Raw genomic sequence first — 144,179 nt, 5'->3', positions numbered from 1 at the left:
TAGCAGAGGCAAGCAGCAAAAAAATTAAAGGGGGAATTGAATGGCATTTGAGGATGAATAAACTACAGAGAGATTGACAGAGGGGAGTGGTACTGATGGGAATGCTCGGGTGGGAGCCAACGTGGACCTGATGGGCTGAATGGCATTCTTCTGCATCCTAGATAAGTAAGCAATTTCTGCATTATGCCTAAGTGTAGTGAGCTATGAAGGATATTAACCTTTACTTTATTTCTTCTAAACTTTGTTTATACAGCACGGTAACAGGCCCTTCTGGCCCAACAAGCCCCCACCGCCCAATTACACCTATGATAACCTACTAACCTGTACGTCTTTGGAATGTGAGAGGAAATCGGAGCACCCGAAGGAAACCCATGCAGTCACGGCAAGACTGTACAAACTCCTTACAGACTACGGCGGGAATTGAATCCTGATCACTGGCGCTATACTAGCGTTATGCTAACCATGCCGCCCCACTACGCTACCATATCTTTCAACTTTACTGTGCACTTGGATGTTGTCATTGAGGAACACAAGGGACCACAACTGTTTTCACCCCTTCCTTGTGGCGTTACAAAGGCCTGTGTCCACCACCTACAATGCTCAGAAGGATTCTCCAGTTATTGATATGAGTCAACAATTAGGACAGTTGCCCTTTGGTTCCTTGCTTCAGTAGCTTTGAGAGGCCCTGTAGAGCTGTGCAAAGCTAGAGCATCACTCAACAATGTTTTAACATCTCTTACTATTTGGTTCATTTTTGACAATGATAAGTAGAAGACATTTATAAGCAAATTGAAAAAACGTTTAAAAAGGGACCAAAAAAATTAAGGCCAAGTCCCACACCTAAACCTACATGCATTGCCTGTAACTGCCAGCTAGGAAACTGGTATGCTTCCTTTCACCTCTTGTTTTGGTCACTTGTCAAATTTTAGCCAAGGGCTGAGAAGGTTCTTTCCTGGAAGTGCTTTTACTGAGCACAGAGGACCATGTCTGATGTGACAGAGATACCCATCTCAGACAAACTTCCCTAGAATGAAAAGATAAGAAAATGCAGATGCTGGAATCTGAAGCGAAAAACAAACTGCCAAAGGAACTCATTTCATTTCCCTCTACAAATGCTGCCTGACTCACTCAGTTCCTCCAGCAGTTTGTTTTTTGCTCCAAATTTCCCTAGAAAGTTGGACCTCAGTTGGTTTGCAACCCAGTGTTCCTTATACATGAACATATTGCTGTAAATGGTACCATTGGTACCATTAATTTTTGCTGATGGATCCAAAAACTCATAATTGTAACCATACCTTTTCGATCTTTACCAACTAAAAGACAACATTTGCAGCTGAGCTTGTCATGATGCACCTGCCATTCATTTTCATCGACTCCAGTACAGAAAATTCTCCAGTTTCCACAAAACAAAAGGTCCATGGCAGCCCCTGACCATGGTTCATGCTGCATGGTACAAAATAATTCACACATCTTCAGAGGGTTTACAGTTGGACTATTGAAATATTCTCTTCAGAACAGTAGAAATGTAAGAAAAGCTGCCATATTCTATTCGTACAATGTTTTATATGCTAGAGTTTCATTAAAGCATGCACATAGTTTGAACTCTTAAAGCACTCCTGTAAATATTTTATTCCTATCATTCAGCATCCAATTACTTCATCAGTGGATAAACCATGACATCATGTTTGGCCCATGAAAGATGAGTATCTTCACAGATCACTTCTTTCCAAGGAATTCTGAGGTTTTTTTTGTGCTTCAACCTTATTAGTTGGTTGGAATGTCCAGGAAATATTACTTGTAGCACGGCAGAAAAATGACAAGACACCAAGTGAAATTTTGTTAACTACTGTGCAGCTGGGGCATTCATACATGCTATGTTTTTTCAATATATTTCTTTCCCATCTCTCATTGTGCTGAACATAATGCTGCACATTATTGAAAAACAAATTAGTGATGCCAAACCTGTTTGTCTGGACTGTGGCTTGAAGCAATCATATTACTCATGGTAGATTAAATGGCAAAAGATATCAAAATTAGACAGGATCAATTACTCCCCCCAGTGTAATTTTGCCTGCTGCCTTGGCATAGTGTAAGTGCAAGCAATAAGATATCCAAGCATCCCAAAGCAGGTGCTTCTGTGAAGCATATCTAATAGTTTGAACCAGAGATCTAACTGATTATTAATGTGACTCCACGTCTAATTGGGAAAAGTATGGCCATCTTAGTTTACCTTTTCTTTCTTGATTCCATGTAGTATTTAGAAAATTACATGTCAAAAGCTTAACATTAATTCAGACAGGGAAATCATGGACTGTTTTTGCCATTTCAGATAAAACCAAGTCCAATAGTGTGAAAGAAGACTACTTTCTCAGTACTTAGCTGTCCAATGTGATGTACAATATGTTCTTTACTATTATCATCACAGTGAAACTGAATATAGCACATCAGAAGAGTCATTCTTTATCCATTTCTTGTGAGATTTCCAGAATGGGACCGAATTAGTCAAATTGGTGCAAGTGCTAAATCAGAAAAACTGAGCTCTGGATATATTTGAACCACAAAGTTAGTGAAATTCAAACCATTAAACATTTTATGAAGTATAGATGTGGGTATGTGTTCAATAAAGAGTTACTCTTTGCCACTTATTCAAGAAGACTGGAAGGTGACTAGTGTTGTTCCGTTGTTTAAGAAGGGTAGCAAGGACAAGCTAGGGAACTACAGGCCGGTCAGCTTGACATCAGTAGTGGGGAAGTTACTGGAGGGAATTCTGAGGGACAGGATCCACCAGCATTTGGATAGATAGAGTCTGATTAAGAGTCAACATGGCCTTGTGCATGGAAAGTCATGCTTGACAAACCTTTTAGAGTTTTTTGAAGAGGTAACCAAAAAGGTAGATGAGGATAGAGCAGTGCATGTTGTCAATTTGGACTTTAGCAAGGCCATCAACAAGGTCCCGCGTGGTAGGCTGGTCTGGAAGGTTAGGTCCCATGGAATCCAGGGAGAGCTAGTTAGGTAGACTCAATATTTACTCGGAGGTAGGAAGCAGAGGGTAGTGGTTGAAGGTTGTTTCTTGGAATGGAGGCCAGTGACTAATGGAGTGTCACAGGGGTCGGTGTTGGGACTCTTGTTATTCATTCCTCTGGGTGCTCTGGTTTCCTCCCACATTCCAAAGACGTACGGGTTAGGAAGTTGTGGGCATGCTATGTTGGCGCCAGAAGCATGGTGACACTTGCGGGTTGCCCCCAGAAGACGCTACACAAAAAGATGCATTTCACTGTGTGTTTCGATGTACATGTGACTAATAAAGAAACCTTATCTTATCTTATTTACATAAATGATTTGGATGCGAATACACAAGGCTTGATCAGTAAGTTTGCAGATGACATGAAATTAGGTGGTGTTGTTGATAGTGATTACAGGGGGATCTTGATCAATTAGGGAAGTGGGCCGAGGAGTGGCAAATGGATTTCAATACAGATAAGTGTGAGGTGATGCACTTTGGAAAGTCAAACCAGCATAGGACATACATTATGAATGGTAGGGCACTAGGAAGTGTAATGGAACAGAGGGAGCTAGGAGTACAACTGCATAGTTCATTGAAAGCGGCATCACAGGTGGACAGGGTGGTGAAAAAGGCGTTTAGCACACTGGCCTACATCAGTCAGGGCACTGAGTATAGGAGTTGGGACATTATGTTGCAGTTGTATAAGTCGTTGGTGAGGCCACACTTGGAGTACTGCATACAGTTTTGGTCACCCTGTCGTAGAAAAGGTGTGGTTAAACTGGAAAGAGTGTCGAAAAGATTTACGAGGATGTTGCCAGGACTAGAGGGCCTGAGGTCTAGGTGTTTATTCCTTGGAGGTTAGGAGAATGAGGGGCGACCTTATAGAAGTTTATAAAATCATGAGGGGCATAGATAACGTGAATGGTAGCAGTCTTTTCCCCAGGGTAGGGGAGTCCAAAACAAGGGGGCATAGATTTAGGGTGAGAGGGGAAAGATTTAAAAGGCACTTGAGGGGCAACTTTTTCACACAGAGAGTGGTGAGTATATGGAATGAGCTGCCAGAGGAAGTGGTTGAGACAAGGATAATAGTATAATTTAAGAAGCACTTGGATAGGTACATGGAGGGGCAGGGCTTAAAGGGATTTTGGCTAAATACAGGAAATTGGGACTAGCTGGGTGGGCACCGTGGTCAGCATGGACTGGTTGGGCCGAAGGGCCTGTGTCTGTGCTGTACTGCTCTGTGACTCTGTGACTCTATTAATCTATAATATCATCCAGTTTTGGAAAATCTGCTATCATTAATATTACAATCCATTACAATTTGCCAAAGGATAAAGCTACAGATTTCACTCTGGAATTGAAGAGAGTTCCACAGACAGTTTGTGTGTGCAAGCAGTTTTGTAATTGGTTTAGTCTATCAAGAAGAGGAGACATTGTCTATCGGGCCAGCAACAGAGCATTTAAAACTCCTGATTTTTTAAATACTAAGTCCACACGTAAACAAATACTCATTGACTAGTTATTATAGTTTGTTTATAATGTAGCTAGTACATCACCTGTGGTGTATTAAACTGTTTAGATCATGCGTCTCTAAGTCGACAAAGCAATCACCCTTTTAATTCCTAGTGGAATTCTGCAACTGAGTTTATCCTCCTTTACTAATGTCTTCACATAACACACTGACTGCTCTCTGTCTTCCACAGGATCCATCCATTTCTATCATCCATTTCTTATCAACCAGTCACTAGCCTATCTTTTCCTCTTTTTTTAATTGGAGTCTACAGACAAGTAGCCCATCAAATGACCCTCTTTTAATGGGATACTCAAGTTAAATTTGTTGAGAAACAAAAATAAAAGAAACCCAAAAAATACAGGAGATTTGTCTAATTTTCAGCACTTAGTTTTGTAATACCAACACACAATTTCTGAAGTTGCAAGAATTTTTTACAACTCTTTTTAAATTTGGGATCATTATCTGGGGATTACCTTTTAAGATCTTGGCAGTAGGAGAAACTGTATTCCTAACACCAGGAAGTATCAACTATTATCTAAGAAACTTGTAATAAGCCCATGGGCTTTTAGGTTTATTTGTTATGTGGCAGTCCTCATAGCTCTTCCTCAGCTTCCAAGACAGTGCAATAAGTTCTTCACTGGGCCATGATACTCATGTAATCTACTAAAAAACAAATTAAAGAATAAATGGATGTGTCTGTAGAAGTAATGATATCGTATACTCAAGCCTGATGTAGTTAACTTTTAGGACCATTGGGGGAATCGAAGGATCTTTATGGGAACAGGCAGGAAAATGTAGTTGAGCCAACAATCAGATCAGCCATGATTATGTTGAATGGCAGAGCAGGCTTTAAGGATAAAAATACCTACAGCCGGTCCTATTTTCTACGCCCTTATACATAGCAGATTCGTAATAGTTGCAGAATTAACAAGCCTTTGGCTGCTCAATCTTTCTGTCAACCTTTCTTAGGTCCTTCCTTACTGTGGTGGGGAGGAAGTTGGCTCCTTCTGTTAGATAGCTATCACAAACATTTGTTTTTAATTTTCCAGTTCTCTGAAGCTGATACCATGTGGATTAACAGGGATGGGTTTTAATTTGGTACAAAGAAGGATTAATACATTACTGCATTTAAGCAACAGTTGATAACTAGATCTGTCTCACTTTACCCAGCCTTGCTGCACATTGTCTGTGGTACCAACAGATAATGCCATGGTGCAACTTGTTGCAAGTTAGGTGGGATTGTAATTTTAATCTTTTAGAGCTCTGCATTTTAAAACACTTTTGGCCTCTTGATTTAAATTGCACTCCTAACCTTCTGGGAGGTAGTCTATCTCTCTGCTATCCTCAGTGTTTTGGAATTTTTTTCTGTACAGACTTCTTGGTGGCTGAGTTCAACAGTCTTTTATAGCTTTGATGCTTGCACAAGGGGCTTATTCAGCTACCATGGAAACTTGGCAGCATTTTGCAACACGGAATGAAAGTAAAACGCTAGTCAAGGTGGGATAGTGGAAATTATTACCTGTCAGCAGTTTGCTGATTTAAATGCCTCAGTAATAGGACAAGGGGGAAAAAAGCTTCCTGGAGGTGACTCGTCATTCTTCAATAGGGTTTGACAGCAGCTGTAACTTTTCCTAGTAGTTAGAGTGAGCCAAATGCAGTATTTGGCCAGTGATTCTGTCTCTGGCCATCAGTGAATTGATCTAACATACTTTGAGATTAGAGGAAACTATTGTTACCTTAACTATGAAAAGAGAATTCAGATCATTTTTAAATTAAAACTTTAAGATTGTAGAGACAAGAAACCACTGATGTCAATAATTACAGGTGGATTGTTTACACATTTCTGCATCATAGCACTGAATGTTATTAGAAGTGCAGTCACTTTAAATTAGTTAATAATGTGTTAAAATAACAGGCTAAGGAGTACCATAGCACCAGACTGTTTCCAAAGTGCTTTGGCATCTCTAGTTCTGAAGGTGATACTTAATACAAGTGTTTATTTTTTCTCACTAAGTCTTGTTTTTAACACTCAGTTTCTACTTTGACTAATTTTCATATCATTCTTGTCTCTTCCGCTCTTATAAGTAGATCAGATACAGGATGAAAATTTTCACCAATTTTCCCAACTGACTACTAGAGGTCCATGTGTTCTGAATTTCAGACCAACAGCAACTTAGGTGAGTACCCTCATGTTGCGGATGGGCAAGGTCCAAATACTGTACCTACATGCATTCATTGTCAGAATCCTGAAACTATTTCTGCTTCAATATTTCTACTCCTTGTAGCCACCACTATTCCTTTGACTTGTGTAGTGGCCTAAATGTGCATATTTTACATGGAACTTAAAGGTATTTGGACTTGTTTCCAAATTTGGCAGATAATTTGCGGGTATTAGTCTGTTTTTTTTCCAGCTAAGTCAAAGATTTTAACGTGTTTACAGTTGCTGTTTAAATATTTTAATTTTGTATGTGTTTTAGGCAAATTTGACATAAAAGGGTTCACGGGCTAAAGGAAAACGAATGACACTAGCAAGAAAAGGAGAGAGTAAGCAGCTAAACCTACAGCAATATTTAATAGAGTAAGTTGTTCTGACAAGCATCTTCACCCTCTCAACAAAATGGCTGAAGACAATGAGCTAGCGTTTGCATTGAGAGTAACAGCAAGGCTATCAGTGACCACCACTGTCATGGAGAAAATCTGAGAGACACTTGAAGAATGCACAGAATGCACACTGTGAAAGCCCAGAAGCTGCTGTCAGTGATTCTCTCCTCCTCCAGAGAAGATATGGCTATGTCTTTTCTAAAGCAATTAACAGAAATAATTGATGAGAATATCAATTATTTCTGAACTATTCCGACTGTAAATATCCAAAATATTACACTTTAATGAACAGAGTTCCTAATAGTGTACTAAAGCATAATTACTGCTTGACAATCTCTCTATCCCTGAACAACTACCTTGATATTTTTGGAGTTTAGTTGCCTCAGACAATAACTTAATTTTTAAATGACAAAGCATTTTGTTTTATTTTATTCTTGGAAATTTGTTTATGATATTACATCACCCCAGGAGTTCCCCAGGGCAACATTCCAGGCTCAATCATTTTCTACTGCTTCATCACACCTTATCTCCATCAAGAGATCAGAAGTGGGGATGACCGTTGAAGACTTCACTGAACTTAATTCCATTCACGACTCCTCACATAATAATGAAATCCAGGTTTGAAAGCAGAATCTGGGACAGTATTTAGATGTAGGTTGATATGTGGCAAATAACATTTACACTGTACAAGTGCCAAGCATTAACCATCTCCAGAAAAGGAGAGTCCAACAACATCTTCTGTACAATCAGTTCCATTGTTTTTGCCAAATCTCCTATCAACAACACTCAAGAAGCTCAAAATCATCCAGGACAAAGCAGTCTGTTACTTTAGTATCCATTCCAAACCTGTAAACGTGTTCTCCCTCCACCACTGCTGTACCATCTACAAGTTGAATTATAGCAATTCACCAAAGCTTTTTCATTAGCACCTCCCAAGTGCACAACTTTCACTATTTCTTCATTAGTGTTTGACCTGGACTACAGCTTCTCAAGTCAGTGGTTCAAGCCAATGAGCAGTTAAGGATGAGCAATAGATCTGGCCCTACAGGTGATGCACACATCCCGTAAATACATAAAAATAGTTGCTTCACCTTCCATATAAATCTTACATTTATGATCCAATATTTGTTTCAGGCTCTGCAAAATATTTAAAATGCTAGTTAAAAATTTCCTGCTTTGAGGTCTGAGAGAATTACTTTGTGTGATTGGCCATTCAGCCTACTTGATGATTTCAGAAATAAAAATGGAAGATGTTGAAAGTACACAGCTGGTCAAGGAACATCTGTGGACAGAGAAAAAGAGTTAATGTTTCCGGTTAATAACCCTTCAGCGCCAGTGAAAACAGGATTAAAAAAATCTGGTTAATTTGTGAGTAAGCAACAAATGTCTTTGTCAGTTCAATAAAAATCACATTACAGATGAGTTTTGCATTTTGCCCTATTGTTAACGTTATTTGGTAGAGTTACATGCTGGAAAATCCAGTGATCAGGGTTCGATTCCTGTCACTGTCTGTAAGGAGTTTGTACGTTCTGCTGTGTCTGCGTAGGTTTCCTCCGGGTTCTCCGGTTTCCTCCCACATTCTAAAGACATATGGGTAAGTTAATACGGGTTTAAAATGGGCGGCGCGGACTCATTGGGCCAGAAGAACCTGTTACCATGCTGTAAATAAAATTTAAAAAAAAATAGATTCTAGCACAAATGAAAATCCAGACAGAAGACTGGAGTTTAATTTCCCAATGGGTGTTGAGACTGAAATACATCTGTAGTATGATTGGTAACATTTCTGATGAACGATCATTAAACTGAAACATTAACTCTGTTTCTTTCTCCAAAGATGCTGGCTGACCAATTGAGCATTCCAAGAATTTTCTGTTTTTATTCAGATTTGCAACATCTGCTATTTTTTGTTTGGTTTTCAATGGATGACCACAGTGTTGCACCACTTCGGAGATCCACTATAGCTGACATCAACTGGTGTTGGGAAAGAAATAATCGACAACAAGTAGGCCATTAGGTTATTGTGGGCAACTTTCTTCAGGGCAAGTGTCAAGAATTATTGCTTCACCGTTAACCACAAAATATGGACAATTATATCTGCAGGTATTTGTAGAGAAGGGTACTTCTTCTTGCAAAAAGTTACAGCAGCCTTGATTATGTTGCACTTAGTTCTTTCAAGATTTCAAAAGAGTATCAACATTATCATTCAGTCTATGGTTCATGTTTAGATTAAGCAAATAAACAATGCTTTGATTCCTAAAGGGAATTACATTCATCACATTCCCCACGACTATCTGGAAGCAGCAGGGGCGGGCCAAGGGATTGCTCTAATTGCATACTTCTCTCAAGGTAATTATTGAGGAGCACCTATGCCATTCATTTACCAGGTTAACAATAGAACAGGCTATTTTCATCTCTTCAATTGCCTCCTACTATTTTGTGAATACTTGAGGGGCTGCCATCTAGATTCTTGTAACAGTCAAATATAAGAGGAATCATCTTCACTTCATGGCCATTAACTTGGAGTGGGTTGACTGTCTGTTATAGAGCCATTCAACTTTCATTCCATCTATTTGAATGGAATAAAATCAATGAGTTCTGTGCCAGACCAGCAATCCCTTACACTAGAATCTACTTCGCACAACTCCACGTAAATAATAGTGCTGTGCAGTTAAATATCTGGAGGCCTGTGACTGGTGTCTCTAGTGCACACTCTGCTCAAAGGCAAAGTCACAAAGATAACCCAACAATGCTGCTGGTTGAAGGATAACATTTGGCCAAGACATTGTGGTGAACATTCAACAAATCTCATAATTTTCCGGTTCAGATGTAATTCCTACCATTAAACCATATCTGTCATCGTAAGTCATTGGCTATGCCAAACAATAACTCCAGCTACCTCTACATAAAAATGGCAATTCCACTCTTAAAATTAAATCTTAAGCTAAATAGTATTGTTTGTGTGGAGCTTTACTTTGGTAGTAAGTATGGGATATTCTTGAGTAAAGTTTGGATTGTGTATTGCAAAACTTTATCACCCATTTATCAGTAGTTAACAACATTGCTGTATGGAGAATATTCCTTTAGTGCTGTTACAAACAATATATGCAGAACAGCAATTAAAGTGGCAGATTAGGCAATTAATAAAGAAGTGCTCCATGTTGCTGTCGTAACACATCATTGCTGTAACATGTTAATCTCTTAGATGAAACAGTTATTAAGGAAGACACCATAATGAGAAAACTGGTCTATTTTGCTTAAAGGAGAATTACTTCAATAGTTCTTTCCATATCCTAGGCTTTGCCCATTATATGAATTTCAAAAATTTCAGACTAGGTTGGGGGCACGGCAGACAAAATTGCAGAAAAGTAATACTTCCATCAATTGGGGTAATTTGCAAAAAGAAGTAGACTAAAAGCTTAAGCGACATGAACAATTTTTATACTTCTTCAAAAATTTAAATCATGTGAGGTAAGAGTCTTTTACCTGAGGAACTATTGTTTTCTTTTCAACACACTTCCTTTGTACACTAGTTCATTGCTCCAGTCCATGGACCTGATTAATTTGGTTTGCAGTGAAGGCTGCAGAAAGAGGTGAGTCTGGAGTCTAGAATTGGGTGGGCAAATGGCAAGTCCTCGAGAGTGGTGGAAAGTGAGACCAAGACCCGAGGTGTGGCAGAGGTGGACCCTTGAGACTCCAGAAGCACAGGTCGGTTGATCAATTGATAATGGCCAAAGCCCGATTTTGAGGGATCTGCAACATTGCACTTTAGATAGCACATTAATTATACTGTTGTTCTGTGCTTTACAAACACAAACATGGTAAAAGAGAATCGCAAAAGGCAATAAAAGGACATTTGTGATGTTAAGCAATAATACCTCATTTACCATGAATTGTCTGGGTCTTCCTCGCTAGAGTCACCTACTGTGAAGGTATAATTAAGGAAGATTGTTTCGCTGGTTACCATAGCTAGGCATTTCATAATGTGAAATCTCTGCACAACATGAGGATTTATCATGCAATGCAGTTGACAGAGCCAAGTGATTCCATAATCAACAGATCAAATCAAAGTTCTTCAGTCTTACCACATCTAGTCAGGAATGGTGGTGAATGAGAAGAGGGGGCTCCTCAAACTTGGTGGGGCCCAACTTGTGAATGCTAAAGGCAAAGCGGAAGCACTTACCGCCATGTTCATCTGGAAGTGCCCAGTTGATGACCCACCACAGATTCCTCCTTCCTTCATCACAGAAGTCAGTCTTCAGCCAATTTAGTTAATTACATCTGATATCAAAGAATAGCACTGGGAAGAGTAAAGGCTGTGGGGTCAGACAACATCCAACTCCACTACTGAAGACTTGCACTCCAGATCTAACTGTGTTATGACCAAAGTGCTCCAGGACAATTGCAATATTTACCTAACAATATGGAACATTGCCCAGATGTGTCTTATTCACCAACTAGCAGGGCAAAAGTAATCTGACTAATTACTGCACAATCAGTCTATTCTCAACCATCAGCAAAGTGAAGGAATGTGTTATTCATGGTGCACTCAAGGGGCACTTGCTCAGCATTAACCTTCTCAGCAATACCTAGTTTAGGTTTTGACAGGACTGGTTGGCTCCAACATCACAGCCTTGATTTAAAAGCCAAATTACAGAGGTGGGTGAGAATGACAGCCTCAAGAAGCATTAATAAAGCTGAAGACAGCAGACACCAAAAGTAAAACATCCTAGTAGTGGGAATCCTAGTAATGGTCAGATGCTGGTTATTCTGCAGCAATTCCTCACTTTCAGGCATTCCAAAAACTTTTCATCATCTACAAGGCATAAGTCAGGAATGGGATGGAAAATTCCCCACATACCTGGATAAGTGTTGCTCTAACAAGATTCAACAAGGTTGACACCATTCAGGGAAAAGCAGTCCACTTGATTGGTACCTATTCCATTATCCTAAACATTAATTCTCTTGGCAATGCACAAGATGATGGACGATGCTCAAGACTCTTCATCTGCACTGCGACCCAAAACATCGGCTGTCCATTTCATTCCACAGATGCTGCCTGACCCGCTGAGTTCCTCCGGTATCTTGTATGTTGCTCCAGATTCCAGCATCTGCAGTCTCTTGTGTCTCCTGTGCTTTCATTCTCTCAGCTTTGGCACACAGTTGTTGCAATGTGTACCATCTGAAAAAGGCACTACACTTACCTTGACTACTCCGACAGCATCTCCCAAACCCGTTACCTCTGTCACTGAGCAGCAGACACAAGGAAAGATTCCCTTCCAACTTGCTGACTTGAAATATATTCCAGTTCCATCATCATCATTGGGTCTAAATTCTGGAACTCTGTAACAGTATTGCAAGAGTACCTTCACCAGAAGGATTGCAACAGTCCAAGTGGTGACTCACCACCCTCTCATGTGCATTTGGGGATGGGTGATCAACATTGGTCTTTAAGATATCTTTATTAGTCACATGTACATCAAAGCACACAGTGAAATGCATCTTTTGCCTAGAGTGTTCTGGGGGCTGCCCACAAGTCTTGCCACACTGCCGGCGCCAACATAGCATGTCCACAACTTCCTAACCCATACGTCTTCGGAATGTGGGAGGAAACTGAAGCACCCAGAGGAAACCCATGCAAAGATGGGGAGAACGTACAAACTCCTTACAGACAGTGGCTGGATTTGAACCTGGGTTGCTAGCGCTGTAAAGTGTTACCTAACCGCCTCGATCCCAAAAAATGGATGAATAAAATAACAAAATGCTGCTTTTGAACAAGTGTTCAGGATCTGAGATTGACTAAAGGTTAACAAAGTAGAGTCATGGATTCATACAACACAGAAAAAGACCCTTCACACGACTGTGTTAGTACTGGCCAATAAGTACATATCTGCACTATTCCCATGTCCCTGCACTTGGCCTGTATTGTTCTACGCCATAGCTTATCTGCTTATGTGCTCATCTAAATACATCTTATGTATTATGAGAGTTTCTGCCTCTATCACCCCTTTGGTTTGTTCTAGATTTCATCCTTTCTCTGGGTGCTTTCATTAAGGCAAAGCAAGGGCGTGCCTACAGTTGGTCATCTCAGTGAAGTATGTAAACTTGGTTCAGTCTTATCATGGAACCCTGATGCCATTTTCAGTGATCAAAAGGACATGTTCAACATATTGTGCTTCATCTGTGGGGAGAACTTTCATTAGCACCCAATCTTAATGGAATTGATGGAAAGCCTTGTGAGGGAAGATAGCCATGGATACTGAAAATTGATCTAAATACTTGCAAAGGGTGCCCTTTTATCTAATACTTATAAACTTTGAGTTAAATGGGAGCAAGTACATCATGATATTCCATGTCTCACTGACTCAATTAATTGGGCCTTCCTGGATGAAATGTCATGGGCTGTGAGATCAGTGATAGAACTGTCCAATTCTATGGACAACCCTACAGAGGAATCACGTGCATGAGAATGGATACAGGTCTGTTCAACTTTAATGTTTCTTTTGATTCTTAATGTTGGCCAACTCTGAAAGGGTAAAAATATTCTCATTTATAGTCTGAACAGCTGGAGTCATATTATGCTTCTAAACTTACTTGAGGTGTATTATGTTTAACAGACAGACAATGCACTGTGGAACAATGAGTGAAGTTTTCAGTATCCTCTTTCCTGTCCTTTCAGGACCACTGAGGTGTTGGTTAATAAACAACGATAACCTAATTTTTCGACCTTAAATTCCTAAGAAGATATTATATAGGATAGTAAACCTTGGAAAAGGGGAGAAGAATGCCTTATGATGACTAGTGGGTTTGATCTTAGGCTTTATTTTACAAGGAGTTTTCTTGTTTGTTTAAATTTGATAAATGACTGTTTAACTTTGGTGAGCTTGAAGACAGCTGGCTTTCAGCTGGAATTTTCAAGCTTGTCTTTACAGACCAATGTAACGTCAGTGGTATCTCAATAATGCAGTGCATTTATTTAATATTTACTTTAGAGTACAGAAAATGGCTCTGCATATTTTCCTAACAGTAGTAATTGATTACACATACATATCAGGTAGAAAGAGATGCCTCATGGACACGTGGAGAATTAAAGTATTAGAAATTAATGGGGCTTTCTATGATGTGGGCACTTAGTTATTGAACAGTATTTTCAGTATGTGTAGGTCAGTCCGTATATATGGCCTTGATCTTCTGGGAAAAATCAATGCAATTTTTCTTGTTGGTTTAATGACAAGTTTGCTAATTTTGATAAACAAGGCATCAATGAATTTCTACAATATTTGGGCAGTCAAGCCCAGCTGTTGTTTCCTCTAACCTTGTGGTAGGCGAGATTAATTTGGAGCCATAAAAATTCAGGGCTGACTAGACCTTGCTAAATCTATTTGAAGATGTATGCAAGTATAAAACTGCCTAAACTATGCAATATGCTGGTGCAGAAAATCAGCTGCATCTTTCAGGTACAAGTGGTTGTACTTCACTACCTGCACACTGCCAAAAATAAAAAGATAAATGAAAAATTAAGTTTCTGGGTCCAAGAGCACTTATCAAACATAATGTGGGTATTTGCCATCTTGAGCTTTTCCCCAAAGTGGGTTCATTTGACTAACCCAACATCCTGCTGCCTGCTCTGGTCTCTGGGGGCACCAGGCTGCACAGAACTGGTGGGATGCAATGGCACATGTCTTAGATGCCTGCAGCAGTGGACTTAATGTCAAAACAAATGAAATGGATGCTATATCCATTTCAAGCAATTGTCATAATTCTCATATTGTCTGAATTTTTAGGTTACAACAAAAAAAAGCTAAAAAAGTTGGAAAACAATCCAGTCAATTACCACCCCATCTGTTCACTCTCAACCATCAGCAAAATTATGGAAGCTGTCCAATATTATTGTCAAGCAGCACTTACTCACCGATAACCTGTGCACCAAAGTTCAGTTTAGATTTGGCTCCGAACATCATTATAGACAGTACAAATATGGACAGAAGAGCTGTATTCCAGAAGTGAAGTGAGAATGACTGCCCCTGACAATAAGATAGCATTTGACTGAATGTGGCATCAAGGAACCCTGGTAAGGCTGATGTCAATGGGCATCTAGAGGAAAAGACTCTGTTGGAAACCAAGGAAGATAGCTGTGGTTGTCTCCTCAGGCCCAGGGCAAGGCTGCAGTCTTTCTTTAGCAAATTATCATGGACTAAAGCACCTTCAACTGTTTCACCAATGACCTTCTATCATCAGATGTTGGATATTTACTGATGATTACACACTGTTTAATTCTATGATCAGCAGCAAATTATATTCAGATCACACAAAGCACCATCTGCAAGCAGGGAATTTAACCACATCAGTTCATCAATATCCTGGGGTTTGCCATTGAACAGAAACTTCACTTGACCAGCCAAATTAAAACAATATAGCTAGTATTTTCCAATAAATAGATTCCCAATAGCCTTTTCATCATCTGCAAGCCACAAGCCAGGAGTGTGAAAAAATACTTTCCACCCGCCTGGATGAGTGTAGCTCCAAAACAACACTCAAGAAGCTCAATGCCAGCCAGGACAAAACAACCAATTTGACAGGCACCCCACCCACAACCTTAAAAATTTACTCATTCTTTCACAAACAACCATAGCTGTGGTATGTACAATCTGTACAGTGCACTATAGTAAATTTCCATGGATTCTTTAGTGTCTTCTCCCAAGCAAGGACCTTCAAGGACCAGAGAAGTAGGTACATACATGCACCAGCACCTGCAGGTATTTTTCAAAGTTACATATGATGCTGAGTTGAAATTTATCATTGATTCTTCATTGTCACTGAGTCACAATCTTGGAAGTCCCTTTCTAAGAACACTGAGGGAGCACTTTCAATACAGGGCTGCAGTGGGTGAGGAAAGTGGCATACTATCATTTACTGAAGAGAAATTAAGAATAGTCGTCTTTCCAATGATGCTCACATCCTAAAAAGTAAAAGCTGTGTATGAAAGTTCACAAAGGGTTTTGAAGATTAGAATGTTGATATCTTGGAACTCAGAAGAAGCTTGGCAGTGATAAAGATGTAGAGTGTGTGGGAAAGGGTAAGGGCCATGGGTGTCATCATGCCACAAGGTATTTTTTGGTGAGGAAGACCATACAGTCCATCTTAGTTCACTTATCAAGAAATGCCCTGGAATTTTCCCATTGCAATTGCATTATTGTCTGTTCTTTGGGAGACTGGTCTGTGTGTGAATAAAATCTTTCCAATGTTGATCTTAAAACAACTTTTATTAGTCTAAAACCCCCTTGTTCTACTTTTGCAATTCACAGTTTTAGCCTTTTAACACACCCCTCCCTGTCCCTGCTGTGACACTAGTACACATGCCTCTGTCAACTTTCCTCCTCACTTCACCTCCAGCAGCATGAAGAAGTGTTGTTGTCCTTCTCTGTTGGGACTTATAGGGCTTTATCATATGTCTCACAGAGCAGAGGTGTGCTTGACCTGAGTAATTTATAGTTCGTTCTGGACTTCATCTGACTAATATGTCAGTTCAATATTCTGCTGGTTCTCTTGATTGCTCTTCATTGGTTGAATATATTGTGATTTTTTTAATTTTTTGCTTAGATTTCGTTATGAAGTAGAGTGATGTTGTTTAGGTTATTACGATTAATATGAATTTTTAGTATAAGTGATGTAATAAATAAGTGGTGGGTGCTACAAGCTTTGCAGTGAGGCCTTCCAATTCATGATTGTGCTTTTGTCCCATAATTGTACTTGTCTTCTTGACAGCAGCCTGCCACAGTTTTGTCCCGACCCAGTTGAAGCTGGTAACCTTCACCTCATTATAAATGTGGCTGTTGCTTGGTTTTCTCAAAGGTTGGAAATGTTGACAGCATTTTGTAGCTCCATCAAAGAATCTTTTCTCCCTGAGTCATTTTGAACTCCTGTACGTCAGGGTGAAAGCACAGCAAAACTGAATGATAACACTTAAGATGAGTAGCTTTGAGTCATGATGGAATGCACACACTGTTCAGCTGGCCATTGTCAACAACTGTGCAAAAAGCCATGACGTTGCTGACTTGATATAAAATATTGGCAAAGAAAATTTGAAAATAGAAGTGGATTGAACATAGTGTCATCCCTTCAGAATCAAGAACAGAGTTTAAATTCTCCTTTACAAACACTCAAATCAGATCAATTCTTTAGTTTCAAACCAAAGCAAGCAGTAAGTAAATTCCATCTCAATTTTTTTCTGCTGCTTCTATGATGGTTTGAAAATGCTTACCGACACCCAGCAAAGAATAGTTATATTACCTTGGCACCAAGTAACAGCAACCTGCTGCAAAGGCACTTTCAGTGACAGTCTGCAGCAATTTTTATTTTCCTGAGCTATGGATTTCCTCATTTCTGTTTTATCCTTTTATTAGGAGAATGGGGTAATATCACTGACAGGGTAGATGTTGAGAAGTTTGCACTAGTGGGCAAATCTTGAACAAGGGGACATAGTTAAAAATACAGGAGGGGAGGAAGGGGAGCAGTCATTTAAGACTGAGGTGCTTCGGAACTTCTTCTTGCTGAGGGTGGTGAATCTCTGGAAGTCTCTACCCCAGAGGGGTTGTGGAGGCTAGATCATTGTGGCTATTTAAGAAGGAAGAATATATTTATGAAAGATCAGGGAACTGAGGGCTGTGGGGAACTGGAAAAAAGAGATGAGGCTTAGAGCAGTTCAGCTATGAATGGTGAGACTTGTTGGGGGGCTGAGTGCCCTGCTCCTGTTGATGTCTTCATATGTTCTTATATTGTTTAAAGGATCAATACTATTCCTGTCATTTATTTCTTTCAATTGTGGATTGCTGATCATTGCATCAAATTTTATCTGGGGTGTTTTTTAAGCATAACATTTTGTCTTGCTTTTGCAGGTTTCCAAATAACAAATGCACAACATGCTTAGAAAACATCAAGCACAAATATTTTTTTCTTTATATATGGGGATGCAGTGTAGCGTTCCTTGTAGATGGACCAGATTCAATTGCAGTGCAGAGCAACAAATATACTGTTCTTCAAGCCCCTAAAACAAAATAAATTAAACTCTTTTAGGACAAGTTCAGCACGCACTGTGAATAATTCTGTGCAGCTAATAACACTGCAAGCATGACGGTTGAACCCAGAACTGCTTTTACCAAATGCAGCTACAACTCCAAAGCTAAAGGCCCTGCCACTGTCATCTTGCATTTGCTGGAACAAGTTAACAGCTGTTGTTTGCAGTTAAAGACTGTGCTAAAATTAATCTCCTTTAAACAGCAGTTCCCAGCTTTGAGGGCAGCAGGGAGGGTTGAAAAGCACAGAAGAGAAAGGAAGTGAAGGAAAAGAGAGTGAACCAAATGATAACAGGCAGGACCTTGATGTACTTGAACAAGTAGTCTGAGCCTCCAGTGTCAAAAGCAGGAAACATGTGCTTTTCATAAGCTGCCAATGAACGGCTTGGCAAATTGGTGCAGGGCAGGCAAAAGACAACGTTCAGTGCCCATGTCTGAAATAGATATTTGCGGTTTATTTATATAAATAGGATGAATGCCTGTATGAGGAACTGCTCTGAAGTATAAGGCCAGATTGTTCAAAGCATATGCAGCGAGTTACTGCCTCAACTTACCTTTGTTTCAGGTTGGAAGGTAGCTGAATCACCCAGGTGACCAATGAACTGCCAATCTTCTGACTGCTCACTTGCTGGTGAAGCATGTCCCCTGCCATGTTCCTTGAAGGTGTATCACCTGGATTTTGCATTGGAGGGAATCCCTCCCCTCAACATCTGGCAATCCGGCTGTGTTGAGAATTTTTGGCTCATTTGGACCACTGAGTGGTCTCTGGCTGAGTGAGACCCCAGGAAGCACTAGAATATCTGTTGGCTCTCCGAGACTCCCAGTGAATGAAGGGGAAGTGGGGTTAGTGAATTTTGTGGACATTGCATACCCAGCTAACAATTCAATTGTGAGTAGAGGGCTGATGATCAACCTATATTTGTGTCCCATGGCTGTGAGCATTGGCATCTGCTACATTCAAGAAAATCAGGTCTATATGTAGCCTCACCAACAGCTCTTAATGGCTGTGCTGTCACTTGATACCATAAAGGAAAGTTTGGTAAAACTGCCCACTGATTGTGGTCTCTCTCTCTCTGTCTCTCTGTCTGTCTGTCTGTCTGTCTCTCTCTCTGTCTTTCTCTCTCTCTCTTCTCCTTCCCCATCACACCCCTCTCTAACAAATTCCCTCCTCTTTTGATCAACCCTCTCCCGATTAGCCTACTTTTCTCCCTCACTCTCTACTCCTATAGTGTCCTACTAGAGATCTGTTCTAATACAACAGTCAAAAGTTCAATCCACTTTCCTCTTTACCATCAAGTTGCCTGGTTACACCTGACGGGCATTTTGTCTGCCTCATTTAAGGCTTAATGCTCAATTGACCACAGGGGACCACTCAGTTTTAATGATGCTGAACATAACACCAGGACACCTTCCTTGGTCTTCTTTGGACAGAATCACATCATCTTACCCATATCCATTTGGAAGGACAGAAGGGGCCTAATTTTAGTGTTTCACTGGAAAGACCAAGGTTGCAATCCTTTCTTCAGTGCCAACAATTATGTGCTTTTGCTTGCGTTGCTTAGTTTCATTAGACAATAACTCAATTTATATTTAGCCCTTCTTTAGTACAGACTGTAATGTCAGTTTATATTACAGACTCAAATCTCTGGATTGAATACAGAAGCTACAACCTTCTGACCCCAAAGCAATGATGCAATCTCTGAGCCAAGATTAATACCCTAACATTTGGGAAGCGATGCTACTGTAAATCAGTAATGCTTTGCCTGAACAGCCAATATATCCTTCCTGAATTTCAGTGGCCATAATAAAATTTTGTACTCCTTTCATTGCTTAATGTTGATAGATAATGATGATGCCATGCACTTGAATTACCATTTTTACTGACAAAATGTTAATTTTGTTTTTAATTTTATGCCACCTCAACATAAATAAAGCTATCTTCTAATTGAAATAGTTATAGGTATTTATTATTTTTGATGAAAAGACTTCCATTCAAATAGTGTCAATCATAACTTCAGGGCATCCCAGAGCACTTACACCCAAGGAAGTGCTCAAAAAGAACTGATGATTATAAAATGGGAACTAGGTCAGCTAGTTACTCCATAGCAAGATCCCACAAACTACAACACGATAATATAGAGATAATCATTTTTTGATATGGTTTTGTTTCCATATTGCAAGTATCAGTTAAAAGCGAACTTCCTCAGTCCTGAACAATACAAAGGCAGAGTGTTCAGATCTGAAATGAACTAAGTCAAGCTTCATTTACCTGTAAGTGGAATATTGTGATTCTCTTTTAAAAGAAAAAAAAACTGCAGATGCAGGAAACCTGAAATATAAAAAAAAGTGCTATAAATACTTAACAGGTCAGGCAGCAAACATGGAGAGAGAAACAGAATTAATGTTTCAGGTCAATGGCCCTTGATCAGCAATGGAGAAATAAGAAAACAAGTATGTTTTAAATTGCAGAGAACAGGAGGAGTGGAAAGAACAAAGAAAATTCTGGGATTGTTTAGGTGACACCATACTTTTGGAGTCATCCAGTTAATAGATGGATAGAGGCAGATAGACAATATTCTCTCTCTGCAAACTCTCACTTCTCCAGCAGAAGACAGAGGGGCAGATATGTATGCAAATCATAGAGAGGTGTAAAAATAATGAGGCAACTGTTGTATGGGATTTTAACTTTGCCAATTCTAACTGAAATCACATTAGTGTGAAAGTCTCAGAGGCGGGTGGAATTATTAATATGTGCCCCGGAGGGCTTTCTGAACAAGTATAGAACTACCAGAGAAGGTGTAGTCCTGGATCTGATCTCTGGGAATGTACCCATGCAAGTGGAGGGATTGTCAGCAGGAGAGCATTCAGAGATAGTGAACATAATTTCCTAGGTTTTAGGGTTGTGATAAAGTAGGATAAGTTTGGGTCAGAAATTAAGGTCATGAATTGGGGGAATGCTAATTTTAATCTGATAAGACAAAGCCTGACAAAAATGGACTGGGAGTAGCAATTTGCAGGTAAGTTTACTGTATACTTAACCAGTGGGAGGTCATTTAAAATGAAATTGCGGGAGTTCATAACCAACATGTTTCAGGAAGGGTGAAAGGTAAGGCCAACAAGTCCAGGGAATTCTGGATGTTGAGTACCAAGGCTTGAATAAAGAAAGTATATTAAGTGGAAGAGGGTAACCAAGGAAAGAGTAGGGCTCAATAGAGACCAAATTGGCATGGAACTGCAGAATATGGGTGAGGTCTTAAATGAATATTTCTCAATTATATTTGTTGCAGTTAGAGAATTCTAAGAGTGGGACAGTGGCATTCTAACACAAATTACTTTTGAAAAGAGGAGGTATTAGATATCCTGCTGGGTTTAACAGAGGATAAATCCCTGGGCCTGATGAGATATATCCCAAGCTACTATGTGAGGCAAGAGAGCAGATTTTCAAATCTTTGTTACCCTCAGCAGAAGTACTGGAAGGATAACAAGTCTGGTACCTTTATTCAAGAAGTGCAGCAAGGATAAACTGGGAAATTAAGGCCAGTGAGTCTAACATCAGTGGTAGGCAAATTATTGGAAGAAAGTTCTGAGGGATAGGAATAATCTGCATTTAGGGTCATAGCTTACTCAATAAAGTCAGTGTGTCTTTGTTAAGGGGAGAACATGTCTGACTAATTTGATTAAAATTTTCAAGGAAGTGACTTAGTATCTCGAAGAAGACAATGCAGTTGATTTAGTCGATAAAGATTTCAGTCAGGCTTTCACAAGGTACATAGAAGACTGATCCAAGATCCCATGGGATCCAGGGCAACTGGCAAATCAGGTTTGAAACTGCTTGATGATTAAAGGCAGAGGTTGCTTTTGTAATTGGAAGCCTGGAAGTGGTATACTGAACAGATTACTGTTGCGATCCTTGCTCTTTGATATATTATTAGTGACCTAGATGTGAATGTAGGAGGTCATGATTAATAAGTTTGCAGATGACACGAAGATTAATGATCATGCTGATAGCCGGGAGAGTAGTTTTTGCCTATAGAATGATACTGATGAGTTGGTAAAATGGGCAAAATAAAGACAGATGAAATTTAATCCTGAAAAATATGCAGTCATGCATTTGGCAGAACTAATAGGGATATGTTATGCAATGAATTGTAGGACCCCAGGAGGTACTGTGGAGCAGAGGGACAATTGAAGGTAGCAACACATTTAAAGTGGTTAAGAAGGCATGCAGGATGCTTGCCTTTATGAACCTGCACGTAGACCATAAGGACCTGGAGGTTATTATGCAACAATAAAGTCAGTACTGGAGTTCTGTCTGCAGTTCTGGCTGTCATACTGTAGGAAGGTTTTGATTGCACTGGATAAGGTGCAAAGAAGATTCACCAAGATGTTGCCTGGTTGAAGCATTTCAGCTATGAGCAGAGACTGCCTAGGCTGAGTTTGATGTCCTTGGAGTGGAGAAGGCTGAGAAGGGATCTAATTGAGGTATACAAAATTATGAAGGGCATACATGGGATAGACAGTGAGAAACTTTCCCCCTTAACAGAGATTGGAGAACCTTTGTCAGAACTTCCAGGATTTTCTGTTTTTGTTTTAGGTTTCCTACATCTGAAGATGTTTTTTTCACTAGTATAAAAAGGTACTTAATGACTGGCATAGATACTGTGTGCCAAAGGGCCTGTTTCTGTGCCGTATGACTCAAAATATATTATGTATCTCTATCTTTATGTGAACATGTTACACTGTAGAGAAGTATATTCTTTAACTTTCAATGAAAAGACAATGCATTTTACAAAACATTTTAATTGCTGGTAAAAGCACACCAAGATGATTAAGCAATAAATGCACACAATACATTTGGTAAATGAAAAGAGAACATTGAGAATATTTGTAACATTACAGATTGTTTCAGAGATTTGAATAATCAGCAGATATTTTATTCTAATTTTCTAAAGCCATGGTCAGCTTTCACCCTTTTGCTTGCTTGCTTCTGCTTTTTATTAATAATATATGCAGTACATGCTGCTCTTTGTAACCTGAAGGGAAATAAAATTGATAGCATTACAATTCAAATCATGTGACGCCTATGTTGTTATGTTCAGAGCACCACTTCAAATCACACAGCATAATCAGGCTCATCTGCTGTGAAATAGCATTACTAGGTAACATTGGCCAAAAGAATATTTACTAATGAATGATGCACATCATACGAAACACTAGATTTCCCTCCTTCCCAGCTGTTGCTTCCCAGAGCCATGTGCAAAAGCTTGCAGCAATGTAAAGGACTCCCCCAGTGGAAGGAGGGAAATGGCCTTAAATTAGCCTTTTTCCTTGATGTAGCCTCGAACATTTAGCTGTTGCTGCTGCCAGTCATATTCAAGCCCTAGGATGGTCTTCCTTCTGATCTTCTTTATGGTCACTCTCTTCTAAGCTTAGTGCCTGAACTATACATTTTTGCATTGGTGGCATCTGACATAACAGCAGTCAACCTTCTGAAATCTTGTCTGCTATAGTTCCTGTGAATCTTGAGGTGTTAACTTAAGTAAAGGTGCATTGCAAATGTAAACTGTTGGTATCGTTAGGGGCTAGCCATGCATTTGCAATGATTTTCATTCAACAAAAATGAGCAGGGGGAGGACAGATGTGAAGCCAGTGATGGATGTGCGAACCCCACTCTGGCATGGAGATAATATCGTTAAGTGTTACTAGACTATTTGACATGAGTGGGCATCACACTCAAGGTAAATTCTGTTGAGACGCAGTGATCATGTGGGAATATTATAGCAGGAATAATTGAATGATGATGATAAATTGCAAACAGGACATTGCTTCCCTTTGCAATCCCAAGCTTCTGCACTAACGGGGGGTCAATTTAAATCAATTCAAGTAATGATTGGCAATGTCAGGCTTTATTTAAAGTTAGATTTAATGACTGAACTAACCTTGATCAATCAATAAACATGAAACTTATCTTGAAAATATAATCATACATTATACATGCATGATTGATGGATTGGATTGTCTTGGATCTGTCTCACTGTTTGGACCTCCTGTGTCCTTTTTATCAGGATACTACTTGCTGGACTGGCTGACATGTCTGTGCCTACAAGGCAGAGAGTATCTGAACGGTGAGTAGGCTTCAGCATTGTATCCTGAAGGCGGGCTCCCTAAGCACATGGACAGTTTATCTCAGCTTGCTGGTTATCAATGGCCTTGTAACATTTTGTAAATGTCTCTGACAGTCAGAAACATTTAAACATTACCAAATAGGTTTAAATTATTAAAATTAAGCTATTTGTTTAAGAAATTTGAAATAAAAGATTGATTACAAGGCAAAACACAAATAATTAAAAATTTTGGAGTAAAATGCTTACCTCTCCCCAGTTTGGCGATACCATTCATTTGAACATGGCAGAGCAGACAGTCAGATTTGCTATCGTGTCTCAGACCTCTATGTTTGGCTGGTCATAGCTTTGCCTTTTATGTTGCTTCTATCCCTGCTTTATGCTTACGCCAGGTGATCACCTGACAGATAATTTTAACTGCTTAAGAACAAATCCAAAAGGGAAATCAGAGTATAATTTACAATAATGGTGGTTATCTGAACATTAATCACAGTACACTTGAATCTCACAGGCAATGAATGGGGCATGTATTTAATTATGTTTAGTTATGTCCTCATCCCAAAAAAATTTGTTTAATACTTTGTGATGATTGGATTTATTTAGATTTAAATAACAAATCATAGTTTAATTGCACTTGCGAAGAGCCCAAATAATAGTGACAGATCATATAATTTCTCTTTAATATTTATATAACAAGATGATATTTCCTCCTTTTATCCTTTGTCATGGTTCATTCAATATTTCCTTACAAAAGTCACATTATCACTTCAGCAAGGCAACATGGTTTTTCAGTTTGCTAGTTTATCATTTGTGTCACAGCACTTTCTTGTATTACTCTTTTAAATCAAACAATGCAAAGCCATTAATTGCAATTTTTCATTGAATTGCCATTTAATAGCATATAGCTTTCAAGGAAAAATCTTTGGTATATTTTTTTAGGTGGAGAAGGAAAGCAGCTGAACTGCTGTTAATTATTTAGTTTGAATAATATTGCAAGCAAATGACACAATGATGTCATTTGATTGCACAACATAGAAATGTGCCTTGGCGAACAATTCAAATAAGTGTTTGCCAAATCTATTTTATACAGACTGTGAACCTTTGAAAGTTGTTATTTTGAACTTTAGGTAATGGGACCTAACTTAGCACATAAAGGGTTTCTCTATTTTTATGATGTTTTATATTTTGCCTTTATCTTAATACAACTTTAGTTCAGCTAATTGTACATCATAAGATTATCATGGGTCCAAATTTCTTTAGTGTTGACTGCCACTGGATTTACTGGTTCAGTATAAGCATATTTCAGCTGCATAGGACAGGCAGGTGCAGACACCACAACAAGTGCATTTCCGACACCCGTGCACCCCATGCAGACAGTCTGTGAACCTGTCCACCACTGGATTGCCCAGCATATCCTTTTGATGAGGGAACTGACAAAGCCTTTCTGTCTGAATTGCCTTTCTTCAGGGTCCAGGCTACATTTCTAGTCTGGATCTCATCACTGAGGCTTTCTGCCTTGTATCAGAGTATTAAACTCACCTCAGCAAATAGAAACCCCTGACAAGTGATTCTGACTTTAAACAAAAGACATTAAATTGGAGTAATTTAGGAGAAATTGAAGTAGGACTCAAACAACTTATAGAATGAATAGATAGAATAGAATACTATAGATGGTGTCAATTGCAATGCTTGTTGTTATTTCTGCGATTGATGAGTAGACATCAAATCGAATGATGTCCAATGTTGTACAGTGCACCAGCTCTAGCAGAGTCAGTACTGTCACACAGGATGATGCATCACACACAAAGCAATAACATAAATTTGATGCACTTTGCATCAGTCCTGGATTGAAGGTTTCTTTGTGATTATCTAGAAGAAGACATTCATGCAGCAAAAGGGGACACCACTGGTATTGGGTGAGGAGTGGAGGAAACAATATACAAAGTTAGAGGTTGTTTAAGCGATATCATTTTGCACAATAAACATAACCGTTCTCAGAGTGCCAGTTTGGACATTTGGCTGAATGTATAAGTGCCTGTTAAACTATTCTTTTCTTGGTTTGCATTTGGGTTTCAGGGATTATATCCACATGGTCAGAATCTGTTTCACAGTTTGACCTTTTTCATCTATGCCATTTTAATGGAACTGTATTGGACCATTCAGCCAGTGACAATGAATCTGAAGATGGAGAGAGAGGCTTATGGACTCTGATCGTTGATCTTCTGTGTAAGATGCCAATTAAGTACTCAGTAATGAGCTTGGTATTTGCCCATTTGTATCTGTGCTTTGTTTCTGACTGTGTCTGCAGCAAAGGCATTATTAGGAATGGAGCAGATAACCTGGTCTCCAAGGACCCTTCCTGCACATCTTCCCTCACTGTCAGATGAGTTTGGCATTGATAATCAGTACAATTGAAAGCATCTTGGGAGCTGTCTGAGAAGCAGGCATTGATCTGAATAATATAGTGTTGCTCCTCACTAACTAGCTGCACATTGATCGAGTAGAAACACTTTCTGTTAATCTTGGTCATTGTATAATGAATGGGAGGTTAAAAGGCCAAAGAGGTGTCATCAGTTATTCCTGAGGAAGCACGACAGTCTGGTGAATTTTGCAGCCTCTCATGCTGTTGATACTGGACACTAGGAAAGGAAATGAATAAAGTATCTCTGTCCTCTCTATGGTCTAAACGAAGTCAGTGCTCCCTACAGTTAACCATCACTCTCTAATTTAAAGCCTCAATGTTAGCTCTTTATTTGTTCCCTAAATGCCAGAGAAATAAACAGTACACAATCTGTACATTGAATATTTCTGTGCTTTTTATTTGCTCCTTTTACGAAAATACTGCTTAATTATTTTTTCACCATGCCTATCTCTTATGATGATATGAATTTTTCTCTGTATTACTGTAACTCTTACATATGTACCTGAATTTCTGAAGCCCGAGACATTGATGGCTGCTGCAAAATATAAGATATTTATTAATATATTTATTTATTAGTCACATGTACATCGAAACACAATGAAATCCATCTTTTTGCATTGCTAAGAATGTGCTGGGGGCAGCCCGCAAGTGTCACCATGCTTCCGGCGTCGATATAGCATGCCCACAGCTCCTAACCTGTGCGTCTTTGGAATATGGGAGAAAACCGGAGCACCCAGAGGAAACCCACGCGGACACAGGGAGAACGTACAAACTCCTTACAGGCAGCAGCAGGAATTGAACTCAGGTCACTGGCGATGTAATAGGATTATGCTAACCGCTCTGCTACTGTGCTGCCCTATATGATGAACCTTCTGACCTTAACAAGATGAGCCAATGCCACAGAGCCTTGACAGTCTGCTTGAAGAAAATTGATGGCTTTTGTGGAAGGTTGATGGGATGTTTCTGTATGTTGCTGGGTGAGGAGAAGTAGTTTGTGAAGGGTGTATCCCAGCTTCTCTACTAACACAGAAAATAGGCATTTCTTTACTGGCAATTATTGGGAAATGGATTTAGGAGAATATCCCTAGGAAAATTGTTCACAGATCTCTTAGGTCTTCCAAGCTATTAACTTCACATAACACTTGACAATAATATTTCTGGATGATCCTAACTATCCCTAGTTATTCACTTAATGCTTTCACAATTGTTTGCATGCCTAAATCTTTCATAGAACAAAATAAGGAAAGAAAATGGACTTGCCTTCATGTCATCCATTCATGCTTTACTACGAATGAGGTACTTTTGAAGTGTAGTCAAAGTTATTAAGTAAGTATGGCAGCCAATCTATGTGTATTAAATTCCCATTCCCAATGTGATATTGACTTGATAATATGTTTTGATGCTATCTGACTAAAGGATAACGAATGGCTGAGGCACTGGGAAGAACTCTGCTCTTCTACATAATAGTGCCATGGGATTTTTTACATCTATCTGAGGGACCAGGCAGGGGTTCAATTCAACATCATAACTTAAAGATGTTACCTCCAACACTGCAACACTTCCTCAGTACTGCCTTCCTTCTGAAGTGGGAACTTAGAAACAAGCATGCTACCAACTTAGCCGCAGGTGACACTTGCTCTTTCTGCAAGCTCTTCAGCAGCAGGTTGAAACTCCCTCGGATATTGGCACATAATAGGGCAGTAGACTCCACCACTATCCCAGCCATCTGCTGCACATCTTGCAAGAGGCCATGCAGAGCCTCCATACATCTCTTGTCCTCTTCTAGGCTGATTTTCATGCCAGGACCCCTGATAACAATCTCCATTTTTAAGTCATGCTGTACTCCTTCAATCGACTATTCTCAACTTCCATCTGTGTATTCTTTAGTCTCTTCATATTCTGTGTCTCACCATCTCTCAGCTATATTAGTATCTTGATTAAGTGACTCTTTTCCACTGTATCCAAACCAGTAACTTCCAGAGGGAAAACTGCTCCCTTCTGCATGCTTATGTGGCACTATGTCCTGCACAGCTATTCTGAGACTCAAACACTCTACCAGAAATTACAAGATGGTAAACAAAAGACATAACTGTTGGAGATAACTCTGAGACAAGGAGCATGGTGCCATGTAATACTCTAGGGAGCAATGGTTAATTATTATGAATCATTTATCTCTTCCTGGTCCTATAGACTTAATGACAATGAGTTCTTGCTCAGCTCGAATTTAAAACTCTCGTCCTCCTGCCCATATCCCCCCATGGTTTCGCATCCATCTATCTCCTTAATTCCCTCTACCCTAATATCCACTACCACAAACTCTCCCCGACTTTATTCTGGTCTTTTGTGTAGCCTGCTACATTCCTACAGCCCAGCTTTGACCACTGTACTTCTGGCTATCCTGGCCTCATACTCTGTAACTTCTTCTTTAAACCCTGCTACCTCTCTACTAATCTCCTCCTGCAAGACCCCCTCTCCCATTTGTATCCACTTTCCCCTTTTACTTTGATGAAATGCCTTGGAATGCTTTTCTAGTTCTAAAATAGTATGTAAAATTAATACTATTTACTGCTCAACAGGTAATTTGACAAGTGACTTTCAGAGCCATAGAGTCAAACAGCACCAAAGCAGGCCCCTTACTTGAAACTGTGCCCGTTGCTGCCATCAGGTACCTGTTTATACAAATCTCATTTTCCCACACTCAGCCCATAACCTTCTTTTGTCTCCAACGCCTTCATGGTGTTTCAAGTGCTGATATAAGTACTTAAATGTTGTGAGGGTACCTGCCTCCACCACCGCCTCAGGCAGTGAGCTCTAGATTTCGACCACCTTCTGGGTGAAAACGTTCTTCGACATATCCCCTCTGTATTTCTTATCCCTTACCTTAAATTTATGCCCTCTGGTCATAGACAATTCTGTTGAGGGGGAAAGTTTCTCATTATCTACCCTATCTATGCCCCTCATAATTCTGACTACCTCAATCAGGTCCCACCTCAGCTTTCTGTGCGTCAAGGAAAACAAGTCCACTGTATCCAGTCCCTCCTCAGAGTTGAAATGCTCCATTCCATGCAATATCCTGCTGAATCTCCTCCTCACTTACTCCAGCACAATCATATACTTTTTATAGGGTAGCCACGTGAAATGCGCACAATATTCCAGCTGTGACCTCACCAATGTTTTACCATAATGTTCTTGCTCTTGCTTTCGATGCTCCAGCTAATGAAGGTAGGTATCCTGTATCTACTTGTGCTGCTATCTTCATGGATCCTTGGTATTCTACTGGTATTGGTATTGGTTTATTATTGTCACTTGTACCGAGGTACAGGGAAAAACTTGGCTTCACCAAGACCCCTCTGCTACACAGTATTTCCAAAGCCCTAACGTTTATTGTGTATATCCTTTCCTTATCATTCCTACCAAACTACACTTCATATTCCATAGAAATGGTCCCATTGATCAAGAAATCTAAAGAACCCTCACCTGTACCATAAATCCAGAGACAATGATCTTAGGTTCCGCTTTTGAACCTGCTACGTAACTCCCTGATTTCAAGTTTCAGGACCTTCTTCCTCTTTTGTACATATGTCATTAGTACCAATGTGAACCACATCTTCTTGCTGTTTACCCTCTCCCTTTAGAAGTCTGTGCCTTCCTTGATCCTGGCACCAGAGAGACAACACATGGGTTCATGCGTACAGCCACAGACACCTCTATCTATTCCCATCACTATCAAGTATCTTACAACTATTGCACTTGGATTTTTGCATCTCTCCCCTTGTGCCACTGAGCCACCGACTGTACTATGATCTTGGGTCTGGTTAGATTCTCCAGAGGAACATTCACCCCTACCATTTCCAAGATGGAAAAAACCTGTTTGGATAGACATACACTCTGAGGCTTCCCTGACCTTCTGCCCACTCCCTTCCTCTGCTTGGTGGTCACCAGTTCCCTCTCTGTCCAGGCTTTCACTTATGTTGCCTCCTGAAGGGGTCTTAATTCTTACCTGATAAGGAAGAATTTAATTTATATTTTACTCCAATGGTACTGTTTAATCCCATGTTACCCTTCTAGCCACCCATTTCTCATTTGTTTAAGAGGTTCCTGAAGTTTTCTGAGTGGCTCCACTTCTAGGTTTTTAAAATTTAGTTTTCTTTTTTGATCCCATTTGATATTGTTTGATTAATCGATTATATTTCATTCTGCATTTAATACAATTTTAGTAATACATTTTAGTAATAGATACATTTTTAGAAATAAATCCTTAAAATAATTTATTTTTCTCTCAACTGAAATTTTCTGGAGCGCTGAGTCAATCTGTTTCATCTCTTTTTATACTAAACAAGAATATGATCATCGAGATGAAATCTTTATGTGATGGATGAATGAAATGACACTCAAATCACATGGAAAGAAGAAAGGTTTCTTATGGCTGTCATCTACTTCATGTGAAGACGCGGCTGAGTAATCATGGTTTTGACACAGGGTGGAAAATTTTGACAATAAGGAAGAAGTCTGCAGTTTCACAAAATTTGTAGCAATAAATCCCTCAGCATTTTATGAGACAAAATAGATCAAAATGTGTAATCTACATATACTGTAGTCTAACAACTTGATTGAGATAGTACATACAAAAATATGTATTTGGAGCAGGAGTAGGCCATTCGCCCCTTGAGCCCACTCTAACATTTAATAAGATGATCTTATTTTAACCTTAACTCCACATTCCCACCTACCCATAGTAAACTTTAACCCTCTGCCTTAAAAATAATCAAAGAGTTTGCTTCCACCGTCTTTTCAGGAAGAGAGTTCCAAAGATTCACGACCTTCTGAGAGAAAAATAAATTCATCTCATCTCTGTCTCAAATAGGCGATACCTAAATTCTCCCACAGTAGGGCACAACCTTTCCAGATCCATCCTGTCCAGATCCCTCAGGATCTTACGTTTTTTTCCCTGTGTATACAAGGCATTTAGATAAGTTTTCTTGAATTCACTTGTACTGGTTGCCATTATTACTACACTTAGAATTGTTCTTACACTTAGATTTCCAAAGGTTTGCCTGTAAACTAAGCATCCAATAGAACTCTGTGCATGAGTCACATTCATCTACTCATAGATGAAATATGGGACAGGATGGTACTTCATTCTCAATGACATTGGTCTGGGAAGTTTCTTCAACATAAAGGTGCCCAGACAAACTCCATGAGATTCAACTGCAAACAGTGGAGACTTCAACAACAATAATAGCAACAAAATCTTTGAGAGCTCCAAAATGATATCTATTAAACCATAATATTATAAGCAGTACATTACATTGGTGTAATAGTGAAATTCAAAGTTTAGCTGGTATTTGATATTTATGATTTGAATATTTGAAATATCACACAAAAAATAAATGTAGTTTTTTATCCAGTATTTTATTATATTTTTTAAGTTTTCAAAGGAGTCTGAAAACAAAGGACTTCTTTTAGAAGAGAGACACTAGCAGCTAAATCTTTAAACATGGACAGATCTAGAAAAATTGTGTAAATCGTTACTTCTGATTTTTTTTCTCTTCAGGCTACAGGCATTTCATATACCCTAATTATACCAATAGGTAGGGGTCTACATAAGAATAAGATTAAACAGCTATGCATTTCACCAATTGTCAAAAATATTCCATAAATTTTCAGAAAACTGTAGTGTGGAAAAGTAGTTCAAAGTTTAACCAGTACTAATGGTTTCTGGGAAAGGAACAAAAATGCTCATTTGTTTGCTCTTAATGAGAATGGAAAAACATCAATACAGTGCATCTAGAGGCAGACACTTGCTGCATTTTCCATATTCCAAATGGTCTGTAGAAAACACTTGGTGATCCTGAGCAGTTTACAAATAAAAACAGTTTTGTCATCCAGCCAGACCTTCACGCTACTTAATATGAAGAGCACATCAAATTAAATGAAAGTTTTTCTACTTACATCATGTGCTTTTTCAAATGTACTGCAGGCTGTGTAACAATGTTGCCAGCAGACTCACTGCTCAGTAACTTCAATCACTTCTATTCAGTCTCATAAAAGCATTTTCATATGACATGAAATTGCCTTAGGCCTAATGAAGATATACTGAGCCTGGGTCAGAATCTGAAAGCATATTATAATTACATTGGTCTTTCTGTTTTACATTACAGAGCAGAGCTGCAAAATGACAAATCTTGAGTTCTTTTCCTGTGTGAAAGCCATAAAGGTAATGTAAAAGGGTTATTCTGTGATATGCAAATATCTGAATAGCATCAGTTAATTATCAAATTTGTGTCCTGTTGGAAGTAGACAGTTGACAAGCAATGATATAGTCCAAAATAAAATTACGGTATCTTAATGCTCCACAAATACATTGTTACATTTTTTTTGAACCTGACCTCAGATGTATTCCAGTGTAGCGGAGAGACCTGTCCTCTAAATTGAAATAACGTTTAGTGAGGTATTCATACTAGCCAATTGGAAGAATTCCATATGAATCCATTTTGCTTCACTTCACTCTAGGACACCATGCAGACACACAGCAAAAAGGACAGTACAGTGATCTCTTTGATCAGTATACGAATATCACTTTAAGCTCTGTATGGGTCATGGAGTTTGTGTACTATGAGCAAGAACATTATAAGAGTGAATTAAGATATGTTGATGGTAGACTTACTGCTTTCAAGCTCAATAACATTAAATATAGCTCAAGCTATTATTTTGTAAAGAAATACAGAAGAGATTTCTATTGTAACAGACAATGAGTTTTCTACTTCATTTGGCTGATTCTCATTTAATTTGTGGTGGAACAATTCTAAATTCACCTTGAAAGTAACATCAAAAATCTGGTTTTATTAAAGATTGATACAGTATATTCCTATTCATAGGTGATACCATCAAAAATTATAATATTCTTGAAAAAGTAAGGCTACTGTTTCTGGTTTATTGGACCTTTACATCCTTAAATATCATTAGGATTGCAACCTCATTGATCCAGGAGAGTTCTTTTTAATCTTTATAGTTCTTGAGATATGGCCATATCTACAAAGTCACTATTTATTACCCGAACTTGGCAGATTTTGAGGAGGTGGTGGGAAGCCTTTATCTTTAACTAATGCATTTCATGTGGTGAGGGTTCAGTCAAAATGCTCTGAGGAAAGGGAATTCCAGACTTTGGAAACCATCATATTCTGTTAGACATACCTATACATCTACTGTATTTGTCCATTGGATGAATGAAGTTGTGGACTGGAGAAGACTTGGTGAAGAAATCTTGGCAACTTGATGCAATGCCTTCTGTAAATGCAGTCTCAGTGGAGGAAACCTTTCCCAGGTCAATGAAATTGTATTTCCTTTGGAAACAAGTCTCTAACTGAATAGTCTTTGGCATGTTCACCCTATATAGGTAAGAGAAGTCTACAAGTCAGAACACTAGTTTTGGAATGAGGATCCACTCCAAGACTGGCTGGCGTATGAAGAGCGGCTGGCTGTAAGCCATGACTGGAAAAGATGACACTCTATCCCTAGAAAAAAATCACCACAATTGACAAAGGCGACAGGGATAAATTAGTCAAATCAGTCATCCTAATGTAAGTGATCAAGAAGATTTGGTGATAATAATCTGCAACGAAGTTAACTGGCATTTTGAGAAATATGGACTAACAAGTAAAAGTCACCAAAAATTTTTAAAACTCAAATTATATTTACCAAATTTGATAGTGTTCTATTATGAAATAACAGGGAAGGTTGATGAAGTGGATGTTGTTGATATCATGCATATAGGCTTTCAAAAGGTATTTACCAAAAAACATATACTAAACATTTTATTAATTCATAGGAGATTAAAGCAAAATGGATAAAAAGTTCATTAAGGGTAAGAATTATATGTACCAGATATCATTTGTTTTACAGACTGGAGGACAGAAAACATATACGGTTTTCCCATTAGTGAAGCCTGGTGCAGAGAAGGCTTAGAATGTTATGTTTTTATATCAGTTGGTTACATTTTTTATGGATTCAGAATGTACACACTTCCCCTGCCTGTTGCTCCTCCTTTCCTGAATGTGAGCCCTCCCGAAAGGCTCAGCCCTAAATGTTTCCAGAGTGACAGGGACTGCTCCTTCGAAAGCAGCTGGCCAGCTGCTGCCATTTGATGTTCTCCTTCTGCCCACTCTTGCGATGAGCAGCTGGGAAAATTACCCAAAGCTTGCTTTTCAAAGTCAGCAATGGTTTTGCCATCAGCTCATCTCTCAATGTTCAGTACTCATACTGGGTGAGAACCAGGTCTCATGTCTTTTATCTGCAGGTATCATGGTGAGTCAACAAAGGTGGAAGAAAAAGAATGACAAACATTGTGAAGCTGAACGAAAAACAGGAAACTCTGAATGGAGATAGATAGATTTGTATCTGTAAAAATAACATTGACCTGCCTCTTCCGAGCTAGCTTTAGCTTCTGCTTCTGCTGAAGGCTCATAAACCAAACGTCAACTCTTTCTGTAAAGATGCCAGTTGACTTGTTCTCTATTTATATATTTCTTTACAACCTAGAAGGAGGCCATTCATGTGTATGCTGTGTCTCAAAGCAATCCCATCAATCCCATTCCTCCATTTCTTTCCCATTAACCTATTCTCTTCTCCACGCCCATCAATTCTTCACCCAGATACAGTAGGGGTGTTTTACAGGAGCCAATTAACCTATCAATCCTTGGGATCTGTGAAGAAACCAGATCAACCATGGTCACAAGGAAGGCATGCAAGCTCCACACAGACAGCTCTGAAGGCCAGGAATGAACCAGTTTGCGAGAGCTGAGAGGCAGCAGCACTGCCTCATCCAGCATTGTCTACCCTCAACACTTTCTATTTTTACATCAACAATGAATGTTTACTAAAGACTTGAAATATTTCACTTCTTTTTTTGTTGTCAGTTATCATGTGTGTAGCAAGCGTGACCACAGCTCTTTATTTCTCCAGGTCATAACAAAACATAGCAACCAGATGTTTCTCCCCTATCACTCTCAACAATTCCCTTTCTCCATCAGACCACTCACTCGCACCGACAAGGGAAATGATACTTCCTGTCATTTTCATTATTATCTCTCAGTCACTTATTGCTGACTTTCTTCACCGCAGCCATTAGCATTACTCACCACGCACTTGCTAGCTTTGCTCAACCACTAGCTACCCTCATGGTTCCAGCCTCTTGTTGCACATGATTCAATCGACCAGCTTGCCCTCCTGATTATCTTTTGTTTATTTGCCCATTTTCAGCAAGCACAGAAGCAGAAGCCCCTTCCACTTGCTCCATTTCTTTAAGTTCATCTATCCTGAGCATGTCAACTGCTTGGGATCTTTAATCTGTTCATTCTTTCAGCATTAACTGTGACTATACTGAGAAAAAAAAAACTTCCTTGGCTATAAATCACTTTGGGACATTCTGAGGTTGTGAAAGGGGTTCCAAGAATGAAATGGTATGCACACTAAGTTTTCCAATTTCAGGGAACACTTACCTCATGTGTTCCCCTGTCTCTCTCTCCTTCCAATCCATCTCTGGACCTCTCATTTTTGTTCCCTTTCCCAACCGTCCCCTTCAGCACCCCCCCATCACCCATTTTCACCCTCCCTCCCCAGTTCCATCCACCTACCCCTACACTTCATCCACCGTATCCCCTCCACTATCTGGTTCCACCCACCTTTCATCTTGCCCTTAATGGTTCCCACTATCACCTTCCTTGCTTATCAGATTCCAGTACTTTTAGAGATACAAGAGACCACAGATGTTGGAATCTGGAGAAACCAGCACTTTGTGTTCCCCGTTATCATCTTCCAGCCTCTAGCTCCCAACTCCACCCCTCAGCCTCCCCCATCTGGCTCCCTCTGTCCATCGTCTTTCATCCCTTCTTAGTCCACCTATCATCTACTTGCCCCTGTCTCACACCTCCACCTCTCCTCTTTATACTGGCTATCTTCCCTCTCCACTCTCAATCCTGATGCAGGGTCTTGATTTGAAATGTCGACAATTCCTTGCTCCCCACAGAAGCTGATCAACCCGCTGAGTTTCTCCAGCAGTTTGTTCTTTATTATCAGAGTACAAGTCTTTCTTTCAAACTGAATTGTCAGAACTGCTAATTTAGACAATTCAAAGTTAACTTGTTTAGCCCATTTTATGCCTCATAATTTGCAACAATAAAAATCAATTACCTTATTCATAGATGATTAAAAGGTATAATGTAACAACATGCAGTGACCTGCTTTCAAAAGCACACAATGCAGTGAAACTAACAACAATCTTAAAATTTAAGAAAGGGATATAACAGCTTAGAAAACTTTTTTTTAATCAATAATGTATATCACTTTTAACTTTGTAAATTAATATTATTAAACTGCACTGATGACAGTTTAACACAATTTGGAATTTTAAGAATACCCTGTGTATAACTTTGCAAATGAGCCTCAACAAAAGGGAAGGATTGAGAAAACTTTCCAGTCTGTTTCCTATTCGTCTTGCATGGGGCATATTTTGCAGCTTCCCAGTACTACTCTGCAAATGTTGAATGTGACATCACTCAAAGCCTCAGGGTTCAGGGCAGCTGTAATATTAATGCGGAAAAATGGGAACAAATGTCAACCGCACCCAATGAAACTTTGGTCCTAACATTTGGCACAGTGTGAACTCAAAATTACTGATAAACAGAATATCACGGACCACCCTGTAGAGGTACAATTATTCATTGTGGAGTTGCTGGGAAATGAAGTGCGACTTAAACAAAAATTAACCCCCTTTCGGTGGGGTTATATATTTTACTTATTCTTGCTGAAAATGCAAAGAAAAATCTGAACGTTCTTTATAAACAATGTAATCAGCAGATAGCTTTGACTACACTTTATATCCAGGAAATAAAGTTGTTTTTTTAATTATCAGTTTGGCACTGTAGATTGTTGATAGCTAGCAATTATACATCTTACAGATGTCAATGGACAGAACGTTGCCTTTTTCTGCTGATGGCAGACAAGGTTGAGATTAGGCTCCTGAGCAACACATTGGTTGGTAATAAGCAATGTGAGAACAATTTGAACAGTGCATCTGTAGTATTTGGCTGACAGGACACTGCTGGCTAATGAGTAACTAGGTGATGTCACTCATCTCTTTTAAAGGGAACAAAGTGGTACCATGCAAAAGTGATGACAAAGCCGGGCGAAAGGGCCAGATTGTGAAAGGAAGGCTCTTTTTTAATAGCCTGGACATACTGCTGATCGATTCTAAACATTGAGTGATGCTGGTGACAGTCACTGCCTCTGACTCAGTGGATGACATAAACCCGCTACTTCACTGACAGGTTACTCACTACAAATGGCTTAGGCACGGGATCTGATTGTATTGTTGTTAATGCCTTTATTCAGTGTCAAAGGGAAACAACAGCTAGTTTCATCAGTTGTGGTCTGGTTTGGTGGAACAAATGAGTAATACAACATTGCAATCTCCCTAATCTGCTTCCGGAGGGTGGGGGTTGATGTTGGGTGGGGGTTGTTCATGAGTGGGTGGCAGGGGTTTCAGTCGGGGCTGGATTTATGCCAGCTGTCTCCGTACTCCTATACTCATAGGTTATTTTCCTGTACTGATGTTCATGTGCAATGCAGGGCAAGCTTCTTATGGAACGCTGTCACATTTGCCCTTTGCACTGTGGCAGGATCTTTGAGAACCACTCCTCGGGTACCCAATGCATAGTCCTTCTCTCTAGTTTGTTGCACTCTCCTGCAAGCTTCCACATTGTTTTAACTGTCTTTGGGCGGGAGATTTAGACAAGGAGTTCGAATAATGGATGAAAAGAGCGTGACAGACTTAAACAACAGCATGACTGAAGCAGTCAGTGCAGAAATTGGTGATTGCTATCTGTATTGGAATTCAGACCATAACCATTCCAATTCAGTTGTGGGACAACCTGTGCCCAGCAGAGTTAGGAACATGGAATTTGTTAATTAAAGACCTGTGGAAGAATGGACATATTTGCCTGGCTTTTCTGATTTGTTACTGTGCAAGCAGAATGGACCCAAGTCAGTCTGAACAAAACTAATCACTCGGAATCCTCCAGTAGACCTTGCCATGGATACATTTCTCTTCAATCTTCTTAGAATCCTTTCCAATCTTCCCTTGATGCCAAAGGAAATAGGAATGTTCTCTCCCCACCCCTCCTCCTAAATTCATGTTCACAGGACACCATCGCCACCCCTCCCCTCCCCTCCCAATGACCTTCTGATTGTGATGTCAGCAGTACTAAGTCCTTGTAGAAGCACCACAGAATCACAGAATGGTCACAGCACAAAAGGAGGGCATTTGTCCTCTCATTCCATACTGGGTCTGTGCAAGAATTGATCTCATTACCCCATCCTTCCACCACAGCTCAGCAATTGTTTTATATTGTCCTTTTGGAGTCTTATAAGATGCAGAGAGAAGCTGAAAGATCATCCAAAATAGATAGATAAAGCCTGAGGCATAATTTGCGGCTGGGGTCAGGCCAGCTTTGGTCCATTCTGCTTGTACAGTAACAAATCAGAAAAAGCCAGGCAAATATCTCTTCCATGCTCCTAGGTCCAATCAAAAGTCCTTTAGCCCATTGTCTGAATTCACCTTCCTCTTTGGTCACTGAATCAACCTCAAACTGAAAGTTTGTAAAGCTTTGAATCTTTTACAGTTCAAATAAGATACCCATGTCTAGCTCAGAACATCATTGCTTCCAAATTCCTCATCACACCTCTGTGGCCTCTGAGCTTGACTTCCCATCACTCTGTCCACCAGTGTACTCTGCCTCCATGCTACATAAGGTCAAAGCAGTGCACTTTCAGCTTTATCACTCAGGTTCATACAGCCAAATGTATAGAAAGTAGAACAGTAGCAGATTCCTTATAAATTTCGTGCTGGTGACCAAAGATAAATTTCTTCCTCTAAATACCTTACTCAGAAACAGCGAGTTTGTTAAAGGAAAACCAGGCACATGCTGGAAAAAATTGTTAGGTTTTAATGAACGCCCACAATAACTACGCTACGTTCATGCTTACAATTTGCAACCCAGTTGTTACAGAATCATAACAGATTTCACCTCGCATAATATTACATAGCTACTGAATGTGAAGATGTCACTTTCAATCTTCCACCATGGCAAATCTGGGTAGCAACTAGAACACAATAGTGAATACAATAACAAACTCAATAATTACTGCCAATTAATCATACAAACATCATGGAGAATCAACAGACTAGTCCCATGTTTCTACTGCCAAGTTTACGCTGGAATGAATCCGTTGTGTGGAACAGTCCAAAGCAAATGTCCTAGTATTAATTTTTAATAATGTGTATTCTGCTGGCAAATGAAATATATATAAAAAAATTTAAAAATACTCTAGAGTAGGCCACATATGAATATGCAGGAATCCACTTTTGCAGAGGTTGAGTTGCATCACTGCCCAATTTCTCCCCATCATAATTACCACTGCATGTATGATACTAAACACAATTGGTTCAAAATTCCTTGGGTTGCACTGTTACTGCCTTGGTCTGCCTTGTACCCAACAGTGACATCCTGCCCCTGTGACAATAGAGGTTGCAGAGCCAGTAGTAGGATGGCTGACTGGTGCCAGAACCAATCTGGATGCATTTCTGAGGATTTCCTGCTCTGTGCTGATGTGTTTTAGCGGGTATGGTTTGGTATTGGTATTGGTATTTGGTATTGGTATTGGCTTACTATTGTCACTTGTACCAAGGTACAGTGAAAAACTTGTACTGGATACCATTCATACAGATCAATTCATTACACAGTGCATTAAAGTAGTACAGGGTAAAAACAATAACAGAATAAAGCGTCACAGCTACAGTCAAGTGCATGCAGTAGACAATCAGGTACAAGGTCAAACAAGGTAGATTTTGAGGTCAAGAGTCCTTCTCATCGGAAAAGGGAACCGTTCAATAGTCTTATCACCGTGGGATAGAAGCTGTCCTTGAGCCTGGTGGTTTGTGCCCTCAGGCTCCTGTATCTTCTGCCTGATGGGAGAGGAGAGAAGAGAGAATGACCTGGGTGGGTGGGGTCTTTGATTATGCTGGCTGCTTCACCAAGACGGCGAGAGGCATAGACAGAGTCCATGGAGGGGAGGCTGGTTTCCGTGGTGTGCTGGGCTGTGTCCTGGGCACAGTTTCTTGCTGTCCTGGGCAAAGCAGTTGCTATACCAAGCCGTGATGCATCCAGATAGAATGCTTTCTATGGTGCAGTCTATAATTTGGTAGAGGAAAGAAGTGTTACGAAATTAATTTTATGTTAAAGACTTACCTTTAAAGTAAGCAGACATCTCAAGGAAAGTGACAGCAGCAGTATTTGCATCATGTCTAAATTAGCTCAGTCCCTTGAGGTTCCTTTGTGACTATGTTAAGCTACATGTACAGGTAAGTCAATTTTTGGGATTGTTCTGAATATATACTGCAACATCTATCTTAGAAACATACTTTTCCTGTACATGTAATTAACAGGCAGCTCCAACTCTTACCATAAATGTGGATGAGTGAAGGCCATGGGTTCCATCATAGCCGTCTGACTGGAATATGGAGATGATGGAAGTTGATTTGAACAAAGAATAAAGGACATGAAAGGAATATAATATAAAAATGATCTGTAGCTAAATCTTTAATATTAAGATCATTGTATTCCAAAGTTATAATATCAGAAAGTGCAGTGTTTTACATATGGGCAAGTTGGATGTCGTACACTCTTCAGGGAAAAACATTAAGTAGGTGGATAAGGAAAGTGACCTGGGCAGAGATATATAGAAGTTCATGAAGCTTGCGGCACTAACTGGAATAAGTAGAATGTTAGCTTTATATTGAGGACACTTCACCAAAGACCAAGGTATGCCAGAATATTATGTCAGTTTTTGTCCTCTCACCTGGTAGGTGATACTGATACTTAGAAAAGGTGAAGAAGAAAACAATAAGATAAATTTTCAGTTTGAGGTGTTTCATTTATCAGCAGGGAATGAAAGAGTTGAATTTCTTAATGTGAGAAATGATAATATTAAGTGTGAAACTTATAGGGATTGAAGGGAATGGACAGTTTTTAACCCAACAATATGGTTTGCAAAGGACCTGGGATGGAAATTACATCATTACATACGTTATGGAATCCACATCAAGACTAATTTTAAATATAGCTACACTAAGTTGTCTTAGCTGGACAAAAGTATGAGGAATGCTGTTTTTAGGATAGTGAAGAAGTGGAAATAAACAGCAGTTTTGTTTTGTCTCCCTCCGATTGAAGAGAATTAAATCAGCACATTTAGCAATTCTGAATCGCTGGACAGAAGTCTCCAATAAAACCATTAAGGAACAGCCGATTTTCATTTGTTAAAGGGATCAGGGGCTATAGAATAAAGGCAGGTAATGCAATTAGGTTACCAATCCAAATTGTCTTACATTGTGAGACAGCAATTTACCATTTATAAAAAAATTGGCTCACAGGCTGTATTACTTAAAGAATAATTGTTGTAAGATGAGAGACTGTAACTATAGTCAGGATTTTAGCGTTGATGCTGAACATGAGTGATAATTCTTTAGAAATTAGCTATCAATCTAATTCTGATCAGTTCAATTTGTGCCTTTTTCCCAAACACCTTCAGCTGATCCATTTATGACCTTCCCTCCATAATAACATAATGGGTAGGAGTTGCATAGGAGTCAGTTCTGTAGTGTATCTACATGCATTGTTCTTTGTGTAGCTAAGTGTGTGACATACTATGAAACTGTTGGACAAGTGAATGTTATGGTGTTCAAAAAATCTGCAGGTGCTGGAAACCTGAAATAAAAACAGAAAATGCTGGAAACACTCAGCAGGTCAGGCGGCTTCTATGGAAAGAGCAACAGAGTTAATGTTTCAGGTCAAAGACCCTTCAGCAGTTGCCTGCTTTGTAACAATGTCACTGACTGAATACTCATTTTGTAGCTATGGCTTGAAGACTCAATATGAGTTAAGTGTTCTACCTTGTAACTGAACACTACCTCTTCAATACATTGTGCCTTAGTGCATTCTTGACATTTACAAATTAGGGAAGGCTTCCCTGTGTACTGATCAAAAGAGCAAAAGACAGAGGTGTTGCCTATCATGGGACTAGTTATACACCAGGTTTAGCAGTGTTACATTTGAATAGGAATGGAATAATATGATTTCCCTGACATACAATTTTGGAAGCTTCAGCCTTTAGGACTGAGCTCAAGAATCATTCAACTTGTATATCAAACAAATGGATGGACACCTTTTTTATTGTGAATGATATCCTAACTGTTGGATATCATGGGAGCACAAAAAGAGGTGATGTGCAACCATAAAAATCAGTTGTCTTTCAGGAGATTAAGCCATAAAGTCATAGAGCCATAGACTCATACAGCACAGGAACAGTCATTTGGGCCACCACATCCACGGTGACCATCAAATACCTCTCCATACTAATTCCATTTTCTAGCACTTGGTCCATAGCCTTCTACGTGTTGGTGATTCAATTGCTTGTCCAGATACTTCTTAAATGTTGTGGATTACCTGTCTCCAGCACCTCCTCAGACACTGTGTTTCAGAAAGCAACCACCCTCTGGGCGAAACAAGTTCTTCCTCAGATCTTCTCCAAACCTCTTAACCTTTCCCCTAAAACTATGTTCTCTAGTTTTAGATACCTGTGCTATGGGGAAAAATTTCCTACTATCTACTCAATCTATGCCCTTCATAATTTTGTATAACTTTTTCAGGCCCCTCCTTAGACTCCTCTGCTCCAAGGAAATCAAACCCAGCCTATCCAGTCCCTCCTCATAACTGAAACATTCCATCCCATACAACATCCTGGTGAAACTCCTCTGAACCCTCTCCAGTGCAATCTTATTGTGTGGTGGACAGAAATGTACCCAGTATTCCAGCTTTTTACAAAGTTTTATAAAGCTGGATCATAATTTCCCTGCTCTTATATTCCTTGCTCAGCTAATGAAGGCAAGTATCCCCGATGCCTGCTCTATCTCTTTATCTACCTGTGTGGTCTACCTGAGGTGTGGTAAATATACTGTGCAGAAACTGGAAGCTTATTTTAATCTGAAGATGTTAGAAACAGCTAAGAGCTGTACGCTTGAGACAAGAAGTCTGAAGCAAGGTGAGGCAATTAGTCAATACATTATTTCATTAAAAATGCATTCTTGCATTGCAATTTGGTGTATTTTTAGATTGTGCCTGATATCATCGGGTTGTTTGTCAAATGGTGGGTGAAAAACATTCTGTCAAAGGGTTGAACAAGCAAAACTTGATATTTGAACTTGCATAAAATATCTTGTGATGGAAGTAGCATCCAAGAACACTACAGGATTTCACACATCACAAGTGACCATAGCAAAGACCAAGGCTGTGAAACCAATTTGGTCAACTAAATATTGTAGCTGCCTGCAGAAAGATTCAAGTGACAAAAGGAATCTTAGTAGCAATTTGAAATGATAACAAGAAGGAAGACTACATAGTTCATTCAGAAAACAACCAAGATTGTGCAGTAGCTTTGCCAAGAGCAGTAAAAGCAGCAAACAGACATTCTTTTCAACAAAGGTGTTACTTTAACAACGGACTCATTGATATGAAAATTGTTACTTCACAGACTGGTTAATCAAGAGTTTGATTGGCACCATTGATGGAAAGCACCATCAAACAGTAAACTTGTTTGGGTGACATTTTATAAACATGAGGGCAAATGGATTCTATAGTCCAGCACAACAGATAATAGTACGGGTTGCATCTTGACACATGGTTGAAAAGATATGAAAACATGTTTGAAGAGAGGTACAATGGCATCACAGGTTACAATGTGCATATATGGATCAGAGCAGATGCAAAGCCAGCCTAATACAAACACAGAACATATGCTCTAAAGAGCCATGATGAGAAGGAATTAGATAGGCTAGAACAAAATGATGCCCTTGTCAAAGCTGATTAGAGTGAGTAGGCCACACCAATAGTAGTCATGCCTAAGGCAGACAAAACAGTGTGGCTGTGTGGAAATTACAAAATCACGTTATATAAAGCTGTAGATAATGAAAAATAGCCACAAGACATTTCATAAGACTTATACACAGAGTTAGCAAGATCAAAGGTTTCCAGAAAATTGGACCTTCCAATGCCCATGAAAAATTGAATGTCAACCTGACCAACATACACAAAGGGCTCTACTCATAAACAACATTACCATATGGAGACAAATCTTTATCCAAGATTTTCCAGGCCCCAATGGATAAAATGGATAAAATATTGTAAGGAATATTGTGCAACATGGAATCGTCTGTTGATTACACAAACACCAAGGAAGAATACCTGATTTTAGAGGAAGTGTTCAGGAGCAAGACAACAAGTTGAAGCGAGATAAACATGCATTTTTGTGGTATCCCTTGGTTCAAAGTTTGATGCCAATGGCTTACAATCATTCAAATGGAAGTCATCACTAATATGCCAAAGCCTGAAAATATAGTAAAGCTAAGTTCATTCCAAAGTATAGTGTAGTACATATAAAATTCCATTCAGATCCTGCTGTGATGCCACACCATTGAACTGATTGATGAAACCAGATTTGAAATGGATGTGGAGCAAAGAGCAACAAAGTGTAGATTAAGAATGAAAGGGAAGTTTAGCAACGCCAACTCTTCACGCTTCATTATGACATAATGTCTGAGTTGAAGTTGGCAGGTTAGGGAGCAGGTGCAGTAATAAGTTACATGATGAATGATGGGAAAGGGAACCCCATCACTCACAAGGCGTGATCACAACTGCACACTAATTGAGAAGCGAGCACTTGCAATAGTATTCATTATCAAGAAATTGTTCAATTTTCACGCATCAGAGCCTCTACCCATTAACAGATTATTAGATCCCAAATCAGCAATACGTCAAGGATGTAACAATGGGTCATCCTTTTATTACAGTATGACCAGATAAATGAATACTGGAGATCCAAACTACTGTGAATACCCTGCATTGGCTACCACCTGAGAACTCTGATATTGGACATGAAAGTGGGTCCACAAGTTACAAATGCTTGATAGTGTCTTTCCGGTACGAGCAACTGAAATCACAACAAGACTTAGCGTTGAACAGATATTGAAAGGCTGAACAGAATTTAACCAGTGTACAGACAAGAAACTGAAGTCATTCCACAATCTTCACAATGAGTTGTCATGTGAGCAGAGGTGCATCAAGTGGAATTACAGAGCATTAACGCCATGAGAAAATCAAAAAGCTGCAGATGCTTTAACTCTGAAATAAAAACAGAAAATGCTGGAAACACACAGCGGATCAAGCAATATCTGTGGAAAGAGAGACAATTAATGTTTCAGATCCAGGATCCTTCATCAGAACACTACGACTTCGAGAAAAATGATTTTGACTGAACGTCATATTGCACATACAGGAATAGTCAATATGAAAGCAGTTACAAGAATGTTTTTTATTGGCCCTGCTTGGACAGTGACCTGGAATAATTGGTGAGAAAATCACTGATATTTGCCAAAACCTTAAGAGCAAGCTACTTAGAAGTCCTTTGTGGTCATGGCCACGGCCTCCTGGATCTTTACACTGAGTACATTTGATAGAATTTTATGTAACAGGGAATGTCAGTTTCCTGGTTCTGACCAATGATCACTCAAAGTGGATTGAGGTGAGACATATGGGTGCATTTACCATGAATTAAAGTGCCATAAGTGAGTTGTGGTCCATGTGTGTGAGTCAGGGCTTACCTGAACAGCCTGGTCCTGACGATGGACCCCAGTTTCAATCTACTGTTCACAAACTTTATAAAATGGAATGTTATCAATTATAATCTTGCCCCTTCATATAATCCATCTTCAGATGGAGCAGCCAAGAGGTCAGTCAGAACAGTTAAGGAACTCTCAAAAATAGCATCACAGGGATATTCTAAATTCAGCACGGAACATTGTTTGGCCTATTTTTAGTGAAGTACAGATCAGTTTCATGTAATGTCATTGAATTGTGCTGCGTAGAAGTAGACCCTTCAGCCCACGACATCCGTGCTGCCTAATCCATTCATACACTAATCCCATTTGCCTGCATTAGGTCTGTATCCTTCTATGCCTTGCTTATTTGAGTGCCTGTCTAAATATCTCTTAAATGTAATGATTGTAACTGACTCCATCTTCTCCTCGTGACAGTGAGTTCCAGATTATCGACCACGCTCTGTGTAAAAGATTTTCCCTTTAAATCCCCTTTAAAACTCTTTCATCTCATCTGCAGGGTCAGCACATGCAGAACTTTTGAAGAGTAGAAGACTGAAAACATGCTCAAGTCCCACTCAACCAAGTTTGACTTCTCAGGTTGAGTTACAATGACACAAACCAGAAGTAAACCAGTTTCAAGTAAAAATAGTTCATGTTCTTAGACCGCAACCGCCCCCACACAGTAAGCCAAGCTCACAAAAATGAGGGAGGGGAACTGTTACGGAAGTTTGTGGAACAAAGCGAAATTTGGTTGGAATTTATAACAACATCCAAGGTGCTCATGTAGGTTAAATAATCTCTACCAGAGATGAACATCTGGATTGAGTTGGATCCTGTGCAAATCTGACGGAGAAACAGAACCTTCTCTGAGTTTAAACCTGGAATCAAACAACCCAAAGGTGGATTCAACATCAAAGCTTCTAGTTCTTACAGATCTCTGAATTCCTCCTGTGAGACTAGATTTACAATTCTTGTTCACTTAACAGAGAAAGCCAGTTATAATCATCTGAAATATGTATATTGATAACTTACTTATCCTCTTTATTGAAAATATAAAAGAGGTATATAGTCAATAATATCATTCTTTATTAAAGATAAATGAACATCAGTGTAGTGTATTAACATACATAGACATCCTGTACTCTGCTTTTCCATGTGTGAAGGAATACTGTGATCCTAGTGGATGGGGGTGTGCCTGCTTGTAACCATGTAACATTCACTGGGACATTTAGCTAAACACCAAAGACTCAATGTGTTAAGTGTTCTGCTTTGCAAGTCAACTACTTCCTCTCTGATAAATATGCCACATGTCTTAATGTGTTTGAGAAGATATTACAAGTTTCATTCAAAACTTCTCAGACAACGAAATTTGCTAGTTATTAGCCCAAGACTACGTATCACCCCAAGCAGCTAGGTATGAGTGGCACACAGTCTTAGGCCAATAACTAGTAAGTTACTTTCGTAAGTTACTTGCTGGGCAGTGTACAGTTTTACATTGCCAGGCTATCTTTGAAAAGATAGCATCCGTCCTTTTCCCTTTGATATTTAACAACATAACCATTAGTTACTACCCTTCCATCAGCATCCCAGCATTCTTCATTGCCCAGCCATATAAATAGGGTGGCAGCAAGAACAGGTCCCAGTCTGTGCATTCTGCAGACAGTGGCTCACCTATTGTGCCCACACAAACCTTTCACCTTCTGCAAGGCATAAGCCAGGAGTGTGATGGAATACTTTCTACTTGTCTGGATGAGAGCAGCTCCAACAACACTCAAGAGGTTGATGTCACTCGGGACTACACTGTTTACTTGATTGACATCTCACTTTCTATTTGAAGTATTCATTCTTTCCTTCATGGCATGTCATGGCTTCAGTCTGTACTATCAAGAAGATAGACAGTTGCAAGATGCTGAGTCTGCTTCAAGACACCGTCCTAACCCTCTGCTTTCACCAAGCCATTGTTTTCATCATTCATAACTGGAGTGGGATTAGAGACTCCTTATGCAAGAGTTGCAGCTTCCTGGCTTCAGTCAGTCTTGGTACTTCACTGGAGGTGGGTTATGTCCAGCGAGGTGAAATATGTCAGCCTCCAGAAGGGTGCAAAAGAGTATCATTACATGTCCAAGCCAGGTAAACTTTATGCAGTAAAAGGGTAACAAAAACTGTTGCACAAAAATTAATTTGGTCCCCCTGCATTGGAGACTGGGGACAGGGAAACATAATGGAGCGAACGTGGGTAATCAGTAGTGATATAGGCAAGAATTGTGTTCCAGCTATTCTAACATCCTCCACATTTTCTCTAATCAAAGCAGCCCTTTCATAGCTTAGATCAGCTAACAGAACTGTCTGTTTTCCCAGTTGTATTCATTCCACCGTTCAGTCACCAACAACTGAGTTTTATGCTTACAGATGTTTGATGGAATATTGTATTGAATGATGGATATACACTAATAAGCCAGCAAACTTTGTAACTGGAAGGTGTGCACTTTTTTCATTTCTGTTGTTTGCTTTGAATTTTTAGAATAGTGGAAATAATGTTTCCATTTTAATATTAATCTGAATTTTTATTTGAAAGATAGATCATTTGAACTAATTTTATCTAAACAAACAAGTTCAACTTGAAAGTCAACTTATAAATTAAGTATGCCTGCACCATGTTACAATCCACCATGTCATCTGAACCCAAATTTTCTGTCAGTGTAAAGCAGATAACCCAGAAATTAGTTCATGGTCATGCAAATTTCAGTAAGTGGTTTCAGTCACTTGAGTAGATAAGAGGGGAGTTTTCTGGTGCTTGTGGTTACATTGTGGGGTTGGTGGCAGTGGGAGTTGTGGGCAGGGGTGGGGGCCACTGGGAAAGGTTGAGGGAGTGTCACAACAATCAGGATGAGGAGAAACCTGATGAATCAGCAGGTCCTTAACGTCTCTTCGGTTTTATGCATACACTTAGCGTCCTGCAGCTGAGTCTGGGAACAAAAGCAAAATATAGCAGATGCTGGAAATCTAAATCTGAAAAGTCACTTTGGAAATAGTCAGCAGGTCAGCCAGCATTTGAAGAAAGAGAGTCGGAGTTAATGTTTTAGATTGCTAAACTCTAAAAACACTCACAATGTCAGCACTCTACCAAAAGGGAAGAGATCATGTTCCTCAAATTTTTGGGGCCTTACGAGAAGCAAGTTTCTTATGGGTCTATTTATGGGACTGTTTGAAGGAGTCTTCAATATCTGTTCAAGAATAAGAGTTGTAGAGATTCATCCTTTGGCACCTGGTGGAAATAATTTCATTAAAGCCAATATTTATTTGAATCCCTAGAGACATTGTATATGCCTAACACATTAGCTGATGTCACCTCGCAGACAAAGGGCATATTAATGTGACTGTTATTGCTCACTTGTTTTTGGCACAGAACAAACACAACCTCATCTGATCCTAAAGTTCAGTGCATAGCAGAAGGAAGGAAACAGAGGGTGATTGCATCTTTACTTGAAACATGCTAAATTTACACATTGTCTTTAAATGTATCATTAAATATTGGGAGGCATAACTTTTTTAAAAAATGTAGTCAGATTTTTCCTCAATACTAAGTAGTTGAAATCAACTGTTTGTAAATACAGTTCATCATCTGTAGTTCAGATGAACATCTGGGTTTGGGTTCAACAGTTCTGAAGCTGTGGTTTGCACCATAGAGCAGAGAAAAAGAATCATCACAACCGTGTTACATGCAACTCAAATTCTGCAGCCAAACTGAAAAAAGGAAGCAAACCGCTTCCTTTGCTAACAGCTTACTTGTGCCGGCTTTTGTACAGCTTCATACTAAGGGTGTTGGCTTGCATGCTTTCAGGCATGAGATCATAGTCTGAACTACAATTATAGGAGTTGAATTAACCCTTCTATTACCAAGATATCCTTTAACTATTCTTATTAGTTAAATACAAAATATGTATCAAAGGTAAACGTACGCATTTCTTCTACTTTGAATAACAGAGAAAGTTTATAGCATTACATTATGCCATTCAGAAGTACTTACACTTCCCATGTTATGAATTAAGCAACTCCTTTATGAAGACCATTTTAGCAGCTTTGCCTTACTGAGTGAGATTCCAGAACAAAATCAAGGAGAATGATGATTGACCAGTGGATCATTTTTTGGTGGTGTTGTTGGATGAGAATACTTGCTCCCCTTGGATCGATACCATGGGATCGTTAACATCCATCTCAACTACTGGAATATGGCTCTTGTTAATCTCTTGTCTGAAAGATGACACGTTTAGTCGTGCAACACCTGTTCAATACCACAATGGAATCTCAGTCCAGTTAAAGTATTCAAATCCTACTGTGAGGCTCAAACTCACACACAGAAGCAAGAATGCGACCAGCTGTGCCATGCTGATACATTTATAAGATGATAGAGTTTGTTATATGTTGGGCTGAACTTGTTTTGTTAGAATGCTCAAGCAAAGCTGCGTATGACAAAATGCAAGGTACAAAATTTAAAGAACACTTTCATCTTGGTATTGTCATGGAGAATGTTCACTAGATATACCAGCTTAAGGGAATGTATCAACATAATAACATCATATGAAATATTTTTCAAATTAAAATTTGGAGAATGAAACATGAGGATGCATCTTAAATATCATTCTGAGGAGTTCAAAGGGATACAATCCCCATAGTTTCACTGAATTTGTATTAAGGTAGATCTCAGAGGATTTTGGGAGTGTGTTTGGAGATAACAATGTAAATTTTTCATAATGTAGAGGAAGATAGTGCTCTCTGTGCTCTACTCTGCTGACAATATTCTAAAAATCTTCAGCTATTGTAAATTAGTTAGAGCGATGTCCATGTTTCACAACAAGAAGTTTAATATTGTCAGTTTGCTTTGTCAGGTGAAACAAGCCTATGGTCCTTATCAGAGATGATAAGGGAAGTCTTCAACACTGAACTCATGTCACAAAGATAAACTATTTGTCCCATTGCTGTTTTTTGAGATCTTGCTGTGTATAAATTGGCAGCTATGTCTCCCTACATTGCGGTGACTACATTTCAGAAGTGTCTATTTGATTGTGAACATTAAGAATGTCCCGATAACATGAAGGGAGGTTTATAACTGCTGTAAAACCCATTAGTAAAGGAGAACATATGTCACAACAGTAATTTAAAAGCTTACCACTGAACACTTACGTGGCAAATTAGGGATCACTTTCCATTATCAAACCTGCGTGATATTTATCCCATCGAATTTAAAGTTGAAAACTACAGCCTCTTTCCAAACATCATCAAAATTTGAAATTGTTTTCAAATATTCATCATTAAAAATACTCCTACGTTTCAATAGATAATTTAGCATTTTTTGCAATGTTCACCATATTCTGAGGAATTGCAAACTTTGCATTAAACATTGGAGTAAAATTGGGTGGAGGCATGAAAAAGCAAAAAAGAAAAAAAAACAGATCTCACTGTGGGAAGCATCACACAAAATCCTTTCTCTAAGGGTGGGAAAATCAGCAAAAGAACTATCTGCCAGGTTTCTTGTACACACCTCCTGGCTGCTCATTCTGAACAGTGCCAGGGGAGGTATGAGAAGAGGAAATGCTCTTTGGTTTCATTTGATATGAGGCCAGAAGTTAGATGGGGAGAAAATTAATAAAAAAAGACTTCCAAATACAGACATTATTTTAGCATCAAACATAGATAAACTTAATTATCTCTGTTCTTGTGTTGTTTTGCTGTACCTGGTCAAAGTACAACCTCTACAACTTGAACAAATGCACCAGCATGATACTAAGGCAGTCTTTGAAAGACACATACATGTAAAGCTTTACCTCTTTTGTTGAGAATCGCTTGTAATGGCTTCTTCTGTAATTACTGAAACTCAAGCCATTAGTCAATTGATCCTAGTCTTGATATGTCATTAGAGATTAGCAATCACTGCAGGAAGACTGATAGTTAATGGAAGCAATTTGGCAGAGAATTTTGTTGATGAGCAAACCACTGTGATATCCATGAGGTGAAGCTGCACAGTGAATATTAATATGTTAAAGTATTAATATATGAATACAATTGTATTACAATATATGTTTATTTCTTTTAAATGGCAGATATCTTGGTTAAGAATGTCATTTTCTAATACAACATTGTGCATTTTACCCATCACTTTCAGAAACAGATGTGTTGCACCCATGTGAAGTACAAGCAAAATTTGCACAGTATGGAGCTATGAGAAGTGAGCAGAGGATCATAAGGCCCACATTGCTGCAAATGGCGCTCAGTCCAAAGATCAGTTGGTCCTCAAATGAAGGTCAAAATTTGCATGAGCTTTATAATTATAATATAATCTGGAAAAGTGTTTTTACTATCTGACCAGCACCAAACTGTTTTATGGTCTAACATCCATGAACTTATTTTATGTTCATATATCTTCTGAAACGTCAGATAAATTTGTTTTGGAGAGGAAGAAAGGGGAAGTAAGCAGAATCAATTGGAAGGGTATTGAACCATGGAATCCCTGTGGCATCTGTAGATATGTATTATGTTTAACGGAGGAAGGACTGCACAGCAAGATAATATAACCAACTTTTTTAAAATTTGTTTTGTCCATATCAACCAAATGAGAAGTTCCCATATTGTTCAATGGGGACCTCTGCTGGATAAGGATCACAAAACACTCAGGGATTATTTACAGAAGTGTGTTGTTCCTTTACTAAAAATGCTGGCAAAGTATTGTAAAAGCTACATTTAATCGTTTGCAATTGAAGTATAACGGAAGCAACAAATTTTTTTCATGATTAAGTCCTACCTAGTTAACTAGGTAAATTGAAAATCTAAAATTACACCCAAGATTTTATAATTTATATATTTCTGACAAAAAATGTTAATATTTTGCTGAAAACAAATTAAAAATTTAAAATTGAATAAGGTGCATTGTAGTCTCAGTGAAGAGATTGATTTATGGTTTCATAGCATTATTAAGAATACAATAATATCAACATAATCAATAAATACCAAATTGTTGAAAAAAAAATGCCATTGATGTTACATCTGCTTAAAAGTGGCTTGTACAGCAGTAGAGGTAAAATTTGTCCCAATGATTGACTTTTTGGTAAAGGTTGTTCTTGATTATTTCAGGATTTGAGCTTTATCAATGAATTTTCCAGAAAGATCTTCAATTTCTGCATGAATTTAGTGGGACAAAGGCTAAAGGTGATCCCTTAGATCACTGATACGATAGAATAGGGATCAAGGTGTTCAGATTTTGAGATGCATAATCCTCAAATCTAACAGTGTGCTGGTTGGTCAGCTATCTGCCACAGGTAGGCTTTCTTTACTGTATTTTTACTGTACCAAAAATTCCATGAGGTAAGCATTCAGCATTTTGAGTTGGATTGGAGAATGCCAGGAGTAGCAAATGAGAATGAAAATGTTTGGCTTGTAATTACATTTATAACATGAATTATGAATTTGCACAGTAATTTAGTGAATAATTAACAATTAATAACATACAGTTGAGTACTGTTCAAAAAATGCCATCTGTTTTGCTCACCTAAAATGCTGAAAAGCTAGAAAAGTTAAAACAAAATTAATGTATATGATCCACTTTGCAATGCTTTACATTTGCCCCTTCAAAAAATGCAAAGACATTTGAAAAATTTTGGTATTTCTTTTCAAGTTTTGAAAGAATATTAAAGTACAAAATGCATGGTAGACATGAGAAAGCATATTCAAGTCTACTGCATAAGAAATGTATAACACAATTATAACATGACAAATTAACTATAAACTAAACAAATTTTGATCCTTCGTTTAAATTTCAGCATTTCAGGATTATCCAAACATAAATACCTGAAGGAGTCAATGTAAATAAATCTGGAACTCATTTTAACAAATACCATTTTATAGGTCTTCTGATACAAAATTATCCATTCTTTGTGCAGTTAAAATAAAGTGAGTCTTCAAGTAACTTATCCCTACTGAGAATCAATTGTGGGATAACTTTGTAACTATGAAGCACATCTCATTTTGTGGGATAGTGTAAGTTGCTGGCAACCTGCATTACATATTCCCAAGTTTTATTTTCATTGAAATGACTTATTTTACACTACCAAAAAAATGACAAGTCTTATGCCAACTGAAGATAACTCATTGAGAACTGCCATGTGACCTTCAGTAACATTGTTAGCAATGTAAAAAAAAACAGTGGGTGAATTTCCCAGAAGTAAATAATGCTGCTATTGAACAATTAAAATATACATTACAGAGGCTGGTAAAGAGGGAGTAAAATATGATTTTCTTGTATTTAAGTGCCTTTATGCCATTGATCCAGTCACTAGCACAATACCCACATGAAAAGGATATTTGTAACTGAACTGCTTGATGACTTAGGCACAGGTAATAAAAGAATAGAGCATTAAGTATTTGCAGTGGGACCAAGATCTGCATCCATTACTATATACATGAGCCTATTTTACACACAATAAGTAGGCACAATGTATGCTGAGTACGCAAGAGAAAGGAAGAGGAGGACAGGATAAACTGAAATAGGAGAAAGCCATGTGAGGTAGGAACATCAGCACAGGTCTGATGGACTAGATGTCCTCTTTCTGATCCTTGACTGCTCCTCCGGTGCTTAGCCTGCACACCTCAGTAGCAGATTAAAAATAAAAAAAACTGTGCTCTCCTCATTCATTTTACCTTAAAAAGTGTTATTGTATGTTTTATCAAGTTTTTTTTATTTTAAATGTGCAGAATGATGAACATCATAGGATCATTTATAGCCAGATCAATTCTGCAGTGAATAGTTGTTCGAGGAGAAGAATGCAAGGCTAAACCTATCAACCTCGTTGAGGAGACCAAAGGAAGGAGTCATTGTGTGTAGGTGTTACCTAGCCTTGCTAAGAATGTAACTTGTCCGACATGGAAGGAGATAGCAGTGGCACTGACTGACAAGTCTCTCATCATCAACTGCAGACCTCTGCCCTAAGTTCAACACTCAATAAGGGAACACACTGGTGCTCTTCCCTTTCTTGATAAGACTGGCCATCAGTGCACTGCATTAATGAAAAACCCTCTGATGCTGGAGGAACTCAGCAGGCCAGGCAACATCCATGGAGAAAAGCAGACAGTCAACGTTTTGGGTCAGGACCCTTCTTCAGGACTGAAGATAGGAAAAGGGGAAGCCTTTTATATATAGGAGGGAAAAGCAGAGCAGTGATAGGTGGACAAAAGAGGGGAGGCGGGGGGGCACAGGGAGCTGATAGTTAGATACAGGTAAGAGATAATGATAGGCAGGTGTGGGGGAGAGGAGAGCAGATCCACTGGGGGATGGGTCAAAGGTAAGAAGGGAGAGGGAAAAAAGGGCTAAGAAAAGGAAGAAGAGAAGAAGCATGACGAGGGGAGGGGTGATTTGTGGGGAAGGGGGTGGGGATTACCTAAAGTGGGGTAAGTGGGGTAAAGTGGGATTACCTAAAGTCACTCCTGAAGAAGGGTCCTGACCCAAAATGTTGACTGCCAGCTTAACTCCATGGATGCTGCCTGGCCTGCTGAGTTCCTCCAGCATCATCGTGTTTTTCATCTAGATTCCAGCATCTGCAGTCCTTTATTTCTCTAGTGCACTGCATTACATAACAAAGCAACATCTATACAACTAACCCTTTGTACTGTACTCCAACTAACAGGGGATCTAACTTTATAACCTGCCCCTTGGCTATGCAGCTCCACAAACACAAGTAAAATCAACATACGCTGGGAATATTCAGCAGGTCAAGTAGATCTGTGGAGAGAGAAACATCCTTTTAGGTCATTAACCTGTTGTCAGAACCCCAAACACAAATATTTGCAAGCACAATCAATCATCCATCAGGACACTCTCTGCTCTTGAAGTAGCAGATGTCAACTTTATGTTGGGAACTCACGCCTAGAATTTGGAATTCACCCTCTTCTGGTGAACTGAATGAGTGCAGTGTGGTGTACAAGGGCCCAATCAGGGGTCTTTACTTACATTAATTTAACACAAAGTTCAATATTACCACACTAAATCCTACAACCAAATTATTTGATAAGACAATCAGCAAATGTGATTACTTTTAAAAATAAAGAATTAGCTTGCAAACATCATGACAAACGAAAGATGATCACTATCTGAAAGTAATCCATGATGCCCATTATTTCCCCAGACGATCATATCACTCTTCTCATTGCTTCTTTTTATTATTACCATTACTGACCTTAACTCATTTCCTGTTCGATTGCTCTTGGATGTGCTGAAGCGAACAACAAATAAAATAAAATTAAATGGCAGATTGAGCCAAAGATTTCCAGAAAGGCTAGGGTTGATTATTTTTCCATTGCTTCTTATTTTAACAGAATATGTTGACAAATTAAATTATTTTTCTCAGCATTAAATATATTGGTTCCTACTTAAGCCCATAATAGAAATATCCCTGAATTTAGTCCCGTAAAGGAGTTTGCTAAGGTTCCCAAGGTGGGGTGAGGAGGGTGAGAGTGGGTGATAATCATTAAGCAATCATACTTCTATCACTTGGCACTTTGTTCTTAAATGTTTTTTTGGAGTCAGGATTCTTCCTTTTTCAGTGGCGAAGTGTGTTAAACAGAAGCTTTGCAGAGCTGTGACCCTAGTGGAATTGTATTCTGTGCAAATTTCCACATGGATTAAACATGTTACTTAAATGCGTAAATTAGAACCAAATATATCAAATGGAAGAAAACACAATCCCATCAGTTTCAAAAGATCATGCTATTGATACTGCAGTCAATATGAGAAGAAACTCCATAATTAAAGGAGCTCGTAAGAGTGAGGGTGTTATTTTTAATTACCATTTGTCTCAATGGAAAGTAGTTTTAAAGCCATTGCTTGGGCAATAACCTGGTTGACAGATTACCTGCAAACTGTAGATTTTCATTCCATTGTAGTCATACTAAACCTTGATCTCAGTCGTGCAACACTGATGGACGTCTGTCCCAAGTGCAGTGTTATAACTCTTCATAGCTATGCAGGGTATCCAAATGTCTGAAAGATAGCTGTGTTCATTGTTCACTTCTGATTAAGGAGAACCTGGTGGATGCAATGGCAGTCTGGGTACAATCTCCCAAACTCATGCTAAGAAGGGCTGAATGAAATATTTCAGTGATGTTGATATTCTCTTGGAGCTGAAGCTGGTGGAACATTAACCTTACGCTGAAATCAATTCAATCAAGGAATATATGTGGGATCCATAGCCACAGTGTATGAAAATTTTAAAAAATTACAACTGCTGATGATCTGCAGTCAGATTTGAAACATTAACTCAGTTTCTCTTCTCACAGATGCTGTCTAACTTGCTGAGTGTTTCCAGTATTTTCCATTTTTATCCTGCTAACCGCAAAATCCTCTCCCACTGACACTCCCTCCACCTGCCTGGCTTCATTCGCTAAGATTAGGCCAGTACTGTTCCTCCCAAACAGGACTATCAATGTACCGGCTCAAAAGATCTCCTGGATAATTCTACCCTCTCTCGGCCTTTCACATTAAGGTGATCCCAGTTAATATTGGGGAAGTTGGAATCCCCAACTGCTATAACATGAATGCTCCTACATCTATCTGTGATTTGCCCACATACCTGCTCCTCTATCCTCTACTAAATGTTGGGAGGCTTGTAGTATAACCCCAGCCAAGTGATCACCCCTTTTTATTTCTGCTCTCTACCAATTTGATCTCATTTGTGGTTTTCTTGGTGGGATCTCATTTGGTCAGGCAGATTGAGCAAATGGTACACAGTTGCCAAATCACTTCCTCTGTTCATTTCACAGCTGCTGCCTACTAGCCTTCTTTAAAAAGCTGCATAGGGATAGAATTTTCACAAAGATTCTTATTGTAACCTGGGAAAAATGGCATGGGTGACATTTATGGTGTTTCTATGAAGGTGGTCTAGACTTTAAAGAGAACTGCTTGGAATTTTCATTGTGTATCTTACTTCCCATGGTCCAGGATTGCAATGGAATAAACAACGTTATACTGGAATATTTTGAAATACCCATTTTGAGCAATTAAAATCAAAAGAAGAAAATAAGAACAGTTCCATAACTTACATGAGGTTTTCTATATATTCCAATGTTTTTAAATCCTCCTACTTTCTTAGCAACTCACACACCTTTTGACTAGTTTTTACAATGGTAATATCAGCAAAATGATCAGGAGGTTGTTCTCATAACACAATACAAATGACAACAACATCTGGTGCGTAGATCTCCAACTCCAAATCCAGAGATCACTGTCAGTTACCCCTACTTCTCTAGCATAACCAAGCAAAGTAAGTAATCTGCTGAGAATTTAAGTTTCTTGTGAACTATTCTTCTTACTAAATACCATGGCAATGTTACAATTGTTTTAGAAGTTTTTAATGACATCCTAATATAAACAATAAGCTTAGCAAATAGTAAAGTCTGTCATATGGACCAGAGTTCTTTATTTGTTTTTCAATTCTATAACCTCATGTCTATAGACTGTTAAAAAAATATATACTCTTTACTTTCTGGTTTGCTGTCTGTGAGAACATCCTTTTGTGATTGGCTTGCTGGCAATTTGATGACATCACTGATATTGAATGCTTTAGCATCCCATGAACTGATATCTGGCAGTAATTGATATCAGAAAAGGGATGTTCATCCCACAAAGAGCATTTGATTCCTGTGAAGACACAAGTGACTGCAGATGCTGGATTCTGGAGCAGCAAATAATCTGCTAGAGGAACTCAGTGGGTTGAGCAGCATCTGGTGGGGGGGATGGGCATGAGGTGGAAGGAATTGTTTGGCCCTGAAGCAGTATTTCCACCTGAAATGTTGACAATTCCTTTCTTCCCAAAGGTGCTGCTTGAACCATTGAATTCCTCCAGCAGATTGTTTGTTGCTTTTGTTACTTGTGACGTGCTTTCAAGATTAAACTGTGAGTGCTATTGATTTGTGACTGAATGCAAAATTCAGGGCAATATCTGAATGCTTCTCTAAGTTTCTACACCAACACTGAAACACTTAAATCACAAATCTATCATGATTAGTATATAATTTCCTTCTCATTTTTCCACTTAACGGATGAGTCTGTGCACCTCATATTGAAATAGAGAGTACTGGCAATACTCACTGAGCCAGGAAGCATTTGTAGAGTGAGAAATAGAGTTAATATTTTAGATCGATGATGTTGCATTGTGCTTGGGGTCAGGGCCTTGGGCAACATAATGCTGTCACATGTACAGGTCAAAATAAATCCTGCCAGCTACCATAATCTTCAAGGAATGTTCATGCTATGCAGCAGCACCCAAAAACTGTGAAGATCTACTAAACAAAATAAATATCACTTTAAGAAATTTCTAAACAATTAAAAAAATGAAGCAAGATCAAATGTTTTAAAAATAATGTAAATTATACTTACCCTAATCACTATACTAATCCTGTGCATTCAAATGATTGGGCTTGCTGTTCCTGTGTCAGGACTAACTTGAGCAAGTTTATCAAGCATAAGTGCTGGCGAATTCAGCAAGCAAGTTCATGCTTAGAGATCATGGCAGAGTTTGGCCAGCAAGTTGGAACTTCTGTCATTTTCTGGTCTGTTTGAAGGTTCAATCACAATATAAGAATTTGATAGGAATAACAGCAGAATATTTAACCATATCAAACTAGAAGAAAATAAAATTTGATTTTCAATCCTCTAGAAAGCATTGTTACATCACTTTGAAAGCCAATGCCATAATTTTCAGAAAAGAAAACATCTTTTCTCTATTGCTAAAGCATTCTCCTCTCCTTCTGAGTAGAAGTAGCAATGGAAATGAGGAAGGGAAGCATTTATCTTGGTACCTTGCATGAGGTATATAAAGAGTTAACTTTCCCTCATAGTGTATGAGGATAAACAGTAACAGCATGCATTAATAACAGTGCCTAGTGCTCAGGTTTACAACATAAGCTTATTTCAGTTTCAGCAAGTCAGAAGATGTACTATAGCACTGCTGTTGCATGAATTAATTTTGCAGCCAGAAGTCAGCACAACTTGCTCATGAGAATATCTTACACTTTAAATTCTGTCAGCAAAGCTTACTGTTAGTAGGGATAAATAAATTGTCAATTTTCTCATTATGGGGACCACAACACACAACACTAATATAAACCCAATGGATTCAACAAAACTTTTATCACTGAAATAGAGACAGTTTTTATTAGAATCAGTAAGATGCACAATCCTTCAAATCTTAATGAGCTTTTATGATGATAAAGTGATGGAACAGTCATTGAAATGAAACATCTCTTGTTGGGATATGTTTCCTTGGAAAACCATCCTACCTTTGTAAGAGATTATGATGGATGTTTTCATCTGGTGCAATCAACAGAGAATATATAAAATATGATTTCTTATGTAGATCAGAAAATTTCAGATACCAGTTCTGATGCAACAATTATGCAGAGAGTGCTAGGGGAGAGATAAAATGATCCAGGCTTAAATTTGTTTCACAGCTGAAAGTTACAATTTTTTGCATTCAATGCATTTGAAAAGGAGCACCTTGAAATTGTGATGCTCATAAGAAGTGATATAATTTCCAATGTAGTTTTGTAGTGTTCCACCAGGATTACCAGCAGTCTTGTATTCCTATATCTAAAAGGAAACTTGGCTGCCCAGTATAACTTTGATACAGGATGCCACTTTTTTACTATAACCAGCAGGGAGTTTGGTGATGGGACCAAAATTCTCCAGGCCAGCCTGGATACCATAAAAGGAGTGTCCATTGAAAAGACCGCACAGTTTACAGTGAACTTAGAAGCTTTTCACCACAGGGTGACCAGCATTAATTTTGTGGAGCAAGACAGTGGCTGCAGACTAGAAGAAGGAAGACTCTGTTTCTTATCTATTTTGGTGATTTTTACTACAGCCTGGGCACTTCCTTGAATGCAAAGATATATGCCTAATATTTCTTGCTCTAACACTCATGCTCATTGCTAACATAGCATACTTCACTCACCGCCTCTCCCGATGGTGGTGGTGGGGAGAGTGAGTTCAATAACGGTAACTCCACGGGGAGCTCAATAATGCCATGAGAGTGAATGGTACAAGGCAAGTTGGGAAGATGACAGTCTGGCCCCTTGACAATTGGAGAAGGACTTAGCTACTAGGGATTATGGAGGTAAATGCCAGGGCAAGATCTGGTGCATGGGGACTGGATGGAAGTGGGCAAAATCCCACATGCAACACGTCTTCCACCAAACCATCACCCACCAACCCCCAGTCTCTCCCTGATTCTTGGGGTGCAATGCTGGCAACGCTCAGAATATCCCATATTACATCTGGAAGGTTGGGTGATAGAAATGACACATTTCTGTCACTTCTCCATTAACACTACCTGTTCACCTTCAAGCCCACCTCTCCTCCTTAATCTGCAATGTTCCTCCTTTTCTTATTTTATACTTACAGTGACAAAGGAGGAGACAATGCAGGTCAACATATCTGCCCTTTTTGCCTCACAAGACTGGGCCTATAGTAATTCCCAAAATGAATGTCAGTATCAAAGCTACACCTTTCCTGTGATGTTGTAATCATAAGAATAACATCCAAGATAATTCTATTTTATTACAATGAAACCCATACAGAACAGTCTCTTATATCACCATGTCTTCCTAAACATCCTCCTATCGCCAGCCAAGGCCTTGCCCTGATATAGCTGGGAGGCAAATGGAACTGAAGGAAGTTAAGCTGGCGATGCTTCAAACACAGTCAAGCACTGGGTGATCCTTGCCTTCATTGCAGTTTGCTCCAAGTTAGAACAATCACAGGAGCTTTACACTGATATGTGTGGCCTCCAGGGTTCCACTGGCACCATGTTCTAGGTGCTAAGGCCAGGATGAGAGTGCTCCCATGTAGGTGGAAATTCCAATGAACCCTTGCTACTCCTTAGCTGGGGCTTTCTTGCAGATTCCAGTGAAGCGACCATGTGTTTTGTTAGTGCTTGCAGGACAGTGGGCAGATGAAGGGCCTCTGCTGCTGACAACCAGAAAGTTGTGTCGCCTTCCTTGAGGACGGCTTGTAGTCAGATCATGTGAATTACAACATCATCTTCTCCGGCAAGAAGTCTTCTTGAAAAGGTTGATGATATATATAGACAGGTTACAAAACCAAAGCTAAAATACTGTAGATGCCGGAAATCAGAAATAAAAACCAAAAATACAGGAAATGCTCACAAGCCAAACAACAACAGGGGTACATATTGGTCCCTCACTTACACTCAGATTGGATTCTCAGGAACAAGAGTGTCAATGGAATCAGAGCTAAAAGGGGCCATTATTAGTTTATATCTAAAGAGATGTATAAATGATGGTGTGGGGAACCTGGAGTGAACTACTGCCCTCCCTATTGCTGCTTACAAGGGCCTGGAACCTGGTTGAGGACTATCGTTCTGCTGGTGCTCCTGCAACAATGACATGGTTAGAGAGCTCCCATCACTGCAAGAGTGAACCACTAAGGCAATGTGGAAGGAATGCCTTTCACACTGACATGAATGGCGCCAGCACTCAGCACTGATGAGTGGGGCTTAGGCTGCATCCTGGCCAGAATGATGAGTGTGGGCCATTTCTGGGGTCTGACAGAGGCAGCTCCATCTGTTGTCCGACCTTTTGGATCCCATAGTCTCTCCCATCATCTTCTGGTGAGTCTGTCTCCCTCTTTGTTTGATTGCACAGTTCTCCCTGGCCTGGTGACTTTTGAGCAGCAACAAATTAGATGGTCAGCGGCCATCGCACCTTAACACCTAGCAGCCACACTTCTTGCCTCAGCTACCAAAACACCAGCCTCTGCTCACTGTGTTGGTGGTTCACTCCATACTGAGATATGCAGCAGTGAGATCACCATTTCATTGCTGCAGTAGTGCCAGGGGAGGGCAGAGGTTCAAATGAGGTTACCTGCATGACAGTGAGCAGTCTGAGCCACTGACTTTTTTACAGTACCAGAAGGTACCTACCTGTAAGTGTAAGGACAGGAGGACCAAGAGTACTGTAACAAATCCACTCTCTGTGGGGTAGTGCTAAACAGGCTGCCGGTGTAATTCTTCAGGTTAATGAACGTTCATCATAACTATTAGCCAGACATGCCACCTCATTTCTATACATTAAATTTACTGCAATTACTCTCTGTGATGTGCAAATGCATCCTCTCCTGTAAATGTCTCTTCTAACCATTTTATTATCTTTTTCTATTGGCATCAAAGCCGTACTACTCACCATCTGAAAATTCTGCACCAACGTTTTATTATTTGGGCATTCGGTAACTGCACACTGCAGTTATAAACTAATGATCTGTCTTAGATCTGCTGAGGCCTCTCTCAATGAGGGTGTGAAGTCAGTGAAAGGATCTACTGTGTATAAAAAGGTGACTCTGATGGTACTGGTACTTTTCCAGTGTTAGGAAGTCAAACATCACTCACAATGAGACAGAATCATTATGAGGTCTGAATCAATGAAAATCTTACTGGATAATTTTAGTATCAGTTTCTTTAGAATTAGTACAGTGATTCTATGTAAGCTAAAACTGTCAATGTGAACTTTGAAGTAACCAATAGGTGCAAGCCAAGGATGTTGTCACAAACTGCACAAATAATTAGTGACCTGATCTATTAGGATTTCGGTCATCCACTTTTAGAAAAGTCAGACTTGCTTTCTTTGAATCTCCTCCATAATGATGTGGTATGTATTGTTAAAAGGAGACAGGACTGGAATCACACAGTCCTGCACTAATTCCACAGTCACATTACTAGAAGTCAGATCCCAGGGCTAAACTCATATATTACGTTGAAGATGTTGAACAGGCCTTAGATGTAAGCCATATACATGACTGGGGGAAAAAGAAAGAGAAACAGTACACAACATTGAAAGAAATCTTTTATGGGTTTGTCATGGGATGGCCTGGCCCCTGGCTAGCTCTACTCAGCTACAAGGTAAAGTCACCATAAGTGAACATGGTTAAAGAGGAAGATTTCTAATTCATTCTTTTTAAAAAGCTTACCATAATTATTGTCATTTTCTCACTATTGCTTTCTCTGTTTATCCATCCTGCTTCTAAAGCCATATAGAATGAAAATGATTAAAAAGGCTGCTAGAAATCATCTGAAGTTAATGTGGATCACTGACATTTTCATCTCAGCTTGTTTTCAATCTTGTGAAAATTAATGTAGTTCTGGATGGCTTTGAAGTTCAGATATATCATCAAGATTTGTTTTTTGTGATAATGGGAAAATTAAATTTTACTTTTTAATAAATGTTGATTATTGGCTGTGATTTCCTTGCATTCGAGCAAAGTGGCAGGGCAATGTTATACAAAAACCTCAGATGACATTAAAATGTACATAAATGGAATCTAAATTAACAATAAAAAATGGACTTCTACTAAATCTTGCCCTTTCAAAACTCCCTCAAAGGTTTTTCGCAGATACAACAATGGTGACCAAGTCCTGAAGAAGAGTGATGTCACAAGCTCTACATCTCCCAAGCTTGCTGGCCTACTGACAGCAGTCCGTCTGTACCGTTTCCCCTTTACCTTCCCATTATCTTTAAGAGGATTTGTTAAATATTTTTAAATCAGGATGGCGTGTGACTCAGAGGGGAACCTGCAGGTGGGAGTATTCCCATGTGTCTGCTGTCTTTGTCCTTTTTAGTGATAGATGTTGCAGGTTTAGGAAATACTATTAGAGTAGCCCAGGTGAGTGCCTGTTTTGTCAGTGGCACACACTGCAGCCATTGTGCACCACTGATGGAGGGAAGGACATTTAGGATGGTTGATGGGATGTCAATCACGCATGTTACATTTCCTGGAGGGTGCTGAGCTAGCTCATTCAGGTCCGTGGAGGGTATTCCATCATGCTCCTGATTTGTGCCTTGTAGATGATGGAAAACTTTGGAGTGTCAGGAGATGAGTCAATTGTCGCAGGATGTCCAGTATTGATTAGCTCTTGTAGCCATAGTATTTGTATCACTGATCCACTTGAATTTCTGGTCAATGGTAATCTCCAAGATGCTGATGGTGGGAAACTTGCCTTAATGCCATTGGATTCAAGGGTAGATGATTAGGCTTTCTCTTATTGGAGAAGATTGTGAACTGGCACTTTTGTAGTGGGAATGTTACCTTATCACACTATACCTGAATGCTGCATGTACGCATGGACTGGTTTATTTGCTGAGGATCTGTAAAGATAAGAGATAAGATTTCTTTATTAGTCACATGTACATCGAAACACACAGTGAAATGTGTAGAGTGTTCTGGGGGCAGCCCGCAAGCGTTGCCACACTTCTGGCGCCAACATAACATGCCCACAACTTCCTAACCCATACATCTTTGGAATGTGGGAGGAAACCGGAGCACCCGGAGGAAACCCACACAGACACAGGAAGAACATACAAACTCCTTACAGACAGTGGCCGGAATTGAACCCGGGTCGCTGGTGCTGTAATAGCGTGTGGTAACCACTACACTAACGTGCCTGCATTTCCTGGACTTCTTGAATTTGTGCAATCATCAGTGAACACTCTCATTTCTGACACCTTTGAAGACAAGTCATTCTTTGAAGCAGCTAAAGATGATTGGGCCTAGGACGTTACCCTGAGGAACTCCTGCAGTAATGTCCTGGGACTGGGATGATTGATCGCCAACAAACTTCCTCTGTGTGACGTGAGCTGTAAGCATTTCCCCTTGATGTCCATTGACTTCACATTTCCCAAGGCTCCTTGATGTCAGGGACAGTTAATTGAACCTCATCTCTGGAATTCTACTCTTTGGCCCATGTTTGGACCAGCACTGTGATGAGGACTGGAGCTGGGTGGTCCTGGAATGACCCAAACTGGGCATCAGTGAGGTGATTACTGACAAGTACTGCTTGATGGCACTGTTGATGACTCCCTCCATCACTTTAATTATAATTGAGAGTACCAATGGGGTGATGATTACACTAGTTGGTTTTGTCCTGCTTTTTGTAAACAGGACATACTTAGGCAATTTTCTACATTGTCATGCGGATGCTAGTGTTGGGGCAGATTGACCAGCATAAATAATTGTGGAGCACATTTCATCAGTACTACAGCTAGGATGCTCTCCAGTCCTATAACCTTTGCTGTATCCAATGCTTTCAGTTGTTTCTCAACATCACATGGGGGTAATTGAAATGACTGAAGGCAGGCTTTTGTGTTGGTCAGGATCTCAGGAGGAAGCTGAGATGGCTGTTCCACTTTCTGAACATTGTCGTGAATGCCTCAGCTTTCTCTCCAGCACTCACATGCTAGGTTCTGCTATCGTTGAGGATGGAAATATTCTTTGAGCTTCCTCCTCCAATCAGCTCTTCAAATGTCCAATACCATTCAATACTAGATGTGGTAACAATGTGCACAGGTTTAGCAGACTAAATGAATGGGCAAGTTGACCCATGTGGAAAGGTTGGTAGAGTAGGCTTGTAGAAGCTAGAGTTTAGAAGAGTGAGAGGGGATCTGATTGAAACATCAAAGTTGCTAAGGGGTCTGAACAGGGTCAATGTGATGAGGATGTTTTCTCTGCTGGAACAACCTAAAACATGTGGTCACTATTTAAGAATAAAGAGTCGGCAGTATAAGACAAAGTTGAGGCAAAATTCTTTTCTCTGGAACTTTTTTCTACAAGGAGCTGTGGAAACAGAGTGTTGGAATATTTTTAAGGCAAAAATAGCTGGATACCTGATGAACAAGGTAGTGAAAAGTTACCATGGGTAGATGGAAACAAAGAGTTGAGATTACATTTGGATCAGCCATAATCTTATTCAGTAGTGGGGAAGCTTTTTGGGGATGAATGACCTACTACTGCCCACTTGTTTGTTGATCTTTTGGTTCCTCTATGAATACTTCCATTGTATTGCCAGCAATTTTTACTTATACATACATGCAACATGGACTCTGCTGGCAATAAAGCATTTAATGTTTCATCCTGAACTGAGGTGGCAGTTAGGAATCAACCACACTGGTGTGGCTGAACATGCGAGACTGGGTAAGGATGACAGATTCCCTCCCCTGAAAAACATTAGCGATGCAGATGTTTTTTTAGCTCGTAGATGCATGCGTACTGTCACTGAGAATACAGTAAAACTCTAAAAATCCAGACTAGCGCATTTTCCAGACTATTGGATGGTATTTCTGTTGATACCTCAACACTTTTATAAAAATGTTACACAGTATGATGATTTTTTTTCTGGTGCATCAGATAAGTTGAAAGGGAGAGTGAGAACTGTGGCAGTGAATGGAAAGGGAGTGTGGGAATCAGGGTAGTAGTCAGTTGAAAGGGAATGTCGGAACCAGGGCCATGAGGTGTGGAAAGAGAGATGGGCAGGCATCAATTGGTGAGCCAGATGCCAAACCATTGGGATTTCAGAATGGTCAAATAGTGGATTATTGGGGTTTTACTGTACCTTTTAAAAAAATAATTCAGACATTTACTTAATTACTTGAATTTAACTAATCTATTTGCCATGATGATATCTGAATACCTGCCTCTGGATCAATGAACCAGACTTTAGCTGCTAGTCCAATAATCTAACAATTCCATTACTTTATACCAGTCAAGACTTTTGTTCTTCAGCAGGAAGGTGTATTTGCACTTGCACTGTGTTTTCCTCTTGAATTATGTGAAGCAATGATCATATTAATGGAGACGCTTTCTTCAGAAACTTCATTCACAGGTTGTGGACATTTGTGTCACGATCAGGATTTATTGTCCTGCCCCAATGATCCTTTGAGATAGAGGCAATGAGATGCCAAGTCATTTGGGAAGACTGGGCAGCTTACTTTTCCATGAGGGCAATTAAGTGTCAATCATGTTGTTGTTGCTCTGGAGTCATACACCAATCAGACTAGATAAGGACAGCAGATGTCCTCCACTAACAACAACAGTGAATCAGATGTATTCTTCTGACAAATCAGTAGTTTTTTGGTCATCATTACTGATACTAGATTTAACAAATGGAATTTAAGTCCCTGGGTGTGGACCTCTGGATTACCATATTTGAAGTGATATTTGAGCACACCAAGGTCTTGCGTGGTTAGAATCCTGCCCCTTAATGATCATCTTGATCTTGTTGCGGGACGTGTACAGAGGCATCATGAGCCATTGGGGGAATGTATAGCATGTCTTCCAATAGCCAGCTGTCAAGACTTTCCTCTTCTTGGAATAATATTAGACTCATTCATGGTTATTCCTCTTTATTTTTCATGAGGAGCACTAATGAATGCACAGTGCTGAAGAATTGCGTTTGAAAATAAATTTTTTCCACAGGGTTTAAGAACCGACAGAACGTGACTCTGACACAGTAGCATGAAAAATTGCAGCAATCCTGATATTAAAGTATTCTAGAATATTCTAAGTATTGCTTTCCTCCAGAAGTCTTCAGTCAATAATTGTATCTCACTTTGATATTGCTATAGTTACTCTGACTAACTACAATATGGATAAAAGTTAAACATAGAAATATGGAAAATAAGAGTAGGATTAAGCCATTCTGCCCTTCAACCCTGGTCCACCACTCACTTTGATTATAGCTGATCATTTATCTGAATACCATATCCCTTTTCTCTCTCTATACCCCTTGATACATTTTACATCTAGAAATCTATCCATCTCCTTAAATATATTCAGTGACTTGGCTTTTACAGCCCTTTCCACAGGTTCACTGAGTGAAGAGATTTCTCCTTATCTTTGTCCTATAGCTCTTGCCCTGTAACCTGACACTGTGATCCTTGTTCTGGATCCATGGTTGTCTCATCACCTCCCCTTAGAAGTGTTGATAACCTCTACTTCTCCAGCTCGGGGACTTCTGTATGGAAACATAGTGGTTGCTGGCTGCACAAATCTCCAGGCTGGCAATAGCTTTATGGCCGTACAAAGAGAGGAGGAGACAGCAGCTGCCAAAACATTAAACAGGAGGTAGGTGGAGAGAGACCATTGGGTCAGGGTGGTCTGTCAACTGATGGAGCAGGTACTGCCAGTCCCCAGCAAAGGCCGCATTCACCGTGCTGGCCAGGGTGCAGCACTGAGAGCCGTACAGCCACACCGCTCACCCTGGACTGCCCCATGCCAGCCCCAACGGGCAACTTCCCCAGACTGAACTGTGCATTGCTGTGGAACACCAGCAGGGATTTGTATATAGTTCCTAGTATCCAGGTTCCCAACACCGCAATGGGAAGGGCAGGGGCTCATGCCAGTTTCCCAGTCCAGCAGTGCTGTTAGTAACGCACCTCCACCTATAATGCTGTAATGATCCCTTTTAGTTCCAATTCCATTAGGTCCTGGGAACTCATTCCAAGACCTAAGCAAAATACCAGTGCTTAAAAATCATTTCAGTCAGTTCAGCAATAAGGAATAGCTTTAGCATTTTCCTCTTCTGCCTGTGTATAGGATATCCAATACACTCCATATTTCATCTGGTAATTAAATCCTTCACCAAAATCCACAAACAAACATTTTGACCATAAGCTACATGACTCGATATGCCAGAATGCAAAAGATAAATATCAGTTGCTTATACCTCAGAATATAAAGTTAATAAATCTGTTCAAGAATAGTATTGCACAGAATGCATGGTCCCTAAACTACTATGCAAATATTGCCCTGACAGAAAGTGTATCTTTTGCAACCAGAAGGATGCTCTTTCAGGACTTTCAATGTATGCTGGTTGATTTTGCTTCAGGTCACTGAGTCTGCCTAGGTTTAAAATCAGGGTGCTGCCTTTAGACACCTGTTTCAGGGTGGGGATTCCTACCAGTGGGATTTTAGTGAGGCCTTCCCGCTGCATCTGCTGATTAGCATTCTCCCCAGTGTTTATGTTCTTCTTTGTGCAACAACATATGATATCGACTAACATTTTAAACAACAATAACTCACTTCTAATTGAACTACATACCAATTTTTCACAGGGAGCTCCTGAGCCGCACTTCTAAAAAGATACTCCAAGTTAGCAGCTGAACATTACAGCATTGGGCTGAATCTCAGTTTATAAAAAATGGGTGTATCAGTTGCAGCTCAAAGGTTAAAATTCAAAAAACCTGAGGAATCTCAGAAGCTGAAAGGAAGTAAGAGGAGCTGAATTCTTCAGGTAAACTCCTTTATACCACAACTTGTCAGGCAGGAATAACAGGAGTGTTTTCTTCAAGCCCACCACACCATTACCTCTGCTCCCATATACATACAAAAATAACTTTTACATTAAGCTTTGAAGGCCTTGGCTGATAGATTCCACTGAGAGGAGCATTCACAGTGGATCTCAATGAGCTTTAGAAATGGCTTTGGGTGGATGATTAAGGTTACAACAAGAATACATTTCATTATATTTAAAAAGAACTGCAATTTATACTTCTCAGTTAACAGGACAGAAGTATGGTGGACCATTAAGCTTCATCTCATAATTAAACAGTAGACCATGTGGATACACAGATGAAAGAAACTACAACATCTCTCCCTGTAACTGGTTGGTTATTTTGTTCTGTGATACTTTTGAGAATTTCGTGCCATATTCTGCTAATCAAAGAAGAGGCAAAATATGTCAGAGTTCAGACCAAATCATCAAAACATGTAATATATTGCATCATCTAGCATTTAAATTTATTCAAAGGCATAGATCTGTTACTTAATAAATGTAAACTGATCAGCTCCAAAGTTAATGATGTTGATTGTCATACAGTAGGTCATATGTATCTTGGAACCCCATTTAATCGCTATCTTCAAATTCAGATCACAAAGCTGAACTGATATAAATTATGTGCAGTTTGAATATTAAGGAGCGATGTACCTGTGTGATTTACAGAGATGCATATACTTCTTGTCAGCTAGTTCTGACGAATAATCTTTGCAACAGGAAGATAATGGCAAGAGTAGACCACTCAACCATCCCAACTTGGTCCTCCATTTAATTAGATAATGAAGGATTCGCACCTCTGCTCCAGATCTTATCACTTCCATCATTTTTAACATTCTTTTTGCCTTCAAAATCCTGAAATATTGCTAAACATTTTCACCAATTAAAAAATGTGCAATTAGCATAGTGACTAGACTAGTCAGTCAGTCAGTAAAATACATTAGGTAATTGTTCAAAATGGGGATTTTGCAATTTTGGTATAGAGGGCTAGTTTATATTTTAGCTAGCCCTCTGTACCATATGTTGTCTACTTTATAACCAACATTTTGGTACCATGTGGTAAGAATATACAAAAAAGAAAGCAGTGAGCTAGACAGTATAGAGCTGTAGGAAATGGTAGTCTGGAACCAGAATCTTTGAACATATTACACTGAATTTTTAATGAAGTCACTTCATGCTGGGACAATAGCTTCTTTTGATGTTTTAATTATAGTCATAAACATCAAATATCAAGTCCCTGTCTCCGTTAAAAATTCTGAAATTCCATTTTCAGGCTCTAATTAGCTCTTATTAATTTCTATTTTGATTTTGCTTCTCATTCTGTCTACTAAGCAAATTGGTAAAGGATGCTTGTCAAATTTGTGTAAATTTCTTTCACATTTATTTTCTAAAGACTATTTTTCATTATTTGCAATAAATGCAGAAAGAAAGCAAATCTTTAAAAAGTGCCCAAAACTTGATCTTTTTTGTTATTTCTAAGGAAAGAAAAAATGTGCGCTTAAAAGAAAAGTTTTAGATCAAATGAATAAACTTTCAGTGTGGCTCTCATTTTTTCACACAGCTCAGCCTTTGAGCTCACAATCCACATCACTTCACTTGAACAACATTGCCATAACTGCCATATGAAGCAGCTTAAGTGTGATTCCTGTGTTTAACAAGATGAATATTAATGAGCTCACACCAGAGATCTTGTAGATGGCAAACATGTTTTTGTTGCCAGGAATAGGCTGGGAGCCAAATTCTTATAGCTCTGACACCATGGAAAGGCTAATATAGATTTCAGAAAGGGGACTTCAAAGACATCAGCCTTTTGGTTATCAATGCTTTGAATAAAAAGAACATAAGAAATAGAAACAGGAGTAGGTCCTTTGAGCCTACTCCACCATTCGTCAAGATCATGGCTGATCTTCCACTTCTACAGCATTTTCCTACATTATCCCTCGACTCCCTTAACATCCAGAAGTCTCACTTCATGTTTTGAACGAACTCCACGACTGAGCTTCCTCAGCCCTTCACATTAGAGAATTCCAAACATTTGCCTTCCTCTGCATGAAGTGGATTAGTTTCATCAGCTGCCAATCATCAGTGATCCATGGCTAACTGCAATTTGCTCAGAAGTCTTCTGTGTAAATTACAGTTACCTATGGATCACTGATGATTCACAGCAAGATCTGATCTAATTCAACTTAGAAATGTTGGATTGGACTGTTTTAAATAGTTTTTTAAAATGTATAGTGTTTAATACACCCCAAGTGGCTGCACAAGGAATGGCCACCTACTAGGTTATTGGCTCATCCATCAGGTGAATATGTGTTGTTTCACTGGTTGGTTTTGGCTACAAGTATATAATAGGTTTCCTGATTGGACTACTGTTAGCTAAGGAGTACCTCTTATCTCAGGTATAAAAGGTGTCGCTTTTTGTTAATCACTCTCCTGCCCTCCTCCCCCACCACCCCCCCCCCCCCCCCCCCCCCGGCCCGAGCTCATCTTTAGTGCCTTTTGTCTCGGCTCATCTCCTAGTAGTAAAGCTCGTGCCATGTGCTCTGTGATTGTTTCTTTGTTTTAAACTTTTCCAATAAAACTTTATGAAGCACAAGTTGTTTTCAGCTCATTCCTGGACTCCTGAAAGAACTCGTGGACTTGAAAATAACCGGATCCAACAGAAACTAATACCAAACTGAGCTACTTGGCACTGGTACATCTATGCTGAACTTGCACAGCATCTGCATCTTCTAGGCACCAACTACAGACACTTGGGAAAAATAAACAAGTCACCAGCGTCATATTTTTGTTCCTGTAACAGGACTGTAACTCACTGTCAATTTGAGAGAACTAGAGTTTGCTAATAATGTGAGCATTCATTGCCTGTGTATTATGAGTACTTCGCAGCACAGCTGTATTTACTTCCTGTGCAGAAGAACTGTGATTAGCAGCTCATTACTAAAAGAAAAGGATAGATTACCATCCAAAATTATCAGGTCTATGATGAATCAGCAGGATGAGGATAACAAGTTTGCACATTGAGTGGATTGGGGGAAAACACAGATGTGCCCAACTGTTTGAAGGTTATAAACACAATGCAAAGTGGGTGAAATTTAGGAATTATTTCTGAAGAAGGACCTGCAGGTGGAAAGAAAGGAAACAGAAATAGGTTCCATTTCCCCGCACTCTCTTGGCAACCAATCACAGCACAGCATAAACTGTCACCACGGAGTAGTCATCAGCTCAAATTTAGAGTTAATGTCGACATACAGGAAAAATGGAGAAGAAAATTTCAAAAGGAAAACCATAGTATATTTTGAGGCAGATCTGCTTCTGCTGACTTATAAATGCAGGTGTTGGACCATCATGTAGAATAACCTGAGGTGACAGCATCTTTTAATATCACTCATAACCTCTCACAAATGCTGACTATTTGGATGATATTGATTAAAGCTGATGATTATTCTTGTTTGCACTTGGAAAGTTGACTGCCATTAGTTATTTAAACCACAGAATGTGCTGAATCTTTTAAATATTCATGTTTGGCTGTATCTCAGTGTAGCTTGTGGACAAAAGGAGAATGAGAAAGGGATAACCCCAGCATGATTACTTGAATGAACTCTCCAAAAGGGTTGTGAAAATGATCTTACATATATTTACTCAATGACTTTATTCTGTCTGTGTAGAAAGTGGAATCATTAGAAACTTCAAAGTACAAAGAGGCAGGAACTGTCTGCAGGTTCAAACCACATCATTGTTAATAGCTGAGGGGGGCAGAAGCCCTCTCAGCACTAACTAACATCCCACACAACCTTTCTTCATACGTCAAACCTCTACCACCGCCCAGCACGTGATGGCTCGCGTGGTGCAACTATTATTCTAGCTTCATTACCAATACAATTTAAAACCACGGAAAGATGACCTTTTTTTGACCCTGACAATAAACTGCTGGGGGATCTTGTGGTGAGCAGTGTGAATGCACCTTACTTGGTGACTGCACTGGAGGCAAAGTATCTCTTGTGGTAATTACTGCTACCACATGATTTGGCTATAAACTTAAACAGAATTCTAATTCAAGAGAGCCTAGTCCTTGAACTATAAATTAAGGCAATTGTTAAGATGTCTTATTTGAATAAGTAATTGTACATGCTATTTCCATTACTTTTGCCTCAGTGAAAACTAAACCTAAATTGTTCATTCAGATCATTTTCATCTTTGAATATTTGTATGGTAAATTATCACTTTATCAGTACTGTACTTACATTGGTGGGAAGCAACGTCTATGAAATGTTTGTCCCATTGCAGGTTCACTGTTCTGTGGGATCAATCCAGAGCCAAGGCTTATTTTTCAAAACCTTTTCTTCAGTCTATGCACATGAATGGTAATAATCATTTATATGAAGCATATTGCAAAATCTGAATTCAAAAACAAAGCTGGAAAAGGAGCAAAGGTTATTTATTACGTAATTAAATTTTTCCGACAGTTGAAATAGCTTCAAGTTCCATGGCATTCTGATATTATGATGTGTGATACATAAGAAGCTGCAGAGAGTTGTGGATCCTGCCCAATGCACGGGCACATCCCTCCCCATCATTGGTAGTATCTACAAGAAGAACCGCTTCAAGAAGGCAACATCCAGCATCAAAGATCCCCACCATCTGGACCATGCCACCCTTTTGCAGCTACCATTGGGCAAAAGTTGCAGAAGCCTGTAGTCCCACACTACCAGGTTCAAGAACAGCTACTTCCCTTCAACCATTCGGTTCTTGAACCAACCGGCAAAACCCTAATCACTACAGTTTAGCAATACTATCAGCACTTTGACCACTTTGCACTAAAATGGACTTGGTTTATTTTTTGTTGTAATTGTGTTTTCTTATAAAAAATTGTGTAGAATTTATGCTTAATTTATGTTTTTCTTGTGAATGCTGCTTATCTGATGCCATGTGCCTGTGATGCTGCTGCAAGTAAGCTTTTCATTGCACCTGTGCATACATGTACTTGTGCATTTGACAATAAACTCTACTTTGACTTTGACTTCATAAGGTTGCCATCTATTGGAAAGAAAAGAATATCCTAGAAATTGGATATCACCCATCCTTGGTGCATTGAATGGACACTATCTTTAGCTATTCTCAGCATGCAGCACATGAATGAGAGGGCTCCCTGATGCACCTGCAGTCTGTCAAAGGACAGATCATTTTTAATGCTTCTTAAAAGAAGTAAAATTATCATGATTTTTTAAGGCAATAATGTCCCAGTTTCAAGATACTTCTGAGCTTCCAATTTGAGCTCAGTGCCATTGACAACCAGATATTTTATACATTAAAGAAAAAGGAGATATGTAAAATATAAAAACAGCAATGTCACTTTAACTTGGAAGGAATTCATTTCTTTTAGGGATAAATTGTATATTACTTGAACTGTATATTACTCACCGCAACTTTGCAAATTTTGACTTTTGATCAATTTCTTTTGGTATGTAGTTAATGGACCCCATGCTCTTTGATGGTGTCATTGCATACATGAAATATGATAGGGAGATAACATTAGCACTAGGGTGAATCATAACAGGAAGTTTCTGGTCCAATTTTTCTTTTGCTCAAGATACAGCCACTTGAAAACAGATGTAAAACACTTCTTATGCATGATTTAGGTTTCCTTTCTTAAATAACAGAGGGTCATGCACAATTTTCCAATCTAAAGGCATGGATTCTGAATTAAAGAGAAATTTGGAATATTATAATTAGCAAAGCTCTAAAGTTCTCACCTACTTCCTTTTAAAAACCCTGGGATGGAAACCATGCACACCTGGAGATGTCACTCTGGTGGCATTCTTTTCTGTATTACCTTAATGCTCATATTAATTTTTGTGAGCTCCTGTCTCTGATTCAATATTAATTTCTTTTAGGAACAAGAAAGCTATCCCCTTGCTCAATACTGATGCGAGGAAATTATTTAACATGTCCACCACTTCTTTATTCTCATTTACAACATCACTGTTATCAGTGTTCAATGGGTGCACATTGTTCCTAATCAAGTTCTTTCTCCTAATACTATTGAAAACATATCCCTTGCAAGTTTCTTTTTGTCCTCCCTTTTCGTAGCTCTTTATATCTTTCCTATTTGCCAGGATGTACGGTTTTATTTGCAAATCTGCTTGCTTCATCTAAAAGTGTTCCATTGTTTTTATTTTGTTAAGTAGATCTCTTAGGAATATTTGGAGCATTGATGGATGTAGAGAGCAAGGGAAAAGTTGGGTGGTAATTCTTTTGGAAGCCCCTAATGTAGCTAAAGACATGGCAATGGATGGGAGTGCAGACAGCTAAGACAGAGCAACAGGACAGAGGCAGTATTAAATGGAGTTTGTGAAAGAGAGCATGAAAGGGCAGAAGCATAAATAGGGAAGAAATTGGGACAAAGAGATTGTGAACAGTCTGCTTCAGCCATAGTCAGTAGCCAGGTAATGGGATGGAATCAGTAGTAAGATGCTGAATTTGTGTTGTATTTTGTCCTGCTAATGTTTAGCTGTAAAACATTTTGACTCATCTGAAAGGGACTACTGGACAAACAGTCTGACAACAAGGGAAGGGTGGAAGGTTTGAAAGTGATCAGAGAGCATTACCGAGGGCCTTAAGTGATACATGGAAGCTGACTTCAGGGTTACCAAAATTGCCAAGTGACACTGTGAAAAGACTGAAGAGCTGACGCTGTGAATAAATCCTTGGAGCTGCTGTTGTTTGAGCTGTGGCATGGACCAGAGGAACTGGAGCAGGGTTGCATGGAGATCAATGCAAATGAAAGACTCAGAAGAAATGTAAGGAATGATCAAACATGATTGGAAGCAGAAGCACCAGTTTGAGCAATTGGATCTATTTGATAGAAGTTTATAAAATTATGCAAAGCATAGATTGACAGTCAGTATCTTTTTCCCAGGACTGAAATGTCCAGTACTAGATTACATGTAGTTAAGGTGCCAGGGGGAAAGTACAAAGGAGATGCGTGAAGCAAGTTTTTTTTACACAGAGAGTGGTTGGGGCCTGGATTGCATTACCAGGGGTGGTGGTAGAGGCTGATAGCATAGGAGGGTTTAAGAGACTCTGAGATAAGACTCTCAGACTCTTAGATAGCAAGCACAGCAGTGTAGCGGTTAGCGTAACGTTATTACAGTGCAGTGTCCTGGTTTCAATTCCTGCCACTGTCTGTAAGGAGTCTGTACGTTCTCCCCGTATCCACATAGGTTTCCTCCGGGTGGTCCGGTTTCCTCCCACATCCCAAAAACGTATGGGTTAGGAAGTTGTGAGCATGCTATGTTGGCGACGGAAGGGTGGTGACACTTGCAGAGCACTCTACGCAAAAGATGCATTTTGCTGTGTGTTTCGATGTACATGTGACTAATAAAGATATCTTATCTTATCTTATCTTATAAGTACATGAATGTGCAGAGAAGGGAAGGTTATGGTCAATGTGTGGGGAAGAGGGATTAGATTAATTAGGAGTCATTGGTTTAATTAGTTTGGCACAACATCATGCGTCGAAGGGCCTAGCCTGTGCTGTACTGTTCTATGTTCTATGTTCTACATTCAGCAAAGGATGTTGGAGAAACTCTTAAATATGAGTATAACAGAGTGAGGGAAGCAAGGAGATCTCAGCAATTCAGTATTCAGAGTTCATTTCATTTCTTAAGCAATATGGAAGTCAACTGTTCAGTATGTGAGAAAAGTCTCACCAGAGAAGCAGAATCTAACCCTGAAGAAGCAGGCTGGAAAATAAAAAGAGGCAGACTGGCAGAGAATTCAGACAGTGCAGATCAATGGTGTGTAGAAAAAGAAAAGGAAATAGTTCTAGGGGAACAGACACTGTTCTGTGCTGCAAGGGCAAAGATTGTCAAAGGCTGTGTTACCTGCCTGATGCCAGGAGTATGGACATCTCTTCTGGGCTGGAGAAGAACAAGAGTGGGAGTGTGACGATCCAGTTGTCATTGTCTAATGACATAGGTAGGCCAAGGAAAGAGGTTCTGCTGAGGGGCTAAATTGAAAATAGAACAACAAGGGTGATAATCTCCCATTATCAACTGAGCCATGTGCAAATTGATGAAGGATAAATAAGATTAGAGAGATAAGCATGTGGCTCAAAGTCTGGTGGAGGAGAAATGGTTTCTGACTCATGGGCACCATGTGGTGGGGAAGGAGAGAGCTCCTTCATTAGGACAGGCTTCACCTGAACTGTGCTGGCACCAGTGTCCTGGAGTTTCACATAAACTAGGCTGTAAAATAGGGCTTTAAACTTATTAGAAATGGGAAGGGCGCCAGCGATGGGATGTTTAATAAATCAATAAGAAATTAGAGCACGGTGGCACAGGATAATGAAGGAGAAATCAACAAGAAATGTGTGACAGGGATTGGGTGGAAAATGTAACCAAAGGCTTGCAGCAGGAAGTGAATCCAGAGCAAGTAAAAATTGTAAAAAATCAAAGCTTAAGGCTCTTTATCTGAACGCATGTAGCACTTTTTAAAAGCTAGATGAGTTAAAGGCATCAATAGCAACAGATGAGTATGATCCAATAGCTATTATGGAGGTGTGGTTGCAAGGTTACCAGGACTGGGTGTCAATATACCAGGTTGCATCCAATGTTGCAAATGTTCAATAGGCCAAAAGGGAAAGGAGGCAAGGTGATGATGTTAATCAAGGAAGGTGTCAGTGTGATGCTGAGTGGATAGTGATGTGGAATTAGTGGTGGAAAAGTGAACGACAGAAGAAAGAAGGCAAAGGTGGAAGTAATCTGTAATCCCCAAAGAGTGGCCTCAGTAGAGCACACATACGCCGTGAAATATCACAACCATGTATGAAGGGAACTGCAATTATCATGGGAAATTTTAATCTGCTGATTGATTGGACAAAACAAATTGACAAAGTTATTGTAGAAGAAGAATTTGTAGAGTGCCTCAGAGATTGCTTTCTAGAGCAGTATATTACAGAACCTGCTCACAGGCCTTTTTAGGCTTGGTCATGTGTAGTATGGGAAAAAGTGAGGTCATAAACTTGCGTAAAAGGAATCAAAGGCAGATGATTATCTAAATGAAAAGAGTCTGGAACATAGAACATAGAAGAGTACAGCTCAGGAACAGGCCCTTCAGCCCACAATGTCTGTGCAGGGTATAATGCCAAATTAAACTAATGCCTTCTGCCTGCACATGATCCATACCCCTCCATTCCCTGCATACTCATGCATCTATCTAAAAGCCTCTCGAATGCCGCTATTGTATCTGCTTCCACTACCACTCCTGGCAACACATTCCAGGCACCTACCACTCTCTGAGTAAAAAATAACTTGCTCCGCACATCTCCTTTAACATTTCCCACATCACCTTAAAGGCATGTCCTTTAGTATTCAACATTTCTACCCTTGGAAAAAAATTCTGGCTATCTACCTTATCTCTGCCTCTCATAATATTATAAACTTCTACCTGGTCTTTCCTCAGCCTCTGATGCTCCAGAAAAACAATCCAAGTTTGTCCAGCCTCTCCTTATAGCAGACAATACAGCTGTGTCTGACTTAATGGCCAAGGTAAGCCCAAGAGTATCTTCTATTGATATAAATGCAGAACATTGATATTTTCAAGATGTAACCCATACAAAATTTGTAGCTTTGGTTGTTAAATATATGGCATAATCCTTGAGCAAAACAAATCTTTATGATCTCGAAACCCTGCAGGTGGCTGTGTAATTTTTATGCTCTAATTGCCAGCCAGTTAAATTAACTTACATTTATCTGTTCCTCTGAAAATTTTCAAAAGCTGGATCATGTCTTTTTTTCAATCTTTTAGTAAATACCAAGGTAGATTCAATGGCGCAGAAGATGCAGGCATGGTCTTTTTCTCATAGTTCTAACTGTTGGTGCCCTTACAAAATGCCCAGAACCATACTCAATGCTGTGCAGGATTCATTCTTGACAATATTTATGACAGGGATGGGAATCAAGTAGTGTGTGACTTGTGCCTTTTGAAATCATACATGTTTAACACCGCTTCATCTTCTGAGTAGGACCAATCAGAACAATCAAACTAATCACTACTTGTTTCCAGAATAAAAAATGGGAGCATGCTGTTTGGGAGTAAGATAAAGACTGCCAAAGGGTTTTAAAGGGCTTTGGCAGCAGTTTAAAGAGGAAGGTATTTTAGCTGGATGATAATTCTCTACAAATGAATCAGCTTGAGGGAAATGGAGACAAACAGGCTCTCTAATGCAATTATAGCAGAAACTCTCTGTAACACCTTTTAAAGATATGAGTCTGAAGATGTAGAATAAATATATGCCCAGAGCAAGAAAGGTCACACTAAAAAAGAATGACACATTATGGAATAATAAACAGATTAAAAGTGAAATCAGGTTTAAAAATGACCCATGTAAATACAGAAGGGAAAAGAAAATGGTACTCACAGGGTTGAATACAGGAACATGCAGAAGCACATTAAATAGAGAATCAGAGACATAAATGGAAGTCCATAAAAACATTGTTGCCCACATAAAATATGACAATCAGAAGTTCTTTAGCATGGAATAGAAGGGATGAAAACAATGAGAGCTACAAATGGGCTTGTGTTAAAGATTGACCATAAAAACAATAAATTCCCAGAGAAAGTTAGGTGAAGTGTGCGTTTTTATGACCTATACCATGCTCTGGTGGAGCAGATAAGTCCCCAGTTCTTCAAACAAGTTGATCTTCATTCAATAAATTAATCAAGTCGTTGTAAAGTTGGTAGCCTAGATAGTAAAGATAAATGTTCATCTGTTGTATTAATCGCCAGGTTATTTTAAGGATTTGGAGATGTGCAACAATGCCAATCATTCTGATGAAGCCACTTTGATTTAGGAAAGTACGAATGCATTGAAAATAAACAATCATTATATTCTTATTTAGAAAGGCAGCTTATCAAGTGCAGGCAAATAGTGAAACTGTGTTCTGCAAATCAGTGTCAAATAATGTGCCTGGATTTTTCTGAAGGGATCTTATGTTTGTGCTCTCCATTTTGATTCAGAAGACTGAATTGCCGGTTGCAATAGTCCTGAGGCTGAACGACAGGGCCCTGAGCAATGATGGGCCTCGAGTGACATTGTGTGCTGATGTGAATGGGCCAGAAAAAGCCCTGCTCACAAAATCCTTCTGGAAACTGTTGACAGACCTCTGCCTCCAGCTTTTTTGTCTGTCAAAACTGTTAAAAGTTTTTCAATGCTTCTTGAAGTCTCTAACGTTTAAAAATAATTAGGAAAGAAATTGCCAATTGTAAAATGTTAAATAGCCATCACTCTTTTATTTAAAAAAAGGTCAGGGGTAAATCATTTGGAAAGAATAAAACAAAACAAACAAAACATGAATTCTTAAAAAAAAATTCTTCCCATATCTTTCCTTCTTGCAGCCCTACAAATGAATGGGATCACGCAGGATCCCAGAGTAGACTCTTCAGTGTAAATTAAAACAGAAAATGTTGGAAACACTCAGCAAGTCAGGCAACATCTGTGGGAAGAGAAACAGAGTTAATGTTTCAGATGGAAGACCCTTTGTTGGAGCAGAGTAATTGCTGCTGAATCCCAGCAAACTCCTGATCAGCTGCTGGATTCCATGTAGTGTAGAGTGCTGTGGTGATGTAGAACTGGGAAATCACCAGCTAAGCACATCTGGGAATATGCCACTGGAGCACAGCTGGGAAATTGCTGATGGAGCACATCTGTGACAACACTGGCAGAGCACAACTTGGAAATTGTTGTTGGTGAACATCTGGGAAGTCACCAGTGAAGCACAGCTGGGAAATCTCTGGTGGAACCTGACCAGTAAGTTCAGGATTTCTACATTCTTGAGTCCTAAAATATTCCAAGACTGAGAATGAGATATGCCTGCTTTTTAGTTTGAAACTGTTATCAAAACCCAGAAAAATGAGGAACACAGAAATCAATTACTAAATATCAGTCAACATTCATTCAGGAGGGGAATACTCCATTTGACCAACTTTCTTGTTAGGACTTTCCACTACTATTTCCAAATTACAGCAATGACTTGGATAAACCAATTATAGGCCTCAATGAATGAAGTGTTGGATCTAATCCAATTATTCTTCCTGCTATCAACATCTTGGGTTCAAATACATACCTGCCTTTCATGATCCAGGTAACCACTACTAACACTGTACTGGTAGCTGGCCACACAGCCTTTTGATGTTAAACATGTGTTATGATACAGAGAAAAGGAGGAGAGAAGAAAAATACAAAAATTAGGGCTTGTAATAGAGTGTTACTCTGAGTCAGCACTTCAACTGGCTGAGCCACCATGTTGCCCTAACTTCATTCAAAGAGATCAGATGATCTAGTGCAGGGCCTCAGGATGTGCCCGCTGAGACCTACTAGCTATTAGCTGTGTGACTGACAGATGGAGGGAGTCACATGTGGAACAGATTAACGTGCGAGAAGGTGAAACAGATCCTTGTAATTTGTTACAGTCCTCCCCTGAACCAACTTTCCCTCCATTTTGGTGATCTTACTTCAATTGAATGAATCTGGGAAAAGTTTTGAAATTTTTGCTATTTCAACAAAGTCTGAATAACGTTAGGATTTCAGCTTCTTACTTTGGTTCTGAAGTAACTGCAACCATGGGAAAAATGCAGGGTCCAAACATAGGTGTCAGGTCAAGTCAAGAACAATTCATCTCACTAGTTCGTACCATGGTAAAGTTATTTATTTGATCTAAATATTGCCAAAGATAGGTAGCCAAGCAGGTTTTCCATTTGAAATAATGATACTTATGTTCTTTCAGATCAGTTATTTGGCAACTGAGCTTCAGTATGAAAAACAAAAACCTGCAGATGGAAAGAAACAAGACTGTAGATGCTGGAATCTGGAGCAAAATCGGAGCTCCTGGAGGAACTCAGTAGGTGAAGCAGTATCTGTGGAGGGAAGTGGACAGTTGACATTTCAGGTTGAGAACCTTCACCTGGACTGGTCTGACCTACCGAGTTCCTCCAGCAGCTCGTTTTTTGCTACAAAAAACTGCAGATGCTGGAAATCCAAAATCAGTATAACCTGCTTTCATAGAACAGGTATTTAGACCATTAATTTTTAATAGTGTCTATGAATATGCTAACTGATAACATATATTTTGGTATTTTTCCAAATGTTTTGCATTCCATGTTCTGATGAAGGGCAGAAGCAAAATAGGATATCATCAGTTACATCTGAATGTTTACAATTCGTTAGATAATTCTTCACAGTTACTCAGTGCATTAAATGGAGTGGGATTGAAATTGACTAAAACAGCAGGCATTAGTGTGGAACTGCAATTTGTTAAAGATAATTATAAATATTCCTTTTCTGGTGGAATTTGAGCAGATTAAAATATTCAGCTGTAACACAAGCTTTGAACAATCAATTAATTTCTGCACTGTAGCAGAAATGTTTGAACATTCACTATCAGCACACAGCAGGGAATTTAGGATTACGCCACAGAAAATACTAATAACCTTATAATAATAAGGTGGCATTTGGTTTTAAAAAGAGCTGCATCTATTTTGTCAAGTAAATGTTTTAGAGATGAACTATAAGTAGTCTGAAAACTTCTAAATTTGGACAATATTAGACAGGAAGTTAAAATTCTGTTTTTAATATTTATTGGATATTCATTACTAACATTACTTATAATCACAGCCCTCTGTCATGGTTTAAAGGCATTAGTCATGCTCTAAAGTTCAGTGAAGCATCACAAATCCTTTGATGGGGTCGGGCATCATCCAAGTCATCATCATATGACAATTATGTTTATATTTAATGGTCTCTGATCTGCAGCTGATAGGTCATCCTTTAAGTCTGAATAAATTATAATGTTTTCCTTGCTTTATTCCTCCATGCCAGTCACTCTTTCTACTCTTACTCATGATTTGATCAAATTTCCTTCAGTTCACGTGGTGTCAATGCTGATACATTCGTTGTAATCCATATATTAGTTTCTCAAGACATGGATGTCACTGGCAAAGCTCACAGTTTATTACCCACCCCTAACTGCCCCTAGCTGGGGAGGCAGTTAAGCATCAAACATGCTGAGGGGCCACACATAGGCCAGACCAGGTAAAGATGATGTGTATTCTTCCCTGAAGGAGATTTGAGGATCGGATGGAATTTTATAACAATCTAGTAGTTTCATGATTACTGCTATTAAGATATTTAAAAAAAAATTTATTTGACTGCTTAAATTTAAGTTCCACAGCTGGCATGGTGGGATTTGAACATGTCTCTGATTTAATGGTCTAGAACTCTGGCTGCTTGTCCACAAATTTAATCACTATTGCTATTCCTCGAGGTCCTTATTTGAAAATTTCTTTTAACCATTATGAGGTGATTTTTAACTCTTTCCAATCAGCGAGCAAGGACAAGGTAATCAGTTGTAAGCAATGTCTCCATTTCACAGCCATTTTAACCTGGCGGTTTTTGGTGGTGGAGGAGGCTCCTGTCAAATTGGTGGGTAGGTTCATCAATAAAGTCAAACTGTTGTATATGATCTTCCTTGTTGTTGAAGAGAATACCCACCATGTCCTTCCTGCCAGAAAATAGCCAGGAAACTGCCATTGCAGATAATTAGGCAATGTTCTTAATGGCAAGAAAAGAATTGCCTAATGGTGACCTAATTAATGGTTTGTTCTGGTGTCTCCAAGAATTGAAAATTGGTTTCAGTGCCCTGCTATAGGAAAAGGATCAGAGCATTTAAATGAATATTAGATCCTTTTCTTTCCACTTATTGGTCCAAACCATTAAAGATCTATACATGTGCCAATCCAAAAGCAGCACGTTTGAAATTCTATGTACGCTCCTGTTTACAGTCCTTTTCTTACCTGATCTGTTTGAATGAAGTTAAAGATTACCTAATGAGGGAATGAAGAGGCCAGTTTGCTGTTCCTGCTCTCACCATCCTCCCTCTCCCTGAATCAACAAGACCCTTAGAAGCCTCCGCACACCTCCTCTCTTGAGTCTTGCCGTGTTATCAGACACTGACATCTTGGTGCCAGCTTCTTAGCTTCAGCCTGCCCATTCTCCATCACCTAACAAATCGTGCTTTCTAGCTGAAATGTTACGGGTGGATAATTGACACCTGGCTATTAAAATCACAAGCAAAATCTCAGGTGGGAACAAAAAATGCTCACTGTGGAATCTAAAATTTAATCCTCTAGTCTCATGAATCCTGATGATTTTAAACTTATGTTCCCCAGTTCTATTCTCTCAGTTTAAATCAGTCTGCATACGGCCATATCAATTATTGATAAACCATGTGTGCATTCTTCTCCCTTAAAATTACCTCCAGATTTATTTTGCTTCACTCTAACAGATATGCCTTAAAGGTCTCCAGAAAGGGTATGGTTTCTTTAGGTAAACACTGGTGAGCACACGATTGAGATAAATCTGTCAGATTTGTTGGATTCTCTCCAATTCAATGGGAAACAGCTGTTGGTTGCCCATTGTCCAATCGTCCCAATGTCCATCTCTGACAACTCAATGCATTATTTCATATTTTCTTTTGACACAGAAAGAGGCAATTCGGCCCATCAAAACCATGCTAGTTCTCCCCCTTTCGTTTCCTTGTAATCCATTGTCTCTCACATGTCCATCAATTCCACCCTGATTTTCCAGTCATTTACTTCATTTGGGGTAATTTGCAGTAACTTACCAATCAGCGTGTCTTTGGGATATGGGAACAAACTAGAGCACCCAGAGGAACCACATTTGGCCACAGGGAGAACAGGCAGACTCCATACAGACAGAAAGCCAGGACTGAACTCAGGTTATTGGAGCTCTGAGGCATGGTGCTACCATTTTATGTATTCTTTAGTTTGAGTATTGATTGACTATGAAAGGATGTTTATCATGTTGAAAATAACAACATAACTTAACTGCTAATCACAATTGTAAGTAGTTGAGATTTAAAAGAATCCAGCTTTTTCCAGTTTTTGATATTACTATGTCACTACAGGCACTTTATATGTCATGATGTTCTTGGCAGCTTAAATGAGTCACACATCACAGAAGCAAGCCCTTAGTCAATCATTAAATAGCTCCCCATGCTAATTCCATTTACCAGCACTTGATATGTGGACTACATTGTCTTTGAGATTCAAGTGCTCACCCAGATGCTTCTTAAGTATGAGAGTACCTGCCTTCTCACCCTCTCAGGCAATGCATTTCAGAATGCAACCACCTTCTGGGTGAAAAAAGTCTTCCTCAGATTCTTTCTTGATTCTTCCTCAGATAAACCTCTTGCTCCTCAACTTAAACCAATATGCTCTGTTCTTAGGTACCTCTACTATGGGGAAAGGTTTCTTACTATATGGTATTGGTATTGGTTTATTATTGTCACTTGTCCCAAGGTACAGTGAAAAACTTGTCTTACATACTGATTGTACAGGTCAATTCATTACACAGTGCAGTTACATTTGGGGAAAGGTTTCTTACTATATGGTATTGGTATTGGTATTGGTTTATTATTGTCACTTGTCCCGAGGTACAGTGAAAAACTTGTCTTGCATACTGATTGTACAGGTCAATTCATTACACAGTGCAGTTACATTGAGTTAGTACAGAGTCCATTGATGTACAGATAAAAACAATAACAGTACGGTACAGAGTAAAGTCTCACAGCTACAGAGAAAGTGCAGTGCAATAATCCTATGCCTCTCATAATTTTGTGTACCTCAATCAGGTTCCCCCTCAGCCTCCTCTACTCCAAGGAAAACAAACCCAGCCTATCCAGTCTCTGCTCACAACTGAAATGCCCCATCCCAATCAACATCCCATGAATCTTCCCTGCACACTCTCAACGTGCAATCACATCCTTCCCATAGTGTGGCAACCAGAAATGCACATAATATTCCAGTTATGGACTAACCAATGTTTTATAACATTGTACTACAATCTCCTTCTACTTATACTCTATGGCCTGGCTAATGAAGGTAAACATCCTGGTTTCATGTTTCTGGTCGAAGCCCCTTCCTCAGAACTGGGATAGCAAGAGAAAGTGAGAATTCTTACCCTCACTGATCTGAAATGTTAACTCTGCTTGTCTTTCCACAGATGCAGCCTAACCTGCTGAGCATTTCCAGCATTTTCTGTTTTTATTTCAAATTTATAACATCTGCAGTTTCTTTTTTACTTTCACTTCCAAAATGCTGTTGGGGAGGGCTTTCCAGATTTTGACGCAGTGATAGTGAAGGAACGGCGATCACCTCCGAATCAGGCTGAGATGTGACTTGGACCGGTATTCTCATGTGTTTGCTGACCTTTTCATTCCAGGTGCTAGAGGTTAGGATTTCAGGAGGTGCTGGTTGAAGAAGCCTTGGCTGGTTGCTACAGTCCACCTTGTATGTTGTGACATTTCAGTAGTCCGGAAAGGTTGTGAAGGTACAGGTGATGATAAGTTCTTTTGGAGTAACACTGCTGCTTTCCTTGCGCCACATGAATGAATCTTGACATTTTTTTTAAGAAGCAGACATTACATTGTAGTTGATTCTGAATCTTGAGCGCATCAGCCCAGGCTGCAAGTTCACCCATCGATAACTATATTCCTAGATTCAAACTAAAACAGGCTTTGGGTGCCTCAGATGCAGAGGACTGACAATGTACTCAGGTGGACTCTAAGGTTTTCTAAATCAAAAAACCGAACCCATTAACATGTCAGCCAGTTTCCAGATACATATTGGCAATAGGACTGTGGTCCCTAAAATTATCCCTTTGGGCATCTGTTTTACACTCATAAAACACACATGGTGAGGCTGAATTTCTTATCTTCCCAGTCAACATACAATCTGCTCCTCTTCAAACTAGGAATGCTGAAACTTCGGACAGGAATTAGTAAGAAAAGGGCACGTTGACTGTAAGAACAGCTGGAAGTAATAAAAACGAACCCCCTCGGTAACTTTGTTAGCCCACATGTTGAAGACAAACCAGTTTAAATGTTCCCTTTGTACTTCCTACAATCAATCATCTGTACATCCTAGAACTGACACTGGTGGATTCTACATTGCCTCATGAATATTCTCTGCATCTGGTGACTGACATTCTTGGCTTCAACCTCAGCAACGTTTTAGGTTTCATCTGGAGCCTTTGCTGCCGGCATTCAACGAGTGGTGTGACCAATGTTCTAGATCTATTCTGGACGCACCCGGCAGACAACCACACTTTACACCATGTGCATTCCTATATCTAACAATGGTTGCAAACTTTTCTCATAAGATTCACAACTTTCAAATGACATTCTTGATACCTTGGTATGAAATCTGAGAAAATAACTCACACTTTTACTTGAATTTATGAGGGGGCTCAGCCACGTCTGCCATGGTCTTTGCTTTTACTTAAATAACAAAGCACCCTTTCTTGGGAATCTGATGAGATTGAAGAAAAAGGAGAATTTTAATTCCCTCCATTCAACAGAAACCACTTGGAAAGAGAATTAAAATGTAAAATATAGTTCTTGAATTTATCTCTGCAACTCTCAGTTAGCCTGGCAGTTGTCATCCACCTGAATCTTACATGCACAGGCATGGTAGTGTAGCAGTTAACGTAATGAGATTACATTGCCAGCGACCTGGGTTCAACTCCGGCCGCTGTTTGTAAGGAGTTTGTACGTTATCCCCATGTCTGCGTGGGTTTCCACCGGGTGCTTCGGTTTCCTCCCACATTCCAAAAAACGTACGGGTTAGGAAGTCGTGGGCGTGCTGTGTTGGCGCCTGAAGTGTGGTGACACTTGTGGGGTGCCCTCAGAACACTCCATGCAAAAGATGCATTTCACTGTGTGTTTTGATGTACATGTGACTACTAAAGATATCTTATCTTATCTTAATTAGCATCATTTTACAAAGATAGGATCCCCACACTATTTTCAATAGCTTGCTGGGTGAAATGTTCATCCTGACCTCTGCTCAGAACCACAAGATGTTAAGAAACAGGAGTGGGAGTAGGCCAATTATCCCCTTGAACCTGCTCCAGCAGTCAATAAGATCATGGTTGATTCCCCACCTCACTCCATCTGCCTCTCATTTTTTTCTCCTTGTCTGCCTCCATCTATCATCCACCTGCCATTGTCTCCCAACTCCACACCCCTCCCCCCCCTCCACCTGGTGCAACCTGCCTGTCATCTTTCACCCCTCCTCTGTCCACCAATCAACTCGGACTCCTGTCACACCACTCCCCTTCTCTTTATACTGGTCATCTCCCCGCTCCACTCTCAGTCCTGATGCAGGGTTTTGACCCAAAACGTCGACAATTCTCCTTCCTCAGATGCTGCTCAACCCACTGAGTTCCTCCAGCAGATTGTTTCATGGTTGATCTAGTCTTGATCTCAACATCAGCTTCCTGTGCTCTCTCCCCTACCTTTTCCTTTGTAGATCAATGTCTGTCAATATCAGCCTTAAATATATTCAATAACTCTATCTCCACAGCTCTCTGGAATAGAGAATATCAGAGATTTCCCTCCCCGCCACCCACATCTCTGTCTTAAATGAGCCATCCTTATTCTGAAACTATGCTCACTATTTCTAGGTACCCTCACTAGGGGGATCATCCTCTCACCATTCACCCTGTCAAACCCCCTCAAAATTGTCTGTTTTAATAAGATTACCTCTCATTCTTCTAAACTCCAATGCGTATGTCTAACCTGCCCAGCCTTTCTTCAAATGTCAACTCGGTCATTCCAGGAATCAATGTAGTGAACTTTGTCTACACTATCACCAAGCATATCATTCCTTATATTGCAGTATTTCAAGTGCAGTCACATCACTGCGCTGGGCAAGCACTGTAGTGTAGCGGTTAGCGTAACGCGATTACAGCACCAGCAACCCCAGTTCAATTCCGGCCACTGTCTGTAAGGAGCTTGTACGTTCTCCCCATGTACACTTATACATGTTGAGAAACCAATCATTGTCTGTATAAATATAGTGATCATTTTCAAGACCACTTATGTCAAATAGTTGCTGGCTGTGTACTGTTCCAATAGAAATCAGTCTTTGATCATACTGCTGTACCTTCAAAACCAATCACTAAATATCAATATATTCAATAGAAGTAGTCAGCAAATTTAATTTTGTTTTAGATATTTAGAGTGCTTGAATGTATATTAATGCTTTTTGAACATTATAAGGCATATTTGTAATAAAAGGTGTACAAGATGATAAGAGGCATAGATCGAGTGGACAGTCAGAGACTTTTTCCCAGGGCGACAATAGGTAACACGAGGGGACACAATTTTAAGGTGATTGGAGGAAGGTATAAGGGGGATGTCAGGGGTAAGTTTTTTACACAGAGAGTGGTGGGTGCTTGGAATGCACTGCTGGCAGAAGTTGTGGGGGCAGGTACATTAGGGACATTTAAGAGACTCTGAGATAGACACATGAATGATAGAAAAATAGGGGGCTATGGGGAGGGAAGGGTTAGATAGATCCTAGAGCAAGACAAAATGTCGGCACAACATTGTGGGCTGAAGGGCCTGTACTGTGCTGTAGTGTTCTATGTTCTATGTTCTATGTCTGCATGGGTTTCCTCCAGGTGCTCTGGTTTCCTCCCACATTCCAAAGACGTATGGGTTAGGAAGTTGTGGGCATGCTATGTTGGCGGTGGAAGCATGGCGACACTTGTGGGCTGCCCCCAGAACACTCTACGATGCATTTCACTGTGTGTTTCGATGTACGTGTGACTAATAAAGAAATCTTATCTTAAAGATGCATCAAAATCACTCTACTTATGTACTCTATACCCAGTGCAGAAGTCTTCTCAAGTAAGTGAAAAGTCATGTGTAAAATTACATTGCATAATGCAACATTTTTGTGCATAATATGATTCAGTAGTAATATTTAATTGTAAAGTTGGGGACATTGCGAGTTCCACCAAGTCTGTGATTTCCCTTCTGGGTCCTCCATGCACCTAATGTGTTAATGCCTGGAGTAGCCCGGACTTGCACAATCTTTTTTCAGTGGTTTAACAATAGAAGCCTGGACTCCACTTCCATGACTTTGGTTGACCTCTGTGAAGTTCATGGAGAGTGCAGGCCACTCACACAGCAGCAGACCTTCACAGTGCTTATGAGAACTGTTTCATCACCACTTGCAGGAGAGCTGCCTAAGCAAGTGCCATCCAATGGAGTTTGAAGCTGGGAACCCGCTTTGACTATTATTTAAAAAGGAGCTACACCCCTCTCCCACCTGCAGGATATTACATAATCCTCAAAGTCCCAATATCCCTGACTGAAGCCTTGAGATTTAAACGTCTACACCTGTTATCTGGGCCTTTAACTTTCCACACCCCTCTCCCGCCCCATGTTTCTCAAACCTGAAGCCATCTATTGTAATGGTGGAGTGCATGAGGGCCTCAAACATCAAAAAAAAATCTGCAGATGCTGGAAATCTGAAATAAATGCAGAAAGTGCTGGGAACATTCAGCATGATCCAGGCAGCATCTGTGGAAAGGAAAACAGAGTTAACATTTCAGGTCAGAGACCCTTTGTCAGAACTGGGAGGGAGAGATAAAACAAGGTAATTTTAAGTTGTAGAGAAGTTTGTGGGAAGAATACTCCACCACTTTCTTCCCACCACCTTCTCTACAACTTAATATTCTCTTTCCCAGTTCTGACAGAATGCCTTTGACTCTGTTTCTCTTTAGACACATGCTGCTTAACCTATTGAATGTTTCCAGCATTTTCTGGTCTCATTTCAGATTCCCAGCATCTGAAGTTTTTTATTGATTTTCATTTGCGGTGAGTTAACTGTCACTGTTCCAGAAATGCCAGCCTTGAAGAAGTTCCCCTCTGCTTTACGGCAGGACTTCCACCTGCATCTTTTGCCTTGTTCTACCTCAGTAGTTTCTCTTTCCCTTTTAGTCTTCGATAAGGTTTTGAGAAAAACTAGCTTCTGATAGCCACATCTCATTCCTTGGTAAATGTCTCAGGCTCTAACTCATCCCACAAGGATTTCAACTCAAATTCCCCCCTTCACAATTCAGATCCACCTAGGATCACCGATATGTTCAAATATTCTCAGTTCTGGAGAGAGTGTTCTAAATGCATCTTGAGATCCACACTTTACGCCATGCATTAGCATATGCATGTTCTTGAACTGCAAAGATACCAACTCACTCAACCTCAAGGATGTCCCAGTCTGCAATTCCACTTTATTCTGCAATAATTTTCTCTTTCCAATATCACTTGGGTTTCTATACTCCTCCTAACCTCCCCCACGCCACCCCCCCCACCCTTCACTCTCTTCTGCCTGTCTCTCCCACCAACTTCCACCCCTCACCATGTTTCCACTATCTCCTCCAATTTCCTCCTTTCTGACCTTGAGAGATCAGTCTTCAACAGAGGCCTTAGCTTTGTCCTCCTGTATCCCCATCTTGATGATTTCTGAGCTTGGCATAATGTTGAAATCTTCTTTCACTGCCCCTGCCCCAACACCCATTTCTTTGACCAGAAGTCTTTATCCCAATATGCAAATCTTTTCTCCCGTCTCCAAAACTCCCAATCCAACTGGGCCCCTCCCTCTGGCCTCTTATCCTCTCTGGATATATTCATTGCTAACTGCTGACACAGCGTTGCCTTAGATCTTCTTGCTCTGACTCTCTTTCTCCCTGGTCCAGCCCCTTCCCTCCTACAACCTCAGTATTTCAAATGCCTTTGCCATTTTGGTTGTTGCCAATTTCCAGCTCATCTTAAGCTTAAAAAAAAGGCCTTTATGGGTGTTAGGTCTGCTCTGCTACACATTTGGACTCGTGATGGGCCCTCAAGCAAAACATTTGTTGGGCCACTGCTTCATTAATACACCTTCTAGATCTTGTTTCTGATGTGGTCAGGAGAAGCAGGACTGGTCCTCAGAAGCAACAAATTCAATTGAGGCACTTACTGTCCACAGGGTTATTGTTTTCTCAATTCCAAACTGTCCCAAAGCCTTGCCACTCTGCGTGTGCCTTCTGTCATCTCAGTTAATTGTGTATTAATATGAAAAACATAAAAAAATTAATGTACAGCCCAAAAACCAGAGATCTGGACTAATATTCCAAAGTATCAGAAATTAATTTCTACGAGAGTTTGAAGATATGAATTCAGTTTAAATAAAGATGGAAAATATAAAGATTGCATTGAGATAATAAAATTGAAATAAAGAGAAAATAAATCATAAATATAAAACAAAAGACCATAAAGTTGTTAGACTGTTGTTATAAAAACTAATTAATACTTCCTAATATATATTAGGGAAGGAAACCCACCATTATTTTGGAATCTGACCTTTATGTGGCTCCAGGTCTATACCAATGTGTTTAACTCCTCAGTGTCTTCATAAGTGACAAACGAAGGCAGTCAGTTGTAGTGAACTATGCATGTCATTGACACCCATACCATAACAATGACTTTAAAATATTGTAGCGTTTTTCACTTTCATACACTCTAGTATGACAATAAAATTCTTGTTGATCCCAGTGCAATCTATATAGTGATAACAGGGCAGATCAAAAGGTGTATCAATGAGATCCCACCTCTTGAACTAAGAAACGTTGACATTTTGACACCGTGGCAGCCATGTGTATTAATAATGTCAAAACCATCCAAGACATTAGAGGACAATCAGAAACAGTAGCTTGTTGCTCAATGAGAATTGTTGTCCAAGAAGCTGGATTTCAGAAATACTTGGAGATATTTTAAGATAAGATATCTTTATTATTCACATGTACATCAAAACACACAGTGAAATGATCTTTTGTGTAGAATGTTCTGGTGGCAGCCTGCAAGTGTCGCCATGCTTCCAGCGTCAACATAGCATGCCCACAATTTCCTAACCCATACGTCTTTGGAATATGGGAGGAAACTGGAGCACCCAGAAGGAAACCCACGCAGACACGGGGAGAACGCAAAAACTCCTTAAAGACAGCAGCTGGAATTGAACCCAGGTCGCTGGCGCTGTAAAGCATTACGCTAACTGCTACACTACCATGCCTGCCCTTACACTACTGTGCCTGCCTATACACTACCGTGCCTGTAACTGAAATCTTTAGCATCCAGCATTAAATATGATAAACGGGGAATACAAATAGAATAAATCTTGGACGTAACTTCCCTCCACCAAGTTTCCTCACATTTCAAGCATGCTTTTAGATGGAAGATTTGAATTCACCATCAGAATCTGAGATAACAGTTTAGACTGGTTGACTAACAGTGTTGATGTTGTATATGGATGGAATATGGTCAGGTGAAGATCATATGAACATCCTCAGCTGTCAGACAGTAAATAATGGCTTGGATCTATGAGTTCTTCAGCTTTAAACAAAGTCAATGTAAAGGAAGTGTCTATGGGGAGAAATAATTAAGCTACATACGGAGTTAGGATGAAAAAATTGATCTTTTGGGATAAGTAATTGAGGATAAGAAGCTGTACAGGATCAAGGGACTGTATAATAAGTTCATTCACAATATTCTATTCATCTTCTAAATATTTTGCAGCTGACGGGTTTTAAATATGGCAAACTTTGGGGACCACTTCACACAGCTGTAAAATCCATCGGCATGAAAGAATGTTCCTGCTCAAAGTAATAAATGTACACAAGATCCTGTCATATAATGCTTCATTTCTAATGGAATTACAACATCTTCCTGCATGTTACAAATTGGTTAGAATACTACTGGTATTACAAGTCCTCATGGATCACAATTTCCAAGACAGATTTACGCTAAACAGTATTGTATATTCATTTAGTCATTGGAATTGGATTTATGGAAAATGTATTAACATTGTGCTTAACAGGTTTGACATTGAGGCTGTCTAAATACACAGGAGAGATGCTGTCTCTTTAGTTTCAGTTCTATACTTCAGCAAAATACTTTACTTGCAAAACATCTTTTCTGTCTACAACTTTGTTTTGTTCTAATTTATTAGGCAGACCTAAAAAGGTCTGCTTGTCCATCTGCTTGTCAAACCTTAAGAAACACATGACAAATAAAGAACTGGTTGGAACTCTTTACTCAGTGGAAACAATCTTAATCAAAAATATTACTTTGTAGTTCGTTTTGACAGAGTTTAATGAGTAAAGGTTGCACAAACCTTTGTGCAGTTGTAAGCCAGATTAGCTTTTTTTATGGTGTCTGAATAGTACTAACCACATGCACAAAGCTTGATGGTGAATTAAGCCAAGACCTCAAACTTACTGGCCTGCAAATTATAATAGTGGAAACCATTGACCAGGAGCAACAAGGTGCAGTAGAAAGAAACATCTTGACAACCACAGGACATGTCAAATGCTCTGCAGTTTTGAAGAGAAGTCACGTTTTGAAATGGTAAAATGGGAGGTTAATTTGTGTGTAGCAAACAGATAGCAATTTAATATTGGCCAGATGGCTACAGTCAAAAGGAGTGACAGGAGAATTGATGAACAAAATGGCAAAAAAATGCTTGAGAAATAAAAGCACAGAAGTTGAAGCAGATGTATAAATAAAAAATAATGATTTATTGTAATTGAAAAAAAGGAACAATGAAAAAGTCAAATGGAAAACATGGAGGGATAAAAGTGATAGATAAATTTAAAAGTATAAAAATCAGGCAAAAAATAGGTTTCTCAGTAAACAACTATGCTTTATTGGGATGGGTGAAAAAAAGAGCAATTTGGATCCATACAGACAGGTCACACAGAGACAGGACTAGAGCAGCTTGTTTATTCATTATCTGGCAAAACACATTAAAGATAAATCAAAGATACAGCAATGAAGTAAGAGATCTGAACCCTAGAGAACTCATTAATCTTTGGATTCTCTTATTGAAAAAAAATGAATAAAACATTTATGCCAGAACTGCAGTTAAATATATCCGATCAAATATGACAGTGATAAGAACATTTCAGTTAAAAAAGGAAGTGTTCTCATAGATATATATGTGCAGGCATGAATATACAAATATCACAAATATGCACATATACTCTATCCATGTGTAAAGTGTGCATGTTCACAGACATTACACCCAATAGGTTGTACACAAGCACACATACATGTTAACTGCATACAGATTAAACATATGCACAATGCAACTACATGCACACCTAAACTTATGCACATACATACTATGCATGCTTATACTTACCTTAGACAAATATGGAACATAGAACATAGAACAATTACAGCACAATTCAGGCCCTTCAGCCCACAAAGCTGTGCCGAACATGTCCCTACCCTAGAAATTACTAGGCTTACCCATAGCCCTCTATTTTACTCAGCTCCATATACCTATCTAACAGTCTCTTGAAAGACCCTATCGTATCAGCCTCCACCACCGTTTCTGGCAGCCCATTCCATGCACTCACCACTCTCTGAGTTAGATACAAGTACACTAAATGTAAACACAGACTGACCTATACAGTATGTATGCATTATTTGCATTTGTACACCCATAATTACTCATACAAACATACACAAGAGACAGACATGAACAGTTAAGCTGTATGTACCCTTTCTCATAACCACACACTGTTCAACAAGGGCAAATGTGAGATCATTTGCTTTGGATCCAAGAAAGACAATCTGGCCTATTTTTCCAAGGTGAGAGTTCAGAAGTCATGGAGGGGGTAAATTAATTTGGGTACCCATGAACCCAGAGCACTGAAAAACTGTGTCATTTGTTCCTTTGTCTCCATGTTACTTACCTTTAGTCAGGACAGAATTTTGATCTGGAGGGACACAGGAATGAAATATTAACCATACCTTTCTTTATCTATAGTGCTGGCTGATGTGCTAAGTGGTTATAGTATTTCGGTTCATATTTTAGATTTCTGGCACTTGAAGCATTTTGTTTTAAGTTTGAGATTTTTATGAGGGAAAGATGTATTGAATTGGCAGCATTCAGCAGGCCAATGGGTGTTTTATACGAGGACCCACCGTGATAAAATTCTACAGCAGGAGGCCCAAGAGATCACTCCTAGAAACTGGATTCCCTAGTGTCATGGTTTTGTGCCTTAGGTGGTTCAGTTTAAAAATGACTGAGGGTCACTGACCTGAAATGGTAACACTGTTTCTTTTCCACAGATGCTGCCTGACCGGTTGAGTCTTTCCAGCACTTATTGTTTTTATTACCACTGTACAATTTTTATTCCCAGACTGAAAATCTCCCCTCCTGTTTCTGCGGGTTGGCAGTTCTCTGGCTGGATGGAAAATCTGGGTACCAGGGGTGTGCACATAATGCTGCTTGCACCTCCTGCAAATAAGCACATTTCCACTGACTTCACAGACTCCAAAAAGGGTCACTGTTGGAGCCCAGAGGCTATGACTCTTACACAATGTTCCATTGATGGCAGGAGATATAATATTTCCACATTCGCCTCTGTGGTTGTTTGGATTCCCATCCAAAAACAGAAGACCTGAACTTTGTTGGGGATTCCCTGTTGTGCGCTAGTTGGACCCCTCATAGCATGCAGTGGGGGTGCATGAACTTCTGCGGATTTCCCAGCACTTACACTGGGAAATTTGCCCACTGAACCTGTGCCAGGTTAATCTGATGCAAGTCCAGCCAGCCCATTCACTTGAATGGAGAAGAACTGCTGAGGAAGAGAAAGGAACAAGTATAATTTACTTTCTCATTCTTTTAGTTTAATTGAATTGATTTAAATCTGTTTAATTGTGTTTTAAGTGTTCTATTTCTTTTGTCATTTAAAAACGTTGAAAACATTTAGTACCAATGTGTATTTTTTTAAGTTGTTTTGACATTTTTAAATGTTTGTGAATGGCAGAGACATTTATAAAAATTCAGTCTCTGTGACAGTTTTGACAACCAGTTAGCCGAAGTATGTGACTTAACTGCCAATCAAACCAATTTAGTGGGTGTACTTGCATTGCCCCTATGCAGTTCCTAATCAATCAGCTGGGAGCTGGCTTGACCTGGTTGTTCATGCAGAGATTTATTCTGAGCAACAGTGGATTAAGCAGGCCACTGACCAGTGAACCCAGGCAGTTCAGTCACCATTCAATAGGCTCATGTAATACATTGGTGTATCATGGGGTGTTTGTGATATCTGGTCAAGGCACTTGCCAATTGCACATGCATTGCATCCAGGAGATTACAAAGGCAACTTCCATTCCTCAGAGTTTCTTGAGAATTGAAAAGTGGTTCACATATCCACAACCGAGAAAAGTACTGGGAAGAGATTCCTGAAAAAAAATAAAATCGACAAATCATGTGGTTTCACTGCATAAAAAGTGAGACAGGGATAGCCCAAGTAATCAGTGATGGGCAAATTACTGGGAAAAATATTCTGAGATGTAAATCTCATTTCGAAAGATATGAGTTAATTTGGACAGTTAGCAATGATTTGCTAAGAGAAGATCATATCTGGTCAACTTTATTGAATTCTCCAGTGCAATCACATCCTTCTTATCATGAGCAACCAGAATGGCACATCATATTCCAAATCAATGTTTTGTAAAGTTACAACATAACATTCCAACTTTATATTCTATGTCTCAACCTACAAAAGCAAGCATGCTATGTATCTCCTTAACCACCTTATCAACCTGTGTTGCCACTTTCAGGGAACAATGGACTTGGACCCTGAGGTCTCTCTGTTCACTTACTGTTTATGTCCTATCCCTATTTGACTTCCCAAAATGCATCACCTCGTGCTTGTTGTAATTGAATTCCGTCTGCCAGAGGTCCATCCAACTTTCCGTCTGATCTATGTCCTGTTGTATCCTTTGACAACCTTCCTTGCTATTCATAGCATCACTAATTTTCAAATCATCCACAAACTTACTAATCATACTTCCTATATTCGCATCCAAGTTGTTAATATCGCAAACAGCAAAGGATCCAGCATCAACCCTTGTGGTACACCATTAGTCACAGACTAAGGCATCCTTCCACCACTATCCTTGCCTCCTATCACCAAGAAAATTTTGGATCTAATTAGCCAGCCTGCCGTGGATCCCCTGTGCCTTAACCTTCCGCACCAATCTACCACGTGGGCCCTTGTCAAATGCCTTACCAAAGTCTACATAGACAATATCTACTGTCCTGCCTTCATCAATCTCTTGGTTACTGCCTCAAAAGACTCAATCAAATTAGTAAGACAGAATTTCCTCTACACAAAGTCATGCTAGACAGAATTTCTTCTACACAAAGTCATGCTGACTAACCCTAATCAGTCCCTGCCTTTCCAAATGTACATAAATCCTGTCTGTAGAATTTTCTCCAATAATTTCCCTACCAGTGGTATAAGACTCACTGGCCTGTAGTTACCCGGCTTATCCCTGCTGTCCCTCTTAAATAAAGGAACAATATTAGCTATTCTCCAGTCTTCTAGCATCTCATCTGTGGTTAACGAAGAGCCCCAGTTATCTCCTCCCTCGTTTCCCGTAGCAACTTGGGATAGATCTCAATCTGCCAAATATCCACTGCAGAATGTACTTCCTCCTTCCAACAGAGTACATGTTCACCCATTTGTCATATAGCACCTGTAGAAAAGTATACATCTTAATATTAAGTAGTTCACAGCTAATCTACAGAAAATGAGAGAATTCCACCAGAAAATTAGTGGTGTGAGGAAGATTTTAACATCCAGACCTCTATCAGAGGTGTGCTCAGAACTGATGAATTGATGCAGCTGCCTGGGTGGGAATGTGATGTGAGGCAGGTCAGATCATCGCCAGGGACTCAAGGAATTACCCCTGGCTGTCAATGAGCAATTATAGTATGTGCAGGGTGCCTTTAAAAACTAAAATGTATCACGTGGTATAAATGTGATAGCTTGTTGTGCCAGACACAGGTAGTTAGTTGTAAGTTGACGCCTGTAATAATGGATTTGTTGCTTAAGTTCTGTCTCTGCTTCATTGCAGTAGTATTAAAGAAACTCACAGACACAGCAGTCACCTCACAGTCTATGAAAATCAAAAAAAACTTTATCTATCCCTCTTCTCATCAACGTTCATCATTTTATTTTTCCTGATCCCCAACATCTCCATTTGTTTGTGCTCCTTTTCCCCTTTCTCATTTTAATCTCTCACACTTGATTTCTCTATCTTTCTCAGAATTTTATTTTATCTGCCTTTCCTTTCATCTCTTATTCATTCCACTTGCTTTTCCAAAGGCTTTTGTGACCATGGCCCAATGGGTCACATCTCTCCTCTGAAACAGAGTGTCCAGCTTAAGAAACACTCCAGAGACCTGAACACAAACATTCAGCCTGCATTCCAGTGCAGTTAAGAGGGAGTGCTGCACTGTCAAAAGTGCCATCATCCAAAAAAGATGTTAAACTGAGGCAATGAACAAGAAGCAGGGCTGTGCTTTTCTGAGCTTAAAAGTCTATAATAGAAAAAGAATCAGGCACACCACAAAACGTTTGCAATCAGTTGACCTTGAGATTATTCAACTGACAAGCTCAAGCAACATCTTCCATTACATAGAACCTTTAAACACTCTGCTCAAATCTGGAGAAGACCCAGGAACACCAATTTCAAACTATTCCTTGCATGCAGCTCCAACAGATCCAAAAACACTGTAAATACTGTCCCCAAAATTCAGGTGCATCACCTCATTTTCATCAATACTACATTAAAGACAGCACAATGTCACAGGTAGTAGAGCTTCCATCCTGAACAATACTGATGCCTGTGGAGTTTATACATTCTGACTGTGACTGCATGGGTTTCAACCGGATTCTCTGGTTTTCTCCCACATCCCGAAGATGTGTAGCTTGGTAGGTTGATTGGCCACTGTAAATTGTTCCCAGTGTGTAGATGAGTGGTAGAATCTGGTGAGTGAGGGTAGGGGGGAGGGGTGGGGGGGGGGGTGAAGGATTGCAGTATAAGTAGAGAGAATAAAATGGAATTACTGAGACACAAGAAATTCTGCAGATGCTGGATGTATCTGCAGCAATACACAAAAAACTCAGCAGGTCAGGCAGCATCCATGGAGGGAAATAAACAGTTGACGTTTCAGGCCGAGACCCTTCATCAGGACTGGAAGGGAAGAGAGAAGAATCCGGAATAAGAAGGTGGGAGGAGGGGGAGAGGGAGGAGCACACGCAGGCAGGGGACAAGTGAGTTCAGCTGATAGACGAGTCCAGGTGAGGGGGGAAGGTAGTGGGTGGGGAAGGGGAGAAGCTGAGAGGCCAAGGGCTGAATTACTGTCAGATTCATGCAACTGAGTGCTTGCTGGTTACTGAGAGAGTGGGCTGAAGGGCTTACATCCACGCTGCATGACTCTATGACATCTGAATGATGCTTTTCCAAAGGGGAACAAGACTGCAGAGTTGAATTGTGCAGATCTGAAAAGGTGGCAGAGGAATTGTAGTTGAGATTATACTCTTGGGCATCTGATAGTCTGGAATCTTGGCAGCCAAAATGTGATAGAGGAAGAATTCATCTTTTTATCATCAATGCTAAACATGTGTAGGTGTATTGGCTGACATTAGTGTTCACCTTTGCACATTGCATTCCATTTTCCACATTAAACATTTTAATTTGTCTTGCAATTTAATATATCTGATATATTGAAATCATAATTATAAAGTAAATGTAAGAGTCTGAGTCCTAATACAATATGATAAAAATTCATGGTCTCTTGAACAAAAAAATTAAACCCAGCATTTTTTATTCTTACAAATACTTGGGAACAGCACAAGGCACAAGCTGCCCTCCAGCTTTCCACCTGTTGGGATCCTCTAGGAGTGGTAGTAGGTGTTTTGTCTGTTTAAGGGGCTGGCAGGAGAAGAGAGAGACCACAAGGACTCTGGACATTACTGAGAAGACACTGCAGCCCCAGTAATTTTCATAATTATGAGAGTCTGGGTCAGAGAGTTCTGAGGTTTCATATGCAATCATGGGGAATGAATCAGGCCACAACCCAGAATCCAGCTGAACAAATTTGTTTGGACTCGGGGCAGGAGCCAATAAAGTTCCAAGCTGAGAGAATATTGAAAGAGTATGAATGGCAGAAGCAGGCAGCAGGACGAACCTGGAACTGGTTAGTGACAGCAATGAACATTTCCCATTCTGGATGGGCTGACTTGCCGTGGTCAGCTCCCTCAATGTGACTGACATTTTGCAGCTTGGGCTGCACCACACTGACACTTAGTGGCTAGAGCCTGCAGGTGCATGGTGCCATTTCCTCTCTGGGCTGGCATACCCTGGATCGGACGGGCTGCTCATGCTCCCCATTCATCTACACTGTGCTGGGCAGAACCTGCTGACTATTTGCACCTAGGAGGCCCTTGGAAGGCACAGCTCTGGAATGGAACTTTGCCTCCTGCCTAAGCTGGGGCCTATTTTTATTTTTTTACATGTATATATGTCTGTACAATTTAGGGGATGGCACGGTAGCGTAGTGGTTAGCGCAACGCTATTACAGCGCCAGCGATCGGGGTTCGATTCCCGTCGCTGTCTATAAGGAGTTTGTACGTTCTCCCGTGTCTGCATGGGTTTCCTCCAGGTGCTCTGGTTTCCTCCCACATTCCAAAGACGTACGGGTAAGTTAATTTGGGTTTAAAAAATGGGCGGCGCGGACTCGCTGGGCCGGAAGGGCCTGTTACCATGCTGTAAATTAAAAAAAAGAAGAAACATGTAAAAGTAAATACAAAAGATATAAAGAATAAAGAAAAAATATAGAACAGTAAATGAAATATATTTAAAGAATAATAAATAGTTAAAAACATTAACATGAAAGAAATAAAAATAAATAACTTTTTTTTCCTTTTCCTCCCAAAGTCCAGGTCCCAATTTAAATGAATAAGGATTTTGATCTAACACGAGGTATGATCTGGCAATGGATCAGAGAGGGAGCTTCCCAAATATAATGCTGGAGGACCTGCCAGCGGACTCCATATCTGTCACTGTGGAGTTCTACATGTAGGTGGAATCTGAGACCTACTGGGATCTAAACGTTGGAAAGCTACTGGTTCAAATTAGAACTATTGGCCCTTGCCAGTAAGAAATAAAAACAGAAAATGCTGTAAAAACTCAGCAGATCAGACAGCATTTGTGATAAAGAAACAGTTGAAATTTCAGGCCAAAGATTCATCATTCTGAAGCTGATTACTATTTGATTCACAGATGCCATTGAGTTTTTACAGCAATTTTAGTTTTTTTCATATTTCGAACATACATAGATTTTTTTGTTTTTTTCCAGCCAACAAGATTCATTCCTCTGCAACTAGGAGGAAAAGATGAGGGAGATTAGAGGATGTTGGAGGAATTTATGTAAAAATCATCACAGAAGTGATACCTGTACCCTGCAATTTACAAATGAAATAGATCTCACTCAGACTTCTCCGATTTCCAATGAGTAAAAGCTATGGAACAGGGCAGTTAGCAGCTGGCACATTGATGTACTCTAAATAAGACCATTTTACTCTGCGGAAGACCTCCAGTCAGAAGGCAAGCATGGCTGTGAGCTTCCTGTTACCTACTTTAATTCTCTATCTCACTTCCACTCTGACCTCTCTATCTTCAGTGTCCTACACTCTCCTGATAAATCACAATGTAAACTTAATGAACAGCATCTGATCCTTCAGTGAGCACATTGCTGCCTTCAGGCCTCAACAAAGATGTTAACTATTTAAGATAATCAACATTTTCAGAGTTTTTGTTTCCAGCTTCCCTCTATTCACCCACCTACTTCTGATCATTTCAGATAGTTATTCTTCATTTACTTTTCCTCCAGAATAACCTTGTGACCCTCTGCTTATCCTCAAACCACCATCTTTCACATTTTACCATTATCCCTTTTGTTATTTAATAGTCATGGAGTTGTAGAGCCCAGAAACGGGCCCTTTGACTCACTGCATTCATGCCGACTATTTTGCCTATCTATATCCACCCACCTATTTGCCTGCATTAGGTCTGTGTCCTTCTGTTCTTTGTCTGTGTAAGTGTCTCTTAAACATAGTGTTTTATCTGATTACACCACCTCCTCTGGCAGCGAGCTCCAGATATTCAGAAGATTAAGATACATGGGAGACTTGGTGATTTAATAGCTTGGATTCAGAATTGGCTTGCCCATAGAGGGCAGAGGATAGTGAGGGAAGGCTATTCGTCTGGCTGGAGGCCAGTGACCAGTGGTGTTCCATTGGGATCAGAGTTGGGACCTTTGTTATTTGTGATATATTTAAATGACTTGGATAAAAATATAGATGGGTGGGTTAGTAAGTTTGCAGATCACACAAAGCTTGGTGGATTTGTGGACATTGCAGAGGGTTACCAAAGAATACAGCAGAATATAGATATGGGCAGAGAAATGGTAGATGGTGTTGCACTTTGGCAGGTCAAATGTAAGGGGAAAGTAATCAGTTAATGGCAGGACCCTTAACAGCACTGACGTATAGAGGGATCTTAGGGTCCAAGCCCATAGCTTCCTGAAAGTGGTCATGCAAGTAGACGGGGGGTGGGAGGGGGGTAAAGAATCCATATGGCATGATTGCATTCAATGGTTAGGGCATTGGGTATAAGAGTAAAGAATTTATGTGCAGCTATATAAAGCCTCAGTTAGGTCACACTTGGAGTATTGTGTACAGTTCTGGTTGGCCCATCACAGGAAGGATGTGGAGGCTTTGGAAAGTGTGCAGAAGAGGTTTACCAGAATGCAATCTGGATTGGAGGGGTATGGGCTATAAGGAGAGATTGGACAAACTTGGGTTGTTTTCTCTGGAGTGGTGGAGGCTGAAGGGAGACCTGATAGAAGTTTATATAATTATGAGAGGCATAGCATGGGTAGACAGTCAGAATCTTTTTCCCATTGATGGTGAGAGGAGGAAAGTTTAAAGGAAATGTGTGTGGCAAGTTTTTTACACAGAGAGTGGTAGGTGCCTGGAATGGGCTGCCAGGGGTGGTGGTGGAAGTAGATACAACAGTGGCACTTAAGAGGTTGTTAGATATATGCAAGGAGGTATGTTGATCATGTGCGGGCAGAAGAGATTTAGTCTAATTTGGCATCATGTTTGACGCAGACATAGTACATAGAACAGTACAGCGTTGGACAGGCCATTTGGCCCATTATGTTCTACCAATCTTGATGCCAATTTATACTAAATCTCCTCTTCCTTTCTATCGTCCATTCCCTTCATATTCAGGTGTCTATTTAAAAGCATCTTAGACTCCACCAAACTGCCTGCTTCCACCGCTACCCCGATATCCCTTCCACTACAACCCACTCCAGGCACCTACCACAGTCTGCGAAAAAACTTGCCCCTCACATCACCTTTAAGCTTCCTTCCCTCTAACCTTGGAAGAGAGCACAATGATCCATAAATCTGAAGCCCTCCCTCCTGCGCCAGCTCCTTAGCCGCCTATTGAACTGCACTATGTATCTATTTCTCACCTCACTAGCATGTGGCACAGGTAGTAATCCCAAGATTATGAGCCAACATCGTGGCTTGAAGGGCCTGTTCCTGTGCTGTACTGTTCTACGTTCTATGTTCTATATCAACCACTTTCTGTGTAAGTAAACTTTTCCCTCAAATCTTCTTTAAAACTCCTTCCTTCCATCTTAAACCTATTTTTCATGCCCCTCCCATGGGAGAAAAGATTCTGACAATCTCCCCTATCTATGCCTCTTATAATTCTATATACCTCTGTCAGATCAACCTTCAGCTTCCTTGATTCCAAGGAAAACATGTGCAGCCTATCCACTTTCTCCCCATAACTAAAGTCCTCCAAACCAGGCAGCAACCTAGTGAATCTCCCCTACATTTTCTCCAGCACACCCACCTTCCTATACCTTCCTGTGACTATACATCCTCTCACCCTGCCTCGTGTTAAGATGCCATTCCTTCATCTGTTTCTTCATCTCCATTTCATTTGTTCCAACGATACCTTCCACTCTGGACTCTCTGAAACATCCTTCCTCTTCCTGCAGCTTCCCCTTTGCCAAAGTGGATGGAGCTCTCAACTGTATTTCCTTTATTTCCCTCATGTCTGTTCTCACCCTCTCACCCCCAGGACAGAACAAAGATAGAGTTCGTCTGATACTTGCCTTCCATCCCATCGGCCTTCGCATTCAACACATTATTGTTCGCAATTTCTGTCAGCTCCAACATGACATCACCACTTTTCTCATCTTCCTTCCCCTTTCTGCATTTTGCAGGGACCACTTACTTTGTGACTCCCTGATCCACTCTTTTGTCCTCACCCACCACTCCCCATCCCATAACACTTTCCCATGCAACCAGAGGAGCTGCAACACCTGTCCATTCACCTCTTCTGTTCCCACCAACGAAGCTGCAATGCACTTGAATTATTTCCAATCTAGTATACTGCATTCGGTGTTCACAATGGGGTCTCCTGTACACTGGAGAAACCAAACACAGATTGGGTGAAGGCTTTGTAGAGCACCTATGCTCAGTTCACAGGGGTGACTTGAGCATCCTATTGTATGCCAATCTAATTCTCCATCTCACTCCCTTTCTAACCTGTCAATCTGCGGACTCCTCCAATGCCGCAGTGAGGTCCAATGTGAACTAGAAGGACAACATTTTATTTTCCATCTAGCCATTCTGAAACTTCTGGAATAAACATGTGGAAGTTTCTTTTTCGTTCCCCTCCCCCCATGAGATGCCTGCCTCCATACCTTTGACCCATCCCTGATGGATCTGCTCTCTCCTCCTCCCCTGCACTTGCCCATCACTATCTCTTACCTGCATTTACCTACTATCACCTTGTGCCCATCCCGACTCCCCTCTTTTCTACACCTATCACTGCTCTGCTTTCCCCCCCCTATATATTGGGCTTCACCTTTTCCTGTCTTCAGTCCTGAAGAAGGGTCCTGACCGGAAATGTTAACCGCTTGCTTTCCTACACAGATGCTGCCTGGCCTGCTGAGTTCCTCCAACACCTTGTTGTGTTTTTCAATACTAACCCCAATGTAAGCTTGAGGAACGTTACCTCATTTTCCATCTGGCCACATTGCAAATATAAGCACAGGAATGGAGGATGGGGAGAAAACTGATGCAAAATACACGGTAAAAATTGTGATAACAGTGAAGTGAAATTATACAACTTGAAAGTGTATCAAAGTGTAAGATTTTTAATATGCTCCAGCTAAGGCAAAGGTCAGGTTCTACCTGGAGTTTGGTATCATAGTTTGATAAGAGAAAATAAGAATAAGGTTGGTCTCGTTTTTCAGAAGCTGAAGTTACTTGTGAAGATTAGTTTGTATTCTTTGGAGAGGAAGATCAGATTTTTCAACTTCATCATGGGCATAAAATGAACAGTGGAGGATCAGCACAAATTTTTCTGCCTTTTCCCTTCCATATTTAGCTATCTTGACACAAACTAATAATAAACTACTGAATTTAGAGAAGTGTTTCATCTGCTAAAAACATTAGATACGTAACAAAAAAGATATAGTTTCCACATTGAACTTCCAATCCTATGAACTTATATTTCGAAATTTGAACACTTCTCATTGATATTGTTTCTCCATTCACTGGGAAGGAAGATAAACAATGATTCTGGCCATCTGTTCCTCCATCTGCTTACCTTTCCCAAAAAGATAGACACAGAAGAAAAACCAAGTGTGGCTCCACAAAGCATCAGTGATTGTTAATGGCCAGGTTCCAAGCAAGATAGCTTGCTTTACATTTGATAAAATTAAACCAGATTTAAAATACCCACACTCACATGTGTGTTCATCAGCTGCAGTAAGTGTATATAAAGTGTAAGATTATATAAATAGATTTTAATGGCTGGGATGGGGTTTGGAAGGAAGCACAGACAGACTTGTGCTTTGGGACAACCACAGTGGGTATGTGATTTGTTGTTCTACTTCTTGTGCTCAGCATTCTGTATTAATAGTGTAGGCTGGCTCCAGAATGCTACTTGGCATTGGGTGATTAGACAGTAAGTTTAATAATCCAATAGTTGAGCTAGACAAAATGTGGTGCTCCATCTTGATGTTGATGATTGAACAGCCAGCCCATCTCAATGATGGGGCATGAAAATTCAACCTGTTGAGGAGAATGCTCTTCTTCTTCTTTCTAATGAGTAGGGGAAATCTTGGTTGCATAAACCGGAAGGAATTTGAAAGGTGTCTTATACTGGTAAATTATAGTTTAAACTCTAGCATACTTTATACATTCCTGCAAAAACTTAACTCTTCCATGCACAAAGTTTGCAAACCAAGATGGTCAGCAAGTAGCCTCTCTAATAAAGTTGCAGGAAGGCAGCAGCCTTATTAGAGAGGGTGGAGGTTATTCACTTTCTGTTGGAGTCCCCTAAAGTACAGTGGCAGGATTCCATGTGTGTCAGTTCACCAAAATAATGAGAAATAAAAAAAAACAAGATAAGAAGCTGTGCTACAATACCAATACAGAAAACTAATCCCACTCATTTTACATCATCCATAGGATGCTATTGATGCCAATGGAACAGAAGGTGCAGGGCATGAGGACAACCAGAAGTCAATACTCTCACTTTAGTATTAGCAGAAACTTTATTGACACCCAAGAGGACTGCCTCAGTTTTCCAAGCAATCTCTTCCCATGAAGTTATATAGTGTTCATTTAGGGAAACTTGTGAAGGACTTGTGAATGATCACCATTGTGGATGCCTGAGCTTTGGATCTTGGCTTGGGAGAGGAAGTTGTTTTGCTTATTCTGCCAGCGGATCTTGAGAATTTTGCAGAGATGGCTTTGAGGTGCCTGTTGTAGGTAGTCCATGCTCAAAGCATGTAGGAGTGCAGGGATTACTGCTGCCCAGTAATCATGAGCTTTCTACTGAGTCTGAGGTCTTGAACTTTGAATGCTCTTGGCCTCAAGGGTGGTTACCGTGGGTCGTAGGTTCGGGCAGTAGTCCAGCTCCAGCCTGTTGACGCGTTGTAAGAGAATGTATTGAATTGATGGTACAGTGAATGAAGAATAAGACATGCAGTGATTGTATTTTCTGTATATCTCGTGAATAAAGTTTACTTTTGAAATATAAGAGAAATGAGCCAACCCCAACCAACATGAGGTTTGGAGTTAGAGATACCTTCAGCAAAAATAAACTAGAATTCACTTCTGAAATCAAAATAAATATAAAATAGTCAACTCTGATGTTATTTTGCATCTCCCAGCAAAATGAAATTGTAACATTTTAAGTACTTTTATCATTAGGCTTCTTTTAAATGTAGGAGATATTTATGTAGGTAAAAGTGATTTGGAAAAAGTTCAAAATGAAAAAAATGAATTAACCATATGAACATAAGAAAACATTTGGAAAAGTCCCCTATAGGAAGACTGCCAGGAGAATTTAAAGCTCGTGGGAGACCAGGCAAGCTATTGACTTGGCTTGGAAATTGACTGGAGCCAGGGACTAAGGGGAATGACCTGACATTCAGATTGGCAGGATGTGACCATTGTGTCCTGCTAATAGCTGTATTGGGGCTACAATTGTTCACCATATTTATAAATAACTTACATGATGGAACAGAAAGCCACACATCCAAGTCAGCATTGTAAGCAGTGCACAAAGATATTAATAGATTTAACAAATAAGCAAGACTAGAGGTAACAGTGAAGTCATTAACTGTGGGGGAAAATAGATAAGACAATGCAGTTAGTAAATGGTGCAGTGCTAGAAGCTGCGAAGATCCAAGACCATTTACAAAGTACATAGTTCATGTAGCTGGATCAATAAATAATGCAAACTGTTAGTGCAAACTTGGAGTACAGTGGGTTGAAGCTACAGTACAAACGGCACCCAGAATTTGGTGAGCCATTCTGGGTAACACCTCAGATCTGGTGAGTGGGACAGGTCAGTGCACCTTATAAAGAATACATTAACCTAGGCATTCTTTACAGGCAGAATAATGTGCATAGTGGGTCAGCAAATAATTAGGCAAGGCCCTCCCACTGCAAAAGTTTATCACGCACAAGGCATCACGGTGATGTCATTCCCTCTTTTTGCCCTCTGCCAAGTTTTCTCCTACATCCCCCAAAAACCTCAAGTGACCCTTTCGATACCATCTTCTGTAGCTGGCATGCACTTCCTTCTCTTCCTTGATAAGCTTTCAATATCCTTCAATAGCTCAGCACTGCACCCAGCTGAACGAGAGATGAGGCAGGACTAACCCTGAATTCCCATTATACACTGATAGGTCCAGAAAGCTATGTTAGAATTATCTGAATATGCCAGAAATTATATCATTATGCCCTGGCCAATAATTATCTCTCAGCCAAAAGAAGTCCAAATAGATTATCTGCGCATATTGCTCTTTATGGAAGCTTTCTGTGCACAAATTGGCCGTTGGCTATTTTATATTACAACAGCGACTGTTCTTTAAAAATGCTACAGTGACTTTAAAGTGGATTGGAATGTCTGAGATTATAAAAGCCACTATATGAATGCAAATCTCACATCTTTTTATTTTCTATTATTATAATGTTGTCTGGTTCCTGTCTGCTTAGAATGAGAGTTTTCCATACCCAACCCCAATCTACTAGAGACCCATGCAGTCTGTGAATTGACATAACATCTGATGTGAAAATCTATCTGATAAAGTGTTGCAAGTTTTTTTACGGGCTTGATTTGCAATGCAGCAATCATGGTGTGTAATAAATTCTGTGGTATTGAAAATCCTCCCTTATTGCTATTATACACTAACATTGAAGTCATTATTTCCTGTGGTGTGATCTTTATCTGACACCATAAGCTATTCTGAAGTGTATAGAACGTGTTAAATTGAAATTAATTTTATACAAAATATTAATGAACACTCCCAGCATAAACAATTCTGTAGAACTGTGTGGACAAATTTGGGTGCACTTCTAATCAATGAAATACAGTATTTACCATTTTTATTTGTGGGCCCCTTTGGGTGTAACACAGGTAGTTTAATTGGTGGCACATTGATACACTGATATCATTTGCGGCTTCCAATTATCAACAAATAGTTGCTTAGAGAGACTTGAAAGTCTCACTTGACCTTTAAACTATTAAACTTACAAAGCTGTGTTTTGATCTCTGGTGAAATAAACACCATGGCAATTAAAAGGATGAAACCAAGCCAAATAAAATCCATTAGCAAGAATACTGAGGATCATATATGCTACATTCCTTTTTATCTTTACTCCCAATTGTCAAAACATATTCAGATTATTAATTACATAGTTAGATGTTCTTCGCCTTAATAGTCAATGTTTCCAAAGCTTATGCTCATCTCCCGAAATGGTTCCTCAATTGCTTAAATACTATTTCATCATTTGTTCAAAGGTCAACATGATTTGAGAGTTAGAAACCAGTAATACCCATTTTGTTAACTAGATTTCAGGAAAATGATCTAATGGAATGAGGAGGCCAAGGAAGAGAGCTGGCCAGCTTGGAATGCTAAGTAATTTGGAGCAATCTTCAATTTTCACTGATTAAAAAACATTGATATCACTTATGAAAGGGCCATATGTTGCTCTACTACAAAGGGTCCCAGTTTTTAATTGTATTCTCAGTCAATATTCAATTGTTCAGGGAGTGTTCCTGCCACATGCTGCATATTCTTCTAAGTGGAGCTGGTGACCTGTTGTCACGTTATGCAAATTTCTACATAAAATAAACAGTTAGATGCTAAATAGGACAGGAAGAAAGAAAATGTCACCATCATTGCCTGATTCCAACCATCCAAAAGGTCAGTAGAAAAAAAGAAACAGTATTGATGTGAAATTTTAAACTTTACTTGTCGAGAGCCAAATGTCACATCACTTCAAATATCAGGCAGCCAATTTTATTACTGTCCGAGTGGTTGAAATACATACAGTATATTTGTTATATTAGTGGAGCTTTAGGACAAAAATGGTAATGGGTCAGAACTTGCTAACTGTGTGATTAAGTTGGACATAACTTTATTCATATCTACCATTACCATTTTGCTGCCCAATTCTGTCCCAAAATATTCAAAAATATTTCAAAGCTATTAAAGATCAATGAAATGATCTCTCACATTCATTTCTCTCAGTTCAAACAAATGGACTCACTGTGTTTGTGACAGACCTCAGCTAGTGTAGGTTCAGCCACATAGATGCTATGGCCAAGAAAGTACACCAACGCCTCTACTTCCTCAGAAGGCTAAGGAAATTCAGCATGTCCCCAATGACCCTCACCGACTTTTACAGATGCACCATAGAAAGCATCCTACCCGGATGCATTAAAGCTTAGTATGGCAACTGCTCTGCCCAAGACCACAAGAAATTGCAGAGAGTTGTGAAAACAGCCCAGTCTATCATGAAAACCAGCGACCCCTCCACTGACTCTGACTACACTTCCCACTACCACAGGAAAACAGCCAACATAATCACAGATCCCTCCCACCCCAGTCATTCTCTCTTCTCCTCCGTTCCACCAGGCAGAAGATACAAAAGCCCCAGAACACGTACCAACAGGCCCAAGGACAGCTTCTATCCCGCTGTTTTCAGACTCTTATATGATAAAGGTGAACTCTTGATCTCTCAATCTCCCTCATCGTGGCCCTTCTACTGTACTCTCCTACACTGTACTTTCTCTGTAACTGTAACACTATATTTTGCATTCTGTTATTGTTTTCCTTTTGTACTACCTCAATGTACTTATGTTTGGAATGATCTGTCTGGATGTCATGCAAAGAAAGCTTTTCACTGTATCTCGGTACATGTGACAATAATAAACTAATTATCAATTACCAATTAGAAAGGTTTCTGCAGAAAAACACTTTTGACCACAAATCAATCAGTGTCTGCATAGAATGTCCTTTTGGCCTCCCAGGAAAAGGAGAAAATGGATCTTGCTAGGTGGTTCCCTGAGTAGTTTGTCAAGGTCATTTAGAAGAATGCTTCATTACTAGAACTCTCAAATAAGCACGAAGACTAAGCTGTCCCTTCCTGTCAGATCCTAGATGCATGTTTCCTTTGAGGTGCTTGCAGTGTAGATGAGACAGTTATCCACCTCTTTGTAGACTGTCTGGTATTGGTATTGGTATTGGTTTATTATTGCCACTTGTACCGAGGTACAGTGAAAAGCTTGCCTTACAAACCGATTGTACAGGTCAATTCATTACACAGTGCAGTTACATTGAGTCAGTACAGAATGCATTGATGTAGTACAGGTAAAAACAATAACAGTACAGAGAAAAGTGTCACAGCTACAGAGAAAGTGCAGTGCAACAAGGTGCGAGGTCACAACAAGATAGATCATGAGGTCATAGTCCATCTCATTGTATAAGGGAATTGTTCAATAGTCTTATCACAGTGGGGTAGAAGCTGTCCTTAAGTCTAGTGGCATGTGCCTTCAGGCTCCTCTATCTTCTACCTGATGGAAGAGGAGAGAAGAGGGAATGTCCCGGGTGGGTGGGGTCTTTGATTATACTGGCTGCTACACCAAGAGAGCAAGAGGTAAAGACAGAGCCCAAGGAGGGGAGGCTGGTGTCCATAATGCGCTGGACTGTGTCCACAACTCTCTGCAGTTTCTTGCGGTCCTGGGCAGAGCAGTTGCTGTACCAAGCCGTGATACATCCAGATAGGATGCTTTCTATGGTGCATCTGTAAAAGTTGGTGAGAGTCAAAGGGGACAAACCAAATTTCTTTAGCCTCCTGAGGAAGTAGAGGCACTGGTGAGCTTTCTTAGCTGTGGCTTCTACATGATTTGACCAGGACAGGCTGTTGGTGATGTTCACTCCCAGGATGTAGACAGGTGCATGTACACCACCCCCTTTCCTGAAGTCAATGACTAGCTCTTTTGTTTTGTTGACATTGAGGGAAAGGTTGTTGTCATGACACCATTCCACTAACTCTCTATTTCCTTCCTGTACTCCGACTCCTCGCTGTTTGAGATACGGCCTACAACGGTGGTATCATCTGCAAACTTGTAAATGGAGTTAGAGCAGAATCTGGTCACATAGTCATGAATGTATAGGGACTAGAGTAGAGGGCTGAAGACGCAGCCTTGTGGAGCACCACTGTTGAGAATAATCGTGTCTATATGCCATGAAGGTCTGGAAAGGAGTGCAATGGTCATTGTTGAGGTTCATCCTAAACAATTCCAAAATAGAGGACTTTGTGATCTACAGGCAGGAGACAAGCACAGAGACAGATGTCAATTGTTGATGGAAGATAGCAGTTAGCGTAATGCTTTACAGCACCAGTGAACAGGGTTCAATTCTGGCCACTGTCTGTAAGGAGTTTGTACATTCTCCTCGTGCCTGCATGGGTTTCCTCTGGGTGCTCCGGTTTCCTCCCACATTCCAAAGACGTACGGGTTAGGAAGTTGTAGGCATGCTATGTTGGCGCCGGAAGCGTGGCGACACTTGTGGGCTGCCCCCAGAACATTCTACACAAAAGATGCATTTCACTGTGTGTTTCGATGTACATGTGACTAATAAAGATATCTTATGAAAAAGAAACTTGGTGAAAGTTTCACTTTGGTCTGCTTGAAAATTGTTGGTTATCCAATGTAAAGGGTTATCTGCAACTGAATCCTGCTGACTGCTTCCAAGGTGCAGGAGTACCCATTGAAGAATGCACAGTACAGCTTCTACAAAGGCTCTGTGGTGAAAGCTTACCCTCTACGATTCTGCCACTCCTGGACGCTGAGGAGCTGGGCCCTGCATAATAACTCTTGATACATTTCAGTGATGGAAGATTTGGTCATAGAGTCATACAGTATGGAAATCAGCTCTTCGTCACGACTTATCCATGCTGACCGAGATGCCTATCTGCGTAATCCCATTTTCCTGCATTAGGTCCATATCCTTCTATTCCTTATACTAGCTAGACATATGCAGTAAATGGCAGGGACCTTAGGTCCATATCCTTCTATTCCTATCCTACCCATTTATCTGTCCAAATGCTTTTCAAACCTGTGGTTGTACCTGCCTTTCCAACCTCCTCTGGCAGCTTGTTCCATGTACTCACCACTCTCTGTGTGAAAAACTTGCCCTTCAGCTACCCTTTAAATCTTTCCCCTCTCATCTTAAACCTATGTGTTCTCGTCTTAGTCTTCCCTACCCTGGGAAAAAAGACTATGACTATCTACACTATCAGCCCCTCATAATGTTATATACCTCTATAAGGTCACCCCTTAACCTCCTGCATTCTAGTGAGAACAATCCCAGCCTATCCCATCCCTCCTTGTTACTAAAGCCCTCCATTCCAGGCAACGTACTGGCGAATCTCTTCTGCACTCTTTCTAAGGCTACCACATCCTTTCTATAGTGTGGTGAGCAGAACTGGACACAATATTTCAAGTGGAACCTAACCAACGTTTTGTCCAGCTGCAACATGATCTCCCAATTTTTCTACTCAGTACCTCTGCCTGTGAAGTCAAGCAAGCTAAACACCTCCTTCTCTACCCTATCCGCCTGTGTCGCTATTTTCAGGGAGGTATGAACTTTCACCCTAAGGTATCTCTGTAAATCAACACTTCTAAGGTCCCTGTCATTTACTGTATATGTCTAGATAGTATAACGCAACAAAATTCATTACCTCACACTTGTCTGGATTAAATTCCATCTGCCATCGCTCCATCCAACTCACAGCTGGTCTATGTCCCTCTATATCTTTAGGCAACCATCCTCGCAATCTACAACTCCACCCATCTTTGCTGTCAGCAAACGTACTTATCAGACTGCAGATATTCTCATCCAAGTCATTTATACAGATAACAAACAACAAAGGTCCCAGCATTGATCCCTGTGGTACACCACTTGTTATAGACTTCCAGTCAGAGAAACAATACTCCACTACTACTCTCTGCCTCCTATCATCAAGCCAACTTTGGATCCAGTTTGCCAAAACACTTTTTGCCCTAACATTGTGGACCAGCCTACTATGTGGGACCTTGTCAAAAGCCTTGCTAAAGTCCATGTAAACCACTTCTACCACCTTGCCTTCATCAATTTTCTTCATAATGTCCTCAAAAAAACAGAAGAAACATCAGTGATATAGAACGTAGAACATAGAAAAACTACAGCACGATTCAGGCCCTTCGGCCCACAAAGCTGTGTTGACAATTTGTAAATATAGGAAAATTAGTTATGAATTCAATGCCATGTCCTGATTGTACTATTGTATAACAGTATATTTTATAAATAATGTACAACATTGGAGAACAATAACAAAAGTTGTTTTCACCAGCATGATGCCTGGTGTAATATACCTATAACATGTGCTTGTGCTTGCTTTAGGAACCATTTTACTCATCAAATAACAGGTGCCAGAGTCCAATTTTAAACTCACATTGTAAGTAAGACAAGATGTAAATCATCTTAATTATTATGGAAACACCTTGAAACTATTCACTTGCAAATTAACTGGCTATTTTGATTTAATATGATAGCAAAGCAGTTACATTGGTTGATTTACAATATATTAATTATACACACATCTGCAAATGTAGACTGAATTATATGGAATGATTTATTATGACTCTGAACTAACTACCTCAACCTGTCACGGTCAGCTATGGCTCGTTATTCATAGATGCCTGTGGAGTTTTGGGTGTGTGAAGGAAGTGAGCCTCTTCCTGCTGCTAGTGGTACAACATTATGGTTTCTTTGGCAAGTATGCACCTCTTACTATGCTACCCTACACCACTATAGCCTTATCCTTGTACTTTCTCCCAGCCAAGCAGAGATAATGACAAAAGAGTAATGCTGAATGTACCTTATCACATGATCTGATATTTCCACCTGCCAGGTCAATTAATAATGCTTCATGTACAGTATAAGTTACCTTGGAGACTTGGGTCTGCACATGGTGAGTCATGGCATGAGTGGACCACACACAGGAGAAGGTTTGCCCAGTTTTTAACCAACTCAATGATGAAATCACCAGCACTACTTCTACAAAAGGATCAGAAATGAACTTTGATGAAGTGGCCATGGATGAAAGCTGAAGTTCACGCACAATAATGTTTTTGGTTCTTTGGCAAGCACCCTCCACTCTCTCTCTCTATCCCTGTGATGTTTGTTTCTTCAAGCACTTACCCAGATCCCTTATGAAGATTACTGTCGGATCAGTTTCCACAACCTTTTCAGACAGAGTGTTCCAAATTCCAAAGAAGCATTGTATAATAAAATCTGACAGTGCTTGAAATACTCCTTGGGTCAGCCAGCTTCTATAAAGAGAGAAAAACAATTGGTATTTCCGGCAATTTTCTGGTTTTATTTCAGATTTCTAGCATCCGCAGTTTCTCACTTTTCAGATTGTATAAAATAGTTTTCCTCAATAGCCTCAAATTCTTTTGATAGTGACCTTCTTCAGTGCCATCTAGTTTCTCTCCATTTATTCTGCACAAAACTTTTTACTATCTTTCTTTTTCAATCTTTTTATTGAACTTCAAATTAATTCAAATTAATATACATAACATTAATAATTATACATATGATGCGAAGAGATCGGGATAACAATAATAACAGTTAATTTATGCTCACAGGGAGTAAAATATATAATCTGGACTTCCCGCTCTCTTGCTAAGTGAACACGATACAAAAAAAAAGAAATTGAGAAGAAATTTGATTATATGAAAAGAAAACCCCCAAATCAAAAAGAAGTATAATAATAAACAAAAGCAAACCAAAAACTTCAAAAAAAAACTGGACCGATATTTCTTCGGTTAAAAAAAACATTATTATGTTGTCAGCTCTGCTCCTCTATATTCAAAGGTTATTGAAAGGGATTCGAAAAAGGTCTGCTTATATCATATGGAAATATTGAATAAATGGACTCCAAACTTCCTCAAATTTAAACGAAGGATCAACAGTACCACTCCTAATTTTTTCTAAGCTTAAACATGTTATAATTTGAGAAAACCATTGAAATGTGGTAGGGGGTATAGGGTCCTTCCATTTAAATAGAATGCATCTCTTGGCCATTAATGTAACAAAAGCAATCATATGACAAGCAGAAGCGGATAGATGGCCAGAATCCATCATTGGTAACCCACAAATTGCAGTAATAGGATGGGGTTGTAGATCAATATTCAATACAGTTGAAATAATATTAAAAATGTCTTTCCAGTATTTTTCCAAAAGAAGACAAGACCAACTTTTTACTATCTTAAACACCTTTAACAAATCTTAGACATTTTTCTCTGAGGAAAACAGCCCCAGTTTCTCCAGGTTATCCAGGTAATTGCAATCCATCAACTCAGGACCCATGCCTATAAATTTCACCCATACTTTAGAATTACAAGAATAGCAATAGGGTTGAGGCACTTCATTATTGTGAAGACGGAAGAAGTTGTGCTCCACCTCTTCAGATGAGAAGAGTGTAGAATGAGCTTTGGTAGAGGTATCCGAAGTCCTGGACAACTTTAAGAGAGTGAATAGGGGAAGCTGAATCCAGTTACAAAAGAGCAATAATTGGAGGACACAGATTTATGGTGATTGTCAACATTTCTTTTTCTTACGCAAGATGTTAGTGCCAAGTGGAATGGTTGATGGAAGCAGATTTAATAGCAACTTTCAAAAAAACATTGAGCAACAGTGCTAAAAGTTTGTAGGGCGATGGGGAAAGTGCAAAATTAGTTTGACAGTCCTCACAAAGAGTTATGCAAGCACAATGAGCCTGATTGCTTCCTTCTGCACTGTATCATTCTATGAGTTTTGGATTTTCAGTATCTGCAGTTTTTTGGCTCTTCACTAGTCTCTAGTACAAGCGCTGGCAGTCAGGAGTTAAAGTGGAACTTAAAGGATAAAAAAAAAACAGACTGGTACTGATGAATTTCTCAAGTTCAATGATTTTTTGACAATTTGACATCAATAGTATGATTCTTAGCAGGAAGTTACATGAGCTCTACTCCCTGCTGGGAGTGCTAAACCACAGAGAATGTTTTTACTTCCTGTTGGGAGGACTAGCCTGAAGGGAATGAGATCCACTCCTTGCTGGGAGCGCTAAACCACAAAGAAAATTCTAAACAAAAAATGTTTGCAATGAAAAACAGGTCAGGGCTTACGTCAGCAAAGAGGGAAACTGGATTGATGATTCAGGTGGATAATCTTCAGACCAGAGACAGAGAAAATTCAGTTACTCTGGGATTTGTAGATAAAGACTTTGGAGGAGTACCCCTTGAGAAGTATTTCATGAAATAAAAATTAATCATTTGAAAACTAGATCTCTTTGCCAGCAGATGTTTCATCCTATGGCTTTGTTATCGCAGAAACACTGTTCTGGAAATTACAAGAGGAACATTGATGATTGGTACAAAGCTGCTCATCAGGCACAATAGGCCTTGGCCTTAGCTGGGCAGTTATAAACTTCAGAGTCATCCTAAATTGGAAGGTTTCCTCCTCTGACATTGATCACATGTCACTTGGATCTTCCTTGGGATCTGAATCCAGCTGAATTATCAACGTAAATGCATTGTTTGTACATATGCAGTCTCATGTTCAGCAGACAGTAATTCCCCAGCACATATTCTTGTGTTCATTAAACACTGCCAACACTGTAATTTAGAATTTCATCTATGGCCATTTTCTCTTCAAGTGTTATTCAAAGGAGCTTCCAGTTCTATACTTTTCACAATGTTAGTACATCCCAAAGCACAGTTTATCTCAGTGCTGCGCTGTGAGCATTGCATTAGTAGATACATTGTATCTTCATGAATCAACGAGTAGTTAATTTTGAATTATTTTTCCTGAGAGGGTTTAAGGGAAATAGTAAATTAGATTTTTCTCATATTACCAAAGTATTTATATGAATGATAAAAGCTATTGTGTCAAGGTTAATCTGAGTACTGAAATTATAATTACTGCAGTAATATTCCGCACCTCCTGCTGAATAGATATGAGATCCCTCATTTATATGTGCTGCTGCTTCCAACGCTTTTTCACATTTCTGGTTATATTACTGTTCAGCAGTACTCTTAAGTTATCACAACTCCATTCACATAGAAGTTCCGTCTATGGACAAAGGTGATTGTGATTATGTTCATGTGTGGCTTTCTATCTTCAGTCTGTATTTCCACATTGTTTCTGACCAGCTATTCACTTCATCCCTATTCACTATTCCACAATCAGTTTTAATTAACATAATATTGAATAATAGCCTCACATACTTTAACTGGTGTGTTCAGATTTGTAGTTAATAAACTGTAAATATATTTTTAACAGATGGCCCTTCTACAAGTTGAACATTGCAGTTACAGCGAGGTATAAATTAACTAAAATTTACTCAGTTACTAAAACTGAGCCTAAGGCTACTAAAACTTGACAGAACGTGAACATACATATGATCTTAACACAATTCTTACCATGGTGTAGAGTTACAAAGATGGAAATTTGACCTTAATTTTTTTCCAATCCTCAAACCACAGTCTTTGGGTACAGTGATCATTCTTAGTCATAGAATCATGGAGACATATAGCACAGAAGCAGCCTTTTCAGCCCAATACGTTCATGTTTTTGCCTACCTACACTAATATCATTTGTCTTTTTTTGTGCCCAACGATAAACCTAAATGAACTTGTTGGCCCTACAATGGTGTTATTATTATAGTCCGTGCATTGTTCAGTATTCCTCACATTGATAGGGGCCCCTGATATGGAATAGAAATTGACTGATCACCAAATGACCCTCAAAATTGTGTCCTTATGCACATAGTGCAGCAGTATATTAACCATGAAAATGGGGTTAAGTCCAATGGAAATGAAGTTAATGCCTTCATTCACTAATGGAATACAAATTACAGAAGGAGATCGTACAATACTTCTGCAAAAGCTCTAGTGTTCATAATGAATTACCAATAGTATGTATAAAAACTATTGACTAAGCGAACTCAATGAAGGGAGTTTATTTGTTGTCAAGTCAGATTTTTCATTTATCAGGACTCAGATAAGATGCTACAAACATATGAAATAAGAGCAGTAGTAACCCACTCAGCCCCTCAAGCTTTCTTTGCCATTAAGCAAGACATGACTGATCTGATTGTAACCTCAATTCTGTATTCCCCTCTCCTGGCAATAACTGGTTACCTCCTTGCTTATCAAGTATTTATCTTTTCTCTGCCTTAGAAGTAATCAAAGATTTTGCTTCCACTTTCCTTTATGCATGAGGATTCCAAAGACTCACAATCCACTGAGAGGGAAAAAAATGCCTTATCTCTCTCTTTAATGGGCGACCCCTTATTTTTTTCAAGCAGTGACTCCCTCGTTCTAGATACTCTCACAAGAGTAAACATCCTTTCCATATCCACTCTGTCAAGACGCCTCAAGATCTTAAACATTTCAATGATCCATTTGCACTCTACTGAACTCCAATGGCTACAGACTTGGCCAGTTTAACCTTTCCTTCTGAGACAACCTTCTCTGAAATGCATCCAATGCATAGGCATCCTTCCTCAAATGAAGAGATCTCCAAATTTGGATTTACCAATACCCTATATAACTAGGAGTATAATCTCCTTATTTTTGCATTTGTTTCCCTGAGCCATAAATAATAACATTCTGTTATCTTTCCTAATTACTCGACTCACCTGCATACTAGCCTTTTGTAAATATTGTAGCAGGACACCCAATAAATGCTATTTCCTCACTGGAACCTTTGGATCATTGACTTACATTTACATTTATTTCAAACCAACCTGTTTTCCACCATTCTTCATAATTTAATGAACAAAAGCCGATTCCACTCATACAAATTTTGCTACAATGAGGTAGAAAAGAAATGCATCTTTTATTCTCTTTCATAACTCGATCATAATGACAAAGAATTGGGTGCATATTGGCATAGTGCAAAGGGTAATCAAGTCTCTATTTTAAAATGCAAAGGGAAATCCATTAGGAGTCCAACAATAAATGAAGTGAGTAACACACAAAAATCTGGAGGAACTCAGCAGATCAGGCAGCATCTATGGAAGGAAATGGACAGTCAACGTTTCGGGTTGAGAGCTGAACCAAAGGGCAAATGGATCTAAAACAAATTTAGACCACCTTAAAGTAGTAAATGTCCATCACTATATGAGAAGTTATCAGTTTTACCATGTCCACTCCAGGTCTTTCAGATAACTAACACTCAGCAGTTGTATATGTGTTACTCCCCAGGATCTTTAAATGATAAATATGCAGGTAATTAACTATATGCAAAGATTCTGGTTATAGGCTTATTTTTACTTTCTCTGTCTTGATCTGGAATGTTTGCTTCAACGTCAGTTTCCATGCTTCCTGAAAGCAATGTTTGTTCATTGGATCTGCAGAATACACAACTGTGATATCAGCTGGCTTCACTGAATGAAGGAACTGAAAAAGACATGCGAGGTGACAGGTTTCTTGACTTTTTGACAGAGGATCATTAATTGAAAAAAGAATAAGGTATTACAGAACCTTGGGTATGGCAGAAAAAAATGCATGAGAGGAACATAAGAGGAGAAATTCAACATTATGTGCCCATATTACAGCTGTACAGCAGGTTTTGCATTGATTCATTCATAAGTACAATGTTCCACACTTTACTCCTGCATGCATTTGTGAAATAGCTAAATGTATCAAGGCAATCTTTTGCTTGTCCTGGTATTCAGCTTAAAGGACTGTTGGAATATTTTAGTGAAGGTCCTGATAGCTGTTTAATGATGGCTCAGAGAAATTCATCTATGCTGCAGAGGAAGTCCAGGAGTCTGCTGAGATTGTGACTGCCATCAGACAGATGAGTTTTAATTTCAAAAAAACTAGCTTAACCTGGAAATGGAAGAGGCAGAAGTTATACCCTGTCTCTACTGTGGGTTGCTATTAGCTTCTGAATATCCCATTTCTTTCTCGCCAACGTCCACCTTGGCATGCCACTATCACCACACACACACACACACACACACACACACACACACACACACACACACACACACACACACACACACACACACACACCCCTCTGTCTCACACCAACCTTCATAAACTCTCTACACACACACACACACACACACACACACCCCTCCGTCTCACACCAACCTTCATAAACTCTCTGTATGGACATAGCTGAGGGCAATGACATGGGTGGCCCAAGTCCATCCAACCATAAGCCCTATGTGTTTGGAGGTGTAATAGATGTTGACGGCTTGTCCTGATTGTCACTATGGGACCCTACCTTCAATCTCTATCAGGCCCTCAGCTTTCTGGTTTGGCCATTTGATTGGGCACCATTGATTCCATACATCAGAAAATAGGTCATGTCAAGATACATCCTCAATGTTGTTATCAGAATCAGGAATGGAAGAATCATAGTGCAGTGAAGGTTATGGGCTTGTAAGAACACCACCATTTGAAACACTTGCATTTATATTGGACAAGTGTTCAAATCAACCAAAATGCAATCCATTACTATAAAATTCCCAATTAATTTGAGCAGAGCCCTGAGTCCTGACTAGTTTTCACTTTTTTTTTAAGTGCAATTCTCTTGTATGCTTTAAGACCTCTAATATATGTCAGGTTACAGTTTGCACTCACAAGAATAACAAGCATGTTCAATATGTAAACAGCATTTTGTGAAAATCCAATTATCTTTTGAACTTAATCCCATCTGAGTTCTATGGGAAATACAGCCTCGGCAGCAGCTTGCTGCATACATGTTCAAGAATAATCACACTACTGGATTGAAGCTATCAGTGAATAGATTTTTAGCACCAACACACCGGATATTAGTGGTAAGGTTAGCAAAAGCTGTATATCAAAGCTCTGTTGCTAAGAGAGAGATAAATATCCAGGAAATAGGTACATGCCCAGGAGGAAACAAACCAGGGGCTGCCCCCAATGCCAATAATCACCAAATATGTTGGGGCAATACAGTGACACATCTAGCAATCTGTTGCTACACAGCTCCAGGGGCCCAGGTTCAATCCTGACCATTGGTGCTATCACATTGGAGTTTTCACATTTTACATGAGTTTCCTCCAGGTCCTCTGGTTTCCTCCCACATCCTGAAGATATGCCACTGACCACTCCAAATGGCCCCGCGGTATGTAGCAAAATCTGGGGTGAGTTGATGTGGAAATAGGTTACAGGGAAAATAAGTGGGAGAATGGGAGCCAGTATAGACTCAGTGGGCTGAATGGTCTCCTTCTATGTCATAAGATAATATGTTAGGGATGCATTCATATATGTATACGTGCATTATATGTGTATATTTAAACACACCCCTCCACAAATCAACAGAAATTCCAGTGTAGAAGAAAATAACTAGACAGGACACATAAATCTGAGAAGTGAAACCATAGCTCCTCCTGATGGGAGTGAGAGCAGGAAACAGTACCAACACAACATCATTGTAATAGAGGAAAATGTCATGCGGAAATAAAAATGTCCTACTTGTCGGCACCAATGACTCAAGCTATTGTGGGCTCTCTCTCAGACTCCTCATATCTACCCTATGATTGTCCTAACTGTCATTTGTCTCCTGTCTCTCCACTGTTCCCCTCCCATTTACTCCTGATCACCTACCCTTCTCCCTGTTTCTCACTCTTGATTATCTTCCCCAGCTGGCCCAAGTTTGCCCTTGGGGAACTAGTGAGCTGCCACTAGACATTCAATTGACTTATGGGCTTGCTGGCAACGTACTGGTTGAACCCAGGACTCACCTGACTTGGGTTTCTAGGCTTTGCTTACCACACATGCTTATTCCAGGCCCTAATAGTAACTGAAAAAAAAATTGCTATGTTTCTATAATGGCCATGGTTCCCGTGTCAGGGAATACCCTTGGAATGTTCAATGGTTTTCTTGAACCTGTATCCAGACTGCAGATATCACATAAAGCTGGTACTTTTGCATTTTAAGACAAATTTTCACAGCAATGGTTTATTCATGTAATCATGAAAAAGGTGCTCCATGAATTATTCTCATGACTCATAATAGACTTGCACAAAAGCCTGCAGTGTATAAGATCACATAATGCATTTGACGTGAAAAATTAATCAGATGTAATCCTGACAAAAGAGATGTCTAATCAAGCTCCAACATGGGAAGGATGACTAACTGAGGAAATGAATCTCTCAGTATTCCCAGTATGTAACACCTCACACTAAAATCTGTTCCTAAGTAATCCATTGGGTGAATCATAGTCTGGACGTCAGAGCTCAGTTTCACGAGCTTACTGTACTGAATATTGAAGCTAATATTTTTCCTTATGTCATTAGAGCTGTTTAATCATTTTAAACTCTAATCCAGAGGAAGTCTTTAGAAGGTAATAATGAAAAAGGACAATACAACCAAACATTTTTTATAGAGAATGGAGGATTTGTTGCTGAGAATTGAGTGTTCATCCAGTTACAGATTGAAAGACTGCAGATTTATAATTTGGTCACTTTAAATTGAACATGGAAACATAGAAAATGGGAGCAGGAGTAGACCATTTGCCTTTTCAAGCCTGTTCCACCATTCAATATGATCATAGCAGATCAGTTTCATTACTATATTCCCACTCTCTCCCATAACCTTTGATGCAAAGGCAGCACCAAAACTCCCTGACAATTGCTCAATACACCTCCTGAAGTATTCAGACTGTACTCAGACTTGCAAAGAGAGTTTTTTAGATTAACTGCCAAGAATCTCATTAAATGGTGGCATCAGTGGCCCATGAGAAATACCTTCTCCTGTAGCCTGGTGAGGAGTAGTACCGAAGGGAGCCTGTCCAACTGGCACTCTTCCTTCTCCTGGTTCAACCTGCATGGAGGATGTGAGGCAAATGTGTGTGTGTGTGTGTATTGAAAAGTACCACTAATAATACTGCAGCAATCACCTGGACACATCTGGCAATATCATGATTTTATTCCAGCATCACTTCATTGTGCATGGGTGGTCCCTCCCGGTTTCTCCATCAGCTCTTCAGAAAACTTTGGTGAACTCTCCAAGCCCTATTTAGCTTATCTCTTCTCCATGGCTGTCATGCGGAATATCCTCAGACGTTCACGCTTCACAGATTGTGTCACAGCAAAATGGGGGCAGCTGGGATGAACTGGAAGTCCTCCTGGTGAGAAGGAGCTAACTTAATGCATGGTTTTTGGGTGGAGCCTGCATGGATATTGTTGCATGCTTGTTTACAGCTATTTTGCAATGGGGGTGTGGGTGGTGGTGGTGGTCTGACTTAGCTGTGGTGCAACATGCCTTTGGCATACCCAAAAAAATGAAATCCAATTCTTAGGCAAACATAGTTACACTGACTAATATTTTGATCTTGTAATTTTCAGAGATGATTTCTCAGTTAAAGTTTATGTCTAGGGCAAATATTGAGTGTTTTCAGTGGAAAAAATGATTTTTTAATGAATGTTCTTTAAAGTTACTTTTGTCTCCTTTTAAATAACTCCCTAAATTATTTGATGATGCCTGTCAATATAATTATTCTACCTTTCTTCATAAACATATGTGTACATGCCCATTTTACTGTTTTTGCAATGCATTTGTTTGCAGCAAGTACTTCCTCTAAATGAACACCATAATTAAATTCTCCACAAAGCTGCAGTGGTTGGCAGAATGAAAGTAATCTGCTATACTTCCTGGAATACTTGTGTTAGAAGATAAACACTTGACAATTCAGCTGCACAATCAACAATCACTCTGCTAATGAATATAATATTTATAATTGTTCAAGGGATATACTATTTTAAAATTGAAATTTATTGACTGATTATAGCCTTGCAGATGCTACTGAGTCCATTATGACTACTTGGTTGATGTTGGACATTTTGAGCTTCTGGTCATGGTGTAAGATGGACAGTACTGGATTGACAACCTTCCATGAATTCTTTTTTACAATGAATTCATCAGTTTCATCTGAGCAAACATGTGGTTCCTATCTTCTTGCTTTTCATGTCTTAAGATAACAAACAATGGATATTAACTTCTTAATCAGTAGAGTATTGCACACAAGGGAATAAAATGAAAATGGAGAAAACAGAGGCAGTGTGACAGAAACTAGAGGAAAAAGAGTGATACAGATGCTATGATAGGAAATGATACAGTTGGATTTTTCAGCCAACGTATTTGATTGAGTGAGAAAGAGAGAGCAAGAAACAGAAGTCTGTCATGAACTGTGGCCAATTGCCCATGTAAATGTCAACAAGTTTGGGACTCAGGTGCAAATGTGGAAGTCCTGAACTGGCTCTGCGGTGATTTCCTGACAGTTCTCCTGCGTGAACTCCAACAAGTGCGATGAAGGAGAATGAATTTGCTGTATTCCCAAGACATGCACTGGAGATCTGGCTTTGGAACAACAAACCCATTCATTTGAATTCGGAAGAATGTTTCAAGGAAGAAGAGTAAGCATAAATGATAAATTCTTATTTAGTTTTAATTAATTATATTTTTAATGTTTCTAATTAAGTTAAAGTGCTTTAAATTATGTATTTTTTAATCTTTAGTTTTCATTTTTTTCCTTTGTGTGCTTCTGAATATCATGCCATTCAGAAGTATTGAGAAAGCTTGAGAGCTTGCCAGTCAGTGGTGAGATAGTTCCAGACAATTACATTACATAATACAACCCTCATAAAGTAGCATAAACAACATACCAGGAGCAGCAGCATGGGAGATCAACTAGTATAGATGTCTAAAGATATTACAGGTTGATGTATGGCTGTTCATATTTCACTGTTTATGTGTTACAGATGTAAAGGCTTCTGCTGGAACTTTACATGAAATTTCCTGACCTCCAACTGACCTCAGGACTTTACAAATACATCTACTTTCCTGGGTTACCACATGGGTTACTTCAACAATGTCTTTTTGAGAATGGGCCTGGGGAGAATTCCAGGCCCTAAATTACTGAGAATAACACCATGTCAGTTCCACCAGTAAAGAGAAAGTGTATCCTCACTGTTCAGCCATAAAATAATGTTCGCAATATTTTGTATTCTGACAGCTCAAATTATTTTTAGCTGAATCATATTCCTATTATTTCTCAATGGTAAACGAATCGCATTGCAGTAACTGGAGTCACCGAACGCCCTCCACCAGCACCCCCCTCCCCCAAGTTAACAGTTTTTCAAGGAAGGCAAACATTGATGAGAAATCAATGTCTGCCTTCTAGATAAAAAACACTGGAATCTAGATAAAAAACACTATGTTCAGGAACACTATGTAGGAGGAAGTGTCCGAGAGTTGGCGTCTGGTCTCTGCACGCCAGACTACCACGGCACCACCTTTGTCGGCTGGTTCGATGACAATGTCAGGGTTGGTGCGGAGGGAGTGGAGAGTATTCAGAAGGGGTGAGGTTGGAGTAGGTGAAGGGGGCAGAAAAGTCAAGACAGCTGACATCACACTGACAGTTGGTTGAAGTGTTTTTCAGGCATTGATAATTACAACGTCAACTAGACCCAGCTAGAGCATATCAAAGATAGATACAGACCAAGGTGCTTTCATTCTTTCCTTATAAAATGTTTCAACACCAAGCTCAAAGAAGTACTTTGGTCTCTGATATTATGAATGTTCGTCACAGCAGAGTTTCTGAGTGGGATATGCATGTCTTCCATAAATTATTGCTGTGATTTAAGCAGTTTAGCTCCATTGGCTTCCCTTCATTAAAGTCTGAGTTCAGACCACCCAATCTCTCTTTCTAAAAGAACCTCATAACCAGTAAAGAAAATTTACTGTCCAATCAGACTGAAAGACATAAAAAAGACTATCTTGAAATTGTGCAAGTAATGTTGCAATACTATTTTCATGGCACCCTCAGGGAATACCGTCATAACTCACTGAAGTATGCTATTTTCTCTTGGTCATGGGTTACAATGATATTTCAAGTGCTAACCCCTGTAAGGTATGGCCATTTAACATCTCCTGAATGTGAGGAAAACAGTGAGTACTTCTCTCACTATAGACTGTTCCCATGGTAAGGAAAAAGTAAATAATGCTTTTGCTTAATGTTTTACAAATATGATTTATAAAGTCCCAAGAACAGAAACATACATGACTAGTAGATTACATTAGTTATGCTAGTTAATAAGTAGAGGCACTGCAAATTCATTTGCAGGATGTTTAAGATAATGAGATTGCAAGAGCTGAATACAGCTGGTGAATCTGATGAATACTTAACATTGAACAATGCTGTTAATTGAAGTTACTAAAAGCAATAGAAAATTTAACAATTTTCTACTTTTTCACATCATTGCCTTGTGCATGTTGGTATGCTTGTTCATTTATAAACATTAATTTTCGGAGACTAATTTCACAGTTTTAGAATAGCTTGAGTGTGTGTGTGCTCAGCATCAAAGACAGTGAAATGATAACTTAATCCTTGAATTTTACTTCCTAAAGCCTGTATTTACTCTGCAGAGCTCCAGTAATGGTACTGTTTGGCACCTTTCCAAGTCCAGGGACTGTCACTAGATTGCAACTTTACTTAACGGATGAATGTTTCTGTGAAAAGTCAGTTGTAAGCTGAATTCAGAATTCGGCTGAGTTGAGAAAAGACCGAATAATTACCCTTTCCAGGTGTGACTGCAAAGGTCACGTTCACCAAAAATTGAAAGTTACCCATTTTGTTGGTGGATCCTTTCTTGAATTCTGAAGTGCAGCACTGAGCAGAAAAATGTCAAAGTTGGCAGATCTCAGCAGAGCCAGCCTGCATGGATTCTGGGGCAAAGTGTTTGAGGGTGAGGATGACTCTTTGAGAGCAATGCAGGAATTTTTGTTCCTGGGGTTTGATTGGTACTGTTGAAAATGCTAAAGCCTCACGCTAAATACAGCACAAAGACAAAATGGAACTCTTAAGAATTCTTCAGTTTCACTTCTCACATATGAATATTACTGATGCCAAAAAAAACAATGGCTGGAAAAGAGATAAGTAATACCCGCTCAGTCTCTGTGATCAAGGCAAGAAGTAAATTCAATGTTAGCAATCAAAGTAAAGCTGTCAATCAATTTAAAACTATGTCACAGAATGGCCATGATTGTGATTCATTAATTAACATCAGCGTTGTTGTACTGAGGAAATGTGAAGTTCACAATAAAATTTAGTGCTGACGGAATAACTTCCAAGTTCTGGGCAATCAGGATTCGCAGATTGAACTGCAAGAACAGCATAAAACAAACCATAGATGCAACACTTGAAGCTCTGACAGTTGGACTGGGATTGAGGAGGGGAGGAAAACATAACTTTGGACCTAATGCCGTGGTAACTGTGAGTTATATCATCAGTGCTCTCACCAACCTTAACCACCTTTGAGCCAGTTTGATCCATCGCGTGCTGCAACTTATTTTTTTTCCTGAGGTTCAAGTGGTGGAGATAGAAACATAAGAATATTTGAAAAGAGGAAAAAGAGCAGACCGCTAGGTCCCTCAGGCCATTCATTTTTTAATTATTTGTTTTCTGTGCTTTGCCATCAAGGCCACCATTTATTGCCCAGCTGCCTTCTTGAATGCTGTAGTCCTGCTGCTGAAGGTAGACCCCACAATGCAGTTGGTTAGGGTGTTCCAAGCTTTAGACACAGTTGTTACGGACTCAGTGAAAGTCCCTTTAAGATAGAGAGTGTGTGTGTATGTGTGTGTGGGGCATGCTTACGTCAATAGAAGATAAAGGACGTAATGACGTGGTTGAAGAAGTCAGAAGAAGAAGGAGAGAGAGAGAGAGAAGGGAGAGAGACACCAGCCTGCTTGTTTTCTCTATCGATGGATGAGAAACAATAACTGTGTCTGCCATTGAAATCCATGTATGGAAGTTGGAAGTAATCTGGTGGAGTTCACTTTGTTGCTGACCTGTAGAAGGAAACAGGTATTTGTGTGGACGACCACGATTCGGATGCTTTTCGGGGTGAGGAAGTCACTACCGAGTAAACACTGAAGTGTCGTTTGGGTTCCATCGTGGAACATTTCGATTTTGTAATTACTCTCTCTATGTTTCTCTACATCTACGTCTTATCTTCAGACAACGGTGGTTGCTGAAGAAGCCCTTGCTCATGTTTCACCTTATGGCTTGCGGAACTGAACTTTAAGAACCATTCCTGAACTGGGAGTTTTGAACTTTGTCATACACACACATGAAGAGTTTAGTTTTGGGGTTAATGTTCAAGGTTTAACATTTTTGAAGTCTAACATACTAACATTTTTACTTTTATTTTACGTATTATCATAAGTAGTAATTAATAAAATAGTTTTTAACACTGAATCATGCTCAGTGTGTTTCTTTTGTTGCTGGTTCGTGACACAGTGACAATGAAGGAACTGCAATATTTCCAAGTGGGCATGGTGTGTGAGTTGGAGGGGACCTTGCAGCTAGTTGTGTTCCATGAGCCTGAATCCCTTGGCCTTCTTCATAGTTTGGGAGGTGCTTGCAACGTAGCCTGGATGAGTAAAAGCGGTGCATTTTATAGATAGTACACTCTGCCATCAGTGATGGAGTATATGCCATTCAAAAATGCATTGTGGTTGATTCTTGACCTAAATCCATCCCCAGTTTAGCCAGCTGTCAAAACTGTCCAAAGTTTGAAAGCTCTTTAATGTCCAGTATACTTCCGAACCGTTCAAATGTTATTAAGTATATAAGGTAACTATTTTTTTAACTGTTGAAACATTTAAAAAAACAACTTAAAACACTTAGAACATTTAGATAAATACAATGAATAAAAATAATGTAAGTTAAGCAAAACTTATCTTTTTCCCTCTTGTCTCTTCCTATCAATTGATATGAAATGAAACTTTGTTCTGGCACAAGGCATATTCTCAGCATGAGTGCTAGAAACTAGCAGAATGTTAGCATTTAGCCAGTGGACTCCATGAGGAATCCTTGGCAGTGAATCCTCAGAAAAAAGCCAGTGAACATGTGTCAGAAGGTTCAAGACTTCCGCAGCTCCTGAACTTCCTGACAGGTGGAACTGCTGGTATTTTAAAGGAAAGTACGAGCCACAAACTGCTATTCACATTCTTGATTCCCTCTGACCAACCATTGATGGGCATACATCCCACACTCTGATCCCAGCTCCAAAATGCCTTCATTTCTTCTTCCTTTCCTCCTTTTTCTATTAAAAATCTACTTATTCTATTGTTTTTATTACCCATCCATGAATTGAACCATTAATTCAGTTCCTCATTCCATTATAGCTACCTGAGCTATTGAGCATTTCCAACATTTTCTGTTTCTATTTCAGATTTCTAGTATTCTCAGAATTTTCTTTTTGTATTTCCATGTAAGCTTGTTTTCTAAATGATAAGGAAAAGGAAATGTTGGGAAAAAAATGAGATTTGAGATCAATTTTCACAAATTCCATTTAAAGGTTATAGATTAATGGTAAAATCAGGCCATCTCAAGCAGTAGGAATATAGTGGGGAGTTAATTCAACCAGGGTGAAGAGAGACTTGGTCAAACACCATTTAAAGTGCTCTGTTTAGTCTTGTGAACCACATCTTGGGAAAAATATAGTAGCTTTAGAGGACATCCAGCACAATTTCTCAAGAATATTACTTAGGCTTATTGGCTTAAGTTATGAAAAGAGGTATCATGAAATTGGTCTGAATTCCCCTGAGTATCAGAAGTCAAGGAGTAAACTGTCTAAAGTGGCTAAATTGCTGAAAAGATTTGATGTACAAGGATGAGAGGCAAATAATACATCTTAAATCGGCATTGCAAGTGGTATCTTGCCAATCTTTTGGGAGGCCCCCAAAAGTAACAATCTATCATGTGTGAGTTGCAGTAAATCATTTGTGTGGTAGAATAGACCCTAAAATGTGAACCTCAATGACCTTTTCTCTACATTTTCCCACCATTGTGAATAGTAGAGATTCCGAAATGTGATGAGATTCAGGGTGGTAGGTGGGGAAGCTAATCTGCAGGAGGATAGGAGGGCTGAGTTGTGGAGATGAGAGGAGGAGGGGTGCTACTCCTGTTGGAAAAGGATGTCAGTTTGGAAATGAATGTGTTGGTGGGGCAATCAGTTGTAGAAATGACCAGAAGGGGTGTTTTGATAGGGGAGATTTTCACAGCTGGGAGGAAAATCAGTCTGAGAGATAATATGAGTCAGATGTTCATTTGGGGAGGCAGATTGGTGGTGGAGAGTCTGAGAACATTGGCAGTAAGACGTAGGGTGGGACCAGGAACAATGAAAGCTTAAAGCCACCCATCTGCAAGGAAATAAATGCTTCTGACTTCTAGCAGTTGTCCAGGTAACGTGAGATTCCTTTTGTATTTATTTTCTTGATATACGTAAATGACTTGGACTTGGTTTATCGGACACAAGCACCAAATCTGCAGTCAATACAAATTTTGAAGGTGTGGTGAACTTTGAGGAGATTAGTAATAGATTTTAAGGAGATATAAAAAGGCTGCTAGAATGGGTGAATAGTTGACAGATGAAACTTGGTGTTGAAAAACATCAGCTGTTATTTTTCATAGGAAGAATGAAAAATAATATAAACTGGAGGGCATAATTCTAAAAAGGGGCACAATAGCAGAGAGATCTGGGGGTACAGTGAAAGTGTCGGAGCAGGTTGTGAAAGAGGTTAAACAAGCAAATGGGATCTCAGGTTTTACAAACAGGGACACATAAACAAGTGTAAGATGTACTAATTTATTAATGAGTTGGCATGAATCCAATTTACATTTATTGACCCTGTCTTGGGTAGGGTTCTTCAGTAGCCCATATCTTTGCAACTACTAGGGAAGGTAAAAATAGCTTTTTTTGTGCACATGTGTGGAATAAAAAAGGCTAGGGCTAATGGGAGATTGAGGGTGCTGGGACAGCCTCAATGAGCTGAATGTCTTCATTCAATATAGAATAAAGCATACTGCTCTCTAAAGGATGCAAGGGCAAAGGGACTGAGGAAGGAATGTACAAGTAATGAAAATTAGGGCAGGTTGAGAATGTGGTTAATAAGGCATACACAACTCTGGACTTTATCAGTAGAGGCATATAGTTTAAAAGCTGGGAAATCGTGCTGAACCTCATCTGAAGTAATATGTTCATTTTTGGTCACAACACTATTGGAACAACGTAAGAGTATTAGGGAAGGTCTAGAAAAGACTTACAAGAATGGTTTCTGAGATGAGGAACTACAGTTACAAGGATAGATTAGAGCAGGCACATCCGTTTTCTTCAGAGAAAAGAAGGAAGGAGGAGATTTGATAGCACATAAAATAATGAGGACAGAGTAGATAAGGTAAGATAAGATATCTTTATTAGTCACATGTACATCAAAACACACAGTGAAATGCATCTTTTGTGTAGAATGTTCTGGGGACAGCCTGCAAGTGTCGCCACACTTTCGGCACCAACATAGCATGCCCACAACTTCCTAACCCGTACATCTTTTGGAATGTGGGAGGAAACCGGAACACCTGGAGGAAACCCATGCAGTCTTGGAGAGAACGTACAAACTCCTTACAGACAGCAGCCAGAATTGAACCCGGGTCGCTGGTGCTATAATAGCATTACGCTAACTGCTACACTGCTGCTGCTTTTGCTGGAGGAGCCAAAGGCTAGAGGTCATGGGTGTAAAACTAAAGGGAAGAGAATTACAAGTGACATGAGGAAAAACATTATTTAAGCATGTGGTTGGAATCTGGAATGCCCTGTTTGCAGATGGGGTGGAGGCAGGTACCACTGTGGCTTTCAAGAGGTAATTGGATAAATATATGTTGAAGAAAAATCTGTAGGGGTATAAACTTGTGAGCTGCTCTGATAGAAAATGGGCATGGACATGATGGGGCAAATGGACTCCTTCTGTGCTGTAACCGTTCTGTCATTCTATAATTTATGATTCTGTTCTATGCAATTCAATGTTAAGAATCATCTAATGATGTCAAAAGAAGCAGAAGTGATGCTGTATCTCCACAGAAATTAGAATCAATCTCCTTTTCCCCTCTCACTCCCTCAATCCCACTCCATTTCCCATTACTGAGTCACCAGTCCCTCTTGCTAAGGACTTATTTTTGGAAGTTGCCAGTGAAGCAGACAGTTTAACCTTTGCTGAGGTGAGCCAGCAGTGGAGGTGTAACTAGAGATGGCAGCTTGGGCAAAGTAGGCCAGTAAAGTCTGAAGCCCAATTTCTACTAAATCTCAGATTTCACAAATGCTTCAGCAGTCTGGGTTCAAAATGGGGCATCAGATTGTAATATTGTAATACTATAAAAAAAGAACAGATCTGAAGAGGGACCTCTGGCCTCTGTAATTAAAATCACAAGATGTGTTCCTGGTAGACAAAAGCTCCATGCCAGGATCACAAATTCAGGAAATTGCCCCAATAACTGAACATCAGACTGCCAACGAATGAGATACATCAGGTTGCTTTAACATTAGAACATGGAGGGAATGATTGATCCAAGTTCATTAAGCCACATGTCAGTGCTGAGAAACACAGTGCCAAAATGTAATTATAAATGGCTACAGAAAAAACTTGGCACTTTAGCTGTAGCAACATCCATAATCTCAGTTGTATGAAATTTATCATGATATTGAGAACATTGCAGTACAAGAACTCATAATGAGACTGCAGTTGGCAGTGACCATGAATTGATTATGAGCAAATTGAAGCTCAATTTTCAACAAGTCCATAATGAGCCATAATTAACCAAAGTATTACTGACAGTGCTCAAGGTTAAGCAAGACATGTGGAAATGAACCTTTTCTTGATTCTGCACTTCTGCAGTAGGAAATAGCAAGAAAGCTCCATCTGCAATGACCCACTTAAACAGTGGATTTAGTCAGTTAATTGGTCCAAATGCTTATCATCAGGTCCATCTCTTCTTTGTATTTGGATATGCAGAAAGGAAAGCAGTCAGCTGCTGCAGACCTGGGACCTACTGTGGTTTAATCCTTCAGGCCAAACAAAATAGAAGCCAGAAACTTTCCTCACTAATGTTTAGATTAACAACCACTTAAGAATGAAAAAAATGACTTACTTTTGGGTTCTGTCATTAGTTTACATGCAGTTTAGATAGTCAGAGAATGTTATTGCAGGTGCTAATACCTTGACTTCTGATTGTTCCTCAAAATAAGAAACCCACTTGATGATGCTGGAGGAAAACAGATAAGGGGCCCGGAATGAGATCAAAGGGAATGAAAATCAGGAAAGATATACTAGAAATGGTAGAACAGAATAAACGATCATCCAAAGACATTTAAACTCCTGCACCTTTTTGTTATCCCTATACGTACTATCATAATAGAGTTAAGCAGGTCAAATCTCTTCTATTAATGTCTGAAAACAGCAGTTTTAATAACAACCATCTACAGCCTTTATTAATCACCAGTAGAACATCTGCTTTATTACACAATGCTTCTACTCCGAGACATAAGCTCTGGAAAGAAAATTAGATGGCATAGAACAAAATGTATTCAAGTTTAGAGGGGAATGATGAAAATAAAAACCTTTGATGTGACAACTGAAATTGAATTGAATGTGGAAACTGTGATTGAGTCATGGAGTCATAGATTTGTACAGCACAGAAGCAGGGCCCTTCAGGCCATCATGTCTATGCTGACCCTTTTACCATCTACACTAATCCCATTTGCCTGCATGAGGAAGATATCTTTCTATGCCTTTCTATTTCTGCTTAAATCCTACCAACTGGGAACCATAACCCAGGTAGGTGTACCAGAGGCCTGTAACCTGCTTATCCAACACTAATTAATATCAAACAAATTTGAATGAACTGGACAGAACTGTGTAATGTACAATGTAGTGGTGCCCCAAGACTGGAAAGTAGTGGTGATATTGTGCAAATTTATGGGCGGTACAAATATCTTGCCCACATGCGACTCCAAATATAATATAATATGTATTTCTAAGCAACCTAGTTTAGGTTACATTTGAATCATTAAATCAATGTTCTTAATCTTATTTGTTACCTTAAACTTCAAAGATTGAGGGACTGTACAGAACCTAACTCTTCTTCTGTTGACAGTTTTTTGATCAGATCCTCAGTGACGTGTTGCATTCTGCGGTTCTCATTGACTTCATTTTTTCCTGTGTAATATGTATCAATTGTAATAAAATTAAGAAAATAAACATTGTGAGATTATTCCATTAGTGGTCTAATTTGCAAGTGCACAGCATGTTTTCTTATTAAAGCACCATTGTTACTATAAAGCTATAACTAACTCTTCTGCATTATAGTCAGTGGATCCAGTTTTACAATATTTAGATGCTCTGGACTGTGTTATATTTAAGCTTTCAGAAACATTGACTCAAGAAAGGTACACGAGAGAAGAGGGTTACTACATTTTCAAAAATGAACACTATGGGTAGAAAATTGTCCTCAGTCACTTGCATGAAAGATTTCACTTCTGAAACTCAGTCCTATTGACTCTAAAGGAACAGAATGCAAAATTATCAGTACACACATTCAGCTATTCGCTATGCAAAAAAAACCTAAACATATAAGGGTAAATCTAACTAGCAACAGTCAGCAAATTATGGTCCATTATATTCACACTCAGGCCTTCCAATAAAAACTACATTTTAAAGTTTCCAAACATACACAATTGTCCTATTCATCGTTAATTTGAAGATCATTTCTGTTGGGTCCAATAAATTGACAAATGAAATTGTCAAACTGTGAAGAAAAGCATGTTCAATGTTCAACGTACTTGATACAGCACCATTAATCCACAATCTACAAGAACACAAGACCACAAGACAATAGCAGCAGGAATAGGCCGCTTAGCCCCTCCAGCCTGGTCTTCCATTCAATAGAATCAATGCTAATCTAAGCTGACTTCAACTCCTCTTCTGTGACAGTTCCCCATAACCCTCAATTCAATGACCATTGGAGTATTTATCTTAAATATACCGAATGACCTGGCCTCCATTGCCCTCAGTGACTTAGAACTCTAGAGATTCACTACCCTCTGAGAGAAAAATTTCAACATACTTGTTTTAAATGACTGGTCCTTTGTTTGAGGCCATGTCCCCTTGTTTATGACTCTCCCAAAAGTGAAAACATCTCAATATCTACCCTGTCAAGCCCCCTTAGGACCTTATATGTTTGAATAAGGTCACCCCTCATCCCTCAATTCAAATCACATCAGCAGAAGGTACACTATAAGAAAACTAAGTATGAGAAAAATCTCTTCATAAAACACCCACCTTGAGCTGCAGGTCATAAGTAAGAAAACTTATTTCTTTCTTCAGTTCCTTGCCCTTCCCTTTGTCTAATTCTGGACCTGCAGACCTTTGAATAGCTTCTTTGATACGTACTTATCTTACTGTTTTCTTTGTCAGCCACTTGCTAATTCGTTGATTGAACCTCATAATTATTTACAGTTGAAGAAATCCACTCAGGAACAATGCAGGCAGAAATGGCCTTTCAACTGCACAGAGCTGGAAAACAAACTGCTTTTATATTCTAGCTGTGCCGATGGCTCTGGAGATCTGGGTCAAGTGTAGATCTTCCCAGTGACCTTGATTGTCCAGTATTCTTACCAAATGACAGCAATGGGATCATGCCACATTTAGATGATTTACTGGTGGGAGGTTCCATCAGCTAGGAGAAAAACAGGAGGTATTAAAGGGTATCCCATATGGTCTGTCCCCCTTTTATCTGTCTTCTTCCAGGCTATTCTTTCCAGGAGGTAATATCTGGAGACATCCAGTATCCCAACATCTTACAACAGATTATATCATATGCACCATTCATATCAACACTCATCAGAAAATTAGGAATGACCTAAATCTGTGGAAAGGGAATCAAGTGTCATCTCCATCAGAAAGGATGCAGAGGAAGAAGAGGTGACAGTTGAAGAACAGCAAGAGGCTACTTGTGGTCACAGGAAAAGGAATTCTTCTCCTCTCTGGGCAAGTGGTTGGAAGCCCATTGGGTCTGCCTTCAAAAGGAAGATGCTAATGGAGTAGAAAAGCCTCCGTGACATTTTTTACCAGCATTGACATGCAGCAAGAGTGAATGATGATAGTATAGTAGTGCACTTGTAGAAAATGCAAACAAATTGAGGAGATGGAAATGATATTTAAAATTACAAATGGGTGGGACAAGGTAAAAAAGAATTAAATTGTATATGCAGTGGCTGACAGCTTCTACCCCACTGTGATAAGACTATTGAATGGTTCCCTTATACAATAAATGGACTATGACCTCATGATCTACCTTGTTGTGACCTTGCACCTTATTGCACAGCACTTTCTCTGCAGCTGTGACACTTTACTCTGTACTGTAATTGTTTTTACCTGTACTACATCTATGCACTCTGTACTAACTCAATGTAACTGCATTGTGTAATGAATTGACCTGTATGATTGGTTTGCAAGACAAGTTTTTCACTATACCTCGGTACAAGTGACAATAATATACCAATACCAATACTCAGAAGGATATAGCTGCATAGAAACCGGTCTATTTGGAGAATATTTTGATATTCTTGAAGGATAGGATATAGTCATAGAGTAATAGAGTAATACAACACAGAAAAAGGCCCTTCAGCCCAACTTGTCTATTCTGACCAAGAAACCCATCTAAGCTAGTTGCATTTGCCCACATTTGGCCCTATCCCTCTAGACCTTTCCTATCCATAGGTAAGCTCAGTTACCATTTGCAATGTAATTTCACATCTGTATTCTAGACTAGCTGTAAGTATACTTCAGGAAATCTATCAGCATTTTGTGAAATGTTTAGACCAGTGATAAATATGTTGAGGAAATTGAATTAGAAGAGCCAGATTGTACAACGACAAATAAAAGTATTAATTTTAACAACACTACCCTAGCAACTTACCTTTCAGAGTTATAACTGAGAAGCTGATCATCACCCCATTATTTCCCTAATAACACTTAAAATATTTATTTGGAGTTCCGAAAGTTGTTGAGTGCATATATTAAGCCCAGAGTGACTGCAGGCTGTTTATGGTTTAGTTTTAAACAGTAGCAAAACAGGGACAGAATTTAGAATGAAAATCAATTAAAATTAGCAGGGGAGGATGTATTCTTCACAGGCTCTTAGCTTTTATAGCCATGTATCAATAAACTAATCTTCATGGCTGGAGTTCAGCAGCCATCTGTTTCTCCTTGAAACCCTTTTCCGGATTGATGAAAAGATTAATGTGGACCATTACAGTCCGATTATAGTGCTTGACTCTAAAACAACCAAGTGCTTTTCTAGCCTTAGCCTGCAGCCAATCAGAGCTTTATGTGCGTATTTAATGATTTCACCAACTCCATATAAGTATTTAAATGATATTAGGGAATTTTAAATGATATTAGGGAAATTTTAAATGATATTAGGGAAATAATGGGGCTTTAGCTGTTATAAATCAATACTTTCAAACTCTTTGTTTTAAATTTGTGTGATGTATACTGTGGGCGTTGAAAGCAGAAATAGGGAGGTTATGCTCCAACTTTATAAAACAGCTGGAATATTGCGTGCAGTTCTGGTCACCAACATATAGGAAGGATTTGATGGAGCTGGAGAGGGTGCAGAGGATATTCGCCGGGATGTTGCCTGGGATGGAGCTGTTCAGTTATGACGAGAAACTAGAGAAGCTAGGACTTTTCTCGCTGGAGTGGATGAGGTTAAGAGGGAACATATTGAGGTGTATAAAATGATGAGGCGCACAGATAGGGTAGACGGCGAAAAATTTTCCCCATCTCAGAGGCAGGTAAAAATGGAAGACATAGGTTTAGAGTATGGGGGAAGAGATTCAGAGGAGATATGAGGGGGACTTTCTTCATGCAGAAAATGACAAGTAGCGGGAATGTCCTGTCTCAGAGATTGTTTGCAGCTGGGTTGCTGACAAAATTTAAGAAGTGAACATTTGAATCACTTAGGCAGAGAGGACTATGGACCAAGTGCTGGGCAAGGGGGTTAATATGGAAGATTGTGCAATGGTTGATGTGGATGAGTAGGGCTGAATGGCCTGTTTCCATCCTGTATGATTCTATGATTTTATAATTGTGCTCTTATATCCTGATACACTAATATAATTCATCATTAACTTAAAATCTGCTCAGAATTATGTCCAATAATTTAAATCAATGTAGCAAATCATATTCTTATAAAATTTCAAGGATGCAATTGTAAGATCTTGTGTTTGATGAACATTTGCTTTTAAAATATAGATTCATACATATTTTGGACATTTTTTTTCCCAAAATTCAGCTTAAGTACAGAATAAGTGAAATCTATTTTCTGAATTGCCAGTCACATGACTGATTCTTTTATGTTACGAGCTGTGCCAAAAATAATTTACTCTTTGAATACATTTCCTTCCACAGGTTTGTTCATTCTTTATAAGCTAATCAATTCCATTGCACATGCATTGACTGAGAGAACCTAGGCATAAACCATTTATATTGAGGATGGGACTAAAAAGCAGCATAATTTTAGTTTAAATTTTGCCAGGTCCATCCAGCTCAAGGCTTCATTCAGACATGGTGCAAATATGGATATTATAGCTGAATCCCTGAGGTGAGGTGAGGTGAGGTGAGGTGAGGTGAGGTGAGGTGAGGTGAGAGTGAAATTCCTTGACATCAAAGCAACATTTGACCCAGCAGGTATTAAGTTATAATGTTAAGGAAAATTAAAGGAAAAACTTTATACAACTAGAGCCAAAACTTGCACAGGGGAATTCTTGATGAAGGTCAGCCATCTAAGTCCCAGAACATTGCTGCAGGATTCCTTCAAGGCCATCCTCTAAGTTCAACCATCTCCATCATCAATGATCTCATAATGTCACTGGTGGAAATATCCCCTGATTTTTGCACAACATTCATTTCCATTCTCATTTACATTCTCACTTCCTTAAAATGAGACAATATTTAGGTATTGGTTGAAAAATGGCAAATAATATTTGTATCCCATGAAAATCAGGCAACATATGATAATAACATCCCCTTGGATCTCAACAGCATCACCATCAATGAGTCCCCACCATTAGCGTCATAGGGATCACCATTCACTACAATCTGAGCCAGCCACACAATAATCTAATTTAAGAATAATCTCCCATTAATTATAATCTAATGACTTCCCAAAGTGCTTTGCGATGAATTAATTAGTTTGAGGTGTAATTTCTGGAATGCAGCAGTAAGATTAGTTCAGAGGCTGAGCCATGTGTGACTCAGCTGCTGATTCCTCAAAGCACTTTCACCATGTGTGTGCCATGCCAGAGATATGAAGGCCTACTCTCCACTTGCCTGGATGAGGACAGCTACGTTAACACGTGAGAGGACAAAGCAGACCTTGTGACTACAACTCCATCCTCTACTCTAAGTATTCATTTCATCAGTACTACTGTTCTATGGCTGCAGTGTGTAAACCTACGAGGTGGACTGAAGCAACTACCAAGGCTAATTCAACACCACCTCCCAAATTCATGGCTTCTACTGCTGAAGAATGCAAGCTCAGTACACACATAGGAATTCCACCATCTGTGGGTTCCCTTCGAAATTGCATGTCATCCTGCTTTGGAAAGTCATGCATATCGGAACACGAGAAATAGGATCAGAAGCAGACCTTTTCAGACCGTTCCACCATTCGTCAAATTTAGCTGACCTTCTGCCTCAGCACCATTTGCTTGCATTATCTCCACATCCCTTAATTCATTTAATATGCAGAAGTCTATCAATGTCTATTTTGAATGAACCCAATGATTGAGTCTGAAGCCATCCAGTGTAGAGAATTCCAAAGACTCACCAACTTCTGAGTGAAGAAACTTCTTTTCGCTTCAGTTCTAAATGGCCCATCCCTTATTCTGAGATGGGAACCTTTATGCCTCACCCAGGGAAATCCTCCCTGTGTCTGCCCTGTCAAGTTCTATAAGTGCTTTATATACTTCAGTGAGATCACCTCTCATTCTTCTGAACTCTAAACAAATACAGGCCTACTCTAGTCAATCTATCGTCATACAGCAAGCCCACCATCACTGGAACTAGCCTAGTGAATATTGTGATATTGCCAAATGGAAGGATCTATTGATTACTCACTCATGCTGCTACCCGGCAGAAGTTGGCATATTCCACATTTCAGTCACCATATTCCAAATGGAGGAGGGAACTGTAGGAGAATACTTCAGAAAGAACTGTGCAGAAAAGTATTAAGAAAGAAATTAGGAGGGCAAAGAGGCCATGAAATATCATTGGTTTAAGGAGAACTCTAAGTCATTCTGTAAGTATATTAGGATCAAGAGGGTAGCCAGGGAAAGAACAGTTCCCTTTAGGAACCAAAGGGGTAATCAATGTGTGGATCCAGGGGATGTGGGTGAGGCCCAAAATGAATACTTCTCATCTGTATTCACTAAGGTGAAGGAGGTGGAGGATAGCGAATTTAGGGAGGCATACATTGATTGCCTGGACCATATAGGTATTAAGAAGGTGGAGTTGTTCAACGTCTTGGAACACATAAAGGGTGGATAAATCTCCAGGGCTGGATGAAATCTATCCCAGAATACTGTGGGAAACAAGGGAGGAGATTGCTGGGGGCTTGATGGCGAGGTTTGCATCTTCGTTAGCCATAGGTGAAGTGCCAGAGATTGGTGCCAGAACAACTAATGTTGTTCCTTTATTTAAGAAGGGCAGCAGGGATAAGCCAGGTTTCTACAGGTCGGTGGGCCTTACAAAGGAAATTCAAAGAAACAGGATTTATGTTCACTTGGAAAGGCAGACACTGATTAGGGATAGGCTTTATGAGGGGAAATCCTGTCTTACTAACTTGATAGAGTTTTTGAGGAGGTAATCAAGGA

This window comes from Pristis pectinata, chromosome 3 (assembly GCF_009764475.1).
Source record: "Pristis pectinata isolate sPriPec2 chromosome 3, sPriPec2.1.pri, whole genome shotgun sequence".
Classification (NCBI taxonomy): domain Eukaryota; kingdom Metazoa; phylum Chordata; class Chondrichthyes; order Rhinopristiformes; family Pristidae; genus Pristis; species Pristis pectinata.
This window is presented reverse-complemented; position numbering follows the sequence as displayed.